Source organism: Lagopus muta, chromosome Z (genome assembly GCF_023343835.1).
Source record: "Lagopus muta isolate bLagMut1 chromosome Z, bLagMut1 primary, whole genome shotgun sequence".
In the NCBI taxonomy this organism is placed as follows: domain Eukaryota; kingdom Metazoa; phylum Chordata; class Aves; order Galliformes; family Phasianidae; genus Lagopus; species Lagopus muta.
Window position 1 is genome coordinate 42,496,332 of NC_064472.1, and position 144,179 is coordinate 42,640,510.

At 39.4% G+C, this 144,179-nt stretch overlaps 1 protein-coding gene across 3 annotated transcripts; it reads left to right on the top strand.

Moving 5' to 3' along the window:
- The first annotated feature begins 27,348 nt into the window (after window positions 1-27,348).
- On the top strand, window positions 27,349-107,897 carry LRRC2 (leucine rich repeat containing 2). Of its 3 annotated transcripts, XM_048932192.1 has the most exons (11): window positions 27,355-27,458; window positions 30,034-30,344; window positions 33,602-33,785; window positions 35,744-35,889; window positions 49,795-50,005; window positions 58,286-58,442; window positions 70,657-70,793; window positions 97,088-97,233; window positions 99,741-99,896; window positions 100,317-100,453; window positions 101,842-107,897. In XM_048932192.1, the coding sequence occupies exons 4-11, from the start codon at window positions 35,765-35,767 to the stop codon at window positions 101,889-101,891; spliced, it is 1,119 nt and encodes a 372-aa protein (XP_048788149.1). In that variant the 5' UTR covers window positions 27,355-27,458; window positions 30,034-30,344; window positions 33,602-33,785; window positions 35,744-35,764; the 3' UTR covers window positions 101,892-107,897. The 3 variants fall into 3 exon arrangements, with proteins under 3 accessions (XP_048788148.1, XP_048788149.1, XP_048788147.1); XM_048932190.1 differs by lacking the exon at window positions 33,602-33,785; XM_048932191.1 differs by lacking the exons at window positions 30,034-30,344; window positions 33,602-33,785 and having other exon boundaries at window positions 27,349-27,458.
- The last annotated feature ends 36,282 nt before the right edge of the window (window positions 107,898-144,179 follow it).

Genomic DNA, 144,179 nt, shown 5'->3' on the forward strand with positions numbered 1-144,179 from the left:
ATATGAAAAATGTAGGATGAAATAAAAAGGAGTATCAACAGAAGTTGTCAGGGAAAACAAAGGATGATGTTTTGTTTGAAGTTTTGAAAAAAAAATTAAAGGAAAGCCTGCAGGCAATGAAATGAAATCTGATCTGAATCTCTCCCTTTTTGTTAATTAATTTACTTTTCAGACAGTAGGTTTCCTCATCCCCATCACAACTATATGCATGCATGTATATTTTACTGTTACTGGAGTAATGCTTCTAAAATTTTTACATCCAAGTTCAATTCATATTTGCATTTGGATATTTGAAATATTGAAGAAGTGAGAACTTTTGCTTTCATAGATTTTTTTCTTTTGAAAATGTGATTTGGACAAAACAGCAACAACAAAAATACAAATATTCAGAACAAGGGGAAAAAAACCACCTATGTATTTTGCTGGAAATTAGGAAAGTTCAAACCTGATCATGCAGCTCTTCAAACTTCACATTCATAGTCTATAGATTACTTGGTTGTGTTACTTTCTCTGCCTCTCCTCCCCTTCCCACAAGGAAGAAAGAGGCAGTAGAACAACTTGAAAATTATTGGGACTTCTTTGAAATCACACTATTGTTTTCAAACAATTATATTAGCCAAATGAGCACGTGGTCCAGAATGAAGAGATCTGTAGCTTGCACCAGATTTTCTCCTTGCCCTTAATGACTGAGGCTGCTTCTCATAAGCGAGGAGGGTCTGTCGTTTGAGGGAGCCTTCTACGAATATGAAGTTAGAAGAAAAGAAAAAAAAAAAAAGGAAAGAAAACAGTGTAGTTGCTACCTCATTTAGATCTTGTAAAGGCCTTTTTCTGCTCTTTAGCCTGATCTATCCTGCGAGGTCTTTTCCACAGAATTATTATTATTATTTAAATTGTAACAATTTTCATGCTGGTTTTAGTTCAGGTCAAAAACCTGAATTCACTGGACTATGAGACTGTCTGCCTACATACATAGTCTTGTACATACAACAGGCTCTCTAAGCCATGACTTCTCTGAAAGTAGTGACACCAAAAATTTTGCAGTTGAATAATACCTTCTTTTCATAAACAAATTAAAATTAAGTATGTACAAAATGCACATTACCTTAAATAATCTAATATTTACTGTGAGGTGTATTACCTTACAGATTTAAAGATGACTATATGCAGTGAACATCATATTTATCATTTAAAAAGAACAAGTATGGGCACAATTACTGTGAACCAACTGCCACATTATTATTTGTTACTCTGCTCTTAGGACTCCTACACCTTGATGTGGGAAACTACTTCCCAAAACATTAGAATGATGGGTTTGAAATGTCTGGATCTCATGGACCAATCAATATGATGAATCTATGATACACAGAAAAAGAAACCTTCCTGTGTTGCATGCATATAATGGATAAGGGGCATGGGTGTATGTTTATCCAGGATTTCCATACCTCATATGCTATTACAACAGATGAGTAATAAAGGAATTCTCAACAAAATGCCCAAATCCTGTGATACCTCTTTGTCTTTTTGTAGGCAAAAGTTCTGCTTGAGCATTCCTCCTGGATGAATGTCCCGCCAGCAGCGCATACACTGTTAAAGCCTGTACTGCTGCCTTGCCTAATCAGTAGTTTAAGATTTACTTTGTCCAGTGAAAGAGCTGAATGCTTTCTTTTTAGATGCCTGCGGAAATGATACGATCTGTTCCAGCAACATAAAGGATCACTGGATCCGGGATATGCCAGTGTTGCACCATGGACAAAAAGATATAGCAAGGACACAGAGAGGCAGAATGTCTGTTTTCTACTTCTGTGCTGTTGAAGCAATGTTCTATTCCTTTTTGTGCTTATAGGATTAGAATGAGACACTTGGTGACTAGGAAGCAAATACCAAAAGGTGCAGATGGAATTTTGATATACTCTTCTCCTTAATACGCTCCTGTTAAGTGAAATCTACAGCTTAGGTGTTCAGAGCTCTTTCCCGCCCTAGCTCTGCTCATTTCTCACGAGCTGTCAGATTCACTTGTTCTGCAGAAGTTTTGCATGCCTCCTTTCTGAATGTTTTATTGATAAAGATTAATATTAAAAGAGAATTTTAGAGGACAAGTGACTGGAAACACATACTCTAGCTCTTTCTAAGCCTAAGGCAATTCAAATTCATTTCTTCTGTATCTGCTGAGAATGGCATTATCACCTTAAAAACAGATTAAATTCCTAAGTTGTAGATTTACAATAGTTGTACATTGACAGATGGATACATTTTATCTCATCTATATCTATATAAATTGGAAAAAAATCTGTAAATGGAAACTAGCAGACAGAATCTCAGTGTTGAAAATGAGTGCACTTAACACTAAGGTAAATTGAAAATACAACCCTCATTTCTCTCTACTTCAGTGCAACTGGGTGCTGGCATAGTCTCAGCAGCTGCAGCAAAGGATGCCCTTGCTGATATCTAATCTTTGATATAAAGATTACAGCTGTCTACTTAGGTGTAAGAGAGATAAATGGGAGGTGCTTAAATTAAAAACATCATCCTAGATGAGCAGCTGTTTATATAAAGATGATTACCAGCTGAAAATCAGAAAACAAATTTAGTCATCTGAAGAGATCTGATTACTTGATTACTTGAAGACCATATGTGCTTGTTCAACTATACGCACACATGAAAACTAAGTACTGAGAGCAAAATCTTCATATTGATTTAGGTAGTGCATGCCTATGCATGACAAGAAAATCATCATCAGATCATATACACTAGGGACTGTAGATCTTCTCTATACATGTGCAATTTTTCACCTTCCCCATTTAGTGTCTCTTATTATGACGTAACTTCACTGTAGGTTTATCTTCCTCTAAAGGATCCTGTCTTCAACTACAGAGACTAGCAATTATTAACTAACATCTCCCATGGTCTCAACACTCTAGACTAACTTCTATGACAGTTATTTTCTCTAAAATAGTGAAAACTTATGGAATAGCTAATGTTGTATTCAAGCACCCACAGAAATGTATCTAAATGCAACTGAACACACTTGCTAAAACAGGGGTCTGTTCTCCTTTCGGCACGAAAAATTGGCAAACAGCATTTGCTGAGATTTTTCAACTCTTCATTTCAGATAAAAATAACTTGTATTATTATTAAAAATTAAAGATTCTAATAGTAAAACATATTTTAGAAATACTTTCCTAGCAGTATGAAGCTTTCACTTCCTCTACTATCTATATGCACTTAGCTGTCAAAAACTACTTGTAGCTAGATTATGTTGTCTTTATCCTGTCTCTGATATCTGAAACTCTGCATTTCTCATTTATTCATTTTGATGGAGTTCAACTTTTTGAGGAATGTATTTATGACTTTCTTCTTGAAGACAATTAAAAAGAATGTGTTGGACTGCTCATGAAATATGAAAATGTACTGTGAGAAGGACCAGAAATTAATTAAACACTTCTTAACTCTCTGGAGCTAAAATTTAAAAATTCCAGTTTCCAACAAGTTTGGAGACTTGAGACTGTAGTTAGTGTAAATTTTGAACATTTAAAGAACATGTTTTTTATTTCCTTCTAGTGGATGTCCAAATTGAGTGTTGAAATTAATAGCATGTTTGCATTTATACCAGTATAATAGCTCATGTCTCCAACTAGAAAGATGAATTAGACAATCAGTTTATTGCTTCTGACTAGCTTTAATGTATAGGTGTCACAGGAAAAGTTATTAATTGGAGTGGAATTCAACATCTACTATTTTCAGTTAATCAAGGAGAATGACTGGATGTATTATGATAGAATTATGTGTGATAGCTGAAAAATTTAGGAAGAACAAAGGAAATAAAGGCAGCTTTAGCTGATAAATGTCAGTCTTTATGAACCATTTCAAAAAAGTTATGTTGTTGTGCAGATGCCACTGTCCTTGTTTTGTGTACATATTTCTCCAAGAGATTGGTGTTCATTGGTAAAATCCTATTTGTTCAAAAATCAGTGTCTCCATATATCAGTTATTGAGCCTAGATACAAAAATGATTTAATAATAATTGAAACTGATAGAAACATAGAATGAAAGATGTTTTTGAGGCTTTGGAAATAGTGACTGGGAAAAAAAGACATTAAAATATCTATAGAAGGAGTTTGCTTAAGAACAATTCTCTTATGTTTTGGATTGAGGACTTTCTCCTTCATCCTCTCCCTATTCGAACCTGCTAAATTAAATGTGACAAGAACAAAATATAATGTGGATGAACAATGAGACTACCACTGTGGTGTCACACTACATTTTGCCAAGTCTAAGAGCTGAGGAACACCAGGCAAATTGAAGAGCTATTTAACTGAAATCTGGTACCCAGATTAAGGCTGGTAAAATAGCAAAATGTATAAGTAATTTTGACATATTCACTCTTTAATTTTGTTCAAATTTTGTAGTTGAGACACAGAATAGGTGGATTTATCTCCTCCGCTGCCCAAATCTAAGGTTTATGAAAGATCTTATGGAAAAGAACAATACACTTTACTTAAGCCTTGCAGAGAGGGGTGAGTATCTCTACACTTCTTATGCTAATACATAGGATAATGCTTATGACTTCTAATTCTCTTATACATAACTTTCCAAGAAAAGCCTCCTTAAGAAAACATTTCTGGAGAAGAAAAAAATACATGAGACATTTCAGCAGAATCATTTTAACTAGCCTAAACTTTTAAATGTTTTGTAGTTAAAACTACTTAGGTGAGAGGTGTGATTTCCTTGTATAAATCCTTATTTGATTGTGCACTTATGCTGGTAAAACACTTCTACTATAGAATTGCTCTGAAGTAATTATAAACTTTTTTTTTTTTTTTTCTTTCTTTCTTTTAAAAGCTACAGCTTCATTTTATTTAAGTAAGCGGCGCTTACCAGCCTAGGTAACATGGAAGTATTAACTATATAGTTAACATAGCACATCTTTCAAACTGCAGCATAAATGAAAGACTGCACTTTTTCAAACGGTTGAATAATTCTTTAGTGAGATAGTGTGATAAAACTCGTAAAAACTCAGCGTATTCTCCTTTTTCTTATTCTAGAGTACAGTGAGACTGGGAGGAGAATCCTTTTCACTTACAAAATAAATACATTGCTATGAACTTTAAAAATCTAAGACTTTAAGTCTTAAGAAGGTCAAGCAAACAATTAACGTTAAGGCTTCACATCACCAGCAGCAATTCAAGATGATCACTCAGCCTCTTCAAAGAAGCAGTCAACTTGTAAGATTGGTGATTTTGTCTGTAGTATTATTTTGGAAAAAGTTGCCACACATTAACAGCAACAACAAAGAAGTGTAACTGGCAGTCAGAAAGAAAGAAAAATAAAACCACTCTAATAACAAATTATTCCATCAGCATGGCATTCAATTACAATTAAAAACTGAGAACAATGAAGGCAGTTGCAAATTTTAATGAGGGTTTAAATTTTAGCATATGGGAAAAAACAGATCTTGTCACTAACTATCCTGTGAATTGTAGCCTGGCACCACCTCCTGCTGTGCACAGCAGGCACATCCCCTCCAAAATAAAGCATATTTTCAAATGACACTAAAAAGGGTCAGAATTTCTCCAGATCCCTTGAGGAACAAGTATTACCTTTGGCATTGTCAAGAAGACATAGATCCATTAAAAAAAAAAAAAAAAAAGACAACAAAATAGCAAAAAATAAGGGTATTGATTCAGTATCGAAGATGTTGTTCTGCTTTTTCTAGGAAAAGAAAAAAAATCCTACTCTAAAACACAAATACGTGCATCAAAAACAACAAAAGTCCCATAAAATTCCCCCCTTTTTCTATCTTACTTTATCTCTCTGTATACATGTTCTGCAGGTAATTTTTTCTCAGCTAGAAATGCAGAAAAAAAGAAGAATCTACTGTAGCCATAATCATGGCTACAAAAAACGCTACAAAATGATACTCAATTTTTCCTCCCTTGAGGGTCAGTAGAACCAATAGCTGTATTTTCAGCTACCTCAATAGAGGTATAAAGAAATAGAGAATCTGTGGTGTGGTCAGAGTTGCAGTAGAGAATTTGGTGGATCCTGCTGAAAGTACTTTTACACAGACAGCAAAGTGTATCAGCAGAATAAAGATCTGATAAAGTTTCTTCCTCCAAACTTGCACTATAAAAGTCCATTTAACATCAGCATTGCGCTGCTTTTGGTTGTACTTGCAGTGCAATTACTCATGGTTATAAAAACATTGCCAGAGAACACTCTTGCTGCATTTATGTGTTTGTCATCTGTTTGTGAGAAAGTATTCTGAGAAGCAGAAAGAGAAGAGGTGGGTTTTAGCCCAGATTTTTTAATTAAGCCATTTTTGTCAGATTTGGGATTCATAAAGGTCACATCTAGTGTGAGGTATTAGCTGGAATTCCTTCAACTTTGTTTCTAGTTTGTCACAATATCATGAAGACTCTCTGAAAGCACACTGCAGCCAGAATTTCTCACCTTCTGTTACAACTACATCTTCCGGAAGGAATTGCTAGACTAAGGCCTGCTCCTGGATGCTGCTTTGTTTCATCTCAAATGAGGAATATTGTCAATAAATGTATTATTTAAGACAAGGTTCTCACATCCATCAATATTTAGTACAAGATCAACTAGACAATAGTGCTGTCATTCCCCTTTCCACACTGTACCTGTTACTACTTAATCTGGACATAGAGTCTGACTCTACAGTGGCAGTTGAGTTACTTTGTATCAGTGCATCTGTTAGTTTTTCAGGGACGTCCACTGCATAAAAATTCTGTCTAGGAGCAGAATGGGGTACAACCACTTTTTATTTCATGTATTTGTCCCACAGTACATTTTGATTTAAATTGTGGAGTTACAGAAAGGCACTCACATCTTACTTTTCCACCTAAACTAAAGAGTGTTCTGTGCCTGATCACCAAAGACAATCTGAACCTAACCGCCCTTGTTCTGCATATACAGGTTGTTGAACTTTTCAGCTCTCCCACTGAACAGATTATATCTTAAGTAGCATTCAGTATTTCTATTTAATATACCTCTGCTTGAATATTTGTTTTTCTGTCAGAAACATTCAAAGAGCAAGTGAGAACTTTTCGTTGATGGTTGTGGGAAGACAACTAAATTGCTCAAAAAAGGGTCACAAAGCATGACCCAGTATCCAGTCCATCCCATGGGGTAAAGGTGCTTAGACTTAACATTTTGACTCGAGCCTCATGTTTAATTTAAAACTTCACTTGAGGGCTTTAAACAGATGTCTGATTTCTTAGACAGAATTTCAGTGCTCCACAGTAACAGTCTTTTAACCTACTTAGATGGCACATATGGTAATAATGAGATTAGAAAAAAGAAAGGAAGCAGGAAAAGAAGTCAAGAAACTCCCAAGCAATTCAAAATTTGGGCACTTTTAAATGAAAATATCAGAAGAAAAGTTCATACTGTCCCACAGATGGGTCGTCACTTGATATGAGGTAATCCTGTAAAGATAGTCATGTACTAGCTAGATTCTGAATGACATTAATGCCTAGATAATACAAAAAATTAGGAGATATCATACTTTTGTCCCCGGTGATACCCCTTCACTGACTAATTGTTACTCTTGCAAGACTTGTGTTTACTACATAACTATATATTTCTGGGGTTATAAAGACCTGAAAGCTGTACTTTCCAGACTTTCACTAGTGACATCATATCTAAGCCTGCTTCAGCAATTAGATTTCTTATTTTGTGTCATTGACTCCAGGGCAGAGACTGCTCTGGGCCTCAGAAAATCTAAGGAGCCATTCTTCAGAACACCTTTTGCTCTATAGTTACTTTGTCTCTGGATCTCAGTTTTGAAGCTTTAAAATGAAGGTTATTTTTAATTTCTCCCTAAATCATCTGTTCTGCTTGATTTGAGATGTAATCCTCTCAGTAGTAAGATGTTTCTATAAAAAACTTTTCTTTGTTGTAGGCCAAGATGTTATTGTTAAGATATATGTGAAATCCATAATGCTAATTTTCAGGGGATCCCTTCAGCCAACACTTTACGACATTATTGGAAGTTATAGATCAGAGGATTTCCACAATTGGTCTTTGTAGTTATACTTAACCACTGCTTTGATAGACACAAAGACTGGCCATCCTAATACAGCCCTACAGCAGAAGAGAATTTGTTTTTTCATGGAAAACCACAACCTATTAGCAGTTGTGAAGACAGGCTATTGCCCATTACAGACATGCTTACAAGATACTGCCTGTGTGGGCATAAGGAAAATTCAGATTTACTGGAATATGCAAATCAAGAAATGACTTCATAGAGATCAAAATCAACCATGTTTTGAAGTCTTCTGCTCTGACAGTCCAGCAAGTGTTAAGATGTAAAAGCGTAACTTCACTTTATACTGCTTTTGCCCAGAAGGTGTTTCTTTATTGAACATCTATGTTTCTGGTATGATAATATCAGAAATAATTAAAGAGAGGCCCTGGAAAAACATGATGGGCTTTCTTTGTTTTGCCATGACTGAAGCATACTGAAGTAACTAAAATATCAGGTTATAGCACAACTAAATGTGTAATTCTTCACATGTGTTTGAGCATTAATCTCATAAATGCTTCTGACCATAGCAGGACACTTGTATGAGCAGAAAAGTCTAAAGCATAGTGGTATTCAAATTAAAATTATTATTGAGTTGGAGATACAGAAGTGAAAACTTCCAGGGTATGGTGAGTCACTGTTCCATACAAAAATAATAAAAAAACCACCAACGTCCCTAGGAAAAAAGATTTAATAATTAGTTATTTTAATTATTTATTTGAGCATCACATTATATAATTTACCATTATATCTTCAGATCTGTCATTGAAACTAATATATTACACCCTTAGTGTCTTTTATTTAAAAAAAAAAAAAAAAAAAAAAAAAAAAAAAAAAAAAGATGTTTTTTGCCTTGCAGACCTTGGGAGAAAAAAAAAAATAAAAAAAATACAACAACAAAACATTGCTTTAAACATTTAATTTCTCTCATATCTGGGGACTGAGAGATACAACACATGGTCTTCTCCAGCAATCTGTAGGGGAAAAAGTAAAAAGAGACAAATGAATACCTTCTCTACAGCTTTGCAGAACCTGACATTTTGTGTCAAAATCTCTATTTCTAAACAGCTCCCATCGACCCTCCCCTTTTTTGCTTTATTTTTCTCACAGAAAGGTGTAAAGGTCCCTGAATAGTGAGTGGAGATCTCCTAACAGCTCGTTTGGCTTCTCCATTACATCCTGCATAGCGGTGCAAATAGATCCCTGTAAACGTGGTAAACTGCAGCTTTAGAATAAATACCTCCAATTTCAACAGACTGTTAGAGCAGGTAAGGGGAGCTGATACTGTTAGCTATGTTCTATAAAATGTTTGTGTTCAAGGAACAAAACCCAACTCTGAAGTCTCACTTGCAAGCCTGAAGAAAAATTGAATTGTTCTGGCTTGCTTCCATACTGTAAAAGGAGAGTACAAGCAGTGTGGAAAAATAGATGTTTTCTATAGGTAACAGAGTCTTCTCTTCAACCTTGCTTTCCTCTGCAGGCATAAATCAAAAGGAGGGATTCTTTCGGCAATGAATACGTACATTTTCTCCTATTTTAAAAATCTTTCTGAGCTGCTGGAATGCATTTCTGGCAGGCATTCGGGAGCAAAGGAAATCCAAAAGGACTGGTGAGTAGCTTCCAAGAGTGGCACTGAGAAGAAAGAAATTAGGGTTTTTCTGACCATTTTTTTTCCCTCTCATCAACATTTTTTTTTTTTTTTTTCCCGTAATAGGCAAAAGTCGGACTCTCGAATTCTAGGTAGTTTAATAAATCAGTCTTTTTATAAACCTACATTTCACTTTATTATCATTTTTTACTTTCATTAATACAGATATCTGATTTTCCTAAATTAACTAGAACAGTGTCTTGTGGTATCAGGTTTCTCTAAGATTCATTTTGTTATGCTGAATGATCTAACTGCAATGTTGATGTCAGCCACTCTGCAGCTTAACAGTTTAGGATCCTGCTCAGATACAGAATGCTCATTATGTATCTGTTATCTCAGACTCTGAATATAATTTACTTACAACACTGATATTGAAATATGAGAGGATATTATGAAAAACATGCTTGTATAGAGAGGAATCAGTTTCTTCACACTACAGATATCAGAATCTGTTAAAAATGGAATAATACACTGCACAGGAATGTTTCTAAAATGAGCCTGCTGGAAAGAAGATAGACGACTTTAAAAATTTTCTTTTTATTATTATTTTTTTCTCCATCAAAATCATGATATCAGCCATATTTAGGACCTATTTAGTACATTCACAAAAACTTACCCAACATACAAGTTCTTCATTTTTTGTAGTGAAATTTAACAAGTTCAACCATTTCTTTGTGAAATTCTGCTAAAAGCAGTTACTCTCCTGAATCTTACATTCACATATGCAAGTGTTCTTACATCTCTCATCATATAAGAGTTTTAAATAGTGAAATTTCTTCCACTGTACAGAATTGTAATAAGCTAGGGAAAACAAACAAACAGACAACGACATATTGGAAATGTCTGTAATGCTTTTGAGTATTCTTTAGCCTATCCTAGTCCACAGGGCGAGCTGATAAGGTGGCCCACTGATGTCATGTCTCCCTTATTTTTTGTGGCTCTATAATTGTTTTATAATCTTTAAGCAGAAGCTGAGAAATAGGATTGGAGTACAGTACTGTGGGAATCAAGTGTTGTTTCTGCATTAGAATTGTATAATATTATTTTTATTTTATGATCTCCGCTATCATAGTTCCCAGGAACACACTGTATATATGTGTATATATGTACATTTTGTCATACACACTGCAAGAATATCCTGCACGAGAGCAAACCAGAGAACAAGCCATGGCATGCCGGAGGAAGCGCCTGACATTGGGAAGGCCTGACATCATCCCCCAGTGCTCTTTGTTTAACGATGATGACTTTAAAGAAAATCACCATATCAATAGGACAAGGAGAGCACAGAGACATCTTGGAGACAACAGGATGACTGCTGACTGGCACCAGATAACAAGTAAATAACAAATGTAAACCTTCTGATAAGATTGTGAACCTGGAGTACCCAGCCATTGGGGAAACAGGGGAGGGGGAAGGCAAGGGGGAGAAAACAGGGTATAAAGGCTGTCATGTTGTGTCCATAGGCACGCTCCTACTTGTGGGACGCCCGCCATTGCAATCGCGAATAAATTCTGCTTTTATCAGAGATACCGTCCTGACAAAAATTACTTGGATTATTTCCAACAGTACTATATTTCCCTTATGTTATTGCCTAACACAGATTGAAGTCAGGGTGCAGGGTGAAAGGAGGAAATGGTTCTATAAAACTTTTCAGTAAAAAATCATCCCAGTCTGCAGTGATCAGGGATTGTATTAGCCTACAGCCAGTAACAATTTTTACGAGGATGCAGAAAAAATTTCTGAGCCTTTTTTCAAGTAAAGGTACAGCTAACAATGATTTTGAGGAAATAATTTTGTGATATTGCCAAAGTTTTAAATTTTGATTATGAAATAACACATTCACTCGCTCATTCATTACTGAACTTTCCCTACCAAAAGCAAGTCTCTTCTAATACATAGAAGGTTATTTTTAAAGCACAGCATGTCTAGTTCATTTCCCACATGACTTCTCCTTTTTAAAATCTATTTGCCTCAAGTGATTGGAAAATAGATGCTTTTAAAAAGCCAGCCCAACCTGGCTTTCACTGTGAAAGACTTGAAAGTATCGAGTAGAGGTTGATGGATACATTGCAAGGCTACACATTTGAATTGTCAGAATTGGTGCTCTTCCTTTATTATGAGTTTTTTAAAATGAAAAAACTTAGTAGCAGCAGAAGTACCTTCCTATAAGAATGATACTAGATATCCACTTAAAATGAGCATTCATGTTAGAAATATGATTTTAAAATAAGAGCAAATCATCTTAAGCAAGAGCAAGAGACATATAGAGCAATTATAGTGATCAAACAAAACTTTAGAAAGGAAACATAGATGAATAATTTAATAATAATTTAATAGAAATTAAGTCTGCTTACAGAAAATAAGCAAAATAAGAGGAGAAGAAAATGTCACCAGGTATTCAGTTTGAATTTCTCATGATTGTTGCCATAATTCATATGGCAGCAAGACCGTTCCAGTGCATATTTCTGTGCAAATGGATCTAAGACAGAAGAGGGGGCTCAGGAGAGGTGTAAAGGAGAGACTGAATTGCAGCATAGGTGGGAAAGGTGAAAGAATCCTTCAGAACAGCTATGCATTTGATAAACAAACAAACAAACAAACAAACAAACAAACAAATAATAAAAGCAGAAGTTCACATTAATCTGTCAGCTTTCCTGCTGTCATAGTTTTATGATTTTTGGTTATCAGTATTCTACATCATAACATCATGCGGTGCACTGGGAATTAAATAGTTAATGCTCCAGATCTGGGTACCTTTCCTGGAAAAGAAGAACATTATATCCCCAAGAGGACTGTTTGCCCTTCTGTTATCATTTTTGGTCAGGGGAACAGATAAAAGGCCTTGGTAAGTCATCTGACATCTCTTTTCTTTCTGATTGTCTGGCTCATATCTGTTATGGGCACTGTTTCTTTACAGCACTAGAGTAAGGTCTTTGGCTTTTGGACACTCTCTCTTATTTAATTTGATTTATTAGCTTCAATTCTAATTATATTGTATTGTATTATAGTGTGTTATCTTGCATTCCAATATCTTATTTAGTATCTTATTTAGTAAAATAGTTTGTTTCTCCTCAGATGGTTGCCACTGTTTTGTATTTTTTTCTTAGGCCCATCTCTCTACACTTTTTTCCCCATGTTTCTCTTTTCCAGGGCATGCATTCACGTGTCCCTCTTCCCCACTAGTCATGGAACTGGGCCATACAGCCCATAAACTATTGACACCCATCAGTTAGCAAAAAAATCAGTCAAGATCACAGACAGAGCTGTAAAGAGGATTTTGACCTTTCCAGCCTAGTACAGGGGCTCTTTCCCATTATCCTTCTGTAGCCTTTCAAAATCATGGAAGAATTGTATTTTGTTGTCTAACCTCTTTAGCCACTGCTCATCATCATTTGTTTAAAGAACGATTACACTGAGAACTTAAAGCAGCTTTCCAACTGGTGCTTTGTAAGATTTAAAAACTGCTACTACTGATTTCTTGCCTACAGAGTCAGTCGATAAGCAACCGAAAGGCAATTATGAGCTGTCTACCCCCAACTCCCAGTATCTCCACTACAACACACCTGAGTGAGCATGTCACAACAGATACAGGCTGCCTTAGTCTATTTTGGGGACATACTGCTGCAGTACTGAATATATTGTACAGCAGGTGTAGAAGGAGATGCAATTTCACCAATATACATGAGGATATATTTATACTTATGCAGTCACAAATTGCCCAGGAATATTTTGAAAAGCCAGCAGGTAGAGCAAAGATCATTCTGTAAATAAAATAAAATATCTGTAACATATTCAAGGAAACATCTAATTAAAAATTGAAACATTGCATTGATGAATTGAATGACATCTCATCTTTAAGATGAATGTTATTTACATTAAATCTAAGATGTCTATACTAGATGTAAATTTTGTAATAGACAATTTTGAAAGTTTGTCTGATCCCTTCTTTCCCAGGTGGAGGTCCTGACCAGTATATGAGCTTGGAGCTTAGTTTGGTCAAGACTCGTGACATCGCAGCATTGCTAGGTAGACTGATAGACTTATGACTTGCTAACTATGGTGGGAAAGCAACTGTAAAGGACAAATATGTGCATAAATAAGTGATCATTAAAATTTTACTCAGGTTACCAACATTCCTTTTATGCTTATATATTCCCATGATTTTCAAATAAAGCAAAAAGAGAAATAGATAGGAAGGAAGAAGGAATGTCTCTACCAGGATCTACTGTGTAATGAATTCAAGTCGTGTATTCCCTTGCAGAACTTGCATAGCATTTTCCTTCTTCTTTTACTAGCTGAGGGCTCTTGTTAAAATGAGCGGGCAGTGTTACCGGCCATCTTAAACTGATGCTCACAGAACAGCAAGAAATGTGAAGATGTCAATTAAGAGTCAATGAGGAGGCAGGGATAGTAGTTATCAGCTGCTCCACAGAAATGTCTTGAGTCTTCCATCAGTGTGAATCTTTCCAAATTGATTTAAAAGGGATTTATTTATTTATTTAATATGTAGGTATGTGTATATGTCTAACAATCAGTTCACATGGGCTTGCAAATTATAACACTTCAGACAGATTTGCATTTGAAAACACTTGATTTTCTCATGGTGAACTGTGATTGTAGATTTTTATTTCAGTTCAGTTCAGTTTATCTGACACTGGGTTGGGTATTTCTTGGCCCAAACCAGGTAGTGACAAGAGGATGTAAAACGGAAGAAACATGAAGCTTGGCTTCTGTCAGCAAGGTCTGCATCAGCCTCCTGAAATTCACCTTAGGTTTACAGATGATTAAGCAAACAGGTACGAAATTGTGAATCCTAAGAACTTGGAACATCAATCTCTATCATCTACACCAAAACAATAATTCACAACTATTAAGTCTGACAATCTGCCATACTATTAAGTCTGACAATCTGCCATTTGCCTTGACCAGGCACAAGCAGGGACATAGTTGTTCCTAAGATGTTATGGATGTGTTGATTAGAAATTACACAAACTAAAACAGAGTTCTGATACATTTAGTGTCTGGATTTTAACTGATGTTCTTGTTCTTGTAGAGGGCAAGAACAGTGTACCACACAGATTCCCACTCATCTTTACTGGATCCTCAAGATACAGAGGATAATGCTTGAGACAAACCTACCAATATTTATAGTTAACTGTAAATATTACAATTGTAAAATTTCAAATATAAACGCACAATTTCTTGATAGAGATTAAAATGGTCTTTGACATCGCTGAAGGTGCTTTTCTGAATCTCTTAAAATATGTGCAGTAGCAGTGAGGTCATTAACTCAGTGGTCCAAACCAGTTGCTGTTGCTTGTCCTAGATTGTACTGAGATTTCAGTACTTCAAGACCTCAGTTAAGTTGGCTTTGATACTGTTCTGCTTGCCTAGGACCTGTACCTGAGACGGACATCTTTTCCTGATGCTGGTGCACACCTATGGCAGGGGCTTGCCAAGCAGGGATTTAACCAAATGGAAAACTAGCACTGTCAAAATAGACATATTTTTCCCCAGCTGATTGAATTCCCCAAACATGCTGTCTCTGAAAAAATGCAAGTGCTGGTGCCAGCACAAGAGATAGGTGGATGTATGTATCCAAGGGAAGAGAGAAAGAGAGGTGAGATGATTGAAGCAGCTGTAGTAGGTTTCTTTTCTCTGGTTTGTTTTGAAGTAGCTTCTTCTGTTCCCTATTGGGAGACTCATTTATCCCTTTACTAGTGAAAAACCAGCCCTTAATCAGTCCCAGAGTTTATTTTCAGTTAAAAAAAAATATTTTATTTTCCATGGTCCTTCACTGCTTGCAATGCAGGCCTCAAATCTCTGAAATACAGTATTCTATTTAGCCTTGTCAGATCAAATAAAAAGTTATTTTAAAAAAGAAACACTTCAGAATAATTATTGTCTGTCAGAAAACAACCCATTGTCTCTCTTTTCTCTTTTTCTGGCACCTTGTGCCTGTTGGCATAGAGTAAAGGGCTCCTCAAATTCCTTTTTTTCTTTTCATTTACAGAGCAACATGGGTTTTTAACTGCTCTGTTCTCCACACTATGAATTTTTCCAAGTTGATTTGTTCTTGGCATCCTATGTTGTTTGGTTGTTATAGAGTCAAGAAGTCTGACAAAGGCCTGCTTTATCTATCTTCTGTGCTTTTGTGGGCCAGAGCTGTGCAAGTTTCTACATAACTCAGCAACTTGTCTCAGTTCAAAGTGGATTGGAGTAAGTACATGTAGGATACAAGGAGAGGACTCCTCAGCTCCAAGCAGGTGAGATATAGGAGTCACTTCTAGGAGTTACTTCTTCAGTATCACACTGATGGAGTTTCATTCACGGGTGAAAAACCACAGTAGTATTAGAGGATGTCCACAGTAGTATTAGAGGACCAAATTTGAAAGTGGATTGTAGAAATCAGCTTAAAAGATGCTTTCACTACACTGGCTATCCATAAAAAGCTCCTTGGATAATGCCTCTTCTTTTGGAGATGTTTTGTTATTTCCACTGCACTACATGAACATGTCATGTTTTTTTGGATGGGAGTACTCAGAAAGGGCTGTTAGGATCAATGTCAGCATTCAGTATCAAACAGAGGCATCTTCCAAACATAGTTCTGCCTCTTTGTCATGTGAGTGGTGGTACTCCTGGTGCTCAGCCTCACCTCTGCCCTGTACAAACACAGCTCACCCCTCAGGTATGTAAGGCACAGAAATACATATTGCTTGGCGTTGATTGTATGAAGATGTACAAGCAGCAAGGTCAGCAAATTTGGCAGATATTCCCTTTCAAAAAAGTGTCTGTTTTGCCAGAGTCTACTCCACTACTGCTAAATATTTGATTCAGTGGCATCCAGCTTCTGTTAACTAGCCCCACGAGTTATGTGCGCTTGGAGATGCCTCATTGTTTTTGGGTGAATTACCTCATCAATATTAATACGTGTAAAGAATATTCATAAAACTAAAACCCTTCTTTCACCTCTAGGCCTTCATTCTTATTCTTGCTCTTTGTCTTCTCTCTTCTTAAGTTAAAACCCAGCACTGCATATGAGTGAAAACCATTAACATCGCAGAAGACTGGCTAAATCCAGTTATTCCTCTTTCTTTCAGGTCTCTTATGGAACTCTTTACACCTGAAATGTTAAAATGGCATCTATTGAGGTCAAATTTTTATTTTGTGTAATTTATTTTAGCACTGTCTGCAGTATAAAATAGGAAGTAGAACAGGGAATAAAGCACTACAAAATTAGTAAGACTATGATACACAATAGCTTCAGTGAGAACAAACCTTTTATGCAGGTTTATTGCCTCAGTTTAAGCTAATTTCTTATGTGTCACTTTGAATACAGAATTTTTTCTTATCTGATAGCCCTCTAATATTGGTTTCAAGCACAGTAAACTTACCTGAACCTTTATTGACATGCTTATTAGGTCATGCCAGTGTCATTTGAATTTAAACTATAATAGGTAGACAGACAAAGAGTTTAGAACTCAGAAGTTCTTTTGCTATGCTTATCTGAAAGCTGTTCCTGTCAGAGAAGATCATGTCCAGATTCCTACTTTTTCTGCTTGTAGTTTGCAGGTATGAATTAGAACTTCTTTTCCCAATGGCTTTACTTTACCTTGTAAAGTTATTATAAGAATTTGGCAAAGTGTCAAAAATCTTATGCAGCTGCAGAGGTCAGGGCAGAAAATTTGTTTGACTGCACATCAGCAAGAAGTGAATTTTATAAATTCTTGAGGCAAAATTTCCATTTTTGCCTGAGATTACATCTTCATTGTAACATTCTTTCTTCTATCTGATGTGTAGTACAAGAGGTGGTTCCTGAGGTAGCAGAACTTTAAAACTATCTAGTTTTATAGATAAGTAAACTGAAATTGGTGCTTACCAATCTCAAAATGTTTGCAAACGTACTTCAGAGTTCTTTCATGGTCTGCTGAGACACGAACATTACTGGTGGGAAGCAAACAATGGGCAGTAAGGTATGACAATCTACTCTCTCAGTGGGCAGTCCTCAGACGTGTCAGAATCTTAAGTTTACTATGAACCTTTATTATTTATTATGTTTTAGAATGGCAACAGGAGGTCAGATTATACTTATTCCCCTGTAAATATAAGACCAGGCACCTGGTACTCTAGGACAATTTTCTTCTCTGATGTCACAGTTTTTCCTCACTTGTTGACATGACTCATATGGAAGTCTGATGAGTTGTCAAGATGAATCTGCCATGGTCCTTTGTCTTCCTGTTTTTAACTCATGAGTGTCTCCATTTCTGTATTTCACTAAATGCGGGCATATTGCCCATGGATTAGGGAATCTACAAAAGCCAGTTCTGTTTTCTTACTTGCCTTTGTGTAGTCTGGTATAATTAATATCAAGCATGAGTCATTTAAAATATGCTGCAGTAAATGCTTAGGTAGAAACGGTTGCACATTGCACATGAAAAACTGTTCATATTACTATAGCGAGTCAGAAATTTAAAACAAAAATACCTTTCTGGATCAGAAGACAAAGAAAGACAGCTTATCTTTCTCTTTTGTAGCTGTACCTGATTGCCCATGCACACTGTACCTCTGTCAAACTTACTGCCCATAACCTGGTAACACAGATCTAGACTGTTGAGTAATGCTTATTGTTTATGGGACAACAATGGTACTACTGGTACAGGGAATTCACCACAGAGAATTACATACAAGTAACATATTCCTGCACACATTTTAAAAATTATGTTGCCAAAGCAGCCTCTATACCATACACAGAAATAAAGGAAAAAGCAAATATTTGTATTCATTCCTCAGCAGCAGTATTTTTGAAGGCAGAAAACCCAAAGATTAATTGCTATGTAAGCAAAAGATCTAGATGTTTCTGTTGTTTGGACAGTAGATGGCATCATTTGTTCCATTCTTAAAAACATCCACTTGCTGCAGTATTGCAAAGCAGAAGGTCTGTAAGAGAGAAGTGACAATAGTGTGTGGACTGCTCCTTAGTGGGCTCAGAGTAGGAATACTTCTTTGATGTTTTTTAATGTACTATAGTGGAATGCAGTGAGGGGCATGCTGTAAATCTATGGGGATCCATGGGGTGATGCAGTTTGCAATAGGCCAGCAAGTCATCTCACCCTCTCAAATACATTTTCTATTGTCTTTCATGGTAGGGTTTTGCGTTTGATAGCCCACTGGATTATTTGCCCCTGTACTCTGAATGAACAAAGGTAGCTATAAAGGGAACTAAGCTTTCCTTTGATTTCCTTCTTCCACGTTTAATCTTGGAAAACAGCATATTCATATCCCATGATAGCACCCTACTACACTTGGATGAAGATACACCCCCCTTTTGCTCTTTTTAGTGATGCATCTAATGAGGCTGTCTGCTCCTACCAAAAGAGTCTCCTATTCTCAGGAACTGCTAGTCAAATAAATGTAACATATATCTAATTTCTGGTCCTTCAAACTAGCAGGCTTTTGTGTCTTTGATTTGTTGCACAATTAAATGCAATAAGAAAGAGGTCGATAGGTAATATCCATTATTTTGCTCAGAAAATGTTTCTTAAATGAGCTGATTCAGTTCAAATCAAGTACAAGTGTAGTTAGCTTGAAAAGGAGTCTGAGGCTGAATAAAACTGTGCTTCCACATAACATCTTTGTGTATCTTTCACCCTGAGAATTGATCACCAAGTGCTAATGTTCATATTATTATTTATACTGATACAGTTTTATCTTGGAATCCTTTATAACCTTGCTAACATCCTCCTGGAAAGTATTCAACCAGTCAAAGCCGTATAATCTACTCAAAGAAATTGGCAAAGTCTGTAAACTCTTGGACAGATCTTGACTTTAAGTGCAGTATTTCTTCCCCAGGGTGCCTGCAAAATCCTTCAGGAATACCTAGATGTTCTTCCTCTCATGATTTTAAGGTCATCATTGCACATTTACTGGAGAGCGATTTACTTCTGGAAAGACAGACTCAAACTGAAACGATTTTTAAGACATTCACACAACACCAGGGACAAATCCTGAGGTATTTTGTGGTCCTCTGAAAATGTCTTATTCCCAAATCACTTGAGAATTTGTGACTTGTGACTCTAGAAGACTCACCTGTTATGTCAACAAGGTTCCCCAGTGAAGTGCTCAGTAGCACTGGAAGGATTTTTTCAGCAGGGCTATGCAACTTCACAAAAAAAAAATGAACAAACATAAGTCAATCCTGCTGAAACACTTGTTTGACAGCAGAGTTAAACCTGTGCTAGCACAAGTAAGACAATAAGACAGTGTGAGTCATGGCTCATAGTTTCAAACACTGCCTGAGGCTTTGCCCACTGTATTAATGCCCCAGGCACATTTCAGAGCAGCCACCTCTGAGCTGTTGCTCTGCCATGAGTTATAAATTATATCTTTCCTTTGGTACCTACTGAAACTTTATCAGAAAAGGCTAACCCCTCAAGACTGAAAGGTCACTGATACAGGAATCTTCCTCACTGAACTGACATACAATTGGACCTGTGGATTCTGCAGTGTTTTTACAGTCATTCTGCAGCTCTGACAGCTCGAGACTGAAGGTCACATAGACAGTATGAAAATAATGCAACAAGTAAAAATATTTTGGTTTTGCTAAGGAGTTCTTTTCAGCAAATGGAAAACTGTATAGGAATTTCTATCTCCTCTTCAGTTCAGGTTTTGCGTTAAGACTTTTAATGAATCTGGCTTTGTGGATGTTTATGAAAATATGTCACTAAAGGTCTGTTCAGGTTTTGCGTTAAGACTTTTAATGAATCTGGCTTTGTGGATGTTTATGAAAATATGTCACTAAAGGTCTGTTAATTGCCATATGCTTCCTTATAGTAGGAGTTTTGATGACAGCTATGGTAGAAGAACTGTTCTTAGTGTCTTTTCTGAAGTGTTAGAGTCAAGGCTTTTTGTCTACACCAAATGATCTTTTTGCTTCTAACTAGGTTAGGTCTGTTCTGGAGTCTGTGTTTTCTGCATACTCACCTGAATGCCTAAAGTCTTCTACTGACATTAATTCAGTGGCACATTATACAGTAATAATAATTCACATTATTATCCACATTAGAAAAGACAAAGAAGAAATGACAGAAAACTGAAAATATCTACTGCCATCATTTATTAAGTAGATTGTTCTGTTAGTATCTTTGATGGCTTTCTACACTGTGAGTTTTCTATAAAGTGGCACAATAGAAGACTATGAAAACTAGGAAGATCTATGCATTATTAGCAACATTTGATTACCCTGATCAGATATCTGACTTGTGGTTTTATTAATGTCATGTGTAGAGCACCTTCTATCTTAGGATAGAAGCAGGATTAGACAAATGCACTGATTCATGACAAAGACTGTATAGCTTTCAAGGTGGGCTATTCATTGAAAGTAATACAGCTGCTTCTCATGGAGCAGCTAGCTTTACATAGTGACAGCTTGGGCATTTTGCATATTATTCTCAAGACTTGAAAGGTGAGAAGGGCCCCATAAGTGAAAGTAAAAAGGCAAGAAGGCTTCACAGTGACTGAGTATAAGGGGGGTGAAGGGGATTAGTTAGTTTATAGAAGCAAGAATGTAGAACTTGTTAGAAAATTAGAGATGGCAGACACTGGGTCTGGGATAGTGAGGGGATGAAGGCCATGAAGATAAGGGTTTGAGAACAGCCCGAGGACATTTGTCAGGGAGATGATTAGATGTCCACAGGCTAAGAATAAACCAGTTTGTGGGAATGCCCCCCTGAAAGGTCAGAAGTTTACAGTGAGAAAGGTCAGAAGCCTTCACAAAGAAAACAACAAATCTTCATTCCACGACCCACTATGCATGTGCAAGAGGGAAGTATCTGCAGGCTAATGAACTCTCGGGAGTGTAACGAATATGTATCCGAATTCTGGGAAAACTACATCAATTACGTATTAGTTTGGCCTATAGCTGTAGCACAATTTTTCCAGACAGTATGCAAGTTAGGCGGATCTATTCCCCTTGCTGGTGCTCCAGTTTGCTCAGCACTGAGTAAACCAGACCTGCTTTGCAATCTTACGTGGGTTACAGAGTTTGATTCCGCATGTGGACTGGGATGCCAAGCATTTAAACATAGGCTCCAAATGCATTTCGTGATAGCTCCAATATTGATTAGCTCCAGAAGATAGGATGGACCTACATCTTTATGAAATAACTGTTCTGGTACTGTTACCCATGCAGTATTCTTTGTTCAAGAAGGCGACCTATTTAACTGCAGTGTTGCAGAGTACACGGACCCTAAATGATTTTACTGCATAAGCTCAATGAGGAGCATTTCCCAGGCTAACAACATAGTGGGCAATACAGTAACTGTGTCTGAGACTTTGCTGAGGCCAGTTTAGGTCTGGTGCACTAACTCTGCTGTGGTGTTGGGATGCAGTATGCAGAGAATATTTTGAGAGAATTAACCTCTGTCAACTAAAATACTATGAATTGGCTCTGGCCTGCCACAGTGTTTGGCTGGATGCAGACAAAACTTGCTTTTGTAGGCTTATATGCGCTATCTACTTCTGAATCTTTTCTTCCTGTTATCCATATCATTACAAATTACTCGCCAGCTCCTCTGCTAGCTCCCACTTACCAGTATCAGAGTCTTCTACTGTTTTACCTGACACATAACTGTACCAAAAAAAAAAAAAAAGCAACTTTTCAGCCACTCTGCCCCAGGCATGTAGAAATGCATGGGGTTCATGTGGAAGAATTAAGCATTTATGAACTAAGGACCTTAGGAATAGAAGTGTAGAAGGCTTGGATCTAAGATTTTACCCTCCCACAATGAATGCTGTAGGAAAGGGTAAAAAGAAGAACTTTGTAAAGAGGGAAGAATACACTGTCCTCTGACACTTTATTAGTAACACATACGGAACACAAAACTCAGGAGAAAATGACACAATGTTAGACAGAAAATAAAATGCACATTAACAAAAAATACTGTTAACCAAATTAGTTAGTAAAATGTTGACTTCAGATAGAAGATAGACATTAAAAATAAAATACGGTGAGGAATTCAGCATGGATATCACTCACAAATGTGGAAATCCTGTGGCAAATTTCTCCATTATTCAGACATCAAATTATGGCTATGTTATTTCTTAAGCTTTTAAAGAATGCTCTCATGGTCAGGCTAAATACTACATACAAGCACATTTGACAAATGTGAGACAAATGAAATACAACCATAGTTCATCTTAAACTTCTCTTAAAATCTTTGAGGAAAGGTGGCATGAAATCAAGAAAACAAACCAAAAGGAAGAAAAATTGAATAATCTGATAATGCTTAGAATATAGCAATACTACTGGATAACATTGCATTCTGGTTCAAGTATTGACAGGCCAACCAGAGGTGAAGCACTGCGGGATCTGGTGCTCACCAGTGCAGAGGAGATCGTTAAAGGCATTAAGATTGGAGGCAGCTTAGGCTGCAGTGACCATGTGCTGGTTGAGTTTGTGATCTTGAGGAATGTGGGCCGGGGAAAGAGTGTGGTCTTGCAGTATTCTTGGTCCTGGTATATTTAAAATAAGAGTTAGTATTAATTCTTGCATGACGTTTTCTCAAATTCTTGTATGACCCTTTCCATCCTTCCCTAAAACCTTAAACCAAATATAGAATCACAGAACTGCAGGGGTTGGAAGGGACCTCTGGAAGTCATCAAGTCCAACCTCCCTGCTAAAGCAGGTTCCCTACCGTAGGTTACACAGGAAAGTGCCCAGGTGGCTTTTGAATACCTCCAGGGAAGGAGTTTCCACAACCTCTCTGGGCAGCCTGTTTCAGTGCTCCAACACCCTCACAGCAAAGAAGGCAATGAATGAAAAATAGAGTCAGGACACTGAACTTCGGGAGAGCAAATTTTAGGGTTTTCCCCTTCTCTGTTAAGGTACTGTTGGACGAAATCCCCTGGGAAGCTGTCCTTAGAGACAAAGGAGTGGAGGAAAGCTGGCTACTCTTTAAGGATGTCTTTCTGACAGCTCAAGAGCTCTCTGTCCCTCAGAATAAGAAAGCGGGCAGGGGAGGCAGGAAGCCAGCATGGCTTGGCAAGGATCTGCTGGTCAAACTGAGGGAAAAGTACAGGTTGTACCAGCTGTGGAAACAAGGACACGTCAGCTGAGGAGAATACAGGGGCACTGTCTGGACTTGCAGAGAGGGGATTAGGAAAGCCAAGGCGCAGATGGAACCAAGCTTGGTGAGGAATGTTAAAAGTGAGAAGAAGGGATTCTACAGGTAAGTTGGCCAGAAGAGATAGGCCAAAGAGAGCATACCTCCTTTGGTAATTGAGAAAGGAGAACTGGCTACAACAGATATGGGGAAGGCTGAGGTACTGAATGAGTTTTTTTGCCTTGTTCTTCAGTGGCAACCAGGATTCCTGTACAACTCATGTCCCTGAAGCTCACATCCCTGGGCCCACCCTAGGCAGGAACTGAGGGATTAAACCCCCCGTCTCTCCCCCTCTCCCCCCCCCCCACCCCAAGCCCGCATGGGCAGAGCAATTCTGAGACCATCTCATGAGACTGAATGTATACACATCATGCCATACCTATCTGGTAGCCTTCTATGCTGGAGTGATGACACTGGTGGGCAAAGGGAAGGCGACTGATGTCATCTACCTAGATCTGTGAAAGGCCTTTGACATGGGCCCGCACCACATTCTTATCTCTAAACTGAAGAGATATGGATTAGAGGGATAGACTATTTGGTGGATAAGGAATTGGCTGGAAGAATGTAGACAGAGGGTCGTGGTGAATGGCACTACAAATGTCCAGGTGAAGGCTGGTGATGTGCAGTGTCCCCCAGCGTCTGTCTTGGGACCAGTGTTCATCAACATCTTCCTCAATAACATCGATGACTGGCTCAAGCACACCTTCAGCAAATTTGTCAGTGCCACCAAGCTGAGTGGTGTGGTTACACATTAGCAGAAAAGGATGTCATCCAGAAGGACCTAGACAAAATCAAAAGGTCAACCTTATGAGGTTCGACAGCAAAGTGCAAGGTTTTGCACTTGGGTCGGAGTAATCTGGGATATGTATACAGAGTGGTAGAAGAACTCCTTAACAGTAGCTCTGCAGAGAAGGACGTGGGAGTCCTGCTGAATGAAAAACTGAACATGAGCCAGCAGTGTGCTGTTGCAGCTCAGAAGGCCAGTGGTATCCTGGGCTCCATCACAAGAGGGATGGCCAGCAGGGACAGGGAGGTTGTTGTCCCTCTCTACTCTGCCCTTGAGAGGCCCCATCTGGAGTACTGCATCCAGGTCTGGAGCCCCCAGAACAGAAAAGATGAGCCAATGGAGAGGGTCCGGAGGGGGGCCACAAAGATGATCCTAGGGCTGGAGCACTTTCCTTGTGAGGACAGGCTTCTTCAGCCTGGAGAAAAGAAGGCTGTGAGGAGACCTCATTGCAGACTTCCAGTATTTAGAAGGGGATTATAAAAAGGAGGGGAATCAACTTATTACATGGGTAGATAGTGATAGGACAAGGGAGAATGGTTTTAAGCTCAAGGAAGGAAGGTTTAGATTGGATGTCAGAGGAAGTTCTTTGCAGAGGGAGTGGTGAGGTGCTGGAACAGGCTGTCCAGTGATGTTTTGGATGCTCCGTCCCTGGAGGTGTTCAAGACCAGGTTGGATGGGGCCCTGGGCAACCTGGTCTAGTACCAGATCTGGAGGTATTTTGCCCTATCTGTGACAGGTGGTTGCAACTGGGTGATCCTTGGGGTCCCTTCCAACCCAAGCCATTCTATGGTTCTGTGAGTCTCGTGGATAGTCTGTGATTATCATTTGGAGAACATCTGACCTATGACTCTTTGAATAGAGAAATCACTACAGTTTAATGGAGAATTGTCTATTGCTGAGACCTGTGTCATTCAACGTTTAAACACCACAAGGCCTCTTACTTTCCTTAGTCAAAATCAACACCTGCAAAGTTGTGACTGGTGGATCATAGAGCACTAAGATATTTATTCATATAATTGCTAACTAAGAATAATTTTCTCTCACCATGTTCCAAACAAAAATGTGGGAATAAGTATTCCTATGTAGTTTTCAAGCAAAAATGTGTAGTGTGCTTTTGATTATACAAGGTCATATCTTGTCTGCTCCATTGTATCTCTCTATATTGCCTCCATTCCCAATTGCTTTGTCAGCTTGTGCAGATGAGGTCTATAATATGCATACCTACCTTAGGAAACCCAGATAGCTATTTGTCAAAAATATGCACATAGGTGAACAGATGTAGCATTCAACAGTTATATGTTTGGTAACTCAGATGTGGTAGTGATGAGAAATTCACTTTTTATCACCAATATTTGTTAAAAATATGTTGACCAAATGGTAAGGACTTGTGATACAGATTCTCCAGGCATTCCACCAAGGCAAAAAGAAGATCAGGATGAATCCTGATAATCTTCTTCAGGCTTGAAGACAAACTTGAGTAATTAAATCTGCAGTTCTTGTTTCCCCCAGATTTTCTTCTGCTTGTACCGACACAGTGAGTTTTCAGTAAAGAGGCTGGAAACACACCAATGCAAAACTAGTATCTGAAGTTTGAGCCAAGCCCAACTGCTGCAGTTGATGCTTATTATTACAGGCAGTGATGAATAATAAACAGAAATCATTTGAAAATGTCAGTTTGTAGGTACAAACAAGTTAATTTTTTTACTAAGATTTTATAATTAGGTATGAACTGTCTTATTTCATTAAACAAATAAGGATCTGAATATTTCAGTCATTTAAGCTGAATTGCCAGAGTCCTGAATCATGTCATAGCAGTCATGATCGCTATCCCTGCCTGTTCCCTTGAGGCCTCCCTCACATGCTCGAAGACCAGCACGCCATTTCAGCATCCTTTATGCCCTCCACTCAAGACTCACTTCTGGCGTCAGGACCACCCCTCCTGCCTGACACAGTGAGGCCACACTGGTCCCCAGCTTCCCACAGCTTTGCCCAGCCCAACCAAGGGCCCTGCAGAGCCAAGCCTGCTCTCAGGCCCATGTCCAGACCCAGTCTCAGTTCCATTCTCATCCTGGTGCCCGGTGCTAGTGCAACCCTCTGCTGTCCTGCTTCTGGTTGATGAGATAGGACTAGCCCGGCTGCCAGGTTTTCCCAAGGCCACTCCTATGGGGAGCCCCAGTGACAATAACTCCTGAGGAACCCTAAGGGAATTGCTAGTTCTCAGAGCATCCTGATAGATATTATGTACCAAAGTGATACTTCTTTCAGTGGCAGCACTCATAGGCATTCAGATATCCATACTCAGCATTAGGCATAAAAAAAATGAACAAGTAAAAGCAGTATTTGCTATAAAACAATCACTCAGCGCAACTGTACTGTGATGCAGTCTTTGTATTCAATCTATCACAAACTTGTGTGCGCATGGAGAAGAAGAGAGAGTGTCTAAGAGGAATACAGAGTACTTTTATTGTTTTGTCCTTTCCCAAGGAAAACGCATACACATGAATAACATTAGCTCTGTCACACTTTCCTAGGTGCAAATGAGATGCTACTCCCTTTACACTGCTGTTTCTTTTCCTGTGTTGTCATGCAGTGTAGATATTTTATCCTCTTCATTTCTCTGCTGTAAGACCTCAGATCATGTTATCACTTTACAAATATAGCATATTAGTACATCTGGAGGGCTAGTCACGCTGTGCGGTTCAAATAGGTTTGGCTGGCCATGAGCTATGCTGCTGCTATAAACAACCTCTGTGTCCCAAATTAAATAACCACAGAGTACATCCAGAACTTCTGGACACTACTGTTCTTTAGTAGCAGGTAAGTGAGAATTTTGCTGGTTATTGTGTTTCTTCAGGTGTGTGGGGTCAAGGTAGGATGAAACCGAAATGTTTTTATCAGGTCTTTTCTGCTGTTACTACATTGTGGATTTTTAAATGCCAATATATATGGGATAAATAGCTGAAAGCATTAATCCAAAGTGATGTATTTGCTGGGTACCTTTAAAGATTTTAAGACTCATACTATATGTCATTTCTCTAAGAAGATTTACATCTGTGACAAATCCAAACTTTATAATTTAGTGAGGTTTTCAAGACTTCCAGCTACTTGCTCACTTATGACTCAGTTGTAATAAACCCTTGCTATTACATCTCAAGGACATATGCTGGTGTGCAAGTGATTTTCAATAAAAAAATGGTTTGAGAGATTGGTCATTTATCTTTGTTGTTTGCCAAAATTTAGAGTGGAACTTAAGAAGAGCTATAGAGGTTCTTTTTCTGAAGGCCACTTACACCTAATCTAGCATGGTATAGAAAATCTAATCTGCTAAATCTTTTGTGAGCAAAACCTATCATTTAAGTCAGATGTCATTATTTTTGTTGTTGCTACTGAGTATTTAGTGCTGTCTGTCACTGACATGTAAACTCTATGCTAAGGTACTGACTAGTTTTCTTCTTAGTAGCTGTTAACTTAGGGAGCAGTTAACTTGAGAAGGTCAGGGATAGACAAGATGTATTAACCAAAGAGGTAGATCCTACTGGAGTTTCATCCACACTGCTCTTCACCGGAATGAGGGTGAAGAACTTTTACAAGAAGGATGCCCATCTGTCTTTGTCGTCTGTACCTCCTGTCCAAATGCTTTGGAGAGTTTGTTGGAAAAGTCTAAAGATATAGCTCTGGTCAGTGAGGACAGTGAGATAATACAGTGCTACTTCATGGCTGTGAGGTGGAGTTTGAGCCATTTGAGCTGGAATAACTTGATTGCTGAAGTAGTTTAAAATACCATCTTCTCCTGCCTATCTAAATTGTTTGTGCTGGTCATCCTACATAAAAGAATCTGAGTGTTTAGGAAATGGCTATGAGCATTTTACTCACAATATGTGTAAATAAGAAATGACTAAAAAGCTCAATACTATAGGTCAGTCATGGCTTTTCGCTTTGCTTCTACAACAAGGGAAAATGCAGAAGGTAGTACAGGATTCTTGTTAGATCACTGCATGGAAAATGGACACATCAAAAGGAACAAAAGGACATCATCAAAATTTTGGTTATTCTCAATTCTGTGTCTATTCTCAATTAGAAAAGGCAATCTGAAATATAATTTATGAGGTTATCATCCATACAGATTACTACATGGACTGGTTCCAGTACATGAAAGGTAACAATAGCAGCCCCATTTCCTGGGTTGACCATAGTCCACTAGGCTTATGATGAATAAGTCAATTAGGTGTTGCTAAAAGATCTGATGACATAGAACAGATCTGAGAAACCTGAGACTCTTCTCTTGGGTTTCTGATTAATTAAGACCATCTAATTATATATGAAAGCCTCCATATTTTGTTCTCTGTATCTTTATTTGCAGTGGATCTTTGTAACTAATGAAGTGGGGAATCTCTAATTACTGGACAGACTCAGGCTTTCCGGTTTACTTTTAACAGTTCTTTCCACCTGCTGACTACAGCTAAATTTGTAGATTCAACAACCTTAAAAATATGTAATACACTTTTGAGCTCACTGGCATCCCTTTGACAAAAAATAGCTTAAAATATAACCCCATTTCGAATACACCAGACACTCCTTAATCTTGCGAGTATTATATTTCTCTTCACTAATGCTCTGTGAAAAAATAAAGAATAGATTTGTGCCAGTGTCCAGTGTTTTGTTATCTACATTGTCAATGGAAGAATTGCTTTGAATAATTAGTCAGCTCACTGAAGTGCAAGGGAAGTACATCTATAATAAATCCCATCGCATATGTAACATCTATCATGCTTGATGGCAAACATATTAGTACTACAACATTTGAGAAAGTATAAGAAATATTGTATTTCAGCTGCTAATTAATACATAATTAAAGACATAATTAATGAATAATCTTGCGAAAAATTGTCTGAAAATCAAGGTGTGAAGAATGCAGTGATAAAGTTTGTGAGACTGATTAACTTACATCTAGAATATGAACAGATTAATGAAAACTGCAATTGTGCTGCAGAACTGAACAAAGATATGTAAAAGTGTGCAGGAACCAAGCTCAGCGAGTTCATGTATGTATTCACGTATCTTTTTAACTTTTGATGTTCACAGTTATTCCTACCTAAAGAATAAGGAATACAATGCAATATTTGCTCTACTAGCTATGGTATATAAACAGTGCAAAAGTTTTGTGGGTTTTTTTTTTTTTTTTTTTTTTTTTTTTTGTGAAACAGGCTGATATCTTAATTAAGATTTCTTAAAAACTTACTTTATATAAGTAGAAAACTCAAAATTAACTAGATTTATCAGACCATTTAGGCTTAAACCTTGTGATATGCAAAAATGCTGATTTCTGAAATTAATTTCAGTGAAAGCTGTACTAATAGTTTGGAAGTATTACTGTCTGTGTTTGTTTTTCTAGGAGCTGGCTGGCTTAGAATGTGCTCTTGAGGGAGCAGGAAGGAACATTTCAAACTCCCCAAACATCTAGGCTTGTGTCCAAGTGTCAGGATGACTTTCTCCAGCCTGAAGCAGCTTGTCCCTTTCCACTTCTATTTATTCTGTGGTGTAGCAGAATTTTCTGGATGTCTACAGACCAGTGCCTCCAGGGAGACTGGGGACTGCTGTGATCCCTGCCTATGTGCTTCCTATACATGGATGCATATGTGATTTGAAGTATACAAACCTGCTTCTATCTCTTCCCTAAAACAGACTATTAAACCTGCATATTTGGTGAGTTTAGCTACAAATTTACCTGCAAATCCAGTGTGGAGAATAATGCCCTGAGGGTATATAACAAGGGCTTGTTTCCAGCAGCAAGACTAGGAATGGTAGAGCAGCTTCCTGTTCTGCAGTTCCTTCCCTCTCCCAAAGTGGCACGGTGTAACACTGACCCATGTATGAGCTGTGTTTGTTGTAAACTTTGAACATTGTCACCATTTCTAATGTTTTTTCAATCATAGCATATTTCTGTAATTTAATCTTTCCTTCATAATAAGTACATAAAGAAAGAAAGAAAGAAACATGTTCAGATACTATCCAATGTCAAGTTCTCTTGAATTACTCATGGGATAAATGACTTGATCATTCTGAAGCACACACTGTTTGAGTGAGCTTATTTCGTAAGAAATTATTTGCAAGATTACTAGGAGACATTTTCACCCACATTTTCCCCTATGTAATCCAGGCAGTAATAAGATTACAGCAGGTCTCCTATAGTGATTATCTAAAAGGAAATGTCTCAAGTGAACAAGACTGTTAAACAAATTGAAGAACAAAAATGTTCACATTTTGGTAACTCAGCAAATGAAGGTATGCCTGGTGTTCATTCTGAAAGGGCCCATTCAGACTCTGGAGGGCTTTAACACTAACTAGTATTGTCTGATTAGTAATATCAAAACTACGTTGTACAACTTTGAGATTAAAGAGAAGACATAGGTCTTATTCTACAAATGCACAGTACAGACTTGTTGGCCATTAACACTGATACTAAAACTGTTCAGAGGAGGCTAAACTGTCATATAATAAAACTGATATAATTTTGCCATCTGACTAGCTGTTTTCAAACCACTCAAGACAGGGATAACTTTGATAGACAGCAAAGAGCCATAGGAAACTTGATATTGTCAGTCCTGGAAAGCTGTACAGTTTTCATATTTAAGAATGTTTTCCCCCTGTGCTCCACTACTTTTGAAAGAAAATCTTGTCTTTAATTTTGTGTAGTACGCTCCTTAGTGCGACTATACATCAGTACAGTGCTAAAATTATTACAGAAATGTTGTATATTGTTAATCCAATGCAGCTTGTACTTTGAAGTGCAGTTCTGCGAACTTCTGTAGGATTTCAGTGTTACTTTTAGCGTATGTGTACTTAAACAGTTTGATTCTCAAAAGTCAGTGATGTTGTGGCATCTGGTAGTATATGAACAGCTTACTCAGATGAAGCTCCGTTAACATTTTAAAACCCAGTTGCTTGAGTGGCCTTTTGTAGCACAGGCTTGTAACACTTCCAGATGTAGTGCAAATGATCATTTTCCTTGTTTTTCCTAAACCCAGTAAAAGAAACAAAACAGAAAAACAAACCAAAACAAAGAGTCAAAAGCTGCATTGGTAACGGGGGCCAACAGCCAAGTGAGGATAGGTAGAACTCAGCAGACATGAGAGAGAGTACTGGCTATTTTCAAAGATAGCCTTGAAAATATCTAGCAAGTCTGTGGTAGAGCAGTCAATGGGGTTGGAGATATCAGTAGCTATAAGGAACAAGGTTTTTAAAGACGTAGCATACCAGATCTACTAAATAACAATAAGTAATAAATAATAAGTAATAAAGAATGCAGATATTATAAGGCAGATACCTTCTTCAATCTGTGGTTTTTAAACACCTTAATGAATAGATTTAAATCTATGGCTTCTGGGTCCTCATACAACAGGAAGAAGAAAATATAAGGCAGGTGCTAGAGAACTATCTGAATATCTTTAGGGGAATTTACAAAATAAAATAAAATAAAAGGTAAAATAAAAATATTCCATGCAGATATCTAAGCAGATATTTTCTTCTCTTTATGTTACTGACCGTCCTCTTCCTTGGAAAGTTCTGTACTCTCATTATGATGCCTAGATCACTCCAAATGTAATGGCTCCTATTTATTTCCATGGAAACTACAACAGATATAAAGAACACAGTAACACTATTTGATACAGCAAATTTTCTGCTACAAAACACTATTTTTCAATGTAGCTACCACTATTAACTTTCACCAGAAATGAACAAGAGTCTGCATGCTGTGCTCATAATGATCTGCAGCAGCAGAGGTGACTCACTGTTTCACAGCTGCTGTCATGGCATTGTTGCAAGGAAAGTGTTGCCCACGCAGCTTATTTACTTTATTGACTTGAACAGGTGGAAGTCAGAAGGTGCCAAATCCAGAATATATGTTGTGTGTGGTAGGGCCAAGACTGGCAATGTGCGCCACAGTCTTCATACTGATATGGCCCTTGTGTTACCATGCAGCAAGAGAAACCTGGTATTCTTCTCTGTCTTAACTCAGAAAGTGTGAGCCTTCAGCTTAGTCAGCACTGTCTTATTATCATATTGGTTTGATAGATTCTGACAAACTTCCATATGGTGTTCTTTCTCTTCCTGTGTGGGCATTTGTGGCACCCACCTGGCACAAAATTTGCAATATTTCAGTATTGCTACCATCATTTCCTCTGAAGCCAAGGGTCAGCTCCGTATACAGTTTCCTGGTTGTAATCCATTGATTTGCATGGACGAGCAGATTGAAACACTTCATTTCATGGTGTGACAGTTGTGCATGGCTGTTTGGAACATGGCTCATCTTTCATGTTGCTGTCACCACTGCTGAAACACACCACACACTGCCTGATTTGGCAAACACACATCCACTGTTTGGTCTCTATGAATGATCAGCAAGCATCAGTGATATCATAGGCCAGCATAATGAAATAGGATACATTACTTTTGTATCTCTCGCAGATTACATTGCTGAAGAGCCTTTCTTTCATGATGTGTTTCCACTAATAATTCTAATAAGACTGAAAGAGCATTTGTAGAATGTTAGATAAGAAAGGTGAACTGATAATCTCCAGCAGATTACAGATGTAGTTGTTACCCAGGTAAGACAGCATTAAACTTTCAACCACCTAATTATGCCTTGGTAGATGCTGTCTTCACATCATATTTGTGGCTGTGTTCAGTTTGAACAGAATAGTCCTCAGGAGTTTTGATGGGCACCTCTTACCTCCTAGCTGTATTCCACTTTTTTTGTTTTACAATTGCAGAGAAATCCCAATGCATGCAATGTAATCCAATTTGTGGATGAAAGTCAAATGAACTTTTTCACCTTGAGTCTCTACTAGATCAATGTCTTAATAAAGAACAGATGACTTAACCTGGCAGACAGGAAGATGGGAAACAAGTTAAAAAAATAAAATACTTACAGAATTCACTTAGACTTTGTGTTGATTAAGGCCATCTAGGTTTAACAGAGTTTGAGTGCTCAACTGCCACTTCAACATCTCTCAGCAATTCAGCTCCCGCAATAGCCCTCCCAAAACGCTAGCTATGAATTAAAATGAATTAGAGCCTGCAGAGTGACTGCAGTGACTGTGAGGAGGAAGTCCTTGCTGCTGTTTCTTCATTTAGACAACTGAGGTGAGTGTTTTATTTTAGGTGATAACAGATGAAAGCAATTTTAAAAGGTATATCTGATTATTGATAAACCATTCAACTGAGAATAAGGTCATCATTCTCTTTACACTATTATTAGCAGGTTTTAAACTTGTCTATTGTCAGCAACCAGTAACAGATAAGCTATAAAATTATTTTTTGCGTAATTATTAGTGCTTGTAAATATAAACAACCTCTATGAACAGCAAAGATAGTAGATTTAAGATCTTTACTAAGGTAAAGAAGACTTTGTCTTATAAAAATATCAATCTCCTACCAGTATCTCTGTGCCAGCATTTGGAGTAGTTTTACAATTATGACAAATAAGGTGGACAGGTAGGAACCTTTCTTCTTAGTGTATATCTGCATAATTCATTTTAGTACACACTATGTGTCTTCTAGAGGATATGAGGGTGTTTTCTGGCTCAGAAAATATTATTTCTTTGTATGTTGTGTATTAAAGAGAGATGAAGAAGAAAGAGGCAGTTATGAAACTACAAGTGGAACAATGTAGAGAATATTTTCTGCTTCTTCCTCAGTATTATAACAGAAAGACAGAAACCTTAAAAATATCCTGTAAGGGAAAGGGCACATTACTTTCCCAATTATCAGTAGATATTTCAGTGCAGTTTCATTCTTTCCATTATTTTTTTTTAAGCTAATGAGTGGTATAATAAAAGTAGCATCTAAAAAAACCTAACCTTAAACAAAGTACTTTGATCTTGGTGGAAGCAATTATTTTTAAAATCTTTCAAATTTCTATTTAATAATACATGTTCACAGTGGTTTAGTGGATCACTTTTTGAAGGACTAAACTTGACAGAAGTCACTGGTAGATGATGTAGCTGCATTTAATGAAAAAAAAAAAAAAAAGTGTTGTGAGGCTTGCACTCTCACCAGTGATTCCAACAAGAGACTAAAGGAGTACTGCTTTACTTATGAAAATTTATATCTGCACTTCTGTTAGTGATATCAAGGATGTTTTTTTCTCTTTTTGCCAATGAACCATTGCTACAAATTAGGAAGGAACATCATATTGCTAGTCACACTATGTTTCATAAGGTGTAACTGTAAGGTTTTCTCTTATTAAAGATACTGTAGATTTCTTTCCTAGAGCTGAAAGACTTTAAAGTTCTTATCTGGCCATGCTCAAGCATGACGCTTATTAAAGGGAATGAGTACTTTATCACTGACTTCAGGAAAAGGAAGGCTCCTTGCAAGAAGTTTTTCCGTCTTCTTAATTCAACAGAGAAAGATTGATAAACTAGCCTCTAGTTCAGTTCAGTTCTTAACCGCACATAAAAAGATGTTCTCAGAACCTAATACTTTTATACTTTGAACTGCTGGAAGGAAACTCTACATGTACTTATAAATTGGTATTGTGTTCACAAACACTAGCTTATTTCAACAATTGTTAATCTTTCACTGTATGTTATAGGGCAGGTGTTTTAACACATTTCACAGATAAAGAGATATTTATGGACACAATTACTATGAGACAGAATCAACGTGGCTGCATAAAAAACAATACAGTGGGAACTCAAGCTGAAGTGTATGATTTATAATTAATAAATAATTTATTACTTCTTTTAATGCTCGTTGCCTAGATTGTAAGAAAACACAAAGTCATTCAAATTATTTTCATCAGATTAGTAGTTCTTTGCAACTGTGTCTTTATTTTAGAAAGGGAAAAGGGCAAGGGCTCAATAAATTCAACATTCAGCCCTCGTCTATAGTTGATTTTGTGTGGAAATCCCTTCTATGATGCATTGATCACTATGGGCACAAAACTCTAGAAAAAATACATAAGGTAGAGAGCACATTGTATTACTATTATTTTGGATTCTTCTTTGCCCAGGTAGGTTTGCTGAAACATGATGGTTGTTTTCCTTATTTTTTTCTTAGTGCTTGCATTAAATGTTCACGATGCCTTGTTCTTGCAGGAGAAGTTTAATGTCAGCAGTATGGGGCATCAGGTGATAATATTTGACTTTTCGCTCATAAGAGGACTCTGGGAGGCTCGAGTCAAGAAGAACAAAGAACGTCAGAGGAAAGAGAAAGAGAGATTAGAAAAAAGTTCATTAGAGAAGTAAGTTGACTATCTTGATATTCTTTAAAATTAAAATCAGTATTGTTTAGTCCTATCTCATCAACCAGAAGCAGGACAGCAGAGGGTTGCACTAGCACCGGGCACCAGGATGAGAATGGAACTGAGACTGGGTCTGGACATGGGCCTGAGAGCAGGCTTGGCTCTGCAGGGCCCTTGGTTGGGCTGGGCAAAGCTGTGGGAAGCTGGGGACCAGTGTGGCCTCACTGTGTCAGGCAGGAGGGGTGGTCCTGACGCCAGAAGTGAGTCTTGAGTGGAGGGCATAAAGGATGCTGAAATGGCGTGCTGGTCTTCGAGCATGTGAGGGAGGCCTCAAGGGAACAGGCAGGGATAGCGATCATGACTGCTATGACATGATTCAGGACTCTGGCAATTCAGCTTAAATGACTGAAATATTCAGATCCTTATTTGTTTAATGAAATAAGACAGTTCATACCTAATTATAAAATCTTAGTAAAAAAATTAACTTGTTTGTACCTACAAACTGACATTTTCAAATGATTTCTGTTTATTATTCATCACTGCCTGTAATAATAAGCATCAACTGCAGCAGTTGGGCTTGGCTCAAACTTCAGATACTAGTTTTGCATTGGTGTGTTTCCAGCCTCTTTACTGAAAACTCACTGTGTCAGTACAAGCAGAAGAAAATCTGGGGGAAACAAGAACTGCAGATTTAATTACTCAAGTTTGTCTTCAAGCCTGAAGAAGATTATCAGGATTCATCCTGATCTTCTTTTTGCCTTGGTGGAATGCCTGGAGAATCTGTATCACAAGTCCTTACCATTTGGTCAACATATTTTTAACAAATATTGGTGATAAAAAGTGAATTTCTCATCACTACCACATCTGAGTTACCAAACATATAACTGTTGAATGCTACATCTGTTCACCTATGTGCATATTTTTGACAAATAGCTATCTGGGTTTCCTAAGGTAGGTATGCATATTATAGACCTCATCTGCACAAGCTGACAAAGCAATTGGGAATGGAGGCAATATAGAGAGATACAATGGAGCAGACAAGATATGACCTTGTATAATCAAAAGCACACTACACATTTTTGCTTGAAAACTACATAGGAATACTTATTCCCACATTTTTGTTTGGAACATGGTGAGAGAAAATTATTCTTAGTTAGCAATTATATGAATAAATATCTTAGTGCTCTATGATCCACCAGTCACAACTTTGCAGGTGTTGATTTTGACTAAGGAAAGTAAGAGGCCTTGTGGTGTTTAAACGTTGAATGACACAGGTCTCAGCAATAGACAATTCTCCATTAAACTGTAGTGATTTCTCTATTCAAAGAGTCATAGGTCAGATGTTCTCCAAATGATAATCACAGACTATCCACGAGACTCACAGAACCATAGAATGGCTTGGGTTGGAAGGGACCCCAAGGATCACCCAGTTGCAACCACCTGTCACAGATAGGGCAAAATACCTCCAGATCTGGTACTAGACCAGGTTGCCCAGGGCCCCATCCAACCTGGTCTTGAACACCTCCAGGGACGGAGCATCCAAAACATCACTGGACAGCCTGTTCCAGCACCTCACCACTCCCTCTGCAAAGAACTTCCTCTGACATCCAATCTAAACCTTCCTTCCTTGAGCTTAAAACCATTCTCCCTTGTCCTATCACTATCTACCCATGTAATAAGTTGATTCCCCTCCTTTTTATAATCCCCTTCTAAATACTGGAAGTCTGCAATGAGGTCTCCTCACAGCCTTCTTTTCTCCAGGCTGAAGAAGCCTGTCCTCACAAGGAAAGTGCTCCAGCCCTAGGATCATCTTTGTGGCCCCCCTCCGGACCCTCTCCATTGGCTCATCTTTTCTGTTCTGGGGGCTCCAGACCTGGATGCAGTACTCCAGATGGGGCCTCTCAAGGGCAGAGTAGAGAGGGACAACAACCTCCCTGTCCCTGCTGGCCATCCCTCTTGTGATGGAGCCCAGGATACCACTGGCCTTCTGAGCTGCAACAGCACACTGCTGGCTCATGTTCAGTTTTTCATTCAGCAGGACTCCCACGTCCTTCTCTGCAGAGCTACTGTTAAGGAGTTCTTCTACCACTCTGTATACATATCCCAGATTACTCCGACCCAAGTGCAAAACCTTGCACTTTGCTGTCGAACCTCATAAGGTTGACCTTTTGATTTTGTCTAGGTCCTTCTGGATGACATCCTTTTCTGCTAATGTGTAACCACACCACTCAGCTTGGTGGCACTGACAAATTTGCTGAAGGTGTGCTTGAGCCAGTCATCGATGTTATTGAGGAAGATGTTGATGAACACTGGTCCCAAGACAGACGCTGGGGGACACTGCACATCACCAGCCTTCACCTGGACATTTGTAGTGCCATTCACCACGACCCTCTGTCTACATTCTTCCAGCCAATTCCTTATCCACCAAATAGTCTATCCCTCTAATCCATATCTCTTCAGTTTAGAGATAAGAATGTGGTGCGGGCCCATGTCAAAGGCCTTTCACAGATCTAGGTAGATGACATCAGTCGCCTTCCCTTTGCCCACCAGTGTCATCACTCCAGCATAGAAGGCTACCAGATAGGTATGGCATGATGTGTATACATTCAGTCTCATGAGATGGTCTCAGAATTGCTCTGCCCATGCGGGCTTGGGGTGGGGGGGGGGGAGAGGGGGAGAGACGGGGGGTTTAATCCCTCAGTTCCTGCCTAGGGTGGGCCCAGGGATGTGAGCTTCAGGGACATGAGTTGTACAGGAATCCTGGTTGCCACTGAAGAACAAGGCAAAAAACTCATTCAGTACCTCAGCCTTCCCCATATCTGTTGTAGCCAGTTCTCCTTTCTCAATTACCAAAGGAGGTATGCTCTCTTTGGCCTATCTCTTCTGGCCAACTTACCTGTAGAATCCCTTCTTCTCACTTTTAACATTCCTCACCAAGCTTGGTTCCATCTGCGCCTTGGCTTTCCTAATCCCCTCTCTGCAAGTCCAGACAGTGCCCCTGTATTCTCCTCAGCTGACGTGTCCTTGTTTCCACAGCTGGTACAACCTGTACTTTTCCCTCAGTTTGACCAGCAGATCCTTGCCAAGCCATGCTGGCTTCCTGCCTCCCCTGCCCGCTTTCTTATTCTGAGGGACAGAGAGCTCTTGAGCTGTCAGAAAGACATCCTTAAAGAGTAGCCAGCTTTCCTCCACTCCTTTGTCTCTAAGGACAGCTTCCCAGGGGATTTCGTCCAACAGTACCTTAACAGAGAAGGGGAAAACCCTAAAATTTGCTCTCCCGAAGTTCAGTGTCCTGACTCTATTTTTCATTCATTGCCTTCTTTGCTGTGAGGGTGTTGGAGCACTGAAACAGGCTGCCCAGAGAGGTTGTGGAAACTCCTTCCCTGGAGGTATTCAAAAGCCACCTGGGCACTTTCCTGTGTAACCTACGGTAGGGAACCTGCTTTAGCAGGGAGGTTGGACTTGATGACTTCCAGAGGTCCCTTCCAACCCCTGCAGTTCTGTGATTCTATATTTGGTTTAAGGTTTTAGGGAAGGATGGAAAGGGTCATACAAGAATTTGAGAAAACGTCATGCAAGAATTAATACTAACTCTTATTTTAAATATACCAGGACCAAGAATACTGCAAGACCACACTCTTTCCCCGGCCCACATTCCTCAAGATCACAAACTCAACCAGCACATGGTCACTGCAGCCTAAGCTGCCTCCAATCTTAATGCCTTTAACGATCTCCTCTGCACTGGTGAGCACCAGATCCCGCAGTGCTTCACCTCTGGTTGGCCTGTCAATACTTGAACCAGAATGCAATGTTATCCAGTAGTATTGCTATATTCTAAGCATTATCAGATTATTCAATTTTTCTTCCTTTTGGTTTGTTTTCTTGATTTCATGCCACCTTTCCTCAAAGATTTTAAGAGAAGTTTAAGATGAACTATGGTTGTATTTCATTTGTCTCTGGTCTTTCCAAGGCAGACTCTAGTTTATTGATGGTGTATTTCAATTGTTTACTGTGAATATTTAATTTGAAGAGAAAAAAAATACATTTTACACATTCTATTCCTTGCATGCTATATGGAATTGTAGCTTTTATTATGGAATTCATGAAAGCATGTTCATAAAAGCACTATGTACTACATTAAATCTTTTATTGAGTTGAAAGAGAAACAAAATAAGTGAAATAAGTGCAGGCATGCAATTGCTTCTGAATAAAACAGATAGAATAAAAGCACTATCGGTATGGCCTGGGAAGAGTACAGGGGTGCTATTTGGACATATAGAGAGGGGATCAGAAATGCCAAGGCACAAATGGAACTGAACAGTTTTGGATCCACTTCACTGCTACTCATCCAGCTCATATTTCAACAGCTTATCTATTAGGATCTTAGGTGGGACAGTGTCATAGGCCTTACTGAAGTCCAGGAAAACAACAGTTGTTCTCCTCTCATCTATCAGGCTGGTCACCTCATTATAGAAACTTAGTAGGTTGGTCTGATATGACCTTCCCTTGGTGAATCCAAACTCCTGATGATTTTCTTCTCCTTCATGTGCCTGGAGATTACAAAACTGTAAGATCATTTACACTGAAAAGGATTTCTCACATCATCAAATACATTTCATTAACATTTCAATAGCACTGACAAGTTTAGTCAATCACTAAACCACGTCCATAAGCACTACATCTACAAGTCTTTTAAATATTATCCGGGGATGATGACTCAACTGCTTCCTTGGAGAGCCTGTTCCAATGCTTTACAACCCATCCAGTGAATATTTTTTTCCTAATACCCAACCTACACCTTCCTTTGTGCAACTTATGGCCATTTGCTCTTGTCCTACTGATTTTCCTTGGGAAAAGAGACTGATCACCGCCTCACTACAATCACCTTTGAGGTAGTTAAGGAGAGCAATCATGTCTCCCCTAAGTCTCACTTTCTCTAGGCTAAATAACTCCAGTTCCCTCAGTTGCTGCTCATGAGACTTGCCCTTTAGACATGGCACTGTCTTTGTTGCCACGTTGTTGGAACATGCTCCACTGTCTTGAAATTTTGCTTCTAGTGAGATTCTCAAAACTGAGCATGGTATTCAAGATGTGGCCTTACCAGAGTTGAATACACGGGTGCAATCATCTCCTTAGTCCTGCTAGCCACGCTATTTCTGATACAAGCTAGGATGGTGTTGGCTTTCTTGGTCATCTGAGCACATTGCTATTTCTGCTGCCTATCATGCTGCAAATCCAGGTCCTTTTCCTCCAGGCATTTTTAAAGCCACTCTTCCTCCAGTCTGTAGCATTGCATAGGCTTAGTTGTGACCCTAGTTCAGTATCTGGCTTTTAGCCTTGAACCTCATTCAACTGGCTTTGGCCCATTGGTCCAGCCCATTAAGATCCCTCCGTAGAGCCTTCTTAGCCTCAAGCAGATCAACTGTTTTCTTAACTTCTTGTCGTCTGCAGACTTACTGAGGTTGCGGCTTAATACCCTTATTCACATCATTGCTAAATATACAAAAGAGAAGTGGAGTCAATACTGAGGCCTGGAGAACGCCACTGTGACTGGCCTCCAACTGGATGGTTTCTAGTATTAGCTGTTCCATCACCTACCCAAAGATCAAAGTCAGGCTGACAGGTCTGCAGTTCCCCAGGCCTCCTTCTTGACCTCTGTGACATTTTTTTTCATCCAGTCTTTGTGCACTTCTCCCACTTGCCATGATTGACCCCAAATTGCTGAGTGACTTCACAGCGTCTGCCAACTTGTTCAGGACAAGTGGATGCATTGCATCAGGGCCCATCGATTTATGTATGCCTAGTTTGCTAAAGTATTCCCTGACCTTATCCTATTCCGCCAAAGGTACATCTTCCCTAATCCAGCCTTTCAGCCTGGTATCTGAGACCTTCCAGGAGTCTTGTCATCCTGACGAAGTCTGAGGAAAAAAAAAGGCATTCAATATCTTAGTCTTTTCATCGCCTTATGTAAATAGGTCTGCCATCTCATTCAGCAGAGCCCGTATTTTCCTGTATTTTCCCTAGTTTTCCTTTTGTCACTTGAAGAAGTCCTTCTTCTTGAGCTCGAATTCCAGGAAAAAATCAATTCTATTCCAACCTTAAGTAGCCTTTTTTTTTCTTCTTCTTTTTTTTTTTTTTTTTTTTTTTTTTTTTGGTACAGTTATGTGGCAGGTAAAGCAGAAGACTCTCTCTATTAACTCTGACTATGTCATTCTCTGGGTGCCACTACAGCCTTCTTAATGAAAGGAATATTATGGTTAGATAGTGTAACTCTAACTGCTTATGCATTAATCTGTGGGACTGAGGAGACGTCAGTTCCAGTGTTAACATCCTTGGCCATGTTTTCTTTGGATTTTGGTTTTCTGTGATGCAGAAGAGACATTCCAGATTCACTAATACAGAGGGAATCCAGAAAGGGGAGCTTATGTATGGAAAAGGGAAAGAGGATAACCTTCTATGCTCTGAGGTATCTAATTACAGGTCTTACCATTTTTTTTAATAGGGCTGGTTAAGACTAATTTCTTATTCCAAGCTGAGTTTTCCATTAAAAAAATGTTTTCTCCTTTCTGTTTTCACCTGCCAGTACCCTTTCAGCTAAAGGGGTAAAGCTCTGTGGACTTTTCTGCTCTTTTGCACCAATTATATTAAAATTCATTCTGTTATTTTGCTGCATCAACTTTCTGTGGTGAATTTAGGACATGATGCAGAGTTCAAAGCACAGTTGAAGCATTCAGAAGAGACCTGTGTGTTCTTCCACTAGTTTGCAATTTGCACACAGTACTGTCTTGTTGCGTATCTTCATTATATCAATAAATAATCAGGCTTTGGTCCCGGCTGTGAAAGAATAGTGTTTCACCTGCCAAAATGATGGCAAAGTTCTTGTTCATTCTTAAAATGTGGGCTTTGCAGAATGGATAAATCTGCAGAATGGATAAATGGATACAATGATGATCATAGTCACAAAAGTAATGATAATAAAATGCAAAATTCAAACAAAGGAATATCTATTTTATGAAGTATGCAGTTTCCAAAGGTTGGGTTACAGGTTATTTCTCAGACGCTTTTCAATGCTTTCAAAGATTGGGTGAAGGATAGGAGGAAGATTGTTGTTAATTTGAAAGTATAGATAATTGTAATGATGGTTAAACTTAGAAATAATGTCTCACTCTCTGAAACTTTTGTTATTAATTTAGTAAAATGCATTTGTGCCAAATTCTTATATCCGACTCGGATATTGAAATCTACTGTCAAATAGGACTGTTGAAATCACTGCTAGAACATATTGTCAATTCACAATCAAATAGTATTTTGAAAAGATGATAACTCAGAATGCTAATTACACAAAGATATCGAAAGAAGGCATTTTTGTGAACTGAGGACTGCATTCCAGCATTTAATGTTCTGGATATTTTCTTTTGCCAACAGCCAGAGTGAATTACCAAATAAGACTGAAATTAATAGAGTTTCTCTGCAGATCTACTTGTATAACAGATGAGTTTGGAATCTAGTCTGCTGAGGCTACTTTTGAGCAAAAAAATACAATTAACAAACTCCTGTTTTCTCTGAAAGAAAATTTACCAGTGCCATTGAGATTGTGCAGCTCCTCATCGGACATGCAGCTATGAAAAATGACTTGAATATAGTGAAATGTAGTATGCGTTATTTGAGGAAAAACTTTCGATTAACCTCCAGAAAATTTCTTTTTGTCTTGAGGCAAGGCAATTTTGTTCATGCAGGGTCAGTAAACAGTCACATGTAAGATATTTCTTGTTCTTGCCTAAAGATTTTCAAACAAACCAACTTCACAAATAAGGTCAAAGCTTGAACTGTGTTTGCATTAATGGTGAGACCATGTTAAGGTCTGGGGAATTTACAGCTTCTAGAACACATGTTAAAGCATCTGGCTAGTGAAACCTGATTCGAGAACAGTATATGAATATTGCAAGTGAGAATATTGCAAGAGACTTGTACCTAGCCCTCTGAAGTAGAACCATAGAATCCTAGAACTGTTTGGGTTGAAAGGGACCTTAAAGGCCATATAGTTGCAATTGGCAGGAATGCTACCCTGCATCAGTTTGCCCAAATCTCCATTCAGCTTGATCTTGAACATCCTCATGGTAAAGATTTTTTTCTAAAATCTAATCGAAGTCTACCCTATTTCAGTTCAAAACCATTACTGCTTGTTTTATTGTTACTCTCTGAACAAGCTCCTTCAATCTTTCCTGCAAGTACTTTCCCTTAAATACTGGAAAGCCACTATAGCGGCTCCATTCTCTTTTCTAGGCTAAATAGCCCCAAATATCTCATCTTCTCTTCATAGGAGAGGTGCTTTTCTGGCACCTGGCATTAGATCACTGTTACTAGTATCATATTCCTTTGGATGGAATTAGTCCAGTCCTTTATCTCTCCTTTAGTTTTATGGGGCTATAGAGATACAATTTTTAAGGACCCCTATTTCTAAGATGTGCATATAAATCAATGAGTACAGAAAAAGGAGACAAGGAGTACTTTGTTGTGGAAAAGTAATTAAATTTCATTTCTGGCCTCCCATTAGACATGCCCACTTTGTAGAATATAAAACACAAGCTATTACCAAAAAAAGCCAATTCTGTGATTATCTATGTGCTTATGAAAGTCCGTATTAGGGAAAGAAGTGTGTATTAAAGCACTGTTTTCTATTTCATTGCTTAGATTCTAATGATGGTGAACAATCTCATATTGCTTCCTGAAATCCTGAATGCTACTGGAGTAACTTGATGTGATGCAATAATTTTCCTCATTAATTATTCTTCTCTACTTGTCATTTTATTCTTCATTTTTGGAAAGGGAAAGAGAGTGAAAATTTACTCTTTATTAGATATTTTGGAAGAACTGCAGAGTGTTTGTCTTCTGTAAGAAAATCAGGTAAGTTAAAAATCGAAGGCCAAGGAGTTAAACATTTGAGTATGGAAATGCCAGAGTTCTTTGCCCACGTTAGCTATCTAAATTTTCACTATGAAATGACACAGATTCCTCTGTGCAGTACCTGAACATGTTGCAAAGATGTGGTTTGTTCAGCCTCTTCCTCCAGTGCATCTTCTCTCCAAAATTTCCTCTTAAGTTTTTCTCTTAATTCAGACAAGCTTGTTTAACTTTTCTGAGCTATGCACTCCTTGAATGTAATGCCAAAAGAAAACTCTCACTTATCAGATCCTTCTGATTTGATTTCAAATATAGTATGCAAATTACTGCTGCGTAATCTTTGATTTAATATACATATTGGCTTGACACAAATTACATCTCCAGGACAAAAAGACTCATGTTGATTCATTTGATTAATGCATACCACAAGAATAAAAGCAGGGGTTGTAAATGTAAATATATCACGTCTTCATTCTGTACAAAATTGTGCATGTTTGTTGCTCAGTTACTGATTCACTTTTCACCTGCTCAAAATGTGCTTGTATGTAGTATTTAGCCTGACCATGAGAGCATTCTTTAAAAGCTTAAGAAATAACATAGCCATAATTTGATGTCTGAATAATGGAGAAATTTGCCACAGGATTTCCACATTTGTGAGTGATATCCATGCTGAATTCCTCACCGTATTTTATTTTTAATGTCTATCTTCTATCTGAAGTCAACATTTCACTAACTAATTTGGTTAACAGTATTTTTTGTTAATGTGCATTTTATTTTCTGTCTAACATTGTGTCATTTTCTCCTGAGTTTTGTGTTCCGTATGTGTTACTAATAAAGTGTCAGAGGACAGTGTATTCTTCCCTCTTTACAAAGTTCTTCTTTTTACCCTTTCCTATAGCATTCATTGTGGGAGGGTAAAATCTTAGATCCAAGCCTTCTACATTTCTATTCCTAAGGTCCGTGGTTCAAAAATGCTTAATTCTTTTGTTCAAAAAGAAGGAATTTAATAGAAAGAAGAGCGCAGTATTGCAGAGTTAAACTTCACAGATGGATTGAAAAGTTGCAAAAGAACGGGAGGAGGATGTGAGAAAGAGCAGTTGTTCATAATGCTAGGATTATGTAGAAGATTTTAGAAAAGAAAAACACTGGGTTTTTGGTTCTTTTCAGTTTCTTCTGTTTAATGGTTCAAATCCTTTCTTTTTTTTTTTTTTTTTTTTTCTCTTCCTGAAGGATTCAATTCAGTATTTTTTTCTTCACACTTCACCTTCCACCCACCTTATACAGTAATAGAGAGATTTTATAGCTAATTAGATGTGTTCACTAGAAATTTTTTATTAAAATAATGAGTAGGTATTTAAGGCTTCTTTATTTTTCTTATAAGAAGATGTTATGTATTAGCTTTTTGTATTGAACTCTTGATATTGCATAGTCTGTTTTCTTTTTTTTTTTTTTTTTTTTTTGTCACTTTGCTAGTGATCTCTCAAATGTATGACTGAATAGGCAAGATCAACATTGATATTGAATTGGCTGTCATGTCAGAGCATCTAAAAGAGGTTTTTCAACTCATATCTCCTGATAAGGAAAATCCTGTTTTTCCTTTCCAGTGTGCAGCTAATGGGAATACTCTTTGGTAGGGCTTCCTTGTGCAATTGCATACATTGGATTATGTCCTTCTGCAATTAGAGGTAAATGATGCAGCTTCTTGAAAGATCACAAAATGGGCTAAGCAACTCTCTCTGCTTTAACCAATTTTCTATTGCTACATCAAGTATCTTAGAAAAAGATTTTGAGATGCTGTTGGAGTCTTTCTTGAGTATGCTGACAACTTCAGTTGCTCTCTGAGACTTCATGAGCGGAAATGTTTTAGTAGGCTCATTTTTTGATTGGCCACTTTTTCCTCCTTGCTCACTTACAGGTCACTGTGCTATGTAAGGCAGTTCACAATTAGGCACTAACAGAAGCTGGGATATTTGTTTTAGGTAACTTTATTCATTTTTTATTCTCAAGCCTATTCTGCTGACAAACTTTAGAAGTTGTACACATTTTCACTTGTAAAGAGCATACTGATCTCTCTATGAATACTGAAGCCAAGAGTGAATTTAACTGTTCTGTACCTTTCTTAGCAACTTGCTCTCTTAATAACTTCTTTTTACAGAATCACAGAATTCTTAAAGTTTTAACTTTTTCTTTCATATATTGATGTTATTTCTCCCACCATCTTACTGAGAAACTTTCTGCTTTTGATATGCTTGAAATTATTTTCCAATTTATCTGTGTACCTTTGTTCATCACTTTGTGACCTAATTTGTCTTTGTGGTTCTGCATTTAATTTGTTGGAGTTCTACTTCCTTCCCATTTCTTTATTTAAACACAAATGCTACTTTCTTTTTCAGTTCTTCTCTGATTTCAGAAATAAAAGAAAAAAATTATCCCATCGTTTCAATATAGTTACTCTGAGTTTGTGTGTCTTTCTGCAGTCTGGCTATACTTTACTGAGTGAGCTACATTGTTAATGAACTTGCTATTATATGTAGTTATTCTTCTTAGATATCTCTAAGCATTTTTTAATTAAAAAAAAAAAAAAGAAAACTTTTTTTTTCTTATTTTTTTCTTAATAAGGATTTTGCATAAGAATATTATTGGGGGGGGGAGAATGGCGAGGCCAGACTGTTTTCAGTGGTGAATGGAGACAGGACAAGGGGAAACGGCTGGAAACTGCAGCATAGGAAGTTCCGCACAAACATGCGCAAGAACTTCTGGGCTCCCCAGTACAAAAAAGACAGGGATCTCTTGGAAAGAGTCCAGCAGAGGGCCACGAAGATGGTGAAGGGCCTGGAGCATCTCTCCTATGAAGAAAATCTGAGTGAACTGGGTCTGTTCAGCCTTGAGAAAAGGAGACTGAGAGGGGACCTGATCCAGGTCTATAAATATCTAAGGTGTGGGGGGCAGAATGGCGAGGCCAGACTGTTTTCAGTGGTGAGTGGAGACAGGACAAGGGGAAATGGCTGGAAACTGCAGCATAGGAAGTTCCGCACAAACATGCGCAAGAACTTCTTTATGGTGAGGGTGACAGAGCACTGGAACAGGCTGCCCAGGGAGGTGGTGGAGTCTCCTTCTCTGGAGATGTTCAAGACCTGCCTGGATGCCTACCTGTGCGACCTACTGTAGGGAACCTACTTTGGCAGGGGGGTTGGACTCGATCTCTGGAGGTCCCTTCCAACCCCTACAATTCTGTGATTCTGTGATGCTTTACAGTGAGGGTGACGGAGCACTGGAACAGGCTGCCCAGGGAGGTGGTGGAGTCTCCTTCTCTGGAGATGTTCAAGACCTGCCTGGATGCCTACCTGTGCGACCTGGTGCAGGGAACCTGCTTTGGCAGGGGGGTTGGACTCGATGATCTCTGGAGATCCCTTCCAACCCCTACAATTCTGTAATTCTGTGATATTAGTGGTTGTTAGGCATTCTGTAGTACCCTGATGATCCATGTATGGGATTCTTTGCTTGAAACCAAGTTATGTCCCTTGTGGTCTCTCAGACTAGCTACTCTGATAAGGCCATGTGTGGTAAAGTGACTGCATCATGTCACTTTAGATACCTGTTGCCATTCTCTTCACCTTCTGCTCATTCCAGCACCCCCTAATTTTTTGGTAAGTGCAGCAATTTGCACTAGGCACTTTAATGCCTAGTAATGCCCTTTCAGTAATATCCTTCCTTATTTAAGCAAGCAATTCTGACTCTTATTTGCTTATATTTATATCAAAGTTGTATGTTAAATATGACTTTCAATGTACAGTGTCATATTCCTGAAAATACACTTTGCTATTATGTTTCTTATGCCTTTCTATGAATATAAAAAATTGCATATTTTCAACATGTTTTCAAGATATTTCTTGTATTTATTTTTGTAACTGATTCCCTGTACATAATTTTAAACCAGATATTGTGGCTCATATGATATTGTTTCAACAATTTAACATTTTAGAGAAAATCCCATGCTTAACTGGGAATATGTTTATAGGTTTAGTTACTTTCTGCTTAAACTTTACACACTTACATCTGCTTCTCTTTCTAGGACATGCCATTCATGACATTCTCTAAAGGGAACTTTATCCCCATCTTTTGTACCCATCTGCACTTGTCAGTTTTCTTCAAATCTTTAGCTTAAAATTTCTGCTAGAGGGTGGAGATCACATAATTGAACCTTACATACCAGAAGAATCTAGCATTTCAAATGTGAGAAAAGATTTATGCCACGAGGGGCTCTGAAGAGTTTTATTTTGGTGTAAGAAAGGTCTACTTCTGTTAATCAGCCTGTTCCTTAATTGACTAAGCTGAAATAAATCTTTCTTAAAATAAAGCATGACCTTTTAGCACTGCATAATTATATGAAATTGAACTCGTTCCCGAAGTCATATGGGTAAAATTTTGCCCTGGAGGTGAGCCTAAAGTTACAATGAGGTTTAAACTCAAATTAGTTCCTTTTCTCTCCTAAGGGGTGATGTTGGAAGAAAATGTTAAAAAAATGGAAGTGGATCATTATACCCAAACAGGAAAGGGCAGGAAAAAGGGAATATGTTAAAATGCTTTCTTTTTTTAACTGCAGATTTTGCATATATTATCAGATCATTGTTTCTGTATGCACATAACTTGTTCTCTAAGAATGTATTTCGTATCATATCTCTGTTTAATTTCATATGAAATAAAGGGCATATTTCACGCTGAGTTCTGTGACAATGGTCTCAGTCTTTACATCTCTGTAATTCCCAGGAAGTCACTGTCTGATTCTAACTATATGAATTCCTGACTATCTGAAATCTATGTCAGTCTAGAAAATCTAAGTATGACCCCAAGAATGCATTTGTTTTTCTAAATACCTTAGGTGCATTATTATTATTATTATTATTATTATTATTATTATTATTATTATTATTATTATTATTATTATTTTGTAAGTTATTTGTGCAAACAAATCTGATTCTCATAAACTTTCTCGCACTATTTCAGGATAAAGCAGGAATGGAATTTCATACTGGAATGCCGGAAGAAAAGCATTCCCCAATCAAAATACCTCAAGAATGGCTTTGTAGATATTGATGAGAAAATCTTGGACACATGTGGAAAAACTCCTCAGCTACAGAAGAGGCTTAGTCTGTCAGATGAAACAAATAAGGAGAGAAACAAATTTATTTTTCATCTTTCGGGAGAACAGTGGATGGTAAATATAATGGCAAGCATACTTCTTTGTTAGGGAGTTTAAGTAGCTTGACACTGTAACTTTTAATGCTTCCAAATGTTTCTTCATTGCCTATGCATGTTATAATGATACTATGTTAGGACTGACAAAAATGTTTCCTATGCCACACTGCACTAGAGGTTTAGCTTTCAAATATACTTATTTTAATTTTTCTGCTGATATATGATGTCTAGTCCTCTCAAAATTGTGGGAGCGAGCAGTCACATTACAATAAGGTATTTTTCTCTGTAATTTCCTAGTGAATGGAAGGAGGTGAAAATAATATTCACCTTTGAATTGTTTTTGTCTTCTACTAGTTGGAAATCTTTTTTCTTGCTCTAATGCTATAACATTTTTTTTTCAAGCTGTGTTCTAATCAAAACTAATGTTAGAGTTGCTAAGGATGTGACTGAAATTTACTTAGAATACATACTACTTTATTAAGGAGACAGTAAAATTAGAAATTTGATTTTTCTTGAGTTTATAATTCCGAGATAATTATTCTCAATTTTTCATTATGAAAATTGCAAATTAAAAAGTCAAACAGCAAGGCCAGTAAATGCTATGGAAGCAATTGTTTTGGTTGACCTGAAATACTACTTTGTCCCAAACTTGGATACAGAGGTATAGTCTTCGGTTCCTTTCTGATTCCAGTTGTCTTCTGAACAAACAAAAAAAAATAAAAATTCTAGTTCCCATCTAGCTCTAGTAGAGAACATTTCTTCATGTGATCGCAGTCATTCAAATGATGAGATTAGTTGCTGCAGAACTGTCATGTCTTAGGTGTCAAGATCTTGGATACATACAGTGATGTTAAAGCTGTGTAGTTTCATATTATACACTTAACTACAAATATCTACATCACATCAAGGAGTGGAAAGCTGCTAAAAGCTTTCTCTTACTTGCTTGCTTTTACCAAATAGGTAACATTTTACTCTGTCATATCAAACATGACTTACATTAGGAGGCAAAAAACAAATGCATGTATTTTAATGTTTTTCATGGCATTCTAGTATGATTTGTCCTGTTATAAGATTATGTAACTTATGATTATTGTTATTATTTGCCCAAATTAAAGACAGACAATTAAAAAGACAGCCCAAATTAAAGAATCAGACACAGCTTCTTTTTCTCTATGAGTCTATTAAAAGAAAGTACAGGTATGGAAAATTATTTTGCAGACTATGCAACCAAAGCTGTACTGGTTGAAAATTTCTATGTAAAAATGCCTGTAAACATGTCAAAATTTTTGACAAATAGCCTGTATTTTATTTAGCCAGGAGTGGTGATATCAATGACATTCTAGTTTCTGTTACAGATTTTGCACATAAATTAATCACTGACTAAGTTTCCGACAGTTAAGCACTCAAACAGTAGAACTTATCAAAAGTGGGTTTGCCTATGTAGACTTGCAAGCATATAAAAGTTTGGCTTCCCATTGAGTAATCTACTAATTTGGCAGTGTTAAACAGAAAAGCTGTGCTAGGTGTCCATTCAGGAATTAACTGTTGAATCCTCTTTCTCCCTCTTTTTTAACTAGTAAGTATTTCTATTCTATTTCTACTTTTACCAATGAAACAGTGATATCTCCTTCTGGTAGTAGACATATCAAACTGTATATTATTGCTCTGACTTACAGACATAATTATGGGAACTGGTTTTCTTCTGGGATGTACCAATTTTCTTTCTGAATGCTGTAAAATTATGTCTCACAGAACAATAATTGCCCGCAATAGGGATTTTACAAGAAGAAAGTAGCTTTGCTGTATCTTCATAAGGTCCCCAAGTAAAGTCTCTCTGAAAACTTCAGTGGCAAATGGAAAGAGCACACAAACAACCAAATGGAGTTATTTTTTATGTCAAATTTCACTGTTAAACTAGAATAGTCGCTTTTACTGGATATTCATTAGTATTCATTTTTTTTTTCTATGAGGGCTACTCCAAATGTAGTGCTTCCTGTTTCGTTGTGTTGGCCAATGACGTCAGAAGCAGATGGTGGTATTGCATTAGAGGTTGAATCTTCTCACCAGTATTCCGTTACATTTGTTATTGTGTGACAGATGGCAGCAGAAGAGCAATCTGACACAGTAGTGTCTGACATAGAAGTGTGTATGAAGCAAAGGTGTGGAACTGAATTCCTTCATGATTAAAAAAATTGTATCCACTGACAATCAGTGATGCTTGCTAATTATTGGAGACCAAACAGTGGATGTAGCAAAATGAGGCAGTGGGTTGTATATTTCGGAAGGGAATGCAAAAGATAAGCTATGTTCAGAATGGCCATGCACACCTGTACGCCATGAAATGAAGTGTCACAATCAGGTCATCCATGCAAACTGATGGACTATGACCGGGAAACTATATGGAGCTATATATTGGCTTTAGTGCAATGGAAATACTGGTGGCAACATTGGAATATTGAAATTTTGTGCTAGGTGGGTCCCACAAATGCTCACTCAGGAAGAGAAAGAACACTGTGTACAAGTTTGTCAGGACATCTTGAACCAGTATGAGGCTGAAGGAGACAATTTCTGGGGTCATAACACTACTGCTGAGGAATCACGGTGTTATCACTGTGAGCCAGTGTCAAAACAGCCGGAGTGTGGATTCTCCATAAAAAGTTCAAGATTCACATTTAAGTGGATAAAGTGATGTGCACTGTGTTTTGGAATAGGAAAGGTGTGATCATTCTTGATTTTCTGAAACCTGGACAAACTATAATGCTGATCACTACATTGCTACACTGACTAAACTGAAGGCTCATGCTCCAGAGAAGAAGATAGCCTTTATTTTGCAGCATGATAACACCAGGTCCCATATCAGTCTGGAGACCATAGAGCACCTTTCCAATTCTTGGCAGGACTGTCCTACCACATCTACTGTATTGTTTAGATTTAGTACCTTCTGACTTTCATCTGTTTAGGCTGATGAAAGTTGGAATGGGGAAATATTTTTCTAGCAACAATGATGGAATAGCAGCTGTGAAATGGTGGGTCACTTCTGCTGGAGCAGATTTTTCCAAGTGTGGCATGGAGGCCACATGTTCATTGCTGGCAAAAATGTTGAAAAACAGTGTTTTATAGCTGAGAATTTGTTCTATCAAATTGTGTCATCATGCTCTTTGTATCCATTGTAGTTTCCATGGAAATAAATAGGAGGCATTACTTTCACCTATGGATGGTGAAAATGTTACAACAAAGCTGCTACTTACTGTCTCATGCTTTAGGTTTATACAGTGTAGCTGTGGCTTAGTGATTCACCACTGTTGAGTACAAGCTCAGTAATGGGTACAAATATTTTGAAATAATCTGGAGAGTGGTCTGAAGAAAATCGTCTTGGATCTCCTTTGGAGAGGCTTAGGAGGAATTCAGAGTAAATCACACAACTTGAATTCTTAAGGGGAATTCTGTCCTTCCACCTATGTCCCACTCCTTAAATGTCATGGAAATGATACTGCATTTTAATTATGTGAAGTCCTGCTGTTCATTTAAATTATAAAGTAATTATTTTATCATCTCTGAGACAATTATTCATACAATGAATATTAAGTTAAATAAGTTGGCACAGACATTTAGATAAATAGAGTAGGACTCGATTTTACAGTATATGATTGTAAAGAAATGTATTCTATATATGCAGATCCACATTTCCTTGTGGAACAAATTCTTAATAATTATGTTTCACTTTTAGGCTAATTTGAGCCAGCTGATGTCTCAGGTCAATATAGTTTTATTATAAGAGTATGGCTGCACTGGAAATTTTCTAAGCAAAAATAGTATAAACAATACCAATATCAAACCTTTACCGCTGTGTAATTTAGACTCAGTAAGTCTCTCTGAATCTTAGAGTAAATTGACTAATAGTTTGGCACTGCCTCTTCAGAATGGGTAGATTTTCGCTAGGAATTGTGGTTGATAACTACAGTAATGAAATAGCTTTACCTTTGTCACAGCTCCACCTTGAAGAGTCTCTGTGACAGCACCCATAAGGTTCAATGACCCTTAGCTTCTTTTCAGTATACCAACCTAATGTTTATGTCTCAAGTGTCTACATCCCTGTGTGTACCTTGGCAAGATGGGGGCAGTGATTAATTAGTACTTATATTTAAGTGCTGATACAAGAAAGTAACAAAGAAAAGATTTTAAAATAATCAACAGGCTTGTCCTATAATTCGATACTATGAATGAAGTCAGATAGGCTTTTCTCTTCTCTTTCCTGTTGTGCTTACAACAGCCTCGAGACATGTCATTATGAGAAAAGTATACTGTTCTACAAGTAACTCAAGATTGCAAAAGTATGTTTCAGAAACATTTCTTATTTTTCTAACAGTTTTTCAGGCAAATCCACCATAGAGAGGAGCTCTTTAGGGATTTTGGACTCTTGAACTGTACGTTTTAATTATTTGCATAGGAGAAAACAATGGAGAGTTAATGAAACACTAAATTGAGATCCTTTGTGTGTAAGCATATATCTACTGAATTAAACTATTTCTTCAGAAAAACAGCACTGCCACTATAGCTGAATGAAAACTAGAAAATAACGCCATGAATATTCATGAATTTTTCAGTTAATTTGACTCTATTATTTCCCATCTGAGTGTTTGCTTTCTGCTCCTAACTAATGAATATTTATTCGTTAGTGGATAAATAAATTTAAAATCATTTTCAGAAAATGCTCAGGAAAAGCAATTTTTTGAATTTTTTATCTTCGTGTAGGCAAATAAATTAGATGTTCATTCAAATACAGAGCAGAACTGCACTTGGCTATTCTGCTTTTCCTCAAAAGATAATCTGGATCCAATAGATTTAAACAACTAAAATACGTGCAAAAACAGATGATTGAGTGATTGAAAATTCTTTACTAGTCAATTGTGGCCTTCCTCATATGATTTTTTCTCACAAAATGGCAGCAGATTAATTCTTTCATTTATACTTTCTCTGCCAGTGTTATCATCTGACTTGCACTCTCTTTTCACTGGGAACAGATAATTTCCACTGGTTACTTTCAGCTATTAGTGACAGTGATGTATTTACCATAGAGATTGAGTAGAATCAGTGCACAGAATGGACAGACAAAATGTCTCCGTTTTCTCAATTCCAGAGAAAATTTCCCTCTTGATTTTACAAAATGCCTAATCCAGTTTTTGGTCCAAAGATCCGAAGACGCTAAGAAATGAGACAGATCTGCACTCAAAGTTTTGTTTTGGTCAATGATAGGTCAGATGACAGGGCTAGAAATAGAAAAGGAAAGTAAACTTTTCAGACCTGAAAAATTCAATCACGGTTTTAATTCAGACTCATATCTAGCAGGTAAATTCTCTCTTATTTGGAAGCAGTAAAATCAGCAATGTTATTACATTTGCTTTTTATTTTCTTTTAACACCGTTTTTCTTTTTTTCCAAATGAAAGTACTTGTAGACATTGTTTTGCTGTTAAAATGAAATCCTGGCTATCATCCAACTGTCAGTCTTAGAGGAGTAATTTATCAGTAGGCTGCCAGCTTTAGCATGGCAACAGAGGACTACAAAAGAGTACAGTGAAATTAGAGAGTAAAGCAGACATAAAACTGCAAATTGCAGTGCTCAACCTATCTAATTTGTAAATGAAGTAAAATATCACATCAATTTATGCTTCATTAACGCTGTCAAATGTGTAGTAAGATTGAGAATGCTAAAGAAAAGCACATTATAGCAAAAGGATTTGTAAAATTACATTTGCAAAATGTAAATATCACAGAATTGTAGGGTTGGAAGAGACATCTAGAGATTATCTAGTTCAAGACCCTGCTAAAACAGATCCCCTACAGAAGATTGTGTGAGTGGGTATCCAGGCAAATCTTGAGTATCTCTAGAGAAGGATACTTCACAATATCTCTATGCAGCCTGTTCCAGTGCTTCATCACTCTGACCGTAAAGAAATCCTTTCTTGAAAATTATATAAATAAATAATTTAAAGACAGAAAATAAGTCTGGACAACTAGTAGAATAATGGGATCCAGTTCCATTCCTTGAGTGCTATGCCTGAGTTTATGTTAATAGTTACACAAGAATATCCTGACACTATTTAAACAATGAGTAATAACGATATTTTTTCTTTAAGCATTTTTTTTATTAATCATCAACTTTAAAATATTTTGGCTGTAATTTTTTTCTGAAGTCATGAAGAAGCTGGGCAGTTTAACTTTTATTTGAGAGTGATTTCTTTTTTTTAATGTCTTTCAAATGTATTAAGAAATCTGCGGGATAACCCCTTCATTCCCGGAGAACACATTTATTTGCTTCACAAGAGCAAGTGTTCCCCATCGCTTCATGATGCATCTGACAGTTAGGAGCTGAAGAGATTTTGTTTTGATAACAAGGGAAAAAGAATCGTACACCAGTGGAATAAACCAAGACAAACCTGGACTATGGCGTAACAGTAGAAATGTAGAGTTGCAAATCATGTCTGTTTCACAGAGATGTTTTTCTGTCTTGTATTAATGTTGTGCATTTATATTCTTAATGAACTGGTGTTCTTGCTTACAGTAGCACCTGTGATACTCCAGATAAGTACTATTTCCTATGTGATGCATTTTCAGTTCTGTGGAGGTGGGAAAAACAATACTAACTAAATTTACTGTTGGTATTTATTTATTTTTTTTATTTTGCTGTAGAAAAAAATGTGCAGACTGGTGTGATGTAGTAACTCACACCAGAAAGATGGAGAGATTTCTCATTACTAGCCTTAAGGCATTTCAGGCATTTTATTTTAGCTGCCAGAAACAGATATATATAGAGGATGGATCATAATGAAATTAGATGTAGTGGGTAAATGAAGAAAGAAATGAAATAATCCATATCAAACATCAAAGGAAAGGTAGTAAGGCAGAACTGCATGTTTAGACTACATGTCTGCATGTGTAAATTTGAAAAGCACTGACATTTAAGATAGAAATAACTAAACTAAAAGCAAATTGTGATCAACAGTCAAGTATAGCTTTGATTAATTAGAAGTTTTAATTTAGATACAAGTTAAGGAGCAGTCTCCCAAATCCAGAGTTAAAAAACAAAGCAAATGAAAAATTTGAAGTGTATCACCCTACTTAATGTCTTGGGGGATCTATGAGTCTTAGAAGAAAATAAACCTTGTAGAATTCTTCATACACAGCAAACAATATTGTAAGATATAAAATAATTAAAGACTGTAACTATTACTTCTCTTCTAATGTAATAAAGTCGGGAATAGCATCTCATTCAAATTATTTATTCCAGATATAAACTGGTAAATTATGTGCTGGTTTACAAAGCTGAGTTTAAATGATCTAACCATCAGTTCTATGAATTGATTTTTATCTGATCCAAGTTTAATCAATTTGGTGACATAATTCAAAGATATGTACATCTGAACTGAATAATAAGTAAGTTAAATAAATGTTAAATAAAACTTTTTTTTTTTTTTTTTTAAGAATTAAGGGCTTTAAAAACCTTGGTTTGTGTAATTGTAATAGACAGGAGATTCTGGACCAGTAAAATATTGCATGAAAAGTACTCATAAGCAAGCTTAATTTCTGTGTATTTGAAATAATCCTAGAAATTTTAAAGAAAAAATATTTTGTATGACTAAAATAAGAACTAAATGCAATTATGGACTGATATAAATGCTGAATATTTTTATTCTTCTTAAAAGAAAAAAAAAATAGAGCAAAATACCACAAACTGCTGAAATGACTTTGGATTTTTTTTCACTGATTTTAAATACAATTTTCCAAAAGCAATATGTACATATTGTATCTGAAACACTTTTGTTCCTTTGACCATGTTTCATCTTGGCACACAAATTTTTGTTTTGGTGGCAAAAGCCACTTAGATATTCCCCACACACCTGCTTTTCTGTTCTTGTGATGCATTTGACTGTATCTTGATATGTGAATTAAAGCACAAAAATGTGTTTTAGAAAAATCCTCAAGCTGGGAAGAGGAGATAATATGAGAAAGACCAAGCATGTGAGTGCTTCAGATAGGTATCAATTTTAGAGCAAAATGATTGCATCAGCAGTAAAAAAAAAAAAAAGACTATATGCTCACAGACAACTGCAGTGCTTCAAATGAAATCAGGTCCTGTGAGGATTTGGCAAACTGCTGCTCATCAAGTACTTGTCTTACATCAAGACAAGTAAGGCGAAGTGTTGAGGTTTGGCCATAAAAGCTCTTTCCATCCTATTTAGAAACATGGTTGAACAAAATTCTATCTTCATTTCTATTTATACAATTTTATTTAATTTGCAGGAATTCCCAGAGTCTCTGAAAGATCATACCTATCTGAAAGAATGGCATGTAAGCAATACACTGATTCAAACAATTCCAGACTATATTGCTTTGTTTCAAGATTTGAGAGTTCTGGAGTTATCAAAAAATCAAATCAACCACCTCCCAGTGGAAATTGGTATGTTGGTTCAAACTATTCAGTTATTTATATGTGTTCTATCTAATTAACTTCAGGAAAATGAGTATTCATGGATGTTCTTATGAATTTAATGATAATCGCACTTTTTTGTTGTTGTTTGTTTGTTTGCTTGTTTTTGTTTCCAGTGAACAATGGTATCTACGTTTTTCTAGTTAGCAGGTTAAAGCTGCAGTTGATTAATTGGATGGGTTTAGTAAGGCACAAACATTGGAAAACTATTGCAATTTTGCTATCTGACTACAGAAAAACTATAGCTTGTATTTGAATATATAGAGAATAGGTGGTGTTTCATGTTCCTTACAGGCTGGACAGGTAGAAAAAGGCAAGATTATACTAATCATACCTCTGAGAATTGAGAAAACTATGTACATTTAGGGGTTTGGGGGCTCTTGAGAGTCAAATTCATGCAGCAAGTGTACTAAGTCTTTACTTATTTTTAAATGTGGTAGTCCTAAACTTTTCCCCATGACTTATGCTAACACTGTGAGTTAGTATATTTCAAATAATGAATAGAGACTAAAACCTTTTTCTCTATAAGTTATCATATGTTTATTTGGAAAAACAAAACAAAACAAAATAAAACAGGAAGAAAGGGAGAAGGCCTCCTGAAACACAGAAACCAGTGATAGGATTTGTCAGGTAGAGTTAATGATTATTTATTTATTTATTAACATTTCCTTTTACACATAAAATTTCCCACTGACATTAAGATACACTTTAAAGTTTCAACCTGGCAACTAAATACTGTAACAAATCATAAGAAAAAAAAAAACAAAAAAAAAACCAGGAAATAATGGACATAAACAATAACTGTTTTGTAATCACAGAACTCAGATGAGTCAGTTGAGTGTAATGGACTAACACCTTTCACTAGGCAGTAAAGATGAAAAAGAAAAAAAAATCTGTTCCAGAGACTTTACAACCTTAAAATTAATGTTTTAATGTTTCAGATTCTCTGAGTAGCTATCACTATTATTTCAATTGCATTTAAATGGTGGGAATTCTGCTCTTCAGTAGTTTTTGTGCTATTTCTATTCATCTAATTCCTCTCTGATTTATGCTAATCTGTGAAGAGTAAGCCCAAGATGTTACTTGCATTATTTCAGTACTTTTGTTGCTGTTAAAAATAAAAAAAAATTAAAAAATCAGGAAAGGCCAGTGAGTATTAAAAACTGTTTAATTTGCTTGCTTCAGACACAGTGTTATAGCATTTACCACTCTAATCTTAACAGTGAACTCTTGTTCTGACTTTTTTCCCCACGATTCACGAGATGAGAGCATGGCTGTTACTAGACCCTCAGCAAGAGAAGGGTCTGAGTTTGAAATCTGTGTTTTCTTGAAACATCACATCAATTTATGCAAAATTATTACTAGATAGAACACATTTGTTAAATTTTAAAAGCCATATATTCAGTAGTTCAACATCACAGCAGCAATATCAGTTTTTCAGATGAAGACCCAGATTCATAGATGAAGTTTAAAAATAAATAATACAAAGAAGCTAATCCTGGACTCTGTAGATGAATGGTTTAACACTTTTTTTTTTTTTTCCCCAAAACTGCCTGATGATTTTGAGGTTTTTGTTCACCACATTTTAGTAACACGATGCTGTTTTTATTATGGCATAAATTATGCATAATTTTTTATCTCAATTTGCATAATTCCCCCTTTATGGACAGGTACAGTGTTGTACTTCTAATTGGTAGTATTCTCTTGTTTCCTGTAACATATAGACACACAAACACAGACATCGATATATACCGGAAATACCTATTATTTTAATAAGAAAATGTCAAGAAAAATATTGGATACTTTGAAGTTGTATATGCTGCTTCAAAATGAAACTTCAGACTTTAGTGCTCTAAGTGCTAAATTATGGCAGAGAAAACAATCTATGTGGGTTTGTTTTGGAAACCTAAGTAAGGAGTGAGAATTAGGTGCTAAATCAGAAAGTAAGGTCTCAGAAAAGGTTAAGTGCTAAGATATTTATCATTTTGTGTTCTGTTTACAAAACAGCTGCAAGGAGGTAAGTATCACAGATAAACATACTCGAGAGTAATGACAGATGGTTAACGATGGCAGTGACGGGCATGCTGTTGTGTCTTTTATTTTCAGTCAGAATTGAATCTGAGTTTGGTACAAGTCATCCATCAGAACCTAATCTGGTGAGCTGTGTTTGGGCTAATTTTGTTCTAACAAGATGGCAGTAAAAGTACGAGAGAATAGGAGATCATTTGAATATTTTCAGTTGAAATAAATTATTGCTGCAGTAGCAGTCTGTGGACTAAAACATCTGAAATATATTAAGTTTGTGTAGCTGTTTTACTAGGTCTAGAAGGAAAAGCTCTGTTCTGAAACAGGAAAAAAAGAAAGACTAGAATCCATTCCCACATAATTCAGATCTCTCTTTTAGATCAGTTCTAATCATCTGTGCACCTAAAAAGACTAAATCAGAAGATAGATGAGAATAATTTTGACTGTTCTTTTTGTGTAAAAGTGGATATTATCATGGAAAACAATTAACCAAAAATGGAGCAACTTGACAACTCTGCAATAAGGGGCAAAGCTCAGATTTGTCAGGTTAGTTTTTTTCTTATGAGCAGAAAAAAAAAAAGAAAAAAATATACCATGAAGAAGAATGCGTCTAAGAATTTTCTTGAGCAATAGCTTCATGGTGAATTTAATGATTTGGCTCTGACTGCATGTGTGCAGTGCAGTGGCTGTGCATGAATTGGTGCTGGTGCACTGCTAATTGCTGTCACTGAAAATAGCAAATAGAATATGTTCCTCATATTTACAAAGGAGGCAGTTATCCAGATCTTCATGTGATCCTTAAGCTTTTGTGCCAGGTTGGAATAGTGAGGGTATATCAGGATTCTTTTTTACCACAAATTATCATTAGATATCTCAAAAAGATCTTAAGAACTTTGTACTTCATTATGTTCTCTAAAATTTTTGATATGACAAATATTGAAGAGGAAAAATATTTGTGCTTTTGAGACATTTCAGAAAAAAATCTAAGGATTTATTTGTATCCTCCTTCATACTGTAAAAATTCATTTGTGCATACTATTAATTCAATTTCCCAGAACTCAGAGAGGAAATCTACAAGTAATACAGCTTTAAATGACTTCTAGATACATAAAATAGCATTTTCTATAAATAAGATTCCTGGTGCATTAATGTGTGAATTTTGAAGAAGAAAATACAGATTTAAAGCTTAAGTGCAGTCTAGTTCTGAAGAGTTGTGGGCTTATCTTTTTCACATGTCATTTATTCACTATATGCCCAACAACTCAATTCTATATACAGCCTGTGTTTAGTTTGGTATTTTCCAGCTCAGAGATGAGTCCTCTTCTCTGCTTTACCCTTGCAAGATGCACACTTTTGGGTGGTCCAGAAGGAGAACAGCTTATCTACTCATATGAAAAACAGAAGTCACAGAGAAATTCTATAAGATTTCTCTTGTCCCAAAGTATTTTCAGTTAAGCTTGTTACATTTTTGTTTACATTACTTTTCAGAGTTTTCAGTAGATCCTTACCCTACACCTTTTTTTTCAGAAGGTATCTCCAGCTTACAAGAAATAGGGTTTTTTTAATGTCTACTTTGCTACAAGAACAGTTTTTTGCCTTCTTAAATAGCACTAATGCTCTTCTGTCCGTAGACCCAAATCCCCAGTTTTTCTTTATATTTTCTTCTTGCCATTTCATTCTACACTTTTTTTTTTTTTAATTGAGCCCATGTAGCTTGATTAATAATGATTGAAATTTTACCTGCCCAGAATCAATCCCCTATAATCCCTAAAAGGTTATTTTATTTTTACTCTTTTAAAGAAAGAATAAAAATAGGAGCAAGGATACTCCATATTTCATCTCTCCCGTGGCTTGATTGCTTTGATAAGAAGTAAAAAAGAAACAAGAAAAAGAAAAAAAAGAATGGACATTGTCATTTGTAAGCTTGAACATTAATTTTACCTTTCCAATAAATCAATGGCAATGTCACTGATTCAGCAGAGAAGATTGGAAAAAGGAAACTGTTTGTCTTGACCTACAGCAAACTGCTGTGTTAGCTAATTTGGCTTGACAGTGTCAGATCAATGCAAAAAAAAAAAATAAATTTGTGTGTAACTACATTTTTTTTAAAGTAGGTCTGCATTTGCATTGAGTGAATTCTTTAGATAATAACTCTGGACCTGCATTTTGTATCTGATCCATTATTAGGATCACCAGTGTAGGCTTGTCTAAATGATGAAATTACATCAGCATCGTTGCAATGCTGCATTGCACGTGGAAAATTTTGATTAAAAGTTTAATTACTGGTTTAATTTTTCTTAAATAACAAATTAAAAATTTAAGTTGAGAATATACGCTAGCTTGGGTAACAGCTATGCTATTGAAGCTCCCACTGAAAAAAATATTCTTAATTGTGAAAGTATTAGAGAAACCATGGATTTCATTACTGCTTTTACTGCCTCTCTTTGGAAAACACAGAGATGTTTAACTCTTAAATAGACTATTAACTGTTTACTTTCAAATAGATCTGAAAATTCAGTGCTTTAAAGCACAGTTAAAAACAGTGTTGTAGCAGTGACAATTTAGAGTTCTTATTTACAAATCCACCATTTCCCCATTTGTGTTTCTTTGACTTAGACACTTGGATTTCAGAATTTTCATCATGAATATTGTCTCATAGATACATATTTTTGCAATTGTTTTCTGACAAAGATAACTTAGCAACCTTGTTTAAAAGGGCAGTGACACTCATGTTCTTTTCATCTGAGAAAGGAAAAGATCTAATTCTTTATAGTCTTGTTTACAAAACCAATATAACCCAATTCCAGTACAATTCCAACTCTTGTTGATTGCAAGAATTTCAAACAGTTTTTTAGAGGAAGGGATAATTAGAGATGTGAAGATAAATATTAAAAATGTTGAAATTAAAAGTTTATAGGAGAAAAATAGAATCATAGACTCATAGAATCCTTCGGGACCTCTGATGACCATCTAGTCCAACTCCCCTACACTACAGTTAGATCACACATATAAAGTCTTCAGGGATGGGGCATCAATCACAAAACTAGGTAACCTGTTCCAGTGCCTCACTGTAAAATATTTTTTCCTTATATCTAAACTGAATATACTCTCCCTGAGCTTGAATTCCTTCTTGTTCTATCACCGTAGATCCTCCTAAAGCTTCTGTCTCCTTCATTCCTGTAGCTCCCCTTTAGATAATGAAAGGCTGCTATCAGGTCACATTGCAGCCTTCTCTTATTCAGGCTGAACAACCACATATCTCTCTGCCTGCCCTCACAGGAAAGGTGTTCCATTCCATGAATCATTTTTGTGGCCCTTCTCTTGACATGCTCCAACTGGTCTATATCTCTTCTTTAGTGAGTACCTCACCAACAGAGTAGAGGGGCAGGATCACCTCCCTTGATCTGCTAGTCATGCATCATTTGATGCATCCCAGGATATGTTTGGCTTTCTGGGCTGCAAGGGCACATTGCTGGCTAATGTCCAGCTTCCAACACACCATTACTCACAGGTCTTTTTTGTCAGGGCTGCTCTTGATTCTTTCATCTCCAAGTTTGTATTGGTAATGGGATTTGCCTTGACCCAGATGCAAAACCTTACACTTGGATTTGTTGAACCTCATGAGGGCCCGCTGCTCAAGCCTGTCTAGGTCCCTCTGAATGGCACAAAAAATAATTTGTGTAGTAAATTGTTGTGTGTATGTCTTTCTCGTGAGAAGATGGTTGAACTTCAAGTAGTAGATTCTGTCAATCTGGCATCCCACAATGCATTTGATGGTGGCGGAGGAAAAGAACCTGGAGTGCTACTTGACAGCTGGCTGAACATGAGCCAGCAGTGTGTCCAGGTGTCCAAGAAGGCTAATGGCATCCTGGTTTGTATCAAAAATAGTGTTGACAGGAGGAGCAGGGCAGTCACCATCGCTCTGTAGTCAGCACTGGTGAAGAAGCACCTTGATGCTCCATTCAGTTTTGGGCTCTTCACTACACGAAGGACATCAAGGCCCTGGAGTGTATCCAGAGAAGGGCATCAAAGCTGTTGAGGGAGCTGTGTTGCAGCACAGGTCTTATGAGGAGTGACTGAAGGAACTGGGATTATTTAGTCTGGAGGAGCCTCAAGAGAGACCTTACTGAGCTGTACATAACTGAAAGGAGATTGTAGCAAGGTGGGCATCATTCTCCTAGGTAACAGTGATAGGATGAGAGGGGATGGCCTCAGGTTGTTTCAGGGGATATTCAGGCTTGGTAATAGAAAAATATCTTCTCAGAAAGAGTGGTGAGGCATTGGAACAGGCTGCCCTGGGAAGGTGACTGAGTCACCATCCCTAGAGGTATTCAAAAGTAGGGTAGATATGGCACTGAGGGACATGGTTTAGTAGGCATGGGTGGATGGTTGGACTTGATGAGTCTTTTCCAACCTTAATGATTCTGATTCTATTATTTTATAAAAATGGATGTTTGAATCTAAGAGAATAGACTTTGATACAACAACTGAAAAACCTAGCACAGGCCTAGATAAATGTGTGTGTTTGAAAGGAAGAATCATAAATTTGGAAAAGATAACCTGTGGAGTTCCTCAAATAATTAGTCTTGGATTTTTTTTCTTACTTATTTTGAGGAACTGGGCTACCGAAATCTTCTGCTAACATAGTTTCTCAGTTTTGTCACTACATAAATTGGAGAAGATATGAGAAGTTGGATGGCACATGGGTTTCAAAAAAGAAGAGTTTAAATTCACGGCTGCAGAGTTTAAGGTCATATAGTCAGAAGCTACTGATTTCTTCAGCAAGTCATGCATTCTTTAAATGGAGTAGATGAATGAATAGGAATCCTTATTCTAACAGTCACAAGAAAAATTCAGCGTGATAAACACACAAAAGGCAGTAAAAGATAAGCTAAATGCCAGATATTCTCAGTAGAAGCAAAATAATATAATTAGCATTATACAACAGTAAGAGTTTTTATGGAGTATTACATATAGCTGAAGTCACCTAGATTCAAGAGAAATTTTCTGAGATGGATTCAGATGCTAAAAAAATCCGATAAGACAACTTGAGGAGGAATATTTTTATTTTTTTGAGTGGAAATTAGAAGAACTGGCTTGTTTACACTGGTAAAAGAAATGTTGATATGTCTATTGCTTATGAAAATATCAGAGAGGTAAGCAATAGGCATGGAAGAGGGCTATGTAAATATAAAAGTAACAAAGTAATTCATGGTTATAAGGTTTCTATAAATAAATTAAAACTGGCAATTAGAAGACTTTCTAAGTATGTAAGAAGTGAAATTCTGTAAATTTGTTTTTCCATTAGAGGAATGGATGTCAAAATCCAAATTAATTTTAAGATAAAATGTGGTAAATATATGGAGTTATGTGAAGTAGTGGTGTAAGGGGTTTATTAATAATGTCCTGGTGTGCCCTATTAACTTCTCACGGTTCTAGAGTGAAGGTTAATGCTTATCTACCTTTAAGCTGCCAGGTGACATAACTTAATCCATTGAAGAGACCACAAGTAAAAAAAAAAAAGCTGGTACACAGAAATTGGTTCTTATAGACAGATCCTGGGGAATTGTATTCCACTCACCTCTGATCGAGTGAGTGAAAACTCAGTTGTCCTAAATTAAATTAAGTCATAAGGTATATGGCTTTATCCAGTAATTTGAATAATCTTAGCCTCTGCAGTTACTAGTTACTGACTGTTGATTCTGTAACACTCTTCTGTCAGATCAGAGAGAGATTATACGAAAGGGAGAAAATGCGATGCATTTTTTTTAACCTGCTTTCCCATACCTTCAAAATGGGGCAAACCATACTGTGAACATCAGCATATAAATTAGAAACTGGAAAATGAGGAAAAAAATGTAGGACTATGTGATTTCAGAAGGCAGAAATGTCAAAATAGGAATCTGTGCTCTTAGCCATCAGACTACCTATAAAAAGCAGTTAGATTTTAATGCTTTTGTTATAACTAATTCTGCTCCATGTTTGCTAGTCATATGTTGTAGATACATCTTCTGAGCAGAGTTAGACAAAAGGATGCCTAGGATGCTTGTGGCTCTGGGTGCCTTGTCTACAATGAGTTGTTCAGAAAAAAAGTAGAATTGAGACTGTGGTGGCTGAAAAGTCAGCAAAATGTCTGCTGTGGTTTAAACCTGATGGGCAGCTAAGCCACTCACTCTGTTGCAGTGAAGGGAGAGAATCAAAAAAGCAAAAATGAGAAATGAATTGAGAAAAAAGTTTGATTAATGATGAACAAAGGAAAAAGGATTAAAAAAAAAAAAAAAAAGCAAAAGAAACCAAGTAATGCAGAAGCAATCAGTTACCACCAGCCAGCTGATGTGTAGCCAGTCACTAAACAATAGCCGTCTTAGAAAACTCACCTTTAAGATTTTCTGGTATTATGTGGATGTTATTCTTTTGATGAGTTGCGTTCTGACTCTTGCCAGCCCTCAGCCTGTTCACTTCTGGAGTGTGTTTATGGTTGGGTGGAGTGAGAAACAGTTTAGGCCTTGACGGTCTGTAAGCACAGGAAGTTCAGCAATAGTCAAAATATTGTGTAGTGTAATATCATTACTGTTTTGATCACAAATCAAAAGCATATCATCATCCAACCTTCTATGAAGAAAATTAACTCTATCCCAGATAGATTGAGTACAGTATTACTTTGTTAAAAGAGAGTATTACTTATCTAAAAGAGAAAATAAAACATTCCTGTGCTAATGAGGAAGCAGTTATTTTTTCACTTCAATGGGACTTGCTTTTATTCACTAAGGAATTAATTTGGGGAGGAAGAATTTTTTACTCTCTTATTTTCTATTTCATTTTGAGGCACCTCTGTGTCAATGATTTTTTGTTGCAATAAGGTGTTGAGCTGATCACAGAATCATAGAATCATAGAATCACCAAGGTTGGAAAAGACAGCTAAACACAACCTCCCTTCAAGCAGGGAATGATAAGGTCACCCCTGAGCCTCCTCTTCTTCAGACTAAACAGCCACTTCCCTTGGCTGTTCCTCATAAGACTTGTACTCCAGAAGACTCACCAGCTTCATTGCTCTTCTCGGAATATGCTTCAGGGCTCCATCTTTCTTGTAGTGAGGGACCCAAAACTGAACACAGTACTTGAGGTGCAGCCTCGCCAGTGCTAACTACAGAGGGATGATGACTAATCTGCTCCTGCTGGCAATGCTATTTTGTGTAGAAACCAGGTTGAACTGAACATGAATCAGCAGTGTGCCCAAGTGGCCTTCTTGGCCACTTGGGCACACTGCTGATTCATGTTCAGTCTAGCACTGACCAATACCCCCAGGTCTGTTTCTTCAATACAGTCTTCCAGCCACTCTGGCCCAAGTCTGTAGTCCTGCCTAGAGTTGTTGTGGCCAAAGTGCAGGACCTGTTGCTTGATCTTGTTGAACTTCATCCAACTGACCTCAGTCCAGTGATTCAGCCTGCTCAGATTGCTCTGTAGGGCCTTCTTTCCCAAGGAGATTAACACTTCCTGCCAACTTGGTGTCATCTGCAAAGTTATTGAGGATGGACTCAATGCCCTCATCTTGGTCAGCAGTAAACATATTGAACAGGTCAGGCTCCAATACCAATCCTTGGGGAACGCAGCTCATGACCTGTCACCAGCTGGATTTAACTCCATTCACCATCACTTTCTGGACCTGGTAATCAGCCAGTTCTTTACATAGCAAAGGATTTATCTGTCAAAGCCCTGGGCTGCCAGTTTTCCAGGAGAATACTGTGGAAAACAATGTTGAAGGCTTTGCTGAAGTCTAGGTAGAATATGTCAACAGCCTTTTCCTCATCCATGAGGTGGATCACTTGATCATAGGAGATAATATTGATCAAGCAAGACCTGCCTTTCATAAGCCCATGCTGGCTAGGTCTGATGCCCTGGTTGTTCTGCACGTGCCGTATGATCTCCCTCAAGATGATCTGCTTCAGCACTGAGGCCATGCTGACAAGCCTGTAGTTCCTCAGATCTTCCTTACCATCCTTCTTTTGGGTGGACATCACTTTCAGCATCTCCAGTCCTCTGGGACCTCTCCAGATGACCAGGAATACTGGAAGATGCTGGGAAGTGAGTTGGGTATCACTTCTGCTACCTCCATCAGCACCTTTGGGTGGAAACTATCCAGACCCACAGATTTGTGGCAGCCCAAGTGAAGTAGTGAATCTCTAACTGTTTCCCCTGAATTGTGGGAGGTTTATTCTGCTCCCCATCTGAGACTTCCAGGTCAGGGGATAGAGTACCCTGAGGTTAACTGGTCTGATGTTTAAAGACAGATGAATCATTTGATGTAGAACCTTCATTTGTTTATCATGCTACTAAACTTAGCAAGGCTTCATCATAGGTAGGTTAATCTTTTCTTAACTTGATGTGCTTAATAAACCAGGAAAAAGGAGGATGACTCTTTTATATCCTTGGATTTCTTCTCTTACTCTCTCATCAGCTCTAGGGACCCTTGTAGGATGATACTGTACTATTAAAACCATGCGTGTTGTGATCCTACAGAGAACTTTTTTTTCTATTTTAGCTAAAACAAGGCTTTATAGCAGAGAGAAACGACAAAGCTAATTTCTTAAAAGGACAGAGCTGGGTTTTAAAATATCACCTCGGTTTCTATTTCTGTCAGAACTAGAACTGAGAGAAAGCTGTGTGGACACTTCTATACTTTTCTCTGTTCCAAGCTGTTCTGACCATATTCAGCCTGGCAAATTCACAGAAACATTTAGATGGATACTTGCCCAGCTAAATTTATACTTTCAAGATAATGTTGTTTCCAAGAGGAACTATGTGATCTGTGCAAAATGCCGCAGGCCTAAGTGATTTGAAGCTGCTAGTATTGATCATCAAATTGCATGCCTCTGCCTCTGCCAAAAAAATTTCAGAGAAACATATTAAGACTCTTTATTCTCTGCAGTTTTTTCTTTCTGTTTGCTAACACCACCTACCTTCCAGCAATGGCTTCCAGCCATTTCCATGCCTTGTAATAGCTGAGCAGCACCATGTAGATCTTGCTCTGAAGGGAATATAACTAAGTGTAGTGCCATAAGGAATAGTTTGCTATTATGACAGTGTTTTGAACACTTGTGATGTATTGCAGGGAGATTCTCTCCATTGTTAGCCAAATCAAGAAACTCTAGTTTTTTTCTTTAAAATTAATTATAAATAGAAGAAGATAGAAAATTTTACTCTTTGTGCTTGCCTGGTTTGCCAACATATAGTCTTCTTTGAGAACCTGTTGAAAAAGATGCTGTTCTCTCTTTATTTCCATTTGATGAATCACATCTAAATTTCTTACTAGTGCTTTCTATTGTGATTGCTATATTTTGTTATTGTTTAGAGGGGAATATCATCCATGTAGTATCATCCATGTATCATCCAACAGGACAGCTATCCAAAGCTCTCTTGACTTCATTATGTGTGTGTTTAAGGATCCCTTTGTAATGCATCAGCTATTTAGTATCTTCAGATTTCTTGCTTCCTTTGCATTTTTCCAGTATAATGTTGTTCTGCATTTTAATAATGCTTTCAAATCTGTTTTTGCCAAAGCTTGTCTAATGCTGTAACAGAAGTAGGGAATGCAATGTGGCTAAATGTAGCCTAAAATATTCTTGATGTCCTAAAATAAAGCTGACAAATAATGAGGGATTGCAATAAAACAAATAACAAAACAAATACATACTTCATCTTTTATAATAAAAAATACACAATGCTGTAAAAGGAGACAGAACTGTTAATACGGTAACTTAGGTATAGTAACCCAACCAAGAGGTTCTCAAACAAGTAATAAAATGTTTTTCAGTCATCAGACAAATTTCCTGAGGTGGAGACCAAATTCTCTAGTTTTAGCTGAGGCCCATAGGTATCTTTTCCCTGGTAGGACCAAAGTCTTAACAAGTTGTTACTGCTTACAAACCCTAACCACAGTCATTACGATTAACAAAGCTGTATGAATATAACAAAGCTCTTTTACTTCCTACTCCTCCAATGTTAGTGGTATATAGATGGTATTTATTCATTTTATTCATTTCTTACTCATCACCACATTAAGAAGTTTTTTAATACGTTACATTGAATAAGCCTTTTATTTTATTTTCTCCTTTTTTCTTTTCCCCTTCCTTCACTGATTTTAATTGTCTTTCTCTAACAGGCCACTTAAAAAATCTCAAAGTACTCAATGTAAGTTTTAATAATTTGAAGTCTGTCCCTCCGGAATTGGGTGACTGTGAGAATCTTGAAAAACTGGATTTGTCTGGAAATATGGAAATAAGCGAGCTTCCATTTGAAGTAAGACAACAAACTATGTTTTTTACCCTTCTTATTCAGAATACAAGCAGATGAGGTCACATTCCTTCTAGTTTCTCGTGATAAAATTATAGTAGTAATATCACTGAAAATGCCTTAGTGTCAGCTAAACAGGATGAAGTTTCTTTGTTCTGACATTCAAGTGAGTAAATTTCCTCATATTTGTTTTGATGTATGAAAGAGGATAAGATGCCGAAGGGAATCTTGCCTGTAGTGATAAGGAGAAAGCTGCATATAGCTATTGAGCAAAGTGTTCCTTGACAGTCAAATTCACATACTAACCTTCATTTGTTCCCGATGTCTGTTTTCTTTAAAAAGAATATGGAGAGACATAAAAAATACTGAATGTTGCAATGAGTATAAATGTCTGTCCAAAATGTATATTACACGCGAGACATGGTATGAATATATAGAATGAAGACTGAGAAAATGGCTCCCAGGCATGTACCAACATCTGCTTGTGTTGGATGCATAAATGTTCTCTGTCCTGGCTGCTAAGAGTCTTATTGTTCACTAACAAATGAAACCATTAGCTGGTACCTGAGTACCGAAGATATAATCAATATTTCTAAGGTTCTCATACTCCTGATTTCTGGTTGATAACTGAGAAGAACATCAGGGAAAAGTGCCAGGCTATTCTTTGCTGATTTCTAATTTTTTTCTCCAGACATCTGTTATGAGTGATTTCCAGGCATTATTGGAATGACCTAAAGTTATGTGAAATTTGCTTAGGCCATGCTTATGTTCTGTTTCAAGGAAATGCAAACAATAATGAACTTTTCTTTCTGGCTTTTTGCTGTAAGGCAGTTCATTTAGCAAAGAACTGTTCAAAAATGAAGTGGAAGATATGGAGATTTCATGTGACAAATGGGCAATTGCCTAGAAATGCTAGTAGCAACACAGACAGTGCAGTTGCAGGTCTTTCTTCGTCTTTTTTTCATTCAGTTTAGGAAAAGTAGACTTTAAATATAAATCGAAAATAGATACTGAACATGTGGAGTTGTAAAATCTAACCACATAAGAACATTGAGTATACTCAGCCTCGTGGATGAGAGCAGTCTCAGTCACTGATGTTTTAAAATTTTCCAAGTTATTTCTAAAGGCCTTATAGCATAAAGATTTTTCCCAGGTCTTTGTTTATGAAACCACACATGTAAGTGCAAATGGCTGCTTATAAAACAGCAAAAACTGCAAGCAATATCATGTCAGTATGATCTAAAAAATCAAGACAAATATTGGCATTAGCTACTATAATTCCTTTTTTTTTTTTTTCCCCCTGGAGGATGACAGTTGATTTATACTTGAAATGACGTGGCGAGGAAGGCTGCATGAACTGCATAAATAGCCACTGGTTCAGTTTATACAATTAGTTTCCCAGAGTCAACATTTCAAGGGCAGCTTTGGAAGCAGAACATGCAATTCGAGGAACACTTTTGTCAAATGATTTTAAAAGCTGCAGTGTCGACCTTCAATGTACTAGATACAGCTGATGTTATTCAGAGCAATTGTATCAGTATCCTTGCTAATGTAATAGGCATTTGATGCTTGATTTGCAAATGGGAAACAACTGGTAGCCACTGGCAGGTTTATGAATTAAAATATTGAATGAGTATCTATTGTCTAAAAAGAGAACATCTGCTTTTAAGTGTAATGGTAGGTTAACCTTTGCTAATAGCCAAATGTACACCCAATTGCTCCCTCCCTCATCCTCAGTATACCACTTGGAGGAAATAGAATGAGAAAGCTCATGAGATGAAACAGAAACAGGGTAACTGCTTGCCAATTATTGTCACAGGCAAGACAGACCATGCTTGAGACTATGAATTAATTTGTTGCCAACTAAAATATATTCGGGTATTGAAAAAGAAAGAAAATAAAACCACAGCTTTCTTAAACCACTCAGACCTCAGTTTCACTGCTTCATTCCAGACTCTTCCCTCTGTCCTGAGAAGTGCAAAATGATGGGGACAGGTTGCAATCAATACATAGCTGCTTCTGCTCATATTTCCTCCTCATGCATGGGCATGGGCTCATCTGCATGGGCTCCAGCATGGGCTCATCTGCAGTTCTTTCAGGAATATCCACCTGCTCAGTTTGGGTCTTCTATGGAATGCACTATGGAAGTCTGCTCCAAACTGGAGCATTTGGTGTTCTCTCTGCTCTTTCACTTTTTTTTTTCCCTCGTCATCTGCCTGTCTGACATTTTCTGTCAACGGTTTATGGGCTGATTTGGCCCAGTTCTATGACTAGCAAGGTGGGGGGACCCACGGACACACACCTAAGGAAAGGGAAAAGGGGACAAAAAAGTGGAAAAGGATAGATAGACCTAAAAAAAACCCCAAACAGTAGTGATCTGAGGAGAAACAAACTAATTTACTAAATAAGATATTGGAATGCAAGATAACACACTATAATACAATATAATACAATATAGTTTGAATTGAAGCTAATAAATCAAATAAAATGAGAGTGTGTGAAACTGAAGGCCTTACTCTAATGCTGAGGCAAGACAGCTAGTCAGGCCAAGCAGGAGACATGAGGGGCATCTCCTGATATGTGAACAGCTTTTGTCTTTTCCCTCTGAGCGGAAACAGCAACAGAACAGTGAAGAGTCCTCTGGGAGATGTAATTCTTCTTTTCTGGGACAGCTACCCGGAACTAGAGCATTAGCTCTTTAACTCCCAGTGTACTATATGATGTTATGATGTGAAATAGTGATAAAAAAATCTTAAAACCATGACACCGTCCTTTATTAAAATCATGACTTCAAAGAGGGAAGCTTCCTAGCAGTCTCCATGCCAACACCTTGCCACAGAGATCAAGAAAAATGTTTATGACCCCATATTACACAGATTCAATTATCTAGTGAAATTTTTGCTCAGATCTATTACTCTAGTGAAACGCTTATGTTAATTGGTCACCATTCTCCCGAGTGCGGTAAGCAGTGAGAACTGGAGAATGTAAAGTAGCAAGTACATGTATGTTCTGTGCTAGTATGTTGATGAAATCCCTGTAAAACTTTAGGATGAAAAGAGCAAAATTGGCAAATGATGCATAAAATAAGGTAGAGAATTACTAAAATTGTTTTCTGCTTATAATCTTTTAGGAAGTTCAGTTTTTATTTGACTTTCAAATTCTTAAAAGCTTCTTCTGAGAAGACTAAAGAAATGCATGAGAAGAGCAACAATGTTCTTTAGTGCAAAACCTACTTAAAAGAAATAAAGGGAAATTCAACCTAACAGAAATGATCTAATTTTACCTAGGTTTGGTGCAGAGAGTAATGGCTAGAGACACACCAACAACATATACAACAATGGATTCACAGAGATTGACAACACGCCTGTAATTTAGTCAAGAGTTTTTGACAGGTTCATAAAGGTTTATGAGACCATTGGAACTGTAAGACTGAATTACACCTTCAGTAATCAGTCTCCCTGTTACTTTGCTATCAATTTTCTTTAGGATAGATGCAAAAAAGAGAAGACTTGCAGATTTAATCTATATGTTTTAGTTGTTTGTTCCTTATAAAGAGTTTTAGGTAGAGAAATCTCAATGAGATGTATCACATAAAATGTGAGTGTACTTAGTACTCAGAAATGGGAGCAGAAGAACCTATGACCATTACACAAAACTATATAATGAAACCAAATAACAATTTTGAAGTGAAGATAGTAATTTCTGAAGATAACTGCTATATCTACTTATAAATTTATGCCATCATATAAGTTGTTCCCATGAACTTTTTTGTCAGCCAAATAAGAAATTCCTAAACTGTTACAAAGTCTGTTAAGTCTGCTATTTTATGTTAAGAAATTGTGCAAAGTGAAAAAGCTCTAGAGAGAGAAGACAAGCAATTTTAGCTTGCAGTACTTTTCAGGCAACCTACTGTTTTTAAGGAGGCTTACAGTATGTATACCATTCCATACCTTGACTGAGCAAGTACAAATTGCTTCAATCTCTATTTTTCTCTCTTTCACCACTGCATCTTTAACATTTCCGTATTTTAAAAGTTCAGTTTATTTTGTATGTTAGATTAATACTATGAGGGCTATACTGAATGTTATGCCTTCAGTTTTTTTATGTTGGTCCATGATGTCCAAGGAAGATGATGGTAGTATAGTAGTAGAAGCTGAACCTTCCCAACAGTATTCCATTACATTTTGTTGCTGTGTGACAGGTGGCAGCAGAGGGGGAGTCTGACAAAATGGCTTCTGATATGGAAGTACATAAGAAGCAAAGGTGTGTCACTGAATTCTTCCATGCAGAAAAAAATGTATCCAATGACATTTGCCAAGGATTGCTGAATGTTTGAGGAGACTAAAGAGCACAGATGTGAGCACAGTGAGGTGCTGGGTGGGGACACTGACATTGGGTCTCTTCTGCTGGTACAGATTTGTACGAGTGCAGCTTGCAGGCTCTTGTTCATTGCTGGTGAAAATTCATAGCTGATGGTTATGTCTATGTTGAAAAATAATGTTTTGTAGCTGAGAATATTTGCTCTGTGAAATAGTATTTTTAATATCTGTTGCAGTTTCCACGCAAATATACAGGAGGCATTATTTTTGGACTACCTATGTAGTTAAAAATCAGTCCTTTTACAGAATAGGTTCATTAACCTGCAGTTGAGTTCAGTCTGTTTTGGCAACATTTATAAATTAAACTGCCAGTCACTGGATTTGGATTAAAATATGAATTGAAATAAAATGTAAATACCCACAAAGGTAACCTATGTAGTATTGCTTTTGCATAGCCAGTTACTAAAAGTTGTACCTCGACCATAGTAACCAAATTTGAATGGAGAGGATACACTACGAGGTTTAGATGAAGTCTTCCCTGAGATTATACTTAATTTATAAAATTCCTTTGTGGAGGTGAACTTTTTTCTCTAGTTAATATGTCCAGGTATGACCATGCCCTTACTCTTATGTTAGCCAGTTTTTCTTCCATAGTGGGATTATACTGGGCACCATGCTCTGTAGCTACAGAAAAGAAGGATGTTTTTAAATGTCTTGTACCATTTGTGCATGTGTAACAGAACTTAAGAATTACTGAGATACATATTGGTATTTTAACTGATGAATAGAGTTCCTTCCTGTTATTTTCATACATGTTATTAATGTAATTTGTTTTTCAATTAAAAACAAAACAAAACAGTATTATAAATTACATATAATTTCTACTATAAGTTTTTCAAAAAAACTCTTCTGGCCTCATTTTGAGGTGTGTTTCCTTCAAAAACCACTGCTTTATATTTATTTACTAAATCACAGAATTGATATTTCCTGAACATGGCACAATAATTTCTCTATGCTGATATTTCAGAGATTTTGTTGTGTTGAAGTGCCATATCTTCTTCCATACTGTAGATTTTTGTTAGTAGTGCTACATCAGCCAAACGTATCGAAAGATGTGAGCTGGAGGAACTTCAGTGAGAAGAAAGGAAGATAAGGAAATACTCATTTCCTCTATCACATATGCCATCTGTTGTGGTATATCTTGTCAGTCACAGGGCAGGCAAACCACTCCCTTCCACCAGCAACAAGCTGAAAATGTTTCATATAGATGTTGGCATATTCAAAATCAATTAAAGAAGTGTTTATGAAATTATTCTGCTTTGCTAGGTGCTCACTGCCACACTTGAGCACATGCACCACGTAATCTGAAATTCTTTCTGCATCCTTTGAGAGGTTTGGGTTTTTCGAAGTGAGGGAATGAGGCAGCATATGAATACTTCACCAAAGAAAGAGCAAATGTATGAACAAACACTTGTGTTTTCATGTCAGTGCATATGAACCACTGCTCAGTGCTGGTGTTCATTTCAAATTTGCTTAAAGTTCATAGTGAGGGACTTTCTGTCATGGCTGGCCAAAGTTCTGTCAATCCATTCAAAGCAACAGCTGCTTTATGGAGCTGGTAAAAGATGTAACATCAAACATTAGCAGGAGGGGTGCGAAACCCAAAAGAGCAGGTGCAAAGGTGTTAGGTGTCAGAGAAGATTCGTGGAGACCTTAGTGCTGCTCTCACAAATGTTTTAATAAACAAGGAGTTAAAGAGGGGAACATTTCTATGTTAGGAAACAGGATTATGCAGTCAGGCACTGGAAAGAGTACCAGTTGATCCTGTTCTTGACAGTGGGCTTCTGAAGTTTTCTAGTTAATTTAGCATCATTTCAAAACACTCCACTTTTGGAGCAAGTCAGCAGCTAAAAACAACAGATGATTTAGTAAGAGATCCAACTAACGTATACTTTCATGCCATGGTGCTGATGAGCTTTCCCTTACCCTTTCACAAGTTTAGTAAAAGTAACATCACTGCTCACAGAATAAAATTTTTCTATAATAGTTGCACAGGATAAGGCAACACATAAGAATGACAAAGAGGGTTTAATGTGAGAACTAAAACATAGCTGTATAACCACAACAAGCTTGAGTCTAATTTAAAATAATTCTCTCCTTGGAAAGTATGCTGGGTAATTTTCCAGATGTACTTTCTCTAAATGGTTCAAAATCTCAAAGAAACCAACAGCAGCAGAGGCTTGGAACCTGCTCGCTGCCCAAAGCTGGCCACACTGCTGCTTCTCTCCCCCTGCGCTTTTGCCTCAGACCATCAGGACAGTGAACAACAGGACCGCTGCTAGATTCTGGTGGTGACTATCTCCGCTTTACGCAATTATTGCTTCTTTCCTATCTTTCTATGGCCCTCCTTCCCACCCCCATCACCCTAATTCATAATAGTCGACAGCCTTCCCTTCCCCGTCTCCCTGATTAGGATCTATAATAAACTGGTAGGACCAACATTCGAACCATTGTTTCTTAATCTCATGTCATATACACAAATCAGAGAACATCCTCTCCTTCCTATAAATTGGAGCAAAACACTAAGAAAGTTGGCATTGTTCAGTCTGGAGAACAGAAGGCTTTACAGTACCTAGCAGGATCTACAGAAAAGATAGGGAGGGAAAGTAGTAACAGGACAAGGGGTTATGGATTAAAACTAAAAAACGGTAGGTTTAGACTAGGTAATAGAAACTCATCTCTATGGAGACAGTGAGAGAATGGAATCTCATTGCTCAGATAAGTTGTGTATGTCCCATCCCAGGAAGTGTTTAAAAACAGGTTGGACAAGGCTTTGAGGAACGTGATCTAGAGGAGGTAACAATGCCCATGCAGGAGCTCAAGAACTACATGATTCCTTCCCAACCCAAACTATTCCATGGTTCTATGATTGTTTGAGATGCAAGTGCAGATAAAAAGATTGGCCCAGGCTCAGCTAATTTCCAACTCCAACTGTGAGATGAGGTTCATGCTATGACAACAGACCGCATGAGGTTGCAGTGAATAAGACTACATGCGTCTGGCGGCCTGTTAGCCTGCTGTCCACAGGGCTTAATTCTAGGGCCTGTACTGTTCAACAGTGTTATCAATGATCTGGATGCAGGAGTTGAGTGCATTCTTAGACACTCTGGTGATTAATAGTGAAATAGGAGGAGCTGCTGTGGTTCTGAAGGGATGACAGGCCATGCAGAGGGATCTAGACAGACTGAAGTACTGGGCAATCAGAAACAATAAGAAATCCAACAAAAGAAATTGCCAGGTGCTGCACCTGGGATGAAATAATGTCAGGCATATGTACAGATTGGGAAAGAAGTGGCTGGAAAGAAGTTAATAGAACCACAGGATCATAGAACCATAGAATGTCCTGAGTTGAGAAGGACCTCAAAGATCATGTAGTTTCAACCCCCCTGCCGTGGGCAAGGTCACCAACCACTAGACCAGGCTTTGCCCTCAATGCCTCCAGGGACAGGGCATTAACATATCTCTCGGGCAACCTTTTCCAGACCATCACCACCCTCTGGGTGAAAAACTTCCTTCTAATATCTAACTCTAACCTCCCCTGTCTTAATTTAAAACCATTCCCCCTTGTCCTGTCACTATCAACCCATGCAAACAGTCATTTCTCTTCCTGTTTACACACTCCCTTCATGTACTGGAAAGCCATAATGAGATCTCCCCGGAGCCTTCTCTTCTCGGAGCTAAACAAGCCCAGTTCCTTCAATCTTTCTTCATAAGAGCAGTGCTCCAGCTCTCTGATCATCTTAGTGACCGTCTTCTGGACCCATTCCAACAGCTCCACATCTTTCTTGTGCTCTGGGCCCCAGACCTGGACGCAGTACTCCAGATGGGGCCTCACAAGAGCTGAGTAGAGGGGGACAATCACCTCCCTCTCCCTGCTGGCCATCCCTTTTTTAATGCAGCTCAGGATATATTTGGCTTTCCAGGCTGCAAGAAGACTGCTGACAGACTGCTGGCTCACGCCCAGCCTCTCCTCTACCAAGACCCCCAAGTCCTTCTCCACAGGGCTGTTCGCAAGTGGTTCTTCACCCTGTCTGTATAAACACCAGGAATTGCCCCGCCCCAAGTGCAACACCTTCCACTTGGCTTTGTTGAACCTCATTAGGTTCTCATGGACCCACCTCTCCTGTCCAGGTTCCTCTGGATGGCTTCCCTACCTGCCAGTGTATCAGCTGCACCACTCAGCTTGGTGTCGTCTGCAGACTTGCTGAGGTGCCATCGTCTATGTCATTGATAAAGATGGCGAAGAGCACTGGTCTCAAGGCAGACCCTTGAGGGACACTGCTTGTGACTGACCTCCACCCTGATACAGAACCATTGATCACAACCCTTTGACCACAACCAGCTAACCAATTAATCTACCAAGCAGACCATCTTTCAAATCCATACCTCTCCAATTAAGAGAGAAGGATGTGGTGAGGGACCACATCAAAGACTTTGCAGAAGTTCAGATAGATCACATCCGTCACCTTTTTCTCTGTCCGACAATGCCATCGCTCGATCATAGAAGGCCTCCAGATTAGCCAGGAAAGATCTGCCTTGGTGAAGCCATGTTGGCAGTCTGGGATCATCTCTTCGTCTCATACATGCCTTAACATGGAAGTCAAGAAGATCTGCTTGGTGATCTTCCCACAAGCACAGAGGTGAGGTTAACCGGCCTCTAGTTCCCCAGGCATCCTTTCTCCCTTTCTTAAAAATGGGAGTGACCCTGGCGACCTTTTTCCAGTCACCAAGGGACTTCACCAGACATCATGATTTTTCAAATATGTTGGAGTGCAGCTTGGCTCTTTCAGAACCTTGGATGGATATCATCCAGCTCCATGGACTTACATACATTCAGTTTCATGAGGAGGTCTCGGACTTGTTCTACTGTTACAGTCAGGCAGAATCCGCTCCTCTCACCCACACCTAGATCTTCAGGGTCCTGGCAGAGGCGGGGAGGAGCCTGGCCACCAGTGAAGACTGAGGGAAAGCGCTTATTGAGCACCGACGCTTTTTCCACGTCTGAGGAAGCCAGTTCTCTGTCCTCATTTATCTTTGGTCTGTCTCCTCCTGCTTATGTACCAGTAGAACCCCTTCTTATTACGTTACACATCCCTTGCCAAGTTCAACTCTATCTATGCCTCGGCTTTTCTAAGCTTATTTCTACATAGGAGGACAACATCCCTATATTCTTTCCAGGCTGCACAGCCCTGCTTCCACATCCTGTACACTTCCCTCTTTTCCCACTGTTTAAACTGCAGATCCTTGCTCAGCCATGCCAGTCACCCACTTCCTCTGATCAGTTTCTTCTGCTGGGGGATGGAGAGATCCTGTGCTCTTGGAAGGGTGTCCTTAAAGAGCTGACAGCTCTGTTCTGTTCTGTTCCTATGTCCTCAAGGACACTTTCCCAGGAGATCCCACCCATCCGTCCCTTGAGCAGCTGGAAGTTAGGGTCTTGATTCTACTTTTTGCCAGGCCTGCATTCCTCCAGATCATAAACTCCGTGACAGCATGATCACTGCAGCCCAGGCTGCCTCCAATCTTAACCTCTCTGATGTTCTCCTCTGCATCGATGAGCACCAGGCCCACTGAGGCTTCACCTCAGGTCAGTCCACCTAATACCTGGACCAGGAATTTATCCTCAACAGACAACAGACAACAGTGGATTGTCTGCCACCCATCATGCCGCTATCCCAGCAGATACCCAGGTGGTTGAAATCCCCCATCCTGTAGCCTCCACTCAGGGTATTCCAGTCATGGGATTCATCCCACCACGTTTCCGTGATAGCAACCAGATCATAATTATCCAAGTACATCAGGTTTCCGTATGGTAAGTGTAGAGTCATGGCCTGAACCACTGATTGAGCACATGGGGAAAGGAACTGATCAGCCTTGGGAGCAAGGGTGAAGGCAATTCACCTCTGTGAGCCAAAGGGATGAAGCCTGGCTCCACCCCTCTTAGACCTCATTTATGGACTGGCTGCCACTGGGGAAGGATCTCTGCTTGGAGAATTCCTCCCCTTCTCTTCTCCCCCTCCCCCCCCCCCCCCCCCCCCCCCCCCCCTTGTGGAGGCTTTCCTGAGCCTAGATTTTTGGATGGGTAAACACCTTCACTTTTCCTCTGAAATACCATCCCATCCATACTAGTCCTTTTGCTGTTTCAGTCATGTATTGCCTTTCTGCTGTGTTAATCTTCCCAATTGTAACAGTTTCTAACTCCTTCTGCTTATTTCCCATGCTGCTTGCATTAGAGAAAATGCACTTCAAATGAGCTTTCTGGCACACCAGTATAATAGAGGGGCCCTCTCTCAAACCTCTGAAAGAATTCTGAAGTTCCTTCCTCACCGCTTCCTAGAGGGACACAAGAAGGTTTTGGATGGGGTCAGCAACATTACCTCTTCTGAGGAGTTCCTGGAAAATTCTACAGGACAGTTCAGAGGCTTCTCCTTGCCATCTCCTACAACGACTACATCCCAAGCCCTTCTCTGTACCACTGACCTCCGCCTGCTTCCCCCATCAAATCTAGTTGAGATTTCTGAACTACTTATTCCACCCATCCCCCTTCACACCTAGTTTAAATCTCTTTCAATGAGCCCTGACAGCTCCTGGGCTAGGATCTGCTTTCCCCTTGGAGACAGCGAGACCCATCTGCAGCCATCAGGCCAGGTGCTGAGTAAACTGCTGTGTGGTCAAAGAACCCAAAGTTCCTGTGGTGGCACCAACCTTTCAGCCGCTTATTCAAAGCCTGTGTTTTCCTAGACTGCTCTGTATCTCTCACCACCCCAGAAGGGAGAGAGGAAAATTTGCACACCCACACCTTCAAGCGTTTGCCCTAAACCCCTTTTCAATCCTTTTTGATAACTCACAGTCTTCCCTGAGCGATTTCACCACTCACCAATAGCAGGTAGTAATCAGAGGAGTGAATCAGACCTGAAGTTTTTTGGTGATGTCCCTGACGCAGGCTCCAGGGAGGCAGCACACCTCCCTGCAGGTTGGGTCCGCAAATTGGGCCCTCCATTTCCCTGTGAAAAAAATTGCCCACCACAATTCCCTCCTGCCTTTCCCAGCAGAGGTGGTCTCAAGGTGTGGGGATGACACCTCACCTTTGGCTCCCTCCTAGGCAGATCTTCCCTCGCCTCCCCACTCACCTCCCCTTCACTTTCCAGCATCTCGAATCTGTTGCTTAGCGTGACCTGGGGGAGTGAGGTAGGCAGGCAGGGGGTGCGCCCACAACGCCAACCCAGGACTCTCTTCCAAACTTCCTCATCTGTTCAACTGTGACAGGGCAGGGGGTCCACTACTTTTCTGGGGGTGTCTCCCTGGCACCCTTCCCTTGGGCATGCCAGCGAGTCACTCCACCAGTCTATCTCCCACTCACATGGAGCTGATGACCCTTAGACTCTCCACCTCCTCCTTGAGTTCCACCAACAGGCTGAGCAGCTCGTCCACCTGCTCACACCTCACACAGGTGAAATCCCTGCCGCCTTCCCCTGGCAGCAGCAGGCTCAGGCATTCCCTGCAGCCAGAGACCTAACAGCCACATTTCTGGGCAACCCCCCATCTGTGTCACCACAGTGTTCTTGGAGCAAGCCTGCTGTCTGGTGGAAACCATGTTTAGGCCTATGGTCTCAGAGACTGCCAAGAGGAGAGCTGGTCTCCTAAGCAAAGAGGGACAACACTTACACACCCTGCCACTTGATTCACCCCCCCACAGCTACAGCACCCCATAGACAGTGTGGGCTGTACTCACACACTGACTTCATCTCCCTATTTTCAGCAGGCAGTAACAACAGTTACTCACCTGGTATGCTCTATGGGCAGGAGCTCCTGCCCTCCCCAAGGCTATTTAAAGCTTATCACCAAGTGTCAAGGTCAAAAGTGGGTAGTGCTAGCTCCACCCCTGCTCTTAAAAAGAGCTTTTTCACTTCAGATCCCTTGCCTAGCGCAGCCTTACTTGCCTTGAAAACTACTCTCTGCAGCAAATGACCAATGACATATTTGTGGGGCGTTTAAGCTGTACCACAAATGTGCCAGTTCTACTCCTGCTCACTCAGCAGCCCACCCACAAGCTGCCAGCCCCTCAGCACAAGCACAGCACTGTTACTGGCTTTGAAAAAGCCAGTTCAGCAGGAAGGGATCCGCGGGTACTGGTCAACAGTAGGTTCAATGTGATTAAGCAGTAAGTCCTGGCAGCGAAGAAAGCAAACCGCACTTTAGAATTAATTAAACAAAGCACAGACAGATATAGGTTAAGATAGAGCAAACAAGTTGATTCATCTGCTGTATTTAATGTTGGTGTATTTAATTGGTGAATTGGGCTTACCTAGTACAGTTCTGGTAGTGGGTGTGGACTCTGTGAATGTCTCCTATGAGCAGCTGCCTCATGTCAGATCAGAACCAGCTACAGCTACTTCAAAAAGGACCCACTGCTGACCTGAGCTGAGCCATGAGCAAGGCAGGGTGCAGCCCAGGGAGAGCAGAATTGAGGAAGGAAAAATACTGTTGAACAACAGTAGGTGGGAGAGGGGTTTAAGAAATGTCAGAGAAGCAATCCCACAGCCACCAGTGTTGATGCACTAGGAGGGCAGAAAGAAATCCCACAGTGGAGCAGAAGCTCCCGTCAGCGCAGGAGAGGACTATGGAGGGGCAGGCTATCCCCTGCAGCCCATGGGCACCATGCAGAGCAGATCTTCACATGTAATCATGGAGGGGCCCACTGTGCAGCAGTGGCTGTGATTTTTATTCATTATCATTGATTAAGGAGAAAGGCATTAAGGCAAGAATCAGTCCCTGTGAGTTGAAAGTTGATATTACCTGATTTTTTTTTCCCCTTCATGTGGGGCTCATTCAGATAGGATCTCTGCTCTACAAATGCTGGACAAAAGAGCCTAGAATTATGCCCATTGTGAAGTGCAAGTGATGCCATAGGTACAGTGCAATTCAGTTGAGGATGTGGCTCAGTTGTTCTCAGTTTTTTAATCAAAGAGGTGAAAACTCTAAAACCTGGGCCTTTGTTATGCTTCTGAAGAGCAATGCAAACGTCCATTAATTTCACATTATGAAATCCATGGCTGGAAAGGTCTGAACAAATGCTGAAAGTGGCCTCTCTTCACCTGCTGTTTAAGACTATCCATCTAATTTGTTATTTGTCCTGTCAAGAGTTGGTTACTGCTGCTGGAGTTTAGGAGTCTGGTAATTTTATGAACAATAAAATCACAGGTTACGAGGTAGTAGTACAGCTAAAATAAATTCATGTTTTACAATGTAAACACAGCTTTGCAGGAATAACATTCCTTTCTCTTCTCCCCTTCTCCTGTTTGCAAACTTGATCTAGGTAATTTTTTCTTCCTCTCTATTTTTAATAGATACAGTTTTTATTTACTTCCTCACTACCTCTCTTATTCTTGCCACACCTGCATGTAGGTCTTCTGGTCTAATTGGAACTGATACTGTCAAAAAGCATCTGTGAAATTGCGTGAACCCAAACCCTGAGACTCCGTGTGTCAGGTTACAGGAATAGTGTGGATGCTAGATATGTGTGATCAGTGCTTCTCTCTGTGCAGAGTTTGTGTTATGAACATATATAGCTGTGTCAAATCTTCTGAATGTGTCTGATTATATAACATATTGTTATACAGTCATATGGTTATGCAACAAGGGAGTGTCTGCAATACAAAGCTGCTGGGGGCTATGACTCCTAGCTTCAGTCCTGTCAGGCAGTGTACACTGGCTGCCAAACTGTTCTGAGGCTGCTGTTTTGTTCAGACTCAAAATACAGAGCTGGTCAGTGAAAAGTTGTGGCTGTCCTGTGGGATCCCAGTGGCAGAGAGGCTGAAATGAATTAAAAGATGAAGCTTTCAGGTTCATATGCAGCAATCACAGTTTCATGTTGTATGCCATTTCTGCCTTTGTTTTTCGCATTTTTATTCCGCTGGATACTCACCTTGCAGGATCGGGAGATGTTATGAAGAGATCAGTTTACCCCAAACTGCTTTTAATACCGCCAAATTTTTTCATTCTCAGAAACTAGTTCCAGGCCTTCAGATTACTAGGTAATACAGAATGCTCTTTTAAATACTGATTAGGGACAATGAAAAGATTGACTAAACTTGATAACCTAACATGATGGATGCTTCAGAACTGTAGATGCTGAACTTGTCCAGGTGTGGAGCCCTCAGTACAAGAAAGACATTGAGATTTTGGAAAGGGTCCAGAGGAGGGCGACTAAGATGATCAGGGGGCTGGAGCACCTCCCCTATGAGGACAGGCTGAGGGAGTTGGGCTTGTTCAGCCTGGAGAAGAGAAGGCTGCGGGGTGACCTCATTGCAGCCTATCAATACCCGAAGGGAACCTACACCCAGGAGGGGAGTAAACTCTTCAAAAGGGCTGACAACAGCAGGACTAGGGGAAATGGTTTTAAGTTGAAGGAGGGAAGAGTTAGTTTGGATGTTAGGGGGAAGTTCTTTACTAGGAGAGTGGTTAGGCCCTGGAACGGGCTGCCCAGGGAGGTTGTGGATGCCCCATCCTTGGACGTGTTTAAGGCCAGGTTGGACGGGGTCCTGGGCAACCTGATCTGAAAGTGTATGTTTGGTGGCCCTGCTAGGCAGGGGGGTTGGAACTACATGATCCTTGAGGTCCCTTCCAACCCGGGTGATTCTGTGATTCTGTGATTCTGTAGGACATTGGAGCACAGAAGGGAAGAAATGAGGATGCCGTAAAAACACAGATTTTCTTGAATTCCCTCTCATAGTCAAATAGAATTTTCATAGTTGCCTGAGACATTTCACAAAGCATTCCTCCAAAGATGGAGGAATCTAAGAGCCACAAGGCTAGAAGTCAGGAAACTGAAAAATTTTAATCTTTATGGACTATCCTAACCTTGATTTAGGTCTTCCAGAACTACCCCAAAGGAAAAAAGAGAAGGGAGAGAAAAACTGCTATAATCTTGGCATATCACAAAGCTCTGAATTGCTGTGTCCAAGTGTTGACAAAGTTTGCAGTTGTGGGTTTGTGTACTATTAGGGTCATGCACGAGTACAATCCGTAGCATTGAAAGAAAGGTAATTTTGATGACGGACACTTTGCAATAGTTTGCTCAACTAGATGAGTTCTAATTCCAGACCAGATATGTTGGAGTGCAAAACAGACTTGTCTCTGTTGTGACTTTATTGAATATGGAGATTTTCATTATGGAACTCCTGCCTGAAGAGCATGTAAAGCCAGCTCTGGCTTCCAGAGCTCTCCTACTTGGTAGCCAACTAGTGTGGAAAAAAGATTCCAAGAACTAAAAAAAAAAAAAAAAAAAAAAAAAATTAATTCCTCCTATCACTTTGGCTTTTCATTGCCAAAGACAGAATGCTTTTTTTCCTTAATATTCAATTTCCTGTTTACATTAGTGGACAAACTGATTGCCAGCCGAAATTCTGACAAGTTTATCAGGCTGCATCTCTGAACTATTGTTATTGCTTAGCACCAATATACAGAAGGTGAAAAGATTTCACAGATAGCAATTGTCAAAATGTTGCTAGTGTAATAGATTAAAAGCATAGCATCACAGTTTCATTTGAATGGGTTTTTTTTCCCCATCATTTTTCTTGTTGTTTATTTTGCATCTGTAAATACTGTGTAATTACTTGGTTCTTTTCTACTGTTATTAACTTTTCAAATGTACTAATATTTTCTTCACTTTTTTGATTGATTGTTTATATTTTATCAATGTAATATAAAGACAGCAATCAATACTTCATAATTATTTGCTGCCATATTTGTTTGTAATATCTTTTTTTCATTTTCTATAAAGCAAAATTTCCTTCTCTTTTGGGATTTTTTTCCTTGGCTCCCTGTGGAAACAGTGATTCCAGAGTAATCTCAGAATAACATACTTAAAATCATAAGAATATCATCAAGCTACAGTTTGTTGTCAGCGCAAAATAATCTTTTTGCATGTTTGAATCATAATTAACATGTCAGCATTTGAATACTGTTCATTCAAATACTGTTGTGTATTGCACAATGTTGACACGAGCCCGCTTCTCAAGCATGTCCAAGTCCCTCTGACTGTGTGTCAACTGCATCACTCAGCTTGGAGTCATCCACAAACTTCCTAAGGGTGCACTTGATCCCACTGTTCTTGTCACTTACGAAGATATTAAATAACATTGGTTCCACCATTGAACCTTGAGGAATACCATTTGTCACTTGTCTCCACTTGGACATTGAGCCATTGGCCACAACTCCCTGAGTGCGACCAGCCAGCCAATTCCTTGTCCAGTAAGTGGTCCATCCACCAAATCCGTCCTTTTCCAATTTGGTAACTGGGATGTCATGCAGGACAGTATCAAACGCTTTGCACAAGTGCAGGTAAAGGACGTCAGTGCTCCTCCTCTATCCACCGATGTTGTAACTCCATCATCAAAGGACACCAAGCTTGTCAGGCATGACGTGTGCCTGGTGAAGCCATGGTGGTCACCATCAATCAGCTCATCTTTATTCTCCATGTGCCTTAGTAGGGCTTTCAGGAGGATCAAACAGATGGTTCGATCATGGTTTTGGCAGGCACAAGGCGAGGCTGACTGGCCTGTAGCTCCCTGGATCTTCTTTTGTTCTTTTCTTGAAAACTGAGCTTATGTTTCTGTGAGAATCCTTCTTTGTTGTTTCTTTTTTTTCGGCCCAAAGCTTGCTTCCTGAGGTATTTCCTATGATAAGACTCTGATTGATTTATTGAGGAAGCAAGTGATAGGTGCTACCATGTGACAATCAACATCACTTTGCGGACATTTGAAAGCCCCTTCCTCCAGAGCTGCTTGCCTCCAGAAGAGAGTGTTTACTGGCAGAAGATCTGGCTGGTATGGGAAAATTGGGGAATGATACCATCGTATCCTGTGAAAAACAGGATGCGGATTGGCATCCCTCCTCCCTCTTATCTGCTGGCAAGTCCCTGAAGATAGGAACAAAGGAGTTTCTGTTGAGATCCCAGAGCCAGAAGCTGCCACTCCAAGGAGAGCTGACTCAACCACTTTGGATTTGAGCTGTCACTCCAAAGACAGCTGACTCCACCACTTTGAAAGCATTGAAAAGGGCCATCATCGCCATGGTCACCGTTGCAACACTGCTGGATGAACCACCACTACTGAAGATCAGTGACTGAACTATGAACCATGCTGGATCCATGGTGGTGACTATCTCCCTCTTGTTTCCTACAATGACTCCTTGATTCTTCTTTCCCATTTTTTTCTATTGCCCTCCTTCCCTTCCCCATTACCCTAATTCATAGTGGTGTCCGTCCTCCCTTTCCCCATCTTCCTAATAAATTGGTTGGGTGAACATTTGAACCGTTGTTTCTTAATCTCATGCTGGGTGTACAGATGTTAAAAGAACCTCCTCTCCCTCCTATAAATTGGAGTGAGACAGTTTTCCCTTTTCCAGTCTCTGGGACCTTCACCAGAATGCCTTGACCTTTCAAATATGATGGACAGTAGCTTGGCAAATTCATCCATAAGTTCCTCTGAACATGTGGATGAGTGCCATCAGGTCTCATGGACTTGTGCACCTTTAGGATTTTCAGATGGTCTAGAAGCTGATCTCCACTTACAGCAGGCAGACCTTCCTTTTCCAAGTTCATACCTTTGCTTTCTGCATCTTGGGCAGTGTGTCTAGAGCCCTTGGTGGTGAAGACTGAGGCAAAGAAGTCATTGAGCACCTCAGCTTTCTCCATATCCCTCATGACCAGGTCTCCAGTTTCCTTCTAGAGAATGCCTACATTTTCCCTGGCCTTCCTTTTATTACTGATATACCTGCGGAATTTCCTCTTGTTCCCCTTTACCTCCTTGGCTAGGTTTAATTCCATCTGTATTTCTGATCTATCTGATCCTTGGGTACTCAGGCAACTTCTTTGTAGTTCTCTCAAGTAATCCATTCTTGCTTCCACTAACCACAGACTTTCTTTTTTTGCTCACGTTAAGTCCAGAAGCTCCTTATTGATCCATGGGGGCCTCCTAGCCTTCTTACCTAGCTTCCTTTTTCTTGAGATGCACTGCTTCTGGGTTGGAGTAGATTGTCCTTCAGTAATGACTAGCATTCTTAGGCTCCTTTTTCCCTCCAGGGCTTTATTCCATGCCACAGTTATCTATGAACTATCGATGCCTAACATTATTATGAATATTGCTTATTCAGGCAGCTTTCTTGTTGTTTATAGTCTAAAAATGTCTATAGTTAAATAAAAGGTCCCTTTCTATGAACTATTTTTGCTTAGATCATCACTATAACTATTATATTTATCATCACTAGTTATAACTATTAGAATTTAAACATTAGCTTTTCTAATGACAGTAATAATGCAAAGATAATGTTAAACTTCCAAGTAAACAGTTTGTTATCAGTATGACAACATCTATTTGTGAATTATTTCTGCAAAACATTCAGGATTTTTGTTTTGCAAGATCAGAATGATAACACTTAGGTGAAGACTTGCTTCCACATACATATTTTTGACATAGCTTATCAAGTTACCACAAAATGAAATGCTATTTGGAGTCATTTATTTCCATGCTTCAGAAAGTTCAGTCAAAAATATGCAAAATGGATGATCTGATAGTAAAGTGTGACTGGTTAAATACTTTTGACTCATCTAATTTAAGAGTCTGGTTTGGAAACCTTGTGTTTGAGTATGCTATAAACATACAGCCTATCTTTGTGAAAGGTATTTTCTGTCTCTAAATATAGTCTTGTACCGAGTTTCTTACTCAGTGCTTTTCTTCAGGAATGTCAGTGAAATTATAGATGAGGTTACATCTACTTCCTCATGAAAGAAAAGCTGGGATACATGAGAACAAATTGGGTAAATGTACCATGCACACCTAGGATTATATAGATTATATAATGCACTGCTTTCAACACACTACCAAGATACTGAGTGCTAGCCTATGCTTTTGGGGAGCTGCCATACATGGTAATCTGGTCCTACTGAAATTATTGAAATGTCCTTTGACTTCACTGTATCTGAAAAATATGAGCAAAAGCAGAATAGTGAATTGATTGAAATTTGTTGGTTAATCCTTATGTCTTGTCATATATTGACTTTGCTTGGATACTCTGTATGTCACAGAACATGTATGTGTAATTGAAATTAACAATATTTTTGAGGTGAGACTTGACATGAATTTACATCTTTTTATTTGTTGATGTTAAGCAGTAGGCAACTGATGATAAACTTGTACACAACCTTATCAGTAAATTCCTTTCACAGAAAAAGCAGAACAAACATACACACACACACAAGAAAACCAGACATAAACAGAAATACAAAAAATAATCACATTAATTCTTCATCCTGGGATATGGTGTCCTTTTTTTCTACTATAATTTTAACTGTTATAGAGAAAGAAAAGCAGTGGAGTTCTACGGTGTTATCTAGATCATTGCTATGAACACATTTATTAAGATGAACAGAATGAAGCAGTTTGCCAGATAAAGATGACAAAAGCGATTAAATATAAGGAGGAAGTACGTCTAGGTAGTTAGACTATGACATACAGCTATGTTTTAAAAGTGAACTTCCATAAAGCTTATATGCTAATTGATTTAAAATGAGATAATAGAGGAAAATAACAAATGCCAACATCAAACAGAAATAAATTCTAACATAAAAATGATAAGGGAGCCACGCTTGTTTGTAATTGAAATATTGTAAGAAGTACAAAATCCATCAGTTCTCAAAATCAAATAAAATGCACAGTGTTTCATTTAAAAAATGTAATACATAGATGCCATAATTTTCAATGCTTCATATATCATAGGTGGTTTTTGGGAACATTTCAGAGCATAATAAAAACTCTATTAAATTTCATCATATCATGGAAAATGGACAGACGTTGTTAAGTATTGCCCTAGAAGAGCAAGTACTGCTGGCTTGCAGACACATAGTAAAATCATTGCGTCATAAATTCTGTGGAACACTATACCAAACTTCATAAAAAGACAGCCTTATATTTTGCTGGTGTATGTTTTGGGAGCACAAGATCCTGAATAATGCAAGATTTGATCTAATGAAGTATTTAAATAATCTCTTTTCAAAACTGTGTGAAAAATGGTAGAAATAACCATAAAAAATAATAACTCTGCTATATAGGTGCTTTTAATATTTAACACAATTGTATATTTCTAGGAAAGTATAAAAAACCAGTTCCTGCTGTTGAAGAAATATCATCTTACCACATATGATTAATGCTACAGGGATGTTTTAACATGATGAGGTGACTGCATATGGCAGCAAAGTGATTTGAAACTTGGAAGAACCATGATGTCAGTATATTTTACAATAGTCTCAGTGATTAGAGATTGACTTTTCTTGTTGAGTAACGGTTTGCTCTGATTGCAGAAAAATTTGAAATATTTGCTTTAGATTTGTGACTTGTGAAAATTATTTGAAATTACAAAGTAAATGCAATATGAAAATTGTGCCAAGTGTTTTCTCTATTTTCTTATTGGTAATATCTGGAAGGGTCACTGTTGTTCTTCTTCAAAAGGAGTTTTCTTATTTTGGGGAAAAATAAAGTCAGTATCTGGAAAATTTTCAGTGGAGGAGTGAGAGAGTGTGTGCTCATTTCTAGCAGTCTGCCCTCAAAGTGAAAAAAGGCTTGGAAGTGAAGTGTCAGTATAAAATGTGTACTTGCCTGTTCTGAATCAGAAGTGAGACACATCCGGAGAAACGCCTCACCAAGGCTATTTTAATGCAGTGGTAGACAGTTCAGAGAGACTTTTAAACTCTATTATGTTTCTGAAATATGAAATATCTGTGCAGTGATTTCTAATATGGTATTTTCAATAATTTTCCCTGAAAAGATTTCCCCAAATTGCAAGGTCTAGTATTAATATGTGTTTAAAAAACAGGCAAAAAAAACCAGGCTCTGTCACAGTACTAATGTGAGCATTTTCAATTGCAGTGGTCAAATTAAATGCAACAGATGTAACTTTGATACTATTGCAGTAAATAGAAAATTGGTAATAAAATTTAGCAAACTAGGACTTGATTTAAAAAAAAAAACAAAAAAAAAAACCTTCTCAAATGCATTTTCTTGCAATATATTCATTTTTCATCATACTATTGCTTGTATTTCCTTCACTTTGGAAGTCAATGTATACAAATACTCCTAATATTAAATATCATATCATATTATATTATTATTATTATTAAATATATACAAATGTTCCTATTTATTGTCTATGTTCTAAAAATGGTTCTTTGGGCAAAGACTAATACATTCTGCTGCACTCTGTTCTGAACTGACATCTCTAGGGCTGGATAACAGTACTGACATATGATTCATGTTACCTAGCTACATGGTTTTATGAAAACTGATAGTGTGAGTTGCTGATTCAGAAAATGGAAAGAATTGGTGACTCTGACGTGATCAGGTGCGCGTGCAAGGATAGGGGATAGCAGCTCACGGTATGGCTTCTATGCAGCAGGCGGTGAGTATGCTGAAGATGCTGCGGAAGCAGGCAGGGGTTTTGCTATCGTTGAAAGCCCTGATGGCGTTGATCTGATGGAGGCAGTGTTGTGGTAGTGGGAGCACTCCCACAGAGTGCTTGTCCTGTGGGAATTTAGAAAAGGCAGCTGAGGAGTTGTGGGAAGAAGTGAAAGTAGGAATGGAGGTGTAGTGTTGGCAGGTGGCTTGGGACTTGGTGTTAGGTCGGCTTGGGGAGGAAGGAGAGGAGTCAGGGAAGGAGCCTGCTATGGGGGGTGAGGAGGACGCCGCGGAGGTTGAGAAGAAGAACAGGGTGGAATCAGAGGCTGGGGAACAAAAAGAGGACTTGGGGGTGGATACACCTAGAAGGAGTTGTGGGGGAGTCGCACCGGGAGCGGAGGATGATGTGCCTTGGGCAGAGCCTGTGTGGCCTCCTATGGCGTCTAATTGAGGGTTACTGGGGCTACACCAGCGTTCTCGTATGTCCCAGGGACAGTGCCTATTCCCATCGCTATTTCACTGATGGTGCCTAAGGCCCCTCCCCCGTATGCTGGAGGGGGTGCCGTGGGGGTGGAGGCGGCTGGCTCGAAGTTGCAGCAGAAAGGGGAGATGCAAGAGCAACCACGGCCTCTGACTGGAGGAGAAGGGGCCAGGCAGGCAGAACAGGAACTGAGCGTAGAGGAGGCTGCGACTGTGCAGACAGCAGTGCAGCGGCTGTTGCATAAGATGCAGAAGACGGTAAAAGAAATGAATGCTGTTGCTCAAATAGCAGAGTGGGCAGCAAATAGGGCGGTGTTGAACATCAGTGGCGCTGCCTTAAATGATGCCCTGCAAGAAACTGGAAGGGAGTGGCTTAGCAGGGCTAAGGACTGTGTATTGATGGGCTGTCAGCTGCGGACCATTGAGCCTGATGGAACCCTGCCCTCAATGGCGTTTCCAGTTCTGGTGGGTCCAGATGGGGCCCGTCAATGGAATCCTGTAGATTATAAAGTTCTGCTGCAGTTGAGATCAGCTATTCAGTCAAAAGGGATATCGGGATCAGGGACGCAGCTGCTGTTAGATACCATCGCGAGGACCGCTAATGTTTGACTGGCTGCCAGACAGCCAGGGCAGTCTTAGCACCGGCACAATGTACAGTGTGGGAGCAACAGGTGAGGACTCAGGCAGAGGTGACTATTATACAAGTGCAGACTGCTATTACTAAAGACAGAATGGGTGCTAAACTTTTACCTGTTTGGCACCAAACAATGGAAGGACTTAAACAAATTCGACAAGGAAGAATTAATTTCAGCTATTCCCCACCGCCCTCCCTCCCACCCCAATTGCTGCCCCTCGGTGCAGAAAGCAGCCCTGGTAAGGATTCGATCCGTGGCTCTGACCCCACCCCTGACAGCGGAGAAGAGAAATCACAACCCCTCCCCTGTTGCTGCTGCAATCGGCTCCGCCCCCGGCACACATCCCCCTCCCGCCTTTGGCTCCGCTCCATCACTCGTCGCACCGCTCCCGCCTTCGGCTCCGCCCACGATGCTCGCCGTGCCCACCCACCCACGACGTTCGCTGCACCGCCACTGCCCCCCACGACCTACCTACGTTGCTCGCTGTGATGCTGCCACTTTCCGCCCCGCTTTTGTCACCTCCTGCTGCGTCTCTGCAACTTGTGTGTAACTTGGTTAAAGGCAATAACGGACCTACATATAGTTCTAAGGCTACACTAACTTTCCTCCAAGAATGGGGGGTTAAACATATTACAGGCATTCTTCATTCTCCCACTGGACAAGCTATTATTGAGCATACTCATCTAACATTGAAATCTATTCTTAATAAACAAAAAGGGGGGATACAGGAGACACACCACAAGAAAGATTATGGACTGACCCTACGTGGGTTCTAGCACGATACATTCGGCCTTATCTCAAGGCAGAAAATAGTATCCAGCCTTTATAATGACTGGGATTGTGTGCTTCTTATCATAGAATCATAGAATCATAGAATTACTCAGGTTGGAATGGACCTCAAGGATCATCAAGACCAACCACAGCCTAACCATAGTACCCTAACTCTAACAACCCTCTGCTAAATCATATCTCTGAGCACCACATCCAAACGTCTTTTAAACACATCCAGGGATGGTCACATCAATGACCTCCCTGGGGAGCCTATTCCAATGTTTAACCATCCTTTCTGTAAAGAAGTGTTTCCTAATGTCCAGCCTAAACTTACCTTGGTGCAACTTGAGGCCATTTCCCCTTGTCACCTGTCACCAGTGAGAAGAGACCTATCCCACTCTCACTGTAAGCACCTTTCAGGTACTGGAAGAGAGTAATAAGGTCTTCCCAGTTTATTGGTATTGCTTCGTAACTTGTTATATTGCAAATAGCAACAGTAGTAGTGGTATGATATAGTGGGTGATTTTCCTGTGTTATCAATATAGTCTCAAGAATTAGAGTTATTAGGCGTTATCTAGGTTGTTGTGTGCTTCTTTTATTTTAGTAGTAGATTGAATGTGAATTAAACAGGATTTAATGTTACTACTGTAGTAATCTACGGGAATAGCTCTTTTGGTGTATGCTCGGTTATGATGCCGTCAGCCTATCAACTAGCCTTTTCTTGATTTGCAAAGATAAAACCTGGAAAGGAATCCCAGCCAAAAGGATAAATCTGTATTATAGAATGATTAACTCTCTTTAATCACACTAATCAAGATTTTTAAAATATGATTACGCAGCAACTGAGGCAAAGACGCACGCTAAGAGAGCTAACCTTGATAGTTTATTATGTTTTGCAAGCAGGTGTTCCACTTGGGCTCTGTATCACGCACTGGCCATGTGGATGCCTTGTACAAATGGAAAATACCCTTCAGACCCTGAAAAGAATAAAACAAGAGAGAATCTGTAATGGGTGGGAGAGGAAAGTGCACCTTGAAGCAGGGGATGCCCTGCTGGCACTGCCTATCGCATTCACCACCACCATGTTCTTTCTCTCTCTTTTTCTGCAGGTTGTTGTTTCTTGAGGGTCAGTAAGTAACAATGCCCCTAGTTCTATCTGGCATGCAAACGTTGTCTGACTATTGATTCTCTATTAGCCCAAAGGCATAATGAGCACTCTAAAAGCATTTGTTGTACAAATCTAGTGACTTTTCAAAGTCAATATGTCAGAATATATGGAAGTTGAAGACCTCTTTCTAACCAGTTAGAGATTAACACAGAACAGGACCTTCAGGCATTTATTTCCAGGTTGCAGAAAGTTGGGCTGCAGACCAAACATGTGTTTGTTCTTTTTAGTAGGTTAACAGTATTTCTTGTCATTATGCTATGTTTGTCTTTCTCACATTTAGAGTATTGTCAATCGAGGCCTTGATTGAGTTATAATGATTATGTTATTAATATAATTAGTGTTACAATTCTTCACAATGACACCCATAGACAAGGACTAATCTTTTCAGCGGATACAGTATATCTGCGCCTCTACACACTATTCTTGTCCTAATGACTAAGGAAATTAATAGTAGAAAGTAGGGGACATGGTAGCATAGCATAGAGAGGACGAATATGTAGGTGGTACTCAGTGTGGGTGGTACTCGGGCTACGGTGGGTGGTAGATATAGGGGGTGGTTCTGAATGGTGCTCAATGGGTCATGGGTTCACAGGGCAGTCGCGTGTCATGGTATATAAGCAGTTGTTGCGCAGCAATAAATTGGGACTTGAGCTACACTCTATGCGTGAGCCTCTTGTGTCCCTGCACTGCGTGGGGTGCAGATGTAGGGGCGCTGATGTGGTGCTGCTGACGAGAAGGTTGGCAACAGAAAACTTTATTTAAAACTTTTATTTCTTTAAAAATTATATGGTACATTTGTAGGTACCTTCATTATGCTAGTATTTATAACTCAAATAAACATGTAATTCCTTACAGAAACATTCAGTTAAAAGCTCTAGTACACATTCGTATGTATCTAGTTTGGAATATGGAAGGTCTTTGGAAAATATTGGACAGAATTTTCACTTATCTTTAATTGGAAATTTTTAAAGACTCCCTTGTAATACATTCTTTGTGCATAAAGGAGGGAAATCAATGTATTTTTTTAAACGGGAATTGTAAAACCTCTGGTTTTGGGAATGGTAACCTTGCATCTATTAGTTGTCAACACTGCAGTTTTTCATTTTGGAACTTACTTCGTATGTTGCCTAGGTAGAATTCAAGGCATTTTTTGTTTTTTTGTTGATGACTGAAATTATATGTATCTTTAAAAAAGGAAATTTCATTCAGTAAAATGATAATGTTAAAAATTGGATGAACAGATTTTGAGGTAGATATTCCTGAAGCAGTTTTTTTAATATACTGATGACTAAAATGAAAGACTGTTAAAAGGTTAAGTGAATTTTTTTTTTAAACGCATTGAGAAAACAAAGGGTGTTTGAAGACTGGAATATTTTCATGTATTTGCAAAATGTAACTAAAATAAAGCAAAATTTCTTTCTAGCTAAGTAACCTGAAGCAAGTTACAGTTGTGGATGTGTCAGCGAACAAGTTCCATTCTATTCCAGTTTGTGTACTTCGGATGTCTAATTTGCAGTGGTTGGACATCAGCAGCAATAACCTGAGAGATCTCCCAGAAGACATAGACAGGTAGTTTGTGTTTTAATTCATGGATAGGCTTGTGAACTACAAAGAAAATCTTGAAAGTAACAAACTTCCAAAGGATACAATTAATAAAAAATCACAAGAAAAAGTTTACATTGCATTAGATAGTTTTACACTTTTGCTTTGCTATTTTTATTTGTGGATTGGGTCAGAGAACATGAACTGCATTTCCTAGCTCACTGATATTATATTGCACAGTCAGTTCCTCTACTCTTCAGTTAACAAATTGCATTCTCTGCCACAGTTATGATAATTTATGATCATATTCACACAATGTTTTTGGGAAGTTCATGGGTTGTATGTGAGTTGCAGTTCCAGCAAATGGGACTTAACACAGGGAGTTGTCAACAGTATTCCAAAATAGTTTCTAAAAAATGCAATCCTGATCCCTTAAATGGGAATTGCTAGGCAGATAAGGCATTTCTTTTTTTTATCCCCAGGCCCATTTATTTACTCTGAAATCCATTTGTAACCTGGTTTAGGAAACTTTACAAAAATATTAACAAAAGTTTCTTAAAAAAAAAAAAAAAGAAGAAGGAAAAGGAAAAGGGAAAGGGAAAGGGAAAGGGAAAGGGAAAGGGAAAGGGAAAGGGAAAGGGAAAGGGAAAGGGAAAGGGAAAGGGAAAGGGAAAGGGAAAGGGAAAGGGAAAGGGAAAGGGAAAGGGAAAAGGGGGAGGGGAGAATACAAGGGAAGGGAAGGGAAGGGAAGGGAAGGGAAGGGAAGGGAAGGGAAGGGAAGGGAAGGGAAGGGAAGGGAAGGGAAGGGAAGGGAAGGGAAGGGAAGGGAAGGGAAGGGAAGGGAAGGGAAGGGAAGGGAAGGGAAGGGAAGGGAAGGGAAGGGAAGGGAAGGGAAGGGAAGGGAAGGGGAATAGGGGAAGGGGAATAGGGGAAGGGGAATAGGGGAAGGGGAATAGGGAAAGGGGAATAGGGAAAGGGGAATAGGGAAAGGGAAGGGGAAGGGGAAGGGGAAGGGGAAGGGGAAGGGGAAGGGGAAGGGGAAGGGGAAGGGGAAGGGGAAGGGGAAGGGGAAGGGGAAGGGGAAGGGGAAGGGGAAGGATTCCTGAGGAAGAAGAGACTTCATAGAAAAATCATGCATCTTTCTCATTCACAGAAACTATGTGGCTGGGTAAAAAGACTTTGCTGGGACACTACATAAATGTACTTCTGTGATGGAAAGGCTGAAGTGTCAGAGTGTATTAGTAATTCAAATACAGTAGAATACTCTAGCTACAATAATGTAGAGCTGTTTCCTCAAAACTCCCAGGAATATGAGCAGAGATTTGATTAATTCAAAAGAGCTTGTAAGACAATATTTTTATTTTGTTGAGGGATACCAATTTGATTTATCAGTAATTATTTTCTTTATAACTTGCAACCTATATGTATTCATCTCTAAAATATTCCTTTTGTTTACCATTTAGAATTGAATTGTAAACGTCAGTAGTAAAGCACAGCACCTAGACATCATAAAATTCTTTTTTATTATCTGATTTTGGTTTCTGAATTTTTAGATCTCTTAGGATCAGGCAACGAAGACAAATTCTAAAGACTAGAGAATTTTTGGGATTCTTTACCCATTAGTGTAAATATATATTCTCATTCAGTGTCTTGATTTCAATGCTGCATTGTCAAAGATTGTCAAAAATTCCCATGTCATCTGTGATTAAAAAAGATGAGTTGACAGTATACTGAACTTTTACTTAATACCTTCCCTGAATTCAGAGAAACCACACAGACCTCATCAGCATTAGCTTAAAACTCTCTTTTGAGCATGAACCCTTCTGGTCACTTGAAACAAACTGACTTCATCAGTTTGCTGTCCTTTTTGTCTTCTATTTAGTCTGAGGAATAAGTGCAGAGCTATAAATTACTGTTCTATTTGGAAAAGTTCCCCAGCAGCAAATAAAGCAGAAGAATTCTAACACATTTTTCCACAAAACACTGTCATAACATTGATTTCAGTGGGGCAACATGTGAGAACCACATAATCTGGAGCTGGTCTTTCTTTTGCTCCCCACAGTACTAATTACTAGTGAAAAACAGTAGTTGGGAATATACTGCCAAGCACAGATATATCTAATTCATAGAAGCCAGCATGCAGGCAAAGCTGTGAGCTGATGACCCATATTGTTCATTTGTTCTTTGATATTCAAGATAAGAATTTATATCACGTTCTGTTGACACTTCTGTATGTTCTGAAGTACAATAATTTTTGTAATATTTGTTTTGAGTGCTCATCAGAGACATGCTATTAATATCTATACTGTTGAGCCCTTGACGGAAATTTACACTAAATTTGGAGACAATGTTTGGGAAAAGTGTGTTACAAGTAATTGTTCAGAAGCCATAGATGATGTGAGTTATCGTTATTGATTTTTTTTTTGCAACACAAGATTAAGTATGTACTACCATTTTAGATAGATAAATGATTCTATTTAAATAAATTTCTCAAATAAATATTTAATGTTATCTTTGTCTTTACAATTTTATAGATTAGATCAACTGCAGACACTTCTCCTACAGAAAAACAAGTTAACTTATCTTCCACGAGCTTTGGTTAACATGTCAAAACTCAGTTTGCTAGTCGTCAGTGGTGATGATCTGGTTGAGATACCCACAGCTGTGTGTGAGTCTACCACAGGTTTAAAGTAAGTAAAAGTAAGAGAAATAGGAAGTATGCTTTTGGAAATAAAATACAGCTACTTAGAAGGGTAAGTAGTGCCATATAAATGTATTATTTTATGCACCTTTTTGTATGAAACAGAATTTTATTGCTAAATTCAAGATAAAATTAAGGTTGTTTTGTCTGAATTTAGAGTGAATCTGTATTTCTGCAGGTGATGTTCAGATGGAGACAGAGCAGTTAATGAGATATTGACAAGCAGTATAATTAGTTGGAATGATTTATCTTTAGAAAGTATTTTTGTCTTTTTTAAAAAACAAGTTGAGTAAAATATTTCTCTTATTTCCCCTTTTGGCTTTAGTAGCGGCTTCCAAAATTACATTCATATTGCCCTATAATGCTCAGGAACTTGGGCGTATATTCTTACTTTAATTTCTCTCTTCAGATTTATAAGTCTCAAGGACAGCCCAATTGAAACTATTGTATGTGAAGACACTGAAGAAATTATAGAAAGTGAACGTGAACGAGAGCAATTTGAAAAAGAGTTTATGAAAGCCTATATTGAAGACTTAAAGGAAAGAGGTAAGTGGTAACTTATGGTAACTGTCTTGGAATATAAATGCATACATACACTCAGAACATTATTTTTTAAGAGTACAAGCAATACACTGTTAGACAGAAACTGTCAATTGTGGTATTAAATAAGACTAAAAGTGAAAATTTCAAAAAAAAATTTTAAACATTCAGCTCACTTGGAATTGAACAGATGTGTAGAAACCTAATGATGTGTTTGTACATTCACATTAGCCTTATTTCACTGCTAATATATGCAGTGATTGTTTTTATTCTCCGGATTTAGTTACATGTCTTGGAATTAGCATCAGTGATTTTGAGTTTCTGCAAAGCACTTCTTCTCCTGAGGGAGAAGTGTAAAATGTATAAACTGTATATAAATGTTCTTTTCTTTTAGACCATTCTTTCCACAGTTATATAAAAGTATTATTTACTTAACCAGTGTAACACAGATGTAATAAACCCACACATATATATTTTAATTATACAGTTCCTGAGAGTTTACTTATTACTTTGTTTTGTGAAATAACTGTCAGTCTCTTGAGTGTTTTTAGTGAAGTGTTTTAAGAAACAAAGGAAATATTTTCTGTGAGCCAAAATACACATAGAGGCTGTTCAAGTCTCTTTGAGATTGTATGTGTACAATTATTTCTGAAACAATTATTTTTGAAAAGAATACTATGAGATCTTTTCATTCTTTGTATTTTGTCACTTACTTAAGTGCAAAAAAAAAAAAGTCTATGGGGAGTGGAAGCAAGAATGGATTACCTGGGAATAGGTTGTTGAGTGACGTTGTGGATATCCCCTCCCTGGAAGCACTGAAGACCAGGCTGGATGGGCCTTTGATCAATCTGTTCTAGAGGGAGGTGTCCCTGGGTGTAGCAAGCAAGGTGATCTTAATGGTCTCTTCCAACCTAAACCATTCTAAGATTCGATGATTTTATGGTTAAGTGGTCTATATAGTGGTCTTGGTAAAATATAAATGTAAAGAAATGCAATGGGATTTATCTGAACAAATCTTTTTTGGCATGGATGACTTTTGTAAATCTTTGGACCAAAACAGAGATACTGCGACAATGGGAGACATTCCTGCCTTTCCAGACTAAACTTATCTCTATCCTTTTATACTGACACTATTTAGTTTGAGATTCACGCATGGATTCTGAGCTCTTTTGATATAAATTATGTCAATGCCAGCTTGTGAAAAGCATATTGTAAAAGCAGTAGCTGCTGTATAATATAGATCAAGTGAATTTCTTCATATGAAAACTTCACAAATGTCTTTTTTAGAATATTTTTGAAACAAAACCAAACTTTGCAATTTCTAGCTAAGGGCTCTATTTATTTATGCTTATTAAATAGCTAAAGTTTGAGATATATTTTTTTTCTTTCCACAGATTCTGCTCCTTCCTACACTACAAAAGTATTATTCAGTCTTCAGCTCTGAAGATCAATAATCTCTAAATCACTAGGGGATACCAGAATAATTCTATTTTTATCTAACTGAAAAATTAGACTGCCTGAAGCACTTCAAAACCAACATGGGGTTTTTTTAAATTATTTGCCACTACTGCTCCTAGAAACTACAGAGAAAGCAAAAAATGGAAGAGCCATCATAAGATTCTGTTTCATCCTTCTAAACACACACATGCATTTTTATGTCCACCATAATAAGCCCTAAATTGTCCTAATGAAAGTATATGTGAGTTTAGTTGTCCTCAGGATAAAGATGCTGTACATTGTAGTTGAAATAGTGAAACATAAATCAAGGTAGAGAACAATCTGATTCATAAAAGAGAAATATTTAGGTGGATATATAGGCGGATTTGTTGTACTCTAAAGACCAAATTACTCATTTAATTGTTTGCAATATTTAAAACACATTTATATATAACAATATTTATTTGCCTTATTTTCCAAATAGATCCTGTAGATCTATTCTGCTGCTTTTTCAAGACTTTTCCCTGTTCACATATTCAAGTACCAATGTGGCCGAAACTTCTTTGTAAAACAGTCTTATAGTGTTGTAGGTAATAAGATTTCAAAGACTAAACAGTGTGAACAAGTACCTTCTGTAAAACTGATTATAAAGGTATTCCACTATTAGTTTCAAAATACAGGATTTTGTGGACATTGATGGGAAGTTTCTAAGCTGTGTAAGAATGCATTTGCTGGTATAAAAAGTTATGTTACTTGCTATTTAATAATATAATAGTTTATATATAACTGTAAATGTATATACTGTAGGAATCTACAACTACATAATTTTTGTCTAATAAAATTATACTTTTTAATCTGAAAAAACTTGGGACTTGGAGAATTTAGTCTCAAATGGGAGAATTTAAATAATCTTAAACTTTTATACATGCAAATAGGAGAAATTATATTTACATCTTGATTTTTTACAAGGAAGCCCTCCAGAGTTGGTCTCTAAGTGTTAAAGCTGATTTTAAGAAAGTCTTGGAACAACCAAAAAGCTTCAAAAATTGCAAAAAGCCAGTATAGTATCACTTTTTTTTCAAAGAGCCATCAGAATGATTCAAGAAATTATAGGCCTATCAACTTGACAATCATCTGAAACAGAATAATGGGAGATCTAAAATAGGTTCGATAAGAAGCAATTGAAATTTGATAAAGTAGTTGGCTTATGGAAATCAAGTTATCTGAAATTAATTACAGATCTTTCAGTGAAATTATAAATTTGCTTGATTAGGTGTTGATAACAATGCAATAAACTTCTGTAAGATATCTGATTTGGCATTTCTTGAAATTCTATTTTTAGAGTCCTTTTTTTTGTGTAGTATGACCCACTGAACAATCATAGGCTTGTACACAATCATAGCAGCTGTGCTTACAGAAGAAAGATGTACGTTATGAGTTTTGAAACTCCAAAAAACATAGAGGTTCAAAAATAATTAACTAAACATGTATTCCTAGTGCAAATTCTACTGTCAGAATTGTTGAATACATAAACAGAAAGTACACCAGAATAGAGAAATTGTACTTATCTAACATTTCTACTAATCTTACTTGAAAGAATGTGTACCACTTCTGATACACTTCTGTTCAAAAACAAAGAGGATAAAGATAAACTGGAGAACATTTTGAAAAAAACAAGAGAATGAATAGAAAACATGCACTTTAAGCTTAACTGAATAGTGGACAAGTGTTTTTCTTTGGCAATGTTTATCAATTAAAAATCATGATCCAGGAAAAAAACTTCATTGCAGCAAATTAATGTAAAGCAGAATGCTAAAATGTGAATTCACACTGTTTGAGACTAGAAACAAATGACCTTTTTTTAGTAAGAGTAACAACGGGAGAACTAATAAAAGGCTGTGGTAAGTTCTCTGTTGCAAGCTGTCTTTAAGTCCAGGTTAACATTTTACTGAAAAATTTGATGTAAAAAATAGTCATGGAAGTCGATGGTAAACAGGGGATCAGATTAGTGTTCCCAATCCTGACTGCAAACTCTGTGAATCTTATTTTACTTGTAGAATATTTTTTGCAGAATATTACTGCCTATATTTTTAATTTCAGAAAGAAAGGATGTTTTTGTCACAGAATTTCTCAAGTAGGTCTGCCCAATGGGAAGAGGGATGTGGTGGGTTATTCTTGGGTGGCTACTGGGTGTACCACACTGCTCTTTCACTCTTTCTCCTTAGCAGAACAGGTGAAAAAATATGATGAAATAAACCCATAATTTGAGACATGGGAGAGATGGAGATCCCTCACTGGTTACTGTAATGGGCAAATGTCACGGAATTGACTAGATGAATCTATGTCCATGACAGAGGGCAAAAGGCCTCTGCCCTCCCCCCTCACCCCAGTCCCACAAAATGGGAAGGAAGGAAGGGAGGAAAAGAACAGTGGCAATAATCTATGGAGGAAAACTTATTTTACTATAATACTGGAATACAAGATAACACAATGTAATACAATTTAATTGAAATTGAGATTAATAAATCAGACAAGATGAGAGAGAGAGTTCCCGGGACCAAGTCAAAACTGAAAAGCTTGGAATGGCTAGGAAAGCACCCTTCAGCACCCACTGCAAGGCAATAAGAGAGTGCCCCCGCACCCGGAAGGGCCAGATCCTGTGACTTCTGTAATGTACAGGGATAGGTACCTGGAATTGGGACATTAACACTTTAATGCCCCATACACTACATGATGTTTTGATGTGGAATACTGAAACCCAAAAAACAAAAAACATAGAATTATGACAGCAAAACAAATTTTTTTTTTGGAAGATATATTTGATTTATTACCAGATAAATGGGGTAGAGTAGGGGGCAAGAAAGAAACAAGCAAAAGCTAAAAGCACATTTAAATCTCCATCTCCCTTCTACCCTGATTTTGTTCCAAGGCTCGAGTTCACTCTTCTTCAACTTTTCCACCTCCCTCTCCCTAGAGGCACAGACGAATGAGAATTACAGTCAGCCTATAGTACTTTGTCTCTGCTGTTCCTTTTTCCTCATTCTCTTCCTTGTTCCAGTGTAAGGACCCTTTCATAGCATGCAGTCCTTCAGGAACTGCTCCAGATTTGATTGCTTGAGAATGACAATGGTGTTAAATATAATTTCATTGTTGTCATCCATCACAATATAAAATTTGTATGTCAAGAGACAGACTTTGAATTTAGTAAAGTTTTATTGCTTTTTTTTTTTAATAGGAATCTTACTTTGGTCTTTGATCTTTCACTAAAAAGTTTCACTTCAAGAGAAAAAAAGACTATGTATTATTGGCAGTTTGCATAATCCATTTTTCAATTTTTGAGAATAAATGATTTTGTGAATGATAAGAAATGTGAATAGAATGGAATGGAATAGAATAGAATGGTTTTGTTGGATGGGAGCTACAAAGACCACCACGACCATCTGTTTGACCACCTCAAGGCTAAACAAAAGTTAAAGCATTTTATTGATGGCATTATCCAAATACCTTCTGAACATTGAAATGTGTGGGACAACAGCTGAAGCTAAGAAGCCCGTAGCAGCCTTTGGCCACCCTTTTAGCAAAGACTTCTTTCTAAATATCCAGTCTGAACCTCCTCTAGTGCAATTCTGTGTCATTCCCATGTCCTGCCATTGGTTTCCAGTGATTAAAACTCAGCATTTTCCTCTGTTTCCACTCCTCTGGGAGCTGCAGGGAGCAGTAAGATTGCCTCTTGGCTTCCTTTTCTGGAAACTGGACAGCCCAAATGTTCTTAGCCTTTTCTCATAGCCTGTTACTGGCTTTGTTGTCCCTGGACACTTTGAAGTACCTTAACATCCTTTTTATATTGTGGGAACAAGAAGGACACACTGCAACTGTGGGTTGCATCAGGCTGAGGATGCACTACTTCTGTTAGCTTTGCAGTGGTGTCTAGATAAACTTTATCATAGTGCTTTCTCACTCTCCTCCTCAAAGGAGCGGATGGAGAAAATGTGATAGAAGAGAGCTCAAATGTTGAGATAAGGCTGGGGATATAATTCACTACTTACTGTCATGGGCTAATTCAGCATAGGGAGATTCATATAATTTATTGCCTATTACTGACAGACAAGAACAGTGATAAACTGAAAGCATACTAAAAACTTTTTCACATTCCACCATATTCTATTCCCTTCTCCCACGAGGTACAGGGGATTGGGGGCTGCAGTCAGTTAATAATGCTTCTTCTCTGCCACTCCTCCATTGTCATTCTGCTTCTGCTCCAGCATGAGGTCCTTCCCATGGGACACCAACATTCCTGAACTTATCCTGCATGGGTTTTTGCCACAGGACCCATCCTTCAATTACAGACTGCACCACATGTGTCCCCAGTGGCAGCAGCTCCCCCAGCCCTCCTGGCCCACATGGGCTGCTCTCCAGGGCTGTAGCCCAGGCTTGGCACTAATCTTAGGTTTCCCTAGCTTATCAGCCACTGAATTGTGATTCACAGGGATAACTGGGCAAGAGTGGTGAGGCCTTTGGACAGAAGGTGTTAAATCAAGGATCTGGTTTCCCTTTGTTGTGAGCTTTCTAATGCATCCACCCTTCACTGTCCCCACCCCACTCAGTTGGGAAGGGCGAAGACATCAGTTTTCTAATGGCTTGGATAGCCATTCAGGTTCCCTGGGAGAGGCCCTAGGACCAGGGGTTTTCTTTCCTCAAGATTCTTGAGCTTTTGTTCTGGCCACCAGTTAACTAATTTCTCTAACCTGACAGTGGGTAATCCATTCATCAAATCTCGTGGAACACCCTTTTGCCAGCCCAGTATCCAGAGACAATTACGTTTATGATCAATATTTTGCCTACCTGTTTTTACACACAATGAAACCCTTCCAGTCCCACTGAGCTTTGGGCTGGGTGGCCTGGGGGCAAGGCTGACTGCTGCAAGTATTACTGCCCTTGGCTCAAATTTAATGGAGGAAGAAATCACCGGCCCATATTTTCTTCCATAGTTAATTAACTGTTGGGCAACCTCCCCCCACGTCCATACATTATTTCCTGACTGCAATAGTTAAGGTTTACTGTTCCTTCCAACACTGCCCAGGTTCTCTCTCCCTGAGACATAGCCTCTATTTTTCCTTGCAGTTGTATACCTACAGGTTTTAACGACTCTGGAAGCCCCCTAATTAAAGCAGTCATTCTCTCAGGATCAACGGGCATCCTCATAGGTGATTCATGATGTGGCTGCAGCTTTCTATCAGACATCATTTGGAGACAAGCAGCTTTCTATCATACATCCTTTGGAGATAAGCAGCCTTTTGAACACCCTCTACTAACTCATCAGTTAGTAGATCAGTTGTTCCAGTAATGGCAAGAGGGTCTCCCCTCTATAAAGGGTTGAGACCAGCTGCCCAATAGGCAGCCCTCTGTGGTAAGGACCAGGGAGCACAATTTTTGCCAGTAGTTAAAAATACTCCTGGTTCCCAATAACTTTCTTCTTCCTTTTCTGTTAACTGAATCTGGTCACCACCAGTGAGACTAACCCTCCATACACACTCTGTCTCTGATTCCTTTGGAGAGCAACTAAAATCTTTTTTTCAGTTTTGCTAGTTCAGTGGCTGAGAAGGGAGTTTCTTCAAATTCATTTGAGATCATCTAGATCCTCACTGTTATCGAATGTATATTCGGTTTTTATCAAAGGATGCAATGAGGCTATTGTTGTTTCTAATTTGTCTAGTCTTGCCTTCATTCCTGGTAGTTCCTCCCGAGGAAAAGTTTTTTCTTGAGGCAAACTATGAGTGATGGTATCGCTGTCATGCTTACACGTTAACAGTTCCTTAAAAGCCATCTGCAACAAAGCCAAATTACGTTTCTCTCTTTCTAATTTTCCTCAAGGTTCACTATTTGATTCTATTGAGTTTTTACCAATTCTTGTGTTACTTTAACTGATTCCTGCAGTACTTGTATAGTTTGGGTTTCTGCCGTATGCTTTTCATCTTGGAACTTCACTGCATAAATAAACGACTTTCCTTTTCGAGCTCGGGTATGAGCCTCATTTTGTGAAACACTAACATGGTCTGAAACACACTACAAATTACACAAGTTCTGTTGTGCCCGGTCCACACCTGATGAAGAGGGTCGAGCAACATGCTTTTCTAAAAGATCAAATAATACATCTTCACTTTTCACGGTGGCAATGCTGTCACTCATTTTTCAATACGCTGAAAGATCTACACTAAGGAAGAAGGAGGTATAGGTATTCAAAACTCAGGCAACTCCTTACCTCCCCCCCCCCCCCCGGGGAGGCACACAACACCTAATAACAAATGCAAATGCTCCAATCACTCTTCCCTTTCTCTGAGAGAAAAAGGTTCGAATTTCACACACTTAAGTTACAAGATACTTAAATCACAAAATACAGAGAAGTCTTCCCGAGGAGGCACACGTAAGCAAAATTAATTCATATGTCCCCGAGAGGTATACACATAAACTGTAAAGTTTCAGAGTACGGAAGGGTCTTCCAGGAGAAGGACTCATGTTGAAGTTTTCAAAAAAATTGTTCCTTGCAACTCCAGGAGGTACGCACAGAAAACCTTTGTACTATATCAGGAAGGACAACACTCTCACGGTGGGTATCCTGCCTTCAACTACGCCATTAAATAAATGTCTTGCTCCAATTTATAGGAGGGAGAGGAGGTTCTTTTAACATCTGTACACCCAGCATGAGATTAAGAAACAACGGTTCAAATGTTCACCCAACCAATTTATTAGGAAGATGGGGAAAGGGAGGACGGACACCACTATGAATTAGGGTAATGGGGAAGGGAAGGAGGGCAATAGAAAAAAATGGGAAAGAAGAATCAAGGAGTCATTGTAGGAAACAAGAGGGAGATAGTCACCACCATGGATCCAGCATGGTTCATAGTTCAGTCACTGATCTTCAGTAGTGGTGGTTCATCCAGCAGTGTTGCAACGGTGACCATGGCGATGATGGCCCTTTTCAATGCTTTCAAAGTGGTGGAGTCAGCTGTCTTTGGAGTGACAGCTCAAATCCAAAGTGGTTGAGTCAGCTCTCCTTGGAGTGGCAGCTTCTGGCTCTGGGATCTCAACAGAAACTCCTTTGTTCCTATCTTCAGGGACTTGCCAGCAGATAAGAGGGAGGAGGGATGCCAATCCGCATCCTGTTTTTCACAGGATACGATGGTATCATTCCCCAATTTTCCCATACCAGCCAGATCTTCTGCCAGTAAACACTCTCTTCTGGAGGCAAGCAGCTCTGGAGGAAGGGGCTTTCAAATGTCCGCAAAGTGATGTTGATTGTCACATGGTAGCACCTATCACTTGCTTCCTCAATAAATCAATCAGAGTCTTATCATAGGAAATACCTCAGGAAGCAAGCTTTGGGCCGAAAAAAAAGAAACAACAAAGAAGGATTCTCACAGAAACATAAGCTCAGTTTTCAAGAAAAGAACAAAAGAAGATCCAGGGAGCTACAGGCCAGTCAGCCTCGCCTTGTGCCTGCCAAAACCATGATCGAACCATCTGTTTGATCCTCCTGAAAGCCCTACTAAGGCACATGGAGAATAAAGATGAGCTGATTGATGGTGACCACCATGGCTTCACCAGGCACACATCATGCCTGACAAGCTTGGTGTCCTTTGATGATGGAGTTACAACATCGGTGGATAGAGGAGGAGCACTGACGTCCTTTACCTGCACTTGTGCAAAGCGTTTGATACTGTCCTGCATGACATCCCAGTTACCAAATTGGAAAAGGACGGATTTGGTGGATGGACCACTTACTGGACAAGGAATTGGCTGGCTGGTCGCACTCAGGGAGTTGTGGCCAATGGCTCAATGTCCAAGTGGAGACAAGTGACAAATGGTATTCCTCAAGGTTCAATGGTGGAACCAATGTTATTTAATATCTTCGTAAGTGACAAGAACAGTGGGATCAAGTGCACCCTTAGGAAGTTTGTGGATGACTCCAAGCTGAGTGATGCAGTTGACACACAGTCAGAGGGACTTGGACATGCTTGAGAAGCGGGCTCGTGTCAACATTGTGCAATACACAACAGTATTTGAATGAACAGTATTCAAATGCTGACATGTTAATTATGATTCAAACATGCAAAAAGATTATTTTGCGCTGACAACAAACTGTAGCTTGATGATATTCTTATGATTTTAAGTATGTTATTCTGAGATTACTCTGGAATCACTGTTTCCACAGGGAGCCAAGGAAAAAAATCCCAAAAGAGAAGGAAATTTTGCTTTATAGAAAATGAAAAAAAGATATTACAAACAAATATGGCAGCAAATAATTATGAAGTATTGATTGCTGTCTTTATATTACATTGATAAAATATAAACAATCAATCAAAAAAGTGAAGAAAATATTAGTACATTTGAAAAGTTAATAACAGTAGAAAAGAACCAAGTAATTACACAGTATTTACAGATGCAAAATAAACAACAAGAAAAATGATGGGGAAAAAAAACCCATTCAAATGAAACTGTGATGCTATGCTTTTAATCTATTACACTAGCAACATTTTGACAATTGCTATCTGTGAAATCTTTTCACCTTCTGTATATTGGTGCTAAGCAATAACAATAGTTCAGAGATGCAGCCTGATAAACTTGTCAGAATTTCGGCTGGCAATCAGTTTGTCCACTAATGTAAACAGGAAATTGAATATTAAGGAAAAAAAAGCATTCTGTCTTTGGCAATGAAAAGCCAAAGTGATAGGAGGAATTAATTTTTTTTTTTTTTTTTTTTTTTTAGTTCTTGGAATCTTTTTTCCACACTAGTTGGCTACCAAGTAGGAGAGCTCTGGAAGCCAGAGCTGGCTTTACATGCTCTTCAGGCAGGAGTTCCATAATGAAAATCTCCATATTCAATAAAGTCACAACAGAGACAAGTCTGTTTTGCACTCTAACATATCTGGTCTGGAATTAGAACTCATCTAGTTGAGCAAACTATTGCAAAGTGTCCGTCATCAAAATTACCTTTCTTTCAATGCTACGGATTGTACTCGTGCATGACCCTAATAGTACACAAACCCACAACTGCAAACTTTGTCAACACTTGGACACAGCAATTCAGAGCTTTGTGATATGCCAAGATTATAGCAGTTTTTCTCTCCCTTCTCTTTTTTCCTTTGGGGTAGTTCTGGAAGACCTAAATCAAGGTTAGGATAGTCCATAAAGATTAAAATTTTTCAGTTTCCTGACTTCTAGCCTTGTGGCTCTTAGATTCCTCCATCTTTGGAGGAATGCTTTGTGAAATGTCTCAGGCAACTATGAAAATTCTATTTGACTATGAGAGGGAATTCAAGAAAATCTGTGTTTTTACGGCATCCTCATTTCTTCCCTTCTGTGCTCCAATGTCCTACAGAATCACAGAATCACAGAATCACCCGGGTTGGAAGGGACCTCAAGGATCATGTAGTTCCAACCCCCCTGCCTAGCAGGGCCACCAAACATACACTTTCAGATCAGGTTGCCCAGGACCCCGTCCAACCTGGCCTTAAACACGTCCAAGGATGGGGCATCCACAACCTCCCTGGGCAGCCCGTTCCAGGGCCTAACCACTCTCCTAGTAAAGAACTTCCCCCTAACATCCAAACTAACTCTTCCCTCCTTCAACTTAAAACCATTTCCCCTAGTCCTGCTGTTGTCAGCCCTTTTGAAGAGTTTACTCCCCTCCTGGGTGTAGGTTCCCTTCGGGTATTGATAGGCTGCAATGAGGTCACCCTGCAGCCTTCTCTTCTCCAGGCTGAACAAGCCCAACTCCCTCAGCCTGTCCTCATAGGGGAGGTGCTCCAGCCCCCTGATCATCTTAGTCGCCCTCCTCTGGACCCTTTCCAAAATCTCAATGTCTTTCTTGTACTGAGGGCTCCACACCTGGACAAGTTCAGCATCTACAGTTCTGAAGCATCCATCATGTTAGGTTATCAAGTTTAGTCAATCTTTTCATTGTCTCTAATCAGTATTTAAAAGAGCATTCTGTATTACCTAGTAATCTGAAGGCCTGGAACTAGTTTCTGAGAATGAAAAAATTTGGCGGTATTAAAAGCAGTTTGGGGTAAACTGATCTCTTCATAACATCTCCCGATCCTGCAAGGTGAGTATCCAGCGGAATAAAAATGCGAAAAACAAAGGCAGAAATGGCATACAACATGAAACTGTGATTGCTGCATATGAACCTGAAAGCTTCATCTTTTAATTCATTTCAGCCTCTCTGCCACTGGGATCCCACAGGACAGCCACAACTTTTCACTGACCAGCTCTGTATTTTGAGTCTGAACAAAACAGCAGCCTCAGAACAGTTTGGCAGCCAGTGTACACTGCCTGACAGGACTGAAGCTAGGAGTCATAGCCCCCAGCAGCTTTGTATTGCAGACACTCCCTTGTTGCATAACCATATGACTGTATAACAATATGTTATATAATCAGACACATTCAGAAGATTTGACACAGCTATATATGTTCATAACACAAACTCTGCACAGAGAGAAGCACTGATCACACATATCTAGCATCCACACTATTCCTGTAACCTGACACACGGAGTCTCAGGGTTTGGGTTCACGCAATTTCACAGATGCTTTTTGACAGTATCAGTTCCAATTAGACCAGAAGACCTACATGCAGGTGTGGCAAGAATAAGAGAGGTAGTGAGGAAGTAAATAAAAACTGTATCTATTAAAAATAGAGAGGAAGAAAAAATTACCTAGATCAAGTTTGCAAACAGGAGAAGGGGAGAAGAGAAAGGAATGTTATTCCTGCAAAGCTGTGTTTACATTGTAAAACATGAATTTATTTTAGCTGTACTACTACCTCGTAACCTGTGATTTTATTGTTCATAAAATTACCAGACTCCTAAACTCCAGCAGCAGTAACCAACTCTTGACAGGACAAATAACAAATTAGATGGATAGTCTTAAACAGCAGGTGAAGAGAGGCCACTTTCAGCATTTGTTCAGACCTTTCCAGCCATGGATTTCATAATGTGAAATTAATGGACGTTTGCATTGCTCTTCAGAAGCATAACAAAGGCCCAGGTTTTAGAGTTTTCACCTCTTTGATTAAAAAACTGAGAACAACTGAGCCACATCCTCAACTGAATTGCACTGTACCTATGGCATCACTTGCACTTCACAATGGGCATAATTCTAGGCTCTTTTGTCCAGCATTTGTAGAGCAGAGATCCTATCTGAATGAGCCCCACATGAAGGGGAAAAAAAAATCAGGTAATATCAACTTTCAACTCACAGGGACTGATTCTTGCCTTAATGCCTTTCTCCTTAATCAATGATAATGAATAAAAATCACAGCCACTGCTGCACAGTGGGCCCCTCCATGATTACATGTGAAGATCTGCTCTGCATGGTGCCCATGGGCTGCAGGGGATAGCCTGCCCCTCCATAGTCCTCTCCTGCGCTGACGGGAGCTTCTGCTCCACTGTGGGATTTCTTTCTGCCCTCCTAGTGCATCAACACTGGTGGCTGTGGGATTGCTTCTCTGACATTTCTTAAACCCCTCTCCCACCTACTGTTGTTCAACAGTATTTTTCCTTCCTCAATTCTGCTCTCCCTGGGCTGCACCCTGCCTTGCTCATGGCTCAGCTCAGGTCAGCAGTGGGTCCTTTTTGAAGTAGCTGTAGCTGGTTCTGATCTGACATGAGGCAGCTGCTCATAGGAGACATTCACAGAGTCCACACCCACTACCAGAACTGTACTAGGTAAGCCCAATTCACCAATTAAATACACCAACATTAAATACAGCAGATGAATCAACTTGTTTGCTCTATCTTAACCTATATCTGTCTGTGCTTTGTTTAATTAATTCTAAAGTGCGGTTTGCTTTCTTCGCTGCCAGGACTTACTGCTTAATCACATTGAACCTACTGTTGACCAGTACCCGCGGATCCCTTCCTGCTGAACTGGCTTTTTCAAAGCCAGTAACAGTGCTGTGCTTGTGCTGAGGGGCTGGCAGCTTGTGGGTGGGCTGCTGAGTGAGCAGGAGTAGAACTGGCACATTTGTGGTGCAGCTTAAACGCCCCACAAATATGTCATTGGTCATTTGCTGCAGAGAGTAGTTTTCAAGGCAAGTAAGGCTGCGCTAGGCAAGGGATCTGAAGTGAAAAAGCTCTTTTTAAGAGCAGGGGTGGAGCTAGCACTACCCACTTTTGACCTTGACACTTGGTGATAAGCTTTAAATAGCCTTGGGGAGGGCAGGAGCTCCTGCCCATAGAGCATACCAGGTGAGTAACTGTTGTTACTGCCTGCTGAAAATAGGGAGATGAAGTCAGTGTGTGAGTACAGCCCACACTGTCTATGGGGTGCTGTAGCTGTGGGGGGGTGAATCAAGTGGCAGGGTGTGTAAGTGTTGTCCCTCTTTGCTTAGGAGACCAGCTCTCCTCTTGGCAGTCTCTGAGACCATAGGCCTAAACATGGTTTCCACCAGACAGCAGGCTTGCTCCAAGAACACTGTGGTGACACAGATGGGGGGTTGCCCAGAAATGTGGCTGTTAGGTCTCTGGCTGCAGGGAATGCCTGAGCCTGCTGCTGCCAGGGGAAGGCGGCAGGGATTTCACCTGTGTGAGGTGTGAGCAGGTGGACGAGCTGCTCAGCCTGTTGGTGGAACTCAAGGAGGAGGTGGAGAGTCTAAGGGTCATCAGCTCCATGTGAGTGGGAGATAGACTGGTGGAGTGACTCGCTGGCATGCCCAAGGGAAGGGTGCCAGGGAGACACCCCCAGAAAAGTAGTGGACCCCCTGCCCTGTCACAGTTGAACAGATGAGGAAGTTTGGAAGAGAGTCCTGGGTTGGCGTTGTGGGCGCACCCCCTGCCTGCCTACCTCACTCCCCCAGGTCACGCTAAGCAACAGATTCGAGATGCTGGAAAGTGAAGGGGAGGTGAGTGGGGAGGCGAGGGAAGATCTGCCTAGGAGGGAGCCAAAGGTGAGGTGTCATCCCCACACCTTGAGACCACCTCTGCTGGGAAAGGCAGGAGGGAATTGTGGTGGGCAATTTTTTTCACAGGGAAATGGAGGGCCCAATTTGCGGACCCAACCTGCAGGGAGGTGTGCTGCCTCCCTGGAGCCTGCGTCAGGGACATCACCAAAAAACTTCAGGTCTGATTCACTCCTCTGATTACTACCTGCTATTGGTGAGTGGTGAAATCGCTCAGGGAAGACTGTGAGTTATCAAAAAGGATTGAAAAGGGGTTTAGGGCAAACGCTTGAAGGTGTGGGTGTGCAAATTTTCCTCTCTCCCTTCTGGGGTGGTGAGAGATACAGAGCAGTCTAGGAAAACACAGGCTTTGAATAAGCGGCTGAAAGGTTGGTGCCACCACAGGAACTTTGGGTTCTTTGACCACACAGCAGTTTACTCAGCACCTGGCCTGATGGCTGCAGATGGGTCTCGCTGTCTCCAAGGGGAAAGCAGATCCTAGCCCAGGAGCTGTCAGGGCTCATTGAAAGAGATTTAAACTAGGTGTGAAGGGGGATGGGTGGAATAAGTAGTTCAGAAATCTCAACTAGATTTGATGGGGGAAGCAGGCGGAGGTCAGTGGTACAGAGAAGGGCTTGGGATGTAGTCGTTGTAGGAGATGGCAAGGAGAAGCCTCTGAACTGTCCTGTAGAATTTTCCAGGAACTCCTCAGAAGAGGTAATGTTGCTGACCCCATCCAAAACCTTCTTGTGTCCCTCTAGGAAGCGGTGAGGAAGGAACTTCAGAATTCTTTCAGAGGTTTGAGAGAGGGCCCCTCTATTATACTGGTGTGCCAGAAAGCTCATTTGAAGTGCATTTTCTCTAATGCAAGCAGCATGGGAAATAAGCAGAAGGAGTTAGAAACTGTTACAATTGGGAAGATTAACACAGCAGAAAGGCAATACATGACTGAAACAGCAAAAGGACTAGTATGGATGGGATGGTATTTCAGAGGAAAAGTGAAGGTGTTTACCCATCCAAAAATCTAGGCTCAGGAAAGCCTCCACAAGGGGGGGGGGGGGGGGGGGGGGGGAGGGGGAGAAGAGAAGGGGAGGAATTCTCCAAGCAGAGATCCTTCCCCAGTGGCAGCCAGTCCATAAATGAGGTCTAAGAGGGGTGGAGCCAGGCTTCATCCCTTTGGCTCACAGAGGTGAATTGCCTTCACCCTTGCTCCCAAGGCTGATCAGTTCCTTTCCCCATGTGCTCAATCAGTGGTTCAGGCCATGACTCTACACTTACCATACGGAAACCTGATGTACTTGGATAATTATGATCTGGTTGCTATCACGGAAACGTGGTGGGATGAATCCCATGACTGGAATACCCTGAGTGGAGGCTACAGGATGGGGGATTTCAACCACCTGGGTATCTGCTGGGATAGCGGCATGATGGGTGGCAGACAATCCACTGTTGTCTGTTGTCTGTTGAGGATAAATTCCTGGTCCAGGTATTAGGTGGACTGACCTGAGGTGAAGCCTCAGTGGGCCTGGTGCTCATCGATGCAGAGGAGAACATCAGAGAGGTTAAGATTGGAGGCAGCCTGGGCTGCAGTGATCATGCTGTCACGGAGTTTATGATCTGGAGGAATGCAGGCCTGGCAAAAAGTAGAATCAAGACCCTAACTTCCAGCTGCTCAAGGGACGGATGGGTGGGATCTCCTGGGAAAGTGTCCTTGAGGACATAGGAACAGAACAGAACAGAGCTGTCAGCTCTTTAAGGACACCCTTCCAAGAGCACAGGATCTCTCCATCCCCCAGCAGAAGAAACTGATCAGAGGAAGTGGGTGACTGGCATGGCTGAGCAAGGATCTGCAGTTTAAACAGTGGGAAAAGAGGGAAGTGTACAGGATGTGGAAGCAGGGCTGTGCAGCCTGGAAAGAATATAGGGATGTTGTCCTCCTATGTAGAAATAAGCTTAGAAAAGCCGAGGCATAGATAGAGTTGAACTTGGCAAGGGATGTGTAACGTAATAAGAAGGGGTTCTACTGGTACATAAGCAGGAGGAGACAGACCAAAGATAAATGAGGACAGAGAACTGGCTTCCTCAGACGTGGAAAAAGCGTCGGTGCTCAATAAGCGCTTTCCCTCAGTCTTCACTGGTGGCCAGGCTCCTCCCCGCCTCTGCCAGGACCCTGAAGATCTAGGTGTGGGTGAGAGGAGCGGATTCTGCCTGACTGTAACAGTAGAACAAGTCCGAGACCTCCTCATGAAACTGAATGTATGTAAGTCCATGGAGCTGGATGATATCCATCCAAGGTTCTGAAAGAGCCAAGCTGCACTCCAACATATTTGAAAAATCATGATGTCTGGTGAAGTCCCTTGGTGACTGGAAAAAGGTCGCCAGGGTCACTCCCATTTTTAAGAAAGGGAGAAAGGATGCCTGGGGAACTAGAGGCCGGTTAACCTCACCTCTGTGCTTGTGGGAAGATCACCAAGCAGATCTTCTTGACTTCCATGTTAAGGCATGTATGAGACGAAGAGATGATCCCAGACTGCCAACATGGCTTCACCAAGGCAGATCTTTCCTGGCTAATCTGGAGGCCTTCTATGATCGAGCGATGGCATTGTCGGACAGAGAAAAAGGTGACGGATGTGATCTATCTGAACTTCTGCAAAGTCTTTGATGTGGTCCCTCACCACATCCTTCTCTCTTAATTGGAGAGGTATGGATTTGAAAGATGGTCTGCTTGGTAGATTAATTGGTTAGCTGGTTGTGGTCAAAGGGTTGTGATCAATGGTTCTGTATCAGGGTGGAGGTCAGTCACAAGCAGTGTCCCTCAAGGGTCTGCCTTGAGACCAATGCTCTTCGCCATCTTTATCAATGACATAGACGATGGCACCTCAGCAAGTCTGCAGACGACACCAAGCTGAGTGGTGCAGCTGATACACTGGCAGGTAGGGAAGCCATCCAGAGGAACCTGGACAGGAGAGGTGGGTCCATGAGAACCTAATGAGGTTCAACAAAGCCAAGTGGAAGGTGTTGCACTTGGGGCGGGGCAATTCCTGGTGTTTATACAGACAGGGTGAAGAACCACTTGCGAACAGCCCTGTGGAGAAGGACTTGGGGGTCTTGGTAGAGGAGAGGCTGGGCGTGAGCCAGCAGTCTGTCAGCAGTCTTCTTGCAGCCTGGAAAGCCAAATATATCCTGAGCTGCATTAAAAAAGGGATGGCCAGCAGGGAGAGGGAGGTGATTGTCCCCCTCTACTCAGCTCTTGTGAGGCCCCATCTGGAGTACTGCGTCCAGGTCTGGGGCCCAGAGCACAAGAAAGATGTGGAGCTGTTGGAATGGGTCCAGAAGACGGTCACTAAGATGATCAGAGAGCTGGAGCACTGCTCTTATGAAGAAAGATTGAAGGAACTGGGCTTGTTTAGCTCCGAGAAGAGAAGGCTCCGGGGAGATCTCATTATGGCTTTCCAGTACATGAAGGGAGTGTGTAAACAGGAAGAGAAATGACTGTTTGCATGGGTTGATAGTGACAGGACAAGGGGGAATGGTTTTAAATTAAGACAGGGGAGGTTAGAGTTAGATATTAGAAGGAAGTTTTTCACCCAGAGGGTGGTGATGGTCTGGAAAAGGTTGCCCGAGAGATATGTTAATGCCCTGTCCCTGGAGGCATTGAGGGCAAAGCCTGGTCTAGTGGTTGGTGACCTTGCCCACGGCAGGGGGGTTGAAACTACATGATCTTTGAGGTCCTTCTCAACTCAGGACATTCTATGGTTCTATGATCCTGTGGTTCTATTAACTGCTTTCCAGCCACTTCTTTCCCAATCTGTACATATGGAAGGGGACTATCACATCTTCATCTAGAACCAACTTTTCAGTTCAAAATGTATTGCAATTTCCAGTAACAACAGTTGAAACAATTTCCCTTTTCACTCTTAATGAATGTTGCTTTCCCAGGCAGGTAGGAAAAATGGTCCTTTCTTTATTCTGTTACAAAAGTCGAAGAGATAGCTGGAATTTGTTCTTGAAAAATACTGGAATACTATTAAATATATGATCTCTCACTCTTATTGAGGTTAAAAAGATTCTGATATATTAGTGTGTTCTTTCAAAACCAAGTTGTTCACAGTCCATGGCTTAAAAGCTTGTTCATTTAAAAGGTGCATTAGAAATGGGTGTGAGTTATGCACTTCTTTCTTCTGTGTAACTGCTCAAGCAAAGCTAGTAAATTTCTATTTAGAAATTGATTATTTTTCTAGCTCCCTATTTTCATGTCTTTTAGGAGGTTTTCTAAATGTGTGCACAATTTTATTTATTTAAGCTGATAAAAAATGCAGTTCAGCAAACTAAAAAACAATAAGCAAACAAAACAACGGCTTAGCAGAGACAAGATGAGCTACTGAATTTTAAGTTGTGTTTACTATTTCTATTAAAACTAGTAGCCTGCAGCACTAGCTGTGTTTCATGAATAAAACCTGAGATAAAACAGGGAGTTAAGCAACTCCCTGGATAAATAATTTGTTCTGATCATCCTTGTAACCTATGTCTAGATGCAGCAAAATCTGTGGCAAAATGTAATGTGGAATCAGGTAATTAGGATTTGGTTTCATCTGGCTATTTCTGTAGGTAAAACCTTAGCATCTGTTAGCAAATGTCAACTATACCAATACAGCTCCAGAAGATAGAAGAAGGGCTGCTGTGCAGGGACAGTAAAGGCCGGAGTTCTGTGTGGTTTTCAAGATGGTAGGCAGGGTACTATGTTTCACAGTCATATAGATACTGTCTACTGGACACGATACTTTAAACTCTGCTTTTCAGTGCAAAAAGGTTTTATTAATTAACCATTTCTTAGAGGTGTATAAATACAACTACACCTTCAGTCTTATCTGAACTTTGCTTTATGGGGTTTCAAGGATTTTTAACTCAGAACACAATTAGCTACTGCTTCCTGTTTGTGTCACTTTAAGAAACAAATTAGACATCTATGTTTCAACAGATATTTATATTAGGAAGTAGTACAGTCTGAGCACCAGAGGAGAAATTTTTCTTGAATCCTTCTGGTCTTGTCTCTGTGGTAAAGAAGTTTTCATTTTAGTTTTATAGCAGGACACGGATGTACATGGAAACTGTGTAACTGCTCCTGTTGCTAGAAAAATCCATGGGTTAGTATAGCTCTTCTGTCCTTTGTGATGTGAAAAGGACATTTGATATTGTGATAGTGTCAAATACAGACAGACAGGGTAAAGTGTGTGAACAGTAAGCACGAGTCAGTGCTCAGCTGTCTGCAGGGAAGAGGAAAGTGTGGACTATGACTGTGTGGGGGACAGTAAGGGAAGTGGGGTACCCAATTCCATAGACTAGCTGCTCTCCTGCCTTCTGCTTAACTGATAAATGCTGGGGGAAACTTGCTTTGTCATCCAGTTCAGAGACTGAATTTGACATACCAGAGCACAGTATGTGGTGTGAACTGACAAGAGGTTCAAGCAGCTGAGGCTGACAGCTGTGACACTCATAGTGGGTAGGCAGCAGTCTTCAGCTCCCCTTTTGCGCCTTATCTATTCCAAACCTTGCTCTGTTTCCTTCATGACCCTGAGAGGATTCTTAATTGTCCCTAGCTACCTTTCTTATGTCCACACAGCAGAGCTGAAGAATATGAGAAGGGCTGGAGTAATGCTAGACACAGGTACAGAATGTGAGATGAGAGGCTGGTGAGCAGCTCTGTAGAAAGGAGGTGCTAGTGACAACAGGCTTAGCACGAGTAGGCTGTGTGACATGGCAACCAGGAGGGCAAACTGCATTTGGAGTGCATTGAACACAACACAGTCAACTTGCCAAAACGTATTATCCTCCTGTTAAATTTAGCAGTGATGTGGCTGCACCTTGAAAATCTTGTGCAGTTCTGTTTAGCTCAATATAAAAATGATACTAAGGCCCTCAAAAGCACCCAGAGAAAGGCAGCACAACTGGCAGCAGTGCTATGAGGCATGTCATGTGAGGAGAAGCTGAAAACAGTGTGTCTATTCTGGAGAAGGGGAGGCCAAGAGGCAATCTTACTGCTCTCTGCAGCTCTCTGGAGGGGAAGCAGAGGGAGGTGCCAAGCTCTGCTCCTGGGAACAAATGGTAGGATGTGGGACTAACTGGTCAGCCTGGTTCAGCCTAGTTCAGCCTGAATATTTGGAAAAAAATTATCTGCTCTGAGAGTGGTCAAACACCAGATCAAGATTCCTAGAGAGGAAGATGATGTCCTATGTCTGTCAGTGTTCAAAAGGCATTTGAACAGTGACCTCAAGAGTGTGCTTTAGCTTTTGATTAGCCCTCTAATAGCATGCAGCTGCTGAGAGTGGTGTGGCAGTGTAACACACTGCACCTACAGTTTGCCTCGCTTTTAACACTTTTATTGCAGACTTTCATTATTTCTTATTTCAAAGCTACTTGAGAGAGCTGTTGATCAAATAAGGAAATTGTTAGTCAATAATTAGGAATCATGTGTAATAAGTATATCATAGAAAAAAGAACATTTTCATTTCTGAAGATTACTGAAGTATCTACTATTTTAATTTAAAGCTTTGTCATATTGTAGATGTAGAAAATCTTATTAGGAGGAAAGATGTCTGACAGTAAGGTGATTCCACTGCAGCCATCCCTGGGAAATCAGTAGAGCTTGCCAGTGGAGAAGGGTGCTGAAGATCTACTTTGGTTTCTGAAATTATAATAGAAATTATTAGGAAATTAAATACAGTCATACATATAGGTCTCTCCAAATGTAATACCTCCTATTTAAAATCATAGAATTATAGAATCGTTCAGGTTGGAAAAGACCTGTAAGATCATCTAGTCCAACTATACACTTATCACCAATATTTCTCGCTAAACCTTGCCCCTTAGTATGACATTTAAACATTTCTAGCAACAGTCACTCAACCACCTCCCAGAGCAATTGGTTCCAGAGCTTGACCACTCTTCTGGAGAAGAAATTTTTCCTAATATCCAACCTTAACACCACCTGGTATAACCTGAGGCTATTCCTTCTTATTCTATTTCTACTTATCTGGGAAAAGAGGCTGGACACCACCTCGCCATAATCTCCATTTCAGGTAGAGGACAATAAGGTATTCCTTGAGTCTCCTTTTTTACAGATGAAACAATCCCAGTTCTTTCAGCCTCCTTCCATAACCTAACCAGGCACTGAGGTCAGGCTTGAGGGACTGTAGTTCCCCAGATCCTCCTTACCACCCTTCTTGAAAACGGAAGTCACATTGGCAAGTCTCCAGTCTTCTGGGATCTTTCCAGTTGACCAGGAATGCTGATAGAGGATGGAAAGTGTCTTGGCTGTTGCCTCCTTCCAGCTTCCTCAGCACCCTCAAGTGGACCCATCTGGCCCTGTAGACCAGTGGCAGTCTGGCTGGAATAGAAATTCTCTAATTGTCTCCACCTGTATTGTGGGGGCTTTCTACTGCTCTCCATCCCAGACTTCCAGGTAAGAGGGTAGAGTACCTTGAGGATAACTGGTCTGATTTTTAAAGACAGATGCAGAGAAGGCATTGAGAACTTCAGCCTATTTCTTATCCTCAGTGGTCACATTCCCCACCATATCCAGTATAGAATAATCCAGTAAGAATACTCTCCCTAGCCATACTCTTACTGTCAATATATTTGTAATTTTTTTTTTTAAATCTTTGTCTACGATGGCCAAATGGAACTCAAGGTTTTTTGCTTTTCTAATTTTCTCCCCATCTATTCTAACAACTTCTGTGTACTCTTTCTGAGTTGCCTGCCCCTTCTTTCACAGGAGGTATGTTCTCTTTTCCTCCTGGAGTCTCAGAAAATGTTGCCTTGTTCATTCACACTGGTCTTCTTCTCCTCTTGTCCATCTTACGGCACAGGAGGACAGCCTGCTCCTGTGCCTTTAAGACTTCCTTCTTGAGGAGTGTCCAGCCTTCCTGGACCCCTTTATCCTTCAGGACTGAGTCCCAAGGGACCCTCTCTACCAAGGCCTGAAGAGTTCAAAGTCTGCCCTCCAGAAATCCAAGGTAGCAGTTTTACTTACTTCCCTCTCTATTTCACTAAGAATAGAGAACCCTACCATTTCATGGTCGTTCTGCCCAAGACAGCTCCTGACCTCTGCATCTCCCATCATTCTTTCTCTATTTGTAGCAGCAGGTCAAGGGGGTATGTCCCCTGGTGGACTCTTTCACCAGCTGCACCAGGAGGTTATCTTCTACACATTCTGTTAACACCCTGGACTGCTTCTTCTGCACTGTACTATTTTTTTCCAGCATATATCAGGGAAATTTAAGTTCCCCACAAGAACAAAGGTTGGTGATCATGCAAATTCTGCTAGTTGCTTGTAGAATGCATCATCCATCAGGTCAGGTAGTCTAACAGGCCCCAAGCAGAATGTCAGTCCTGTTGTCCTTCCCTCTGAGCTTTACCTTAACATTGCTGGCCCTGATCTCAACAACATCAGAACACCATCTAACATAGGGAGCCATGCCACCACCCCTTTTTCCTTGCCTATCCCTTCTGAAGAGTTTGTATCTGTCCATAGCAGAACTGTACATTCCAGTCATGAGAGTGATTCCATCACATTGCAGCAATGGCAACTAAGTCATAACTTGCCTGCTGCATGATGGCTTCCAGCTCCTCCTGTTCTTTGCTCATGCTGCATGCAGCATGCATTGCTGTAAATGCACCTCAGCCAAGCCATTTGCCACACCCCGAACCTGGCATTTTTCTTCCAGGCTCCTCTCTACTGAGTCTCATTTTATACCCTTCCCTCTTCGTGCCTAGTTTAAAGCCCTCACAATGAGTCCTTCCAGCACCTGGGCTAGGAACATTTTCGCTTTTTGAGACAAGCTGAGACCCATTTATGTCCATGGAAACTCCAACAGATACAAGGAGCACAATAATGGATAGAGAACATTCTCACCTACAAAAATGCTGTTTTTCAACATAGTCACCATTATTAGCTGTACATTTTCACCAGAGACGAACAAAAGTCTGTATGCCACAGTTACAAACCTGTATCAGCAGAGGTTATCCATTGTTGCCACTGCTGAAACGCATCACCCACCACCTCAGTGTGCTCACATCCACTCATCGCTCTCCATTAACATTCAGCAAGTGTTGATGACTATGAATGGGTGCCAATTTCTCCATGTAGAGGAAATCAGTGGCACATCTTTGCTTCATAAGCACTTCCAGGTCAGATATCACTTTGCCAGACTGCCCTTTGCTTCCATCTGTCATATGGCAACAAAATGAAATGGGATGTTGGTGAGAACGTCCAACTCCTGCTGCCATGTCACCACCAACCACCTCTGATGTGGAGTCAACTCAATGAAAATAGGAGCAACACCCAGATACTAATTTCTCCTGCATTAACAAACCTTAGGTTAGACTCTTGTTTGCATTTTAATATCTGTCCATACTAGTTTAGTTAAAGAAAATAATACAAATATTATTTTCACACGCACATATATTTAGATATTTAGATTTTTGAAGCAGAAGTATTGAAGGAAAAAAAGCCACAGTAAGTACACTGTAACAATGAAACTAATTGAATGGGATTTCTTGACAAACACAAATAACAATTTAAAGTTCCTAGATGATGAATCTGCCAAGGAAGAACAGACTGTCAAGTGCAGGATGTAGGTGGATTAACAGGGTTTTTCTTTATCCCCAGAATTTATATTTATAATGAAAAAAATAAGTGTAAATTCCCACTGTTGTTGTTACATCACATGCAACTGGTAAGACTTCTGAGCCACTCCTGCCTTTCTTTCATTTTCATATCACAGAATCACAGAATCACAGAATCACAGAATCACCAGAGTTGGAAAAGACCTTCAAGATCATCCAGTCCAACCAGGTATGGATATATATATATGGTCAGGTATTTATTTTATAAACCTTAAGAAACACTTTTAATTACTGAAGTCAAGCCTGTAAGTTCATGGTTAAATGTATAATTTCATCAGGCAGTGCACTACAATTGTCAGTTGATAGTTCAGAGAATATTAGCTAGGTAAATCTGTATTTTTACAGTATTTATATTTCATATAAGCAGATCCATACTGAAACAATTATTTTACAGAATAATGTTTTGGACTGATCTATTCACACTAGATGGAATTCTTTTTAGAAAACATGTTTTAGCACTTTTATATAACAAATGTAAATAATCTACCTGCTTCCCAAACTTCCGAACTTCCCCTGACATAGAAACTGCAAGTGCTTAAGAATATTTTTAAAAACTGAAAAGCGTTTACTGAGAATTCAGACACTGAACACATACCTTTGCATTTCTGTTAAGAACATGACATTCTGTCTTCACTAACCTTCTCATTATCTTTTAGAGCTTTTAATTATATGTTGTTAATTCCTTCCATATTTATAACACTGCCTCTTTTGTGTAATATGTAAACAATTTTAAAAGTAGCAAAGCCCAATCATCCATCCACCGCATTTGTGCTTGTAACTTTAGTGAGGAAGTGACAGCACAGTCAAGCAGTAGTTTGTGCTTTTTGTTTCAACTCAAAGCAGTACAACTTTAAATGACTTGATTAGATTTAGTTGCCAGTACCTGATTTTATTGTGCTCTCAAAGTCTGGGCAATTGAAATGCTGGAGATGTGCAAGCTTCCTCCCTCCTCAGGCCTAGTAGCCTGGTGAGTAGGCCTGAGTAGCCTACTGATAATGAGCCCTCGCAAATGAGGTGTTGTCACGGATTTGACCAGATCAATCTATGTCCGTGACAGGGGCGACAGGCCTCTGCCCTCCCCCCCCCCACCCCAGTCCCACAAAAATGGGAAGGAAGGAAGGGAGGAAAAGAACAGCGGCAACAATCTATGGAGGAAAACTTATTTTACTATAATATTGGAATACAAGATAACACAATAGATACAATTTAATTGCAATTGAGATTAATAAATCAGACAAGATGAGAGAGAGAGAGTTCCCGGGACCGATTCAAACCTGAAAAGCTTGGAACGGCTAGGAAAGCACCCTCCAGCACCCACTGCAAGGCAGCAAGAGAGCGCCCCCCCACCCGGAAGGGACAGATCCCGTGACTGCTGTAATGTACAGGGATAGGTAGCTGGGATTGGGCAGTGACACTTTAATGCCCCGTACACTACATGATGTTTTGATGTGGAATACTGAAACCCAAAAACAAAAATAAAAACAAAAAACATAGAACCATGACATTCCACCCCTTATTCTACATCGTTACATCATGCTTAAAATATATATACATATATACAAACAAACAAAAAATGATTAAAATGCACACATGGCTATATACATATACATAGAATTAGTAACTGCACTCCCCCGGCATCAAGTTTCCTTGTGGTACACACTGGACATCCCCATTCTTCTGCATTACCCACCAAGTGGATCCTGGTCCCTGGGCAAAAACTGTACCACGGAGAGGTTTGCCCTTTCCAGAAGCTGGAAGAACCCAAACTGCCTTTCCTAACATGTTCTTTACATGTACAACAGGGACTTTATCTCCCTCTACAGTATGTAGAGAACTGGATTGGTTAGGACCATCACGATTAATAGATCCTCTGGTACTGACTAACCAGGTGGCTTCTGCCAAATGCTTCTCCCAGTGCTTAAATGTTCCGCCACCCAGTGCTTTTAGCATCGTTTTTAACAATCCATTGTATCGTTCAATTTTACCAGAGGCTGGTGCATGATAGGGAATATGGTAAATCCACTCGATGCCATGATCTTTGGCCCAAGTATTTACAAGAGAATTTTTGAAATGAGTCCCATTATCTGATTCAATCCTTTCTGGGGTGCCATGTCGCCACAGGACTTGTTTCTCGAGACCCAGTATGGTGTTTCGGGCGGTAGCATGGGGTACTGCATATGTTTCAAGCCACCCTGTGGTTGCCTCCACCATAGTAAGCACATAATGCTTACCATTGCGAGATCGTGGCAAGGTGATATAATCAACCTGCCATGCCTCCCCATATTTGTACTTTTGCCATCGCCCTTCTTCCCACAGAGGTTTCATCCTCTTGGCTTGTTTGATGATGGCACATGTTTCACAGTTATGAATGACCTGTGCAATGGCATCCATAGGTAAGTCCACCCCTCGGTCTCTAGCCCATTTGTATGTTGCATCTCTCCCTTGATGACCTGAGGTCTCATGGGCCCACCGAGCCAGAAATAATTCACCCTTGTTCTGCCAGTCCAGGTCTATTTGAGCCACCTCAATTCTGGCAGCTCGGTCTACCTGATGGTTATTTTGCTGTTCTTCAGTAGCCCGACTCTTGGGCACATGAGCATCTACATGGCGCACCTTTACAACCATAGTCTTTGTTCGGGCAGCAATGTCTTTCCACAGTTCAGCAGCCCAAATAGGTTTACCCCTTCTTTGCCAGTTATTTTGTTTCCACTGCTGTAACCACCCCCATAAGGCATTTGCTACCATCCATGAGTCAGTGTAAAGATAGAGCACTGGCCACCTCTCCCGTTCAGCGACATCTAAGGCCAGTTGGACAGCCTTTACCTCTGCAAATTGGCTTGATTCGCCTTTCCCTTCAGTGGCCTCTGCAACTTGTCGTGTGGGGCTCCACACAGCAGATTTCCATCTGCGATGCTTTCCCACAATACGACACGATCCATCTGTGAACAGGGCATATTTCTTTTCATTCTCTGGTAGTTCATTGTATGGTGGGGCTTCTTTAGCACGTGATACTTCTTCTGCTGGTGGTGTTCCAAACTTTTTACCTTCAGGCCAGTCCATGATGACTTCTAGGATTCCTGGACGGCTGAGGTTCCCCATCCGTGCTCGTTGTGTAATCAGTGCAATCCACTTACTCCAAGTGGCATCAGTAGCATGATGGGTGGAGGGAACCTTTCCTTTAAACATCCAGTTCAGCACTGGCAGTCGAGGTGCCAGAAGGAGCTGTGTTTCAGTACCGACTACTTCAGAAGCAGCCCGAACCCCTTCATAAGCGGCTAAGATCTCCTTCTCAGTTGGAGTGTAGTGCTCTTCAGACCCTCTGTATGCCCGACTCCAGAATCCCAGGGGTCGGCCTCTGGTCTCTCCTGAGGCTCTTTGCCACAAACTCCAAGTGGGACCGTTCTCTCCAGCAGCAGTGTAGAGGATGTTCTTTATACCCTGTCCCGTTCGTACTGGTCCTAGGGCCACGGCACGGGCTATCTCCTGTTTAATCTGTTCAAAAGCCTGCTGCTGCTCAGGGCCCCATGTAAACTCATTTCTCATTCGCGTCACATAATAAAGGGGGCTTACAATGAGGCTGTAGTTTGGAACATGCATTCTCCAAAAGCCCACTGCACCCAGAAAAGATTGTGTCTCTCTTTTGCTAGTGGGTGGAGACATAGCAGTGATTTTGTCGATCACATCTGTCGGGATGTGACGACGGCCATCTTGCCACTTTATACCTAGGAACTGAATCTCCTGGGCAGGTCCTTTCACTTTGCTTCGCTTAATAGCAAAACCAGCACTCAGAAGAATTTGGATCATTCTCTCTCCTTTTGTGAAGACTCCTTCTGCTGTATCGCCCCACACAATGATGTCATCAATGTACTGCAGGTGCTCAGGAGCACTGCCCTGTTCCAATACAGTTTGAATCAACCCATGGCAGATGGTCGGGCTGTGTTTCCACCCCTGGGGCAAACGGTTCCAGGTATACTGAATGCCCCTCCATGTGAAAGCAAACTGTGGCTTACATTCTTTGGCCAAAGGGATGGAAAAGAAGGCATTAGCAATGTCAATGGTGGCATACCATTTGGCCGCTTTTGACTCCAGTTCATACTGGAGTTCTAACATGTCCGGCACAGCAGCACTCAGTGGGGGTGTGACTTCATTCAGGCCACGGTAGTCCACCGTCAGCCTCCATTCTCCACTGGCTTTACGCACTGGCCATATGGGGCTGTTAAAAGGCGAGTGAGTTTTGCTGATCACTCCCTGGCTCTCTAGTTGACGAATTAACTTATGAATGGGGAGCAAAGAATCCCTGTTGGTGCGGTACTGACGCCTGTGCACCACTTTTGTAGCAATTGGTACCTGTTGCTCTTTTACTCGCAGCAGCCCCACAACAGATGGATCTTCTGACAGGCCAGGCAAAACAGACAGCTGCTTAATGTTGTCTGTGTCCACAGCAGCTATTCCAAAGGCCCATCGATACCCCTTAGGATCCTTGAAATGCCCCCTTCTGAGATAATCAATACCTAGTATACATGGAGCCCCTGGGCCCGTCACAATAGGATGTTTTTGCCAGTCCTTACCAGTGAGGCTTATCTCGGCCTCCAACACAGTCAATTCTTGAGAGCCCCCGGTCACTCCAGAAATATGGATTGATTCTGTCCCTTCATGACTCGAGGGCATCAGAGTGCACTGTGCACCAGTGTCCACCAAGGCCTTATATTTCAGTGGTTCTGATGTGCCAGGCCATCGAATCCACACAGTCCAATATACTCTATTATCCCTTTCCCCCCCCTGACTGAGGGCAGGGCCCCTCTATTCATTACCTGTGGTAACTGGAGCAACTGCACTGGTGGTAGATCTGCCTTGTAATTCTTTCACCCAGGCTCGTAGTACAGGAGTAGGTTGACCGTGCCACTTCCCCATGTCTTCTCCATGGTCACGTAGGTAATACCATAAGGTAATTCGCGGTGTATTATTCCTTACTTGAGCCGGAGAGCGTCTGCCTCTAACAGCTGAGATTTTTGATCGTGCACGTAAGAAGGAAGGTTTATCATCTCTAGTTAGGTGGGCTCGGATTATCTCCTTCATCTCCTTCACCTCCTTCGCTAGACTCATTTGATTATCCTGATCTTCATCCAGCGTCTCTGATACTGTTACAGGTTTGTCACGGTTAATCAGTTGAGACACTTGCTCCGTCATTCTTGATATTGCAGCAACGGCAGAATGAATTGGGGACAGCAATTGTTCGTAGTTTTGGAGCGTAACAATTAATTCATAAATTAAGGGTGTTCTCTGTTGTTCCTGGTATCTGTCACACGCTGACGTTAGTGTAGCAGCATATTTGTCCGGCGCTGTTGTCACGATTTTCTGCCATATCTCAGGCGTTGTCCTCACTCTTTCAGGGTCGCGGTTTTGTTGTGGGTGGTTAGGAACAAAGTCAGGGTCATACAACATTTCCACCACGCCTATTTCCCTCAAATACTGGATACCCTTTTCAACTGTATCCCATTTTTTCATTGCAATCTTCAAGCTATTTTTGAAGGGATACTTTTCCTTCACAGCTGTTAACACTCGTTCCCAGAGGGAGGCAGCCTCATCCGAACACCGACTAATTCCTCTATCAATAGCTGGATCTCTGGCAATGGCACCTAGTTGACGAGCTTCATTACCATCCAGAGACAAGCTATGGGCCCCACTGTCCCAACAGCGAACCAACCAGGAAACAATACTTTCATTCAGGCGCCGTGTGAACTCCTTTCTTGAACCTTGGATTTCAGTCATCTTTAGAGGCCGGCGAGTAGTAATAGAGACTTCCTCTTCATCACTCTCTTCTGCATGTCTCTTAGTTTTCGCTTTTGCCTTTCGCGATGGTGGTGGTTCTGAGGAGGGCCCCTCGCCTGGATCTTCCTCCTCCTCCTCCTCTTCTCTTTTTCGTTCAAGATGCGAAGACACTCGTTTCCATTTCTTGCCCTCCACAGGAGCAACCGGTATTGTTACTGGTGTCTCCTTTGATTGATTAGATTTGACTTGGGGATTTTCCCCTTTGGCTTGAACCTCAGCTCGGAAACTCTCTCTCTCCCGAATGGTATTATATAGGGCACGGTAAGCACAAGCCAAACCCCAAATAAGTTGTACCTCCTTAGATTTATGTAAGCCGCATAGTCCCTGACTCAAATACTGGCTTAGTTTCTCAGGATCCCACAGGTGTTCAAGAGTAAAATCCCATGACACTGCGGGTCCCCATGCTTCTAAGACCTTTCCTAAACCTCTCCATATCCCCTGCCAGTCATCATTCTCTAGTTTTGGAGAAGACTCCTTTCCCTTAATACGAATGCATAGGAATACATTCAGGAGAATTGATGACATGCACACCAACATGACTATTAATTCAGGATTCAAAAAACGTTTGACAAACCGAGAAGAAAACCCGGAGACTGGTCTGAACATCGTGTTGTTTGTAAAATTAGCTATTCCATTTGGAATGTAGTTGTTTGTGAAATTAGCCATTCCTTCTGGGATGTAGTTGTTTGAGAAATTAGCCATTCCTTCTGGGATGTAGATGTCAAAGTTCAAATCATACCACATTGCAAATAGGTAAAACATAGGTGTCTCCATCAGTGCCCTTAGATAGTTATATACGGATGCAATTCCAAAACAGACAAGTGTGAGATGGATTATTGGCCAGTAGGTTGTGACTAACACCATTGCTTTAAATCCTTTACCCAGCACCCCCACGATAACGAGTGGGTTCATCGCTGGTGCTTGCTAAAAAAGGGTTAATGAATTGAAGCTAACAAGAGGAGGGGAAAAAAAAAGAAAAAAGGCACTACTCAGACTAAGTAGTGCTCAAAGTTTACAAATATCCCAGAACACTGGCAGTACGCCTAATCTTTCAAGGTCAGGTTTTCCAGCACAGAAACCTGAACTACTGATAATGCTCCCTAACGAAGCTCTCTAAGAGCAGAGAGAAAAAGAGATTCGTTCAAAAAGTTAAAAAGCAGTCGAGCCCCACGTTGGGCGCCAAAAATCTGTCACGGATTTGACCAGATCAATCTATGTCCGTGACAGGGGCGACAGGCCTCTGCCCTCCCCCCCCCCCACCCCAGTCCCACAAAAATGGGAAGGAAGGAAGGGAGGAAAAGAACAGCGGCAACAATCTATGGAGGAAAACTTATTTTACTATAATATTGGAATACAAGATAACACAATAGATACAATTTAATTGCAATTGAGATTAATAAATCAGACAAGATGAGAGAGAGAGAGTTCCCGGGACCGATTCAAACCTGAAAAGCTTGGAACGGCTAGGAAAGCACCCTCCAGCACCCACTGCAAGGCAGCAAGAGAGCGCCCCCCCCACCCGGAAGGGACAGATCCCGTGAATTCTGTAATGTACAGGGATAGGTAGCTGGGATTGGGCAGTGACACTTTAATGCCCCGTACACTACATGATGTTTTGATGTGGAATACTGAAACCCAAAAACAAAAATAAAAACAAAAAACATAGAACCATGACAGGTGTGCTTCAATATCAGTAAGCAAAAGGAGAGGAATGTTTACAGCTTTTAGTTAGCACAGTGGCTTAGCATTGATTCTATGTTATCCTTGAGAATTGCAGAGGTTCTATCACTGTATGCATGTCCTAGGAGTGAGAAGAAGAGGGAGGGTTTTTTGGTTGTTTTCTTTTTTTTGTTTGTTTGTTTGTTTTTTAATGGATTTTTCTGAAGGGAAAATTAGGCCTACTGTCTCATAGCATCTTTCAGATATGTGTGAAAGCAGTTAGTTATTATAGCAGTTATAATAAGCTTATTATAGCAATTTCTACTTAGAAAGTTATGGCTGTATTTCCAGTAGAAGAAGAAGACACTGATATAGCTTTGAATAATGGGGACTAAGAGTATCTCCTGTATTTACAGTAAAATTAAAAGTATCATTTCAATTAAAAAAAGGAAAACTAAGACGAAAAAAAAGAAAATCCATTCAAAATCAGAACTGATATAAAGCTGATATGAATAACTTGTACAATGTGTGGTGCACATTCTTGCTTTTAATGTGGCATTTTCTGTCGTTCTTTTTTGAAAAAAATATTTGCTATATATAGGGATCCTGCCTTATAAGCCTAATCTAATATAGTGGATTTGTATGACAACCAGCAGTTTGTGATCGTGAAATCACTGTTTTATTTGTTGGCAAACACCAGCATTCACGTATTTCAGTTGAATTGTAAAATGACTATTTTTTTGCAATTCTTTGTGCTGTTTGTGTTTAATTGCCAATGGAATAGCAGCATGTCAGAGGAGAAACTGCAAAGAGCAGAAGGATTTTTAAGAAGACTTCCTGTATACTAGTGATCTGGCACCACAATCTTAGTTGGCATGATAATGTTTCAATTGCCCTTAGGCATATCTCAACTACATAGCAAGACATCATTCTGTGTTTTTTTTTTTCTAACCTTTCACACACACACACACACACACACAAAAAAAAAAAAAGTGGAGAAGAGGATTGACAGAATAAATCTCTTTATTGCCTAATAAGTGGACTCAAAAAAATTGCAACACAAAAGTTACAAAGTGAAAAGATAAAAGTAAAACAAAAAAGATAAAGAGCAAAGTTTTTGGGCCACAGATTGGACATGCCTGATAGCTGATGTTGATTGTCATCTCAGGATTTTCCCTGTCCCAATAGACAAATGTGTGTGCGCTTTAAAATTTCTGTCCTGAAACTCACATCTTTCTATCTTTTTTATTGGATAGTTTAAAAATAGTCTGTAAAATCTTTGCATGATGATTAAAGATGATATATGACTAATGATGTTAATGCATGATTATAAATGATTAACGTAAATTTATTTTTCCTGCCTTAGATTTAAGGATACTGTTAGTTCCAGCACAAGTGACACAAGAGTGATGGAAACAAGGCTTGGCAAGAAATTAAGCAATTTAGAAAGTATGATAGTTGAGCTGAAAAAGATATCTGGGGCTAATAGCATGAAGTATATGATCATGCCAGTAAGCAAACTAGATACTAAGAAATAATAAATCCATTAATTTTATAGTAACTGTTGTTTCATAGTGCATTAATTGGCAAAGAGCTGATTAAGAGGGCTTTTTCTGAGAACAGGCTTACAAATCCTGCAAAATAGGCTGAAAAATAGTTCTGATGGTACTAGATACTACAATAACTATGTACTGTTGTTTTGAATAATTATAGATGTGACACTTTTTTGATGTCAGAATTAACGTATTTTTCCCAGCCAGCAAGAGATGCAATAAAACTTGGTGTCAAGTTCTCATCCACTGAACAACCCTTCTTAGTTATGTTGCTTATATTTATAGAGCCAATGATTGCATATATAATACAATGTGACTCAGAATTCAGAGTTCTTTCTTAATGTATCATAGCCATGGATGCATACAGTTCAGAAATCTGGCTGTTGCAATTGGATCTTGGGCTTGGGAGAAGTTCATTGCAAAGACAGAATACAAGACCTGTGCAATGATGAAAGGACTGTCCTCATTTAATGAACATCATTGCATTTTACAGTCACAAATTTATTTTCTGAACTGCTTTGAGGTACAGATCCTGTACTTACATAAGACTTCTTGGGCGACTATATTTTTTTAGCCTGCTATTTCATTTAGTTATTTTAATTTGGTGCTATTATATACCATAGGAAGCAGTTGTAGATTCTCATTACAGTGAATTGAACAGGATGGTATTGTTGTCATTATTATACATGCCATATGTGCAATTATTCCACTTAGTTTAAATTTTAATTGAGCAGGTGGAGATTTGTTTACAATTAGTAAGAGGATATTTTTTTCTCCCTCATCCTTCTGTTTTCAACATACACTTACCTGTACTAGGAGCCAGTCTAACCAGAGGCAAGTGACAGAACAGATTACATCTATTCTGAAGCTGACACAAAGTAAATTTCCTGTTTTTATTATTATTTTCTTAACAGAATTTATCAATAAAATGAAAGGGTTACTCTGTTGGTGGTTGTTTTAGAAAAGATTTTCATATATTTGATGTGGTAAAAAAAAAAAAGAAGAAGAAAGAACAAGGAAATAAGTATTTTCAAGCATAATTTACAGTCATATGTTGACTTGGCTATTATTTTAGTGTTTGTGTTTTGTTTTATTTCTTTTTATTGGTTTTGAAATATTCTTTAAACACTTTTATGTAATTTTTTCCAACTCACAATCAGTTCCCATGGTCTCTCTCAATGTGATAATGAAACTAGTGTGTTACCAGCTTGATCATAAAATTGTACAATGTTTTGGGTTGGAAGAGATCTTAAAGATTTTCTAATTTCAACCTCCTGCCATGTTCTGGTTGCCATCCAATAGATCAGGTTTCCCAGGGCCTCATCCAAGCTGGTGTTGAACACCTCCAGGGATGGGGTATCCACAGCTTCTCTGTGCAGCCTGTGCCAGTGCCTTACCACCCTTTCTGGAAATAATTTTCTCCTGATGTCTAATCTAAATCCCCCCTTTTTTAGTTTAAAACTTCTTGTCCTACCTTGTCCTATAACTACCAAACTGGGTAAAATGTTGAACTCCCTCCTGATTATAAACTTCCTTTAAGTACTGGAAGATTACAATTAAAATCTCCCTTGAAGCCCAGATTCTTCAGCCTTTCTTCTTAAGAGAGGTACACCAGCCCCTTGGTCATCTTCGTGGCCAACTCTAACAGCTATATATCTTTCTTGTTCTGGGGGCCCAGTTCACTGCAGATGAAGCCTCATGAGGACTAAGTAAAAGGGAGAAAGTCTCCTCCCTCACCCTGCTGGCCACCACTCTTTTGATGCACATCAGGATACAGTTGACTTTCCAGGCTGCAAGATCACAGCTGGCCCGTGTCCAGCTTTTCTTCCAGTGGAACTCTCAAGTCCTTCTCTGCAGGGCTGTTTTCAAGGAGTTCTCCCAGTCTGTTCATGTATCTGGGATTGCCTCATCCCATGTGCAGTATCTTGCACTTGGTCTTGCTGAACCTTGTTCAGTTCACGAGTCACTTCTCCAGTATGTCCTGATCCCTTTGGATTTATTTATCCCTTCCTTCTGTCATATTGACTGCACCTCTCAGCTTGGTGTTGGCAAACTTGCTGAGGGCGCTCTTAATCCCATTGTTGACATCACTGATAGAGATGATAAAAAGCACCAGTCCCAAGATGTATCCCTAGTGAACAACACTTGTGACTGACCTCCACATGGGCATAGAATCCTCTGGCTGTGACCTGTGATCTTTTGAACAATTCTATATCTATCAGTCTTTCAAATCCATATCTCTCCAATTTTTATGTCATGTGAGACAACATCAAAAGCCATGTAGACAACTTCAGTTTCTCTTTCTATGTCCACTGATGCTGTCACTCCATCGTGGAGGTCCACCAGGTCTGTAATCACCCACATCTTCCTTTCTACCCTTCTTTGAAAAGGGAGTGATGTTTCTCTTTTTCCAGTCTCCAAGAACTTGGCCTAACAGCCATGAATTTTCAAGTATGATGGTGAGTGACTTAACAACTACATCAGCCAGTTCCTTTAGAACTGTGGGATGCTTGTAATCATGATGATTTTTCCTTGATGTGTGCAGGATCCTACATGTATATATTCTGCATTCATGCAAGAGTGCTTGCAACTTCTGAGGTCAAGGAGAATTGTGACCTAAAGTATAGTTGTTTAAATGTATTAAAAAATGATTAATACACATTCAAATTCTGATAGATGCTTAGTATGAGAAGTTCTTATTTTTCAGGGAAGCTTTGTAAGTATTAAATTTACCTGTGCTTTTAAACAGAGATCCTACATAGCCCCTGTTTGAATTCTGCTTAAAAACAAAGAAGCTTAAAACCAAGCTTAAAAACCAAGAAACTTATGACCTATATACATAAGGTTGAAGCATCCTATGCTTCATTCCTGCACTTTGCCAGAGATTAGGATGAACTTTCATAAATTTTTCATTGAATCAGATAAAGATTAATGGTTCTTGGGAAATGTAAGGATGGGTATTTTATTCTTTGCATAAAAAAGACTCAAATGTTTTTATTTGGTCTTCTGCCTGCCCTCTTTGAAATCCTTTCATTTTTAGTTTCAATTCGATTCCAAGAGAAAAGAAGAAAGGGGTACTGAATCAACTCATGATGCATACTACTACCCTGGAACAAGGAAAGATGAAGACCAAGCGGTGATAAGGGCCATAGATGACTGAAATTGTCCAGTAGCACAATCTTCAACTTATTTCAAGTCTATAAGACAACAAATTGCTTTCTCAAAAGTCTTCAAATTAAGTGAAGAAGTGAAGTGGCAAATCCTAAAGCTTTATTTATTTGTATTTATTTATTGTATTTTATTTTATTTTATTTATTTAAAAACAAACAAACAAACAAACAGAAAGAACTCACTGAATATTTGTGCTCTGCAATACTGAAATGTGGAGTCAGCTGTAACTCTGTATTCTGTAAAATATTATAAAATATAAGTATGCTGTAACTCTGTAAAACTCGTTAAGTTTTACCACTTTCAGATGAGCAGGAAAAGTTCTATCCATCATGCTTTGGCTCATTATGTTGATAAAAATGAATGAAACAAAATGGAATAAAATAACAAGTGGAGAAGAATTACATAAAATCTGTGATTATGTAATGCCTTTCATCTAATGATACGAAGACAGTAGACCTTATGCCTCCAAATGATTGCTGTTTCGAAGGATGACTTTTTTTGTTGTTGTTTTTAATTCCTAAGGTTTGTATAACAGATAGTACTGAACTAAAACTGTGGATGATACAGCAGGAAGAAAAAGTCTTAAGATGATTTTGACAAGGTTCTACAGAAATGAAAATTCTTTCCAGTAGCTCAGTGCAAAATGCAGAAGTACAGCAACAGGATGTAGGGTTTTTGTAAAAAATAAATGAGGGCATATTAATGTACATTTACTAATAAATGTTTTGTTAATTTTGAGCCCATCTGGAATATGTTTTATAACAAATGTGAAAAGCTACAAGACTGTTCTGCTTGCTAATTACAGATTGACCCATACTTAAGGATATTCTATCACTTGAGAAGAAATCTTTGCTTTTCAGGGCCAACAAAATGACTGAAACACTGAAGCTAAGAAATTGGTCAGCCTGCAGAGCTGAGAGCAGGTCCTACAACACTGGAAGAAATGAAAGGAATAGAATTCCTGAAGCATATGCGGGAGTCTTTGCAAGCCTAGGAGAGCTGGGCAAAATATGCTTGTGTTTTGGGCACCTGCTGTTTAAGTAGCCATTGACCCATGTGGAGCAGAGAACTAATTGGAATGATTTTTTAATTTTTAAGATTGCCAGATTTCATATGTTTTCTGTATTTTTGTGTTGGAGAGATGAGCAATAAGAAGAGAGATATTAGAATAATACGGATTTTTACTGTTTCTCTAATTGGTTAGATAAGTATTTGTTAGATTTTTTGGACTTCAAGTCTCTTCCAGGACCTGCTTTCCTATTTCCCAAAACTGAAGAAAAATGTTATTCTGTGTTAAAGTAGGCTGGTGAGAGAAAGAAAGACTGAAAATTGAGCTGGTGTGCTGCTGTAAGAAGGAGCTGTCTTTTTGGTTTGGGTTTTCTGTAAAAGAGCTTTCCATCTACTAATGCTGCAGGTTTTCATAGAGCACAATTGGCCTTACTCATGGAGTAACCTGTGACAGTATTAAATTTCTGACTAAAGGATTACCATTTACTGACGTGAATAGAGTGATTAAAGGTGGGCTAAAATCTTAGAATATTTAACAGCAAATTGTGGGATTATGTTGGTGTGCTGAGTCAGGAAGCTAGCAGGCATCTTGAATCCTCAAAGAGGTTTTAAAAATAAAAAAGCAAAAAAAAAAAAAAAAAAAAAAGAAGCAAAAAACACCTCTGATAAGTGATTTCTGTGCATGTGTATGTGTTGGAGGAGTGGGGAAAGGATGTATGCACATGCACTCCTTATATCAAGTGTGCATATGTGTATACGTGCTAAATCCCTTCCTTGTTATATGTGATATGTGTGTGTACACATATACACACAGAATGTACGCTCCTGGCTACAAATACATATTTATTTATAATAATAATATCAAGGATTTTTACTCTAGCTTTGAAATTTCTGGCTTCATGTGTAAAGAAAATAGCTTATACTGTAAATAAATCTATAATTTGGATTTCAGAAAAACTTGCAAGCAGTTGAAGCTCTAGCCTTTTCTTCTATTCAGCTTGACATTGTGTTATACTTCATATAGAAAAATCAAAGATGCCATACTCACTTCGTCATCTGAAATCCAGGAAGAAAACTCTCTAACACAAACGTGGTGTTAGAAAGAGGCATTCTGCTCAGCAAGGGGCATTTTTATTCTTTCTTCTTGTATCCATTACTCCAAAGACTGCAAAAAATATTTCACTGTCCACTAACGAGCTCTGTTTGTGCTTGTTGCAGTCATTCTTGTTCTGTATCTCCAGCTTTTGTGCTCTACATTAAAATTATATAATGGAAAAGATGGACTCTAATCCAAAATGCTTGCAGTACAAATAGATTTCCTGGCAGTAACAATCATTAGCTGTAAGGCCAGTTTAAGTAGTAAAATAAGCTGAATTTATTATGCTATTGAATCAGTGAAATAGCTTGGTGCAAGACAATTACAGGTGCCATTTCTTTAATTCCACAGCCAGCTTTGAAATTACTGTTCGGAGAAGACAGTGCCCTCTTTCTTAGTCTGTTTCAGGACATCTGAACTTTTTGCTCTTAAAACCAAAGAATAAGGTTCTGGCAAAAGCCTCATCTACTTTACACTAACAAAAAAGGAGATCTATTAATGTGCCTGAGCAGATCTTCTGGTGTCTGCAGAACTTCACTCCCTACATCAAATTATCCTGAGCTTTAGAAGGATTTTCTTTGTGGATCTGACATTTAATAACCGAGGGGAATGTCTTTGAAACAGTTATCTTTGAGAATTTTTTACTACAACCAGTAGCGCTTGTATTTACTGTATTTTTTTTTTTCTGACATTCTTACAATTATTTTCTAACAATATGAGTATTGCTGTTGCACACTTAGATGTATTGTGCTTTAGACAAAATATTTTCTTAGGTAATGGTTTTATTTTGTTCCACAAAATCATGTTTGTTCATGCTATTTGAAAGATTTACTGTTCTTTGTTAGTCACTCTTTTACTACATTTCCTACATGCTTCCATTTTAGTTGTCATTGATACTGCTAGTTTCAAACACTATCTGCTCTCTTGCAATGTACCTAAAATACCCCATGCTCCCCATTCTGGATGGGATTCTTCCTTCTTAGATTGAACTTGTCTGGAGTCTTCTTGGGTTTGAGTAGTCATCAATATATTCTGATATTATACATCAGAAATATTCAGATCTGATAATTTATAATATTTTTCAGAAGCATCTACTTTAGGTCTAGAAGAAATTAGTTTAAAATATCTGATTCTGGACTTTTGTGTGAGGGGGGAAAAGGGTAAAACAAGCACACGAATAGTAGTCTACAGTCTTGGAAATGGGGTTGTCACACCTAGATTTCAGTAAGCATGTTGATCTTGCATGTGATTTTTGATGTCCAATACGGATTTTTAACAGAACCTGAAGGGATCTTATTTTCTTACAAGGGTAGTATGGTGTTCCCACTACCGATGTTATTCAAAGTCAGGTTGAAGAGGGGCCTGGGCAGCCTGATCCAGTGGGTAGCAAGTTCACAGCAGGGAGTTGGAACTGGGTGGGTTTTAATGTCTCTTCCAACCTCAGCCATACTACAATTTTATGATTCTGTGATAAATACTTCTTAAGAAGTAACAAGTTTGTTGAGAAAAATCTGTAACCCATTCACAAACAGTACAATTTCTCTGAACTTAGAAGTCCCGAAACAACATGCTAGTGCACAGGTCACAGTGTCTGGTGAATGCCAGAGTCTGGCCTTTGCAGTGCTAGGAGATGGAGACAGCACTTGTATTAGATGTGACTAGCCAAATTTCTTACTCAGCCTTGTGGTTGACCTGAAGGAGGAGGTGGAAAGACAGAGGACCATAAGGGAATGTGAGAGGGAGATTGATTGGTGGTGCCAGTCCCTATTGGCCCTGAGATCTAAGCAGTCAGCTGAAGCTCCACATTGGAGCATGTCACCCCCTGCCACCTTGCAAACAGGTGATAGAGGGGAACAGGCAGACAAATGATGTTCTTGCTGCAGTGAACTCACTTTCCTCTGCTCCCCCTAGCAACAATAGTGAAAAACTGGGGGGGATGAGGCAGTGGCAAAAGCCCCAAGAGAGGCATCAAGGTGATACTCACCAGACAGGGGTGGACCACCTGCCTTGCCATTGCCAAGAAGAGCAAGGCAGTTTGAGAGATGAGGAGGAGTGATATCCAGCTCGGTGAAGTGGGCATCCTCCATCCCAACCATCTTCAGTTCCCCAGGTGCCTCTGTTTAATAGGCCCTGGAACTCGAGAAGTGAATGAGGGTGGTCCACCTGTAAGGGTGCCTTGGATGAAGTGGTCAACCCCATGCCTCAAGACTGCCTCCACCTAGAAGGACAGAAGATCCTTCTGTGCCTTTCTGAGAAGGATGAAACACCCTATATGTCTGGGCCTCTTAACCCTGCTTCCCCAGCTGCTTTTGGTCCTGTAGGGGTGGAACTCTGCCCGAGCCTTTCCAGGCTTCCCCTTACCTCTTCTTCTAGGTAAGGGACATCCCTATTAACACCTTGCTCAACTTTGCCTTTCTCAGCTTGTTTTTCCCAAACCCTTTTCACTTTCCAAACTTCCATAATCACAGACATTACTAACATTATATTTCAGTTTTACCCTCTCCTCTCCCCAGGCTTCCAGTGCTCACACTGGGAAGCTGGGTTTCCCCAGCTCTCTGCAGATGACGGCTATTCTCACTTCCAATGTCCCGTCCCATCCCCATTCACAAGTAATACACCCTTCACAGTTACAGTGGGAGGCTCCGGCCCTCAGTTCTTTCTCCCACTCCAAGTTGTTCTTACAAGCCGCAGTGGGGGTGTGTGTGTGGGGATGTGTTCTCGTGCCGGCCCAACTCTAATATCCTAAACTCACTGTTTTCCTTAACCTTTTTGCCATTTGTTTGTTTGTTTGTTTGTTTGTTTTTCCACAATTCCACTATTTGTACTCCCAACTGCAATTCCACATACCATTAACAATTGCAATTCTGCATACCATTAAAAACTGCATTTCCGCATACCATTAACAACTGCATTTCTGCATACCATTAAGACGGTTTCTCCCAGTGCCTTCAAAATCCACAAATCAAACAACACAATTCCTCAACTTCCACAAACATCCAGCACTTGGTCCCATGATTAGGGTACTCAATTATAAAACTGGTCCCATTACTCCATTTACGTTCCTGGTTTCTTATTCAATATTCCCCTGGCTCACCAGCAATGTTTCTCCAGTGAGCCAAAATACAACCCAGGGGGTCTTCTTGTATCACTTTAGACACCACTTGTTCCATAACAGCCTCGTACATGACATAACACTTTCATGACATAAACATTTAACAATCACAAAGACAGTGACAATAATCAGTACAATTTATCCTCAGGATCCTTCCTCTCTCTGCCTCTCTCCAGAGCCCAACCTTCCCTCTGTTTTCATTTCCCACACTTGCATAGCTGCCAACCTCCTTCTCCAATAATCAACATATCAATGATAAACATCATTTCCATCCAGAGTAGAAATTAGGCCCCAGAAATTGATCTGATTGTTCTGCTACACTTACAGGATCCTCAATTAAGGAATTATTCTTGAAACTCCTAACTTCCCTTCTAGTAAAAACAGCACGCATTAGCATACCCTATTTCCCTTTGACCTAAGACTACCCTAAAGGGATAAAGTGAAGTATTAGTAAGGTTAGTATTAGAGAAAGGAAAACTATCCAAGTCCCATTCACATTACTCCAACACCCTCAGTAATCGAAAGCGCATCCTCTCTCCAGGACCCTGCACAGATCAGCAGCACCCACTCTCCTCCTCTGGAGAGGTCACCGCTGCTTTAGAAATTGTTATCTAAGGTTATCTAAGGGATCCCATTTATGATCTTTCTGCTTCTCTTTCCTATTTCCTTTGAACTTCGACTCCTCGCGAGGAACATTTTTTTACTTCTTGCACTCATTAAGCGACCTAAGCCAATTCTGTTTCAGAAAAAGGAGTCTTACTGTTTACATATAAATACAAAGTCTGACAGGCCCAATTTTCGTCAGACTCCTATTTTGGCCAAAATAATGATTTTCCCTGTAGTGGCTCTCTACTGTATACAGTATTTAAACATCTTTTCCCTGTTCTTTTCCTAGTTTTGAGATTATTTTCAAATTTTGAAACACTTCTCCCAAGGGGCTATCTCTATGCACAATTCTGGGGACCTTTTTCCCCTGCTCTCGGGAACTCCTATTACCCATCCCTCCATAATTCTACCGTGAACTCCCCAGCTCACAGGATACTCTGATTGTCGGATTTTAGGCCCAATCCCCCAGGATTAATATACTCCTATCTTGGATTAATAGGGGTGTACTGCTGGCACTTCGTCAAGTGCACAGGGTACTGTACACCAACAGTTCCATCCCTCCTTTCACCAACAGCCGCTTTGTTCATCCCTGGCCGTGCCCCTCGCGGGACAACAGAACTGCAGGTTGGGACTCAGCACTAGCTTCGCACTGAAAATGCGTCTCAGTCACACACACTCAAGAGTCTCAACCGATCGCCAAGGAAAGAGCTGAATTCCCTTACTTTGGTCTGTGCACGAAGTTACCAGGTCGCAATGGCCAACACCCTTGTCTACCTGCCCCTTGGCTTTCACAAAGCCTGTCCTTAATGTAACAGTCTCGGTTTTTTTATCGGCCGTACCAAGGAGTCACCTCACCATCCAGACAGGACCGCTGAAATCAGCGGGGTGCACCTATCCTGTCCAGGGCGGTAGGGAAACTCCCAAAGAGGTGATAAATATCCCGGACGAGCCCCCAAATTGTTGGAAATATCCAAGTAATTTTTGTCAGGATGGTATCTCTGATAAAAGCAGAATTTATTCGCGATCACAATGGCGGGTGTCCAGCAAGCAAGAGCACGCCTATGGACACATCATGACAGCCTTTATACCCTATTTTCTCCCCCTTTTCCCCCCCTACCCTGTTTCCCCAATGGCTGGGTACTCCAGGTTCACAATCTTATCAGAAGGTTTACATTTGCTATTTACTTGTTAATTTATTTGTTACCTGGTGTCAGTCAGCAGCCATCCTGTTGTTTCCAAGATGCCTCGGTGCTCTCCTTGCCGTATTGATATGGTGATTTTCTTTAAAGTCATCGTTAAACAAAGAGCACTGGGGGATGATGTCAGGCCTTCCCAATGTCTCTTCAGGCGCTTCCTCGGGCATGCCATGACTAGTTCTCTGGTTTGCTCTCGTGCAGGATATTCTTGCAGTGTGTATGACAAAATGTACATATATACACCAATATACAGAGTGTGTGTTCCTGGGAAGGTTCGTCTAGAGTATAAGTGATGTAAACTTATCAGAGATCTTCCCCAAGTTAAGTAGAAGGACTCCCAAAAAGAACTATGATAGCGGAGATCATGTAATATAAAATAATATTATACAATTCTAATGCAGAAACAACATTTGATTCCCACAAGCATAACTTCTGGTAGTGGAGT

Bases quoted from the DNA above. Each gene is read 5' to 3' on its own strand.
- LRRC2 (XM_048932191.1), top strand. From the start codon at position 35,765: ATGGGGCATCAGGTGATAATATTTGACTTTTCGCTCATAAGAGGACTC. The intron at 50,006-58,285 runs GTAAATATAATG...TTTAATTTGCAG, and splicing joins TTTCGGGAGAACAGTGGATG to GAATTCCCAGAGTCTCTGAA. The intron at 100,454-101,841 runs GTAAGTGGTAAC...TTCTTTCCACAG, and splicing joins TGAAGACTTAAAGGAAAGAG to ATTCTGCTCCTTCCTACACT.